The sequence below is a fragment of the Apiospora kogelbergensis genome, assembly GCF_038363985.1.
Source record: "Apiospora kogelbergensis strain CBS 113332 chromosome Unknown utg000011l_segment0_segment0, whole genome shotgun sequence".
NCBI classification, from domain to species: domain Eukaryota; kingdom Fungi; phylum Ascomycota; class Sordariomycetes; order Amphisphaeriales; family Apiosporaceae; genus Apiospora; species Apiospora kogelbergensis.
The window spans coordinates 102,303-215,645 of NW_027117428.1; the positions used below are offsets into that span (position 1 = coordinate 102,303).

Sequence of the window (113,343 nt, forward strand, 5' to 3'; positions counted from 1 at the left end):
TCGAGGTCCCACAGCTGCTTCCATCTTTCTTTCACCTTTTGGTGGATCTGGCTCTTTAGCCAGCTGAGAGATACGAGCTGATCTTGCCGATCGTGTCGTGGAAGAGGCTTCTGAAGCCCCTTCTTCGCTAGCTTGTCGGCAATCTCGTTACCCCGGATCCCACAGTGCGCCGGGCACCAATGGAGCTGGACAGGATGTTGGAGAGATTCTGCAATGCTGTTCACTTGCCTGGCCAGGTAGCTAGTTCCTTGCGTCTGGCGGAGCAGGGAGCGTTCCACGATTGGGCAATTCGCAGGGCTTTGTGTATGCATGTGAGCTCTGCGTCGGCAATCCGGAGGCCTGGGCCCAGATTCCACAAGTAGCATTTGGCTACTCTCGTGTGCGGGGCGAAGGAACAGAGGCCCGCTGCGGACCTCGTTAGCTTCCCTCGGGCGTCGAAAGAGCCATCCGTGTAGATGATGGCTGTGTGCTGCGGGATCGTTCGAAGGAGTTCACGATGTCTCTTCGCTGCCTCTTCTTTCCCTACGCTGAGTATAACCGGGCGCAGGGGTGGGCTGTACCATGGCGGGAACCAAGATTGGTCTGTCCTCTCTATGTTTTGTGACTTCGAAAGACTCTTCAGCAAGACAATGAGGGACTGAAGTTGTGTGGGGTAGGACGTTGAGGGTTGAGAAAGGCCGTGGTTGTAGTTCCCCAGAGCGGGTTGGTTTCGTGGTCTGTTGGTAAAGGCTTGCTTGACGGGGTGGTTGTGGGGTAGCTTGGTGAAGCGAAGTGCATATTGGTATGCGAGCTTCGTATGCCTGCATTCCGGCGGAAGTAGAGCCGCCTCGATCTCCAGCGCCTTGGTCGGTGATTTGGGGAACGCTCCCGTGATCATGGCCAGTGCTCGGTTCTGGACCCTTTGGTACTGTTCCCACAGGGATTGGCAGCCTCTTCGCCCGAACCAGAGCACGGATCCGTAGTCGGCCACCGAGCTCACACAGGCCACGTATAGCTGGCGCAGGGCGTTCAGCGTGAGGCCTTTTCGCTGGCGGGCGATGCGCTGGATGCCTTGGAGAGCTCCGTTGGCTAGGGTCAGTCGTTTTTCTACGTGGGTCCGAAACGTCAGCCCAGAATCGAACCAGATTCCGAGCCAGCGAACCTCCGGCTTGGGTATCACCTCGGCGTCCTGGATCGTTATGGTGTCCAGCAGAGGTTGTCTGCCACGGTGGAAGTGGATCAGCTCTGTTTTTTCCACTTCGAAGGTCGCGCCCGCCTTGTCGGCCTTGTCGAACAGTTGTCTCAAGGCGTCATGAAGCATCCGGCAGTTCTTCTTTGCCGACGTCGAGCTTGCTGCGAGGGCAAAGTCGTCCATGTACGACAGCTGCAGCGTGCCATTCTGTGCGCTGACAAAGCGGACATACAGCAAGAAGAGGATCGGGGAGACAGGGGAACCCTGTGGCAGCCCCGAAACCGCGTAAGATTCGGAAAGCTGCCCGTTGAACAGCAATTTGATTTTGCGCCCGCAGAGAAAGTGGGCGACCCAGCGGGTCAGCTCGTCGGGTAGATGGAGCTTCTGGAGGATCTGGATCAGCTTTTCCGGTTGGACCAAGTCGAATGCGCCCAGTATGTCGAGGAAGATCACGGTGGTGATCTTCTTTTCCCGGCGGTGCCGCTCAACATGGTGTTGTAAGAGTAGAGCAGCGTCGATGGCTGATCGCTGCACGGAGTTGCAATGTCCACAGGTATGCACATCGATCGTATGTTCAGCCATACTCACAACCTCCCCCAACATATTTGGCAGATATGCTCAGCTTGGTGATGTTCACCAATACCACTAATAGGTATATAAGATTCGCAAAGAGTGCAATTTCGCAAGTGGTGCGAATTGTTCAGATGATCGGCCTCTGATGTGGTTTTAGTGACCATGTAGCAGTAGGGACATGTGACGAATCCGGTCTTGTCAACAATGCTGTAGGCTATGGGATCGCCTGCATTGCAATCGGCAGGGAAAAATGATCTTGGATAATCCTGGTAAAAGCTTTCGCATCCTCTGGTGGACAGAAGGAAATCCCTAGAAGCTCGTACATGGTCAATGGTAGGCCATCTATTGTGTGGTACTTGTTCACCACGGCGATCGGGGTGGCAATGCAGTACGGCGATTCGGAACGCTTTTTGAATAGCTGGTGGGTCGTAAATGGCCGGGTCAAGACCGAGTGCATCGAAAGGGCTATATTCCAGCCAGGGTGAGTTCATGATGGTGAGGATGGTGAGGATGGTGAGGATGGTGAGGATGGTGAGGATGGTGAGGATGGTGAGGATGGTGAGGATGGTGAGGATGGTGAGGATGGTAGGGTGGGGTAAATGGGATTGGCAGATAATTAGTTCACATCCATTTGTCTAGACTGGAAAATGGTTTCACCGTAAACCGGCGAATGGTAAAGCTTACACCGCCCACTTTCCTCCCGTTATTTAGACTAGCGCACAACACATACCAAGGACCCTGACTAAAATGAGGATACTGCGACCTTTTACGTAGAAACAATGATAGGATAGGAAGATTAGTAATGCTTTAAGATTGTTTAAGATTTAAACCACAATCTGACTTTTGCTTGCATTGTTAGATTCAATTATTAGCTGAATCAGAACCAAGCCCTTACTGTTCCCAACTCCCCCGAGTTGAATGGGAAGTGCGCCGGCCGTACGTCGTGTGCAATCTCTTCCCACCAGGATCACCGTGGAGGCTAGGACCAAGGGATCACGGGAGCGCAGAAGGGATGACAGTAGCGTTAGATTGTTGGTTACTGTACCGAACTAGAGCTGAAAACATGCTTCAACATAAGCATACACAGAGTTGCCGTGTGATATTTGACGCATTAACATGTGCCACGTCTTCACCCGAACTGCATGCCGCTGAGACTCGTCCGAAGGTCCTCCAGCATTCCCACCATCTTCTTTGCCAAGGTCTCCCGCTGCAACTTGAGTCTATAGTCCTTGTAGTAGTCTGGCGCGTGCCTCGCCCCATTCTGCACAGATCCTCTTGGATGGCCTGCCTGCGACAGCTTTGCACCGTTTCCCCATTCTGGGAGAGCATTGCCGTAGTTGTGCCGTCATAATCGGCGCCAAGGGCCTTCTAGCCGTCACCTAGCTGTCCCAACGTGCAGCTCTCTGCAATGACGCACCCATCACACCGTGGTCGGCGTACCTTGTGGGTGCTGGCCGGGCTCCTGCATTCGTCGCGGCGGTCGGCGCGGTGTTCGTCATAAAGCTAGGCTCTGTGCGGGCGGGCTGCCGCTCCACTGTCGGTTGGGAACCTGGAGTGTCTGCTGTATGATGAGCGTCAACGGCCAGTAGACTATGTAGTCAATAGACAGAAACTTGCTTACCTTGCGAATTTGGCGGCCAAGGCAGCTGCCTCGGACCCACCTGCCTCATGGGACTGTTGGGAATGACAGTCCTGCCATCCTCGTCGGGGATGACGTCGTAGACAGACAGAGGGTCTGTCGAGGCAGCGAGAAATGCTGCAATGTAGTCCCTTAGATTAGTAAGAAGCTCAGCGCACTATAAATACTCTCTTTCATGCTGTTCTTCTCTGTTAGTTCTCCAGCTTTCTCATTTCTTCCACCGCCACTATGAGGTATCAGTCCCGACTACAGCATCAGCCCCGACCCCAGTCTCGATCCAGAATATGGGATCCCGATACAATACTGGAGTTAAAGCATCCGAAGAAAAGTGTACACAGTTGCACAGGCTATAATAAATCTTCTGGAAACCCTAGATGCATGAATTCCGTGGGGTCCTTCAAGCACGGTTTCGACATCCTCTGCACCCTCGCCAACATCAAGCCAGCAGCCGCTGCATCGTCGCGCAGCTTGAAGTCGGCAGCTATTCACACGCTGTGTCACCTACACCAGGGACAAATAGATGACACGGTACGACGATGGAAGTTAGCCTTGGGGGAGACAGGCGCAGGCCAGTCCCAAGGCCAAACAAATAAAACCTCCAAACAATATTGGAGCTGTTATTCTACGCCAAATAACGGAAAATGGATGCCCGAAGACAAGGCGGAACGGAAGTGTCCAGGAAATTACACACCTGACAATCAACATATTCGAGAGAAGGTGCAAAAAGAGGAAGAGCAACGAAGGGCGGCGGAGGAGGAAAGACGAAAAGTGGCGGAGGAAATACGGAAAGCGCGGGAGAGCGCTCGTGAGAGACTTCGTCTCGCCCAAGTGGAAAGGGAGCAGAAATCAGCTGCCGAATGGACAGAAGCCTTGAGTAGATACCGCATGCGTTGGGCTGATATCAAATCCATACATCCAGGCCAGGTTCGTTTATCCTATCGCCGTCTTACGTGCTCTCTAACAAAACTTATAGGAAATGACGGGGAGAAATATCCCTTGGCCGGTCAAATCCGGCCTGTTGCAAGACGTGAATAGAGACAGCGTTTCTGAATTTGTTAAGAAAGCAATGAGCAGCGAAGATACGGCTGAGAAGAAGTTCATGCTGATCAATGCAGAGACTAAGAAGTGGCACACTGATAAGGTTATGCAACATTTTGGAAGGGACATTGTCGAAGGGGAAGTGCATGAGGAGCTGGCTACTGTTGCGAAAGTGATGATTGAGTTGAGGCAGGAGGCATCCCGACAAAGACAGCGCTAGACGGACACTTACCTAGATACGGATGAGCTTCGGGCTGCCGTACTTATATTAGACCAGACTTAAGAAGATCTTGACGGCTAGTTAGGCTTACGCATGCTTTATGGATTGGCCCTGGTGCTTGGAAGCATATGGATAGGTGGGAAATCGTATTTGCCTTGCTGCAGTCGGCCGTGGCGACTCTGGTAAATTCAGCCAGGCCTGGCCGGCATGACGGACAGCCGCGCTTTCCTGTCAATCATCCTCTAGCTATTTTGGAAGTCAACTCGGTACCGTATGTCTAATCCCCATTTCTGTTCTCTTCGAGAGTGTGACCACGCGAGACTCATGTCTCTTGATAGGTAACATAGCAGCCTGCCGACACTGCCTAAGGCTCCTAAATCTATCAGTGGCAACGTTGCCATAGCATGACCATCTTCATTCTAGAACCGTTGGGTCAATCGAACCAAGCCTCTCAAACTTAGATTCTCTTACGAAGCCACCGAACTAAACGCTCCTGCTTACAGGCCGCCAATGTATAAGCAGGTCCAAGCTACCGTCTCTCAGATAGAACACGATGTGGTCCTCCGCTTCAAGCAGAAGTTGGGAAGGGACCAAAAAGCGGAAATAATCCAATGTCTCTGTAGAAATTTGATTCACTAAGAGCTCTCGGACTTGGCATTCGGCTTTTGACATCGCGCTAGAATCCCGTCGTATTGCTGCTGAGGTCTCGTCCAACGACGCAATCATATTATCTTCGGGCGAGAGGCTGTGATTGGCAAGGCCCCTTTCCCGGCTGTATATTTTCACCAAGGCTAGACGGCCTCCTGCATCCTTAATAAAGGCCTCATGGTATGCGTACACTAATCTGGCTCGAGTATGAGGCCTGCATCATCCCCTGCGCTGCAGGACTTCGTTGTTTAATCCACATAGGCACCCGCCGAGTATAAGTAGAGCACTGTCTCTTCTAGTCTGTCCCGTGTTGTTGGGACATCTTCCCACTTGAATTTTACAGGCAATCTTCCTTTATCACTCGCCAGTCCACACGAAGCTGACAATGGATCACTGTTTATTACCACAAGATATTTTCGTCGTCATCGCGCGGCAGGGCGACGAAAATGCAGTACGGGGGCTATGTGGCGCCATAACCGACAGTGACCGATATTCGCCGCTCCTGATGTGCCGTATATGGCCTCTAATACGGAATTCTGCCCAAATGCTGCTGTTGTTCTTGCGCAGTTTAGGAGGATTGGGCAGTTTGTTCTAAAATGACGCGGCTCGCGAACCGGCTCTACGCTAGTGACCAATAACGAAAGATATGTTATAATTACTGTAAAATCCAGGTTCAGCGTCCGGATTTCAATCTAGGATTCTTGCCAATGAGGTAGATCGGGGTATATGTACAGCGGACAAAGGCTCCCAACGCCGGCTGTACGACTTCTCTATCGTTTCTTTACTGTAGCTTATAGATTCAATGTATCACCGCCCATACCCTCACGCTCACGATCCCGATCTCTCGGATCAGAGCAATCGGTATCTCCCATCGGAGATCCCTCCCACAGCAATAGTGAGGGATCTCAGCCATGGTACACGCCGTCCCGGCTGCTGCTCTTCCACAAGATTCCTTCGTGGCAACAAGACAACGAATACATTCTATCGGGCTACAGGCCCACTTCCGGCTCTGTTTGGAGGTCACTCACAAGCCTCTTCTACCTCCATAACCAGACAGTCAACGCTTATTCGCACCTTATCGGTGCAGCCGTTTTCATTGCGCTGTCTGTATATTTTCGCCAAGTCGTTTACAAATTCCAGTCCAATAGGCAGGTAGTCGACTTGGTCGTTGTGTCGACGTACTGTCTGGGAGTGGCGGTTTGTTTTCTCTTTTCTGCAACCTGCCATATCCTATGGAACCACAGCCATCCCCTAACGTCGTTCTGCAATAAGCTCGACTATCTAGGGATTCTCATATTGATGTGGGGAGCTGGAATCCCAACTATCTGCTATGGATTCTTCTGTAACGAAAGTCTGCGCTTGCTTTATTGGTCCTCTACCAGTGGTACCGCGCTGACTTGTGCTATTCTTACGCTTGATCCGCACTTTGCTTCGCCAAAGTTCCGCAGCTGGCGGGCTTGTTTCTACGCTGGCTTTGGACTGAGCTCTATTATTTTCGTCGTGCACGGACTTCTGGTTTACGGCTGGGCTGTGCAAAAATCGCGCATGTCGTTGGTTTGGATGGGCTGGATGGCGACGTCAAATCTCGTGGGCGCTGCCATCTACGCGGCTAGGATTCCTGAGAGATGGGCACCTCGGCTTTTCGACATCTGCGGCGCAAGTCACCAGATTTTCCATGTGGCTGTAATGATTGCAGCATACATCCATTTCGATGGAATTGTATCCGCTTTCCGTTTTGCTCGATCCCAACCAGGTGCATGTTCCGTTGTTTAGATGAGGGGCAGGTGCAGCTCCAAGAGGAAGGGTCGGGGGGAAATTCCGGACAGTCAAGTCGTCTCTTTCTTCGCGGCCTCGGTTGTCTGAGCTGCGTTCGCTCCCCGATACGAAAAAAAAAAACAACAACAAACAGACAAATCAATTTTTTGCGACCGCTGCATGGAAGCTATTATTCAACTCAGCCAAAAGCATATGAACATTGGAGGGAGGTGGAAGAAGTGGGAAAAGGGGGTGGCTGGTCTCGTCAGCCACAGGAGAAAGCGTCCGTGCTACATGGGGCGGGCCACTAGTTCAATTGCAAGTAGACTCGAAATAGCGACACATGCTATGGCTTACTTCTTGTCCATCATAACTGAGCAGCCGAGTAAAGGCCGATTCTTCGGAAACGCGCCGCCGACATGCACAGCGCACGCCTGACGACCGACGATATGAGTCAAAATCCGACACACACGGAAGCGAGCACAACAGGAGCGGGGACAAGCTCCCGAATTGGTCATGGCAACATGACAACAATTGCTACTAAGAATACTAGTTGAGGTGACTGTCAATTCTGTGTTGCAAGAGGCGTTCGCGACCCCGCGCCATTAGGGCCAACTGCCCATCTTCCTGCTGTGCAAGAACTTATCCTCGCCAAAGAGAAGAAGTTACCAACGCCAACATGGGTCCTGGAACCAGATCAGCAGCTGCCCTGGCAACTTTCACCCAACTCGAGCTCATCATGTCATCAAGATTTCAGCCCTCAAGCCAACCAACTTGCACGAGACGCCGGAGGCCTTCATCGAGGATGCCCAGCTCATCTTTGACAACTGCCGTAAATACAACATCGGGACCACACCTTACACTAAAAGCGCCAACAAGCTTGAGCATTACATGTGGCAAAAGCTAAAGGCCGTTCCAGAATGGTCGCACTTGGAGGCTTAGGAACCCATTTGCTTATGCCGCAAGGGCGCGCAAAAGGCAAGGATATATCAGAAGGAGAATCTTATTGAACGCGCCGTAGAGGCCTATTACCAGAGCATGGAAACCAAAGAGTATGAGCATTCGATGGGAGAAATAGAAAAAAGGCACTTTCCACGATAAAATAGTTAAGTCTCAGCACTGCCTCCTTTTATGCCATCCGTTTCAGCCTTGTGGATCAATACTATCTTCCCCCTTAAGAAACGATTGATATATTATGAAGTAATAACGAAGGCCTCGAGCGAATACCTTGTAAGTGCCTCTTACATCTGTCTGTTCTAACATAATTCAGTTAGCAATCGTTTTCATGGCCTAAATGCTTGAGATATACATACGAAGCACTCGTCGCTATTGTGCTCATTATAAGACCATTGGCGCCAGTGCTTGTGAGGCAAGGGCAACGGGGCCTCTCACGCCCTCCACTATCCACGGTCACGTTGATATTCTACGTATATTTCTGCTTTAGTTATGTACCAGACGACTGTAGCTGCATATTGCAATGAAGGCGGTACTTACAGTACAAATATTGGACGAAGAATCGTCCTCAGGAGAATAGTCGTCGATGGTGACAGCCCTGTTGTCGACGGCGACAGAACTGTCACCAACGGTACCAAATACACTCCAACCTCACCAGCGCTTCACGCGCAGCCGTGCGAACAACGCCCTACAAGTAAGCAGAGAACTTTGATTTGTGGAAGAAGGGATGCTGTGAGATGTCAGTCGCCAGGTTCGTATGACATGCTGCGATCTCTTACAATCATTGGCGGCAGCTGTCCGGAGTATAGCATGTACAGGAAATCCGCGGTGTCGTAGGATCAGTAAAACCCCTTGCGAAGTAAGCCCGTCATGATATGTTCTATGCAGGACTGCGAGAAACATCACTGAGTGAGCATGGCCATTAGGATACGTCTAACAAGAGACCGAAGCCTTCAAACAAACGAGGCAGCAAAAGGAAACATGGAAATATAGCCGGCTTTATGAACCTTGGCCTAGCAGATCCTAAAGACCAAGTCGTGGCCAACAGCCTGATCAAGGGGTTCGATTGCAGCCACTTTCAACGCCTGATAATCGGATCGCTAACAGTCAGCTATCCTTGCGAGCAGTCGAGGATGTTGGTTGTACAAAGATATTTCATTCAGACTATAATTACTGAGTGTCCTGCTCACTGGGATGACGCTGCTGGGTGTCGGCGAATTCATTGAGTGGTCAATAATACGGGGCGAGAAGACCCAATGATGTTTCGATGGCTACTGATAGATATAAAGACCATGTAGCCCCATGTTTCTGGCCTGCATCGTACAGCGTTCTAACCTTTACCTATATCACGCTCGCTCGTTACCGTCCCTTCTCTGTAGTACTGATACCAGCATCTCATGGAGCCAAACAATTCTAGACTTGCCATCGCCAGCGGAGCGCTATTCATCGAAGTCCTGACTACACTCTGGAACTGCTATGCTGTTCAGAATACTTCACGGGATGAGGTCTCTACACCGACGCCGCTCAATGTACGTTACCGGTATACATTCATGGCCTGCTTTATTTTCATAACAATTGTTGGAACATCCGCGTCGACGGCCCTTTTGGCCCTATCCTGGCAAGGATATGCTTCCTGCTTTCGTTACTTGTTGATGACACTCTCACTATGGAGTATGCTCCGGGAGGTAGGTTTTGTCCCGAAATATTCTAGTTATGGCTTCCTAACAAGCAAAAGTCTCTCCTCGCAGGAGGGACATGGAGCCCCGGACAACGGCCATTCGCACCTCTGCCTCTCGCTTGCATTTCCCTGGGAGCCTGCTTGTGCTTCGCAGTTGGTGTTGTCTCTGAAGTGTTCTTAGTATCCTGGAGTGGGACTCTGCGTCGAATAGCGACGACTTTATTTCGACTTTGGCTAGTCTGGGAGTGGCTTCGGGTAGCCCAGGATATGTCGCAGCGCCGGTCGTATATAGCTGCCCACAACGTGCTTCGAGTTCTCGCCTTTGGCGCCAACATGCTAGGCTACTCGGGCCAGGGGTACGACTGAAGAGCTTCTGGTATGTATGTAGCTGATGTTTAGAGGACTGGGCTAATCCTGCAGATCACATCAATAACATGCGCCACGTACGACCTGACGACTACTTGCCTGACTGTAGGCTCGATGTTCAGACAGCACTTTGTGCCGAGGACTGCCACTTTAGAGTCCTCCATGCCCATTAATCTGGTGCCGATCTCGACTGGCTCCTTATGAAGCCAGCTTGGTCGAGGCTATGGCAGACTGTGGCTTGGGACGAGCCATGTTTATTTAGTGTGGGAGCAGGGAAATAGCATTTGGTACTTTGTTGTTCAGATCTGGGCTGGTATGTCTAGCACTCTTGTGCAAGTTATTAAATGACGTTGACACGCGGCACAGCTATACAAGCCTGGGCTAGCCTCTTGACGCTGCTGTCGGGCGGCAAAGACGACATGTCAAGCGACTGCTTCATAGAGTCCGCAGCATCACTGTCCCCAGAGTCCGCTCTGTCGCGGAAGACGTCTACTCCAGGGTGCTGTTCTCGTTCCGTCGCTTTGGGCTTCGACCACGACAGGACTTCCTGCGGGTCCCCACTCTGCTCCTTTCCGTGTACAATCGTCCACTCCGCGTTCGAAACTTCAGCCTCCACTCCTGGAGCAGCTCCGCCATCTCCACCAGATTGCTATCAGGTTCGAAGGTCGGCTCCCATTGGACCCTATAGTGAGTCGCACCGTCCACCACTTCTTCCCCGATGATGGTACCCAGCCACTGATCACACCGTTGCAACACCACATGGCTTTCCAAGACAGAATCACGGTTGGGAAGAACCAAATTGTCCATCTCGTCCCGCCATGTTTGAAGCAGCGTTGTGCTTACTTCCGTTTCAGGCACGAGAGTGGGTTTCCAGCTGATCAAGTAGTACGACTTCTCGCCAATGACTTTCTCGTCCAGGATTTCCTGCGCCTCCCATTCCTCGGGAAGCCGGAGATCGGTTTCCTGCGTCTCCGACATAGTTGAGCTAGTATCTTGGGAGAATAACGGGCTATGTCTCCTCGTGGGTATTGTTGTGTTCTGTGAACGGCGTGCCATAAAGGATTGCGTTATACCCATGCGGACTTGTGCGCTACGGTGATTTAGTATATATTTCAGAGAATAGATGTGGAGGGGATATCTGAGATATACATATCTACTGGTTATTGCTTATGTAGTCTGGGTGTTCCATGCTCAATGGACTAGAGATTCATGGTGCACTGCATGGTGGGCAATAAGATATGATATCTGATATGGTGTAGATAGGCACATGGACAGTCTATGCATCGGGCCTGGCTCTTCCTCAGCTCATTAAAAACACCAGGTGGAAAGAGGACGTAGGTTTCGCTAGTGACTGTAATGTGTTCCTCCTGCTTCTGTGCCACTGTCGGTCGTTGTGCCACGGCAAGCGCCGGTACTACCGCAGGGAGCAGCATTGGACAAAATGGGGAAAGAGCCATTTTGCATCAGGTGAAGGTAGTCCCTAGTAACCTGCCGAAATGCTTCTGTGGCTCTGTGGTTAGGCTGCTCTGGCCACGTCCACGACAGGCAGCCGAAACGCATCTGGTTATCCTCCCATGTTATGAAATAGTAGCATGCGCGCATTGTAACCCCAATCCTGCAGCCCTGTTGTTCCCATGGGAACAGCCTGTGAGACTCTTCGAGCTTAAGCAGAAAAAAGACAGTACCATATATTACTGGATAATTATGGTTCCATTGCGAATACGTCAAAAAAATGTATAATTGGAGACTACGAACAAAGCCTCTTTTGTCATGGTTCTAACGTTGTTGTACGACGTCCATGTAGTACTTCACTCATCATTCCACTCTGTTACTATCCTCTACTTCCTACTGCACATTGGCCTTTTCGATCTTCTCATTGCATTTCCGCACAGTCGTTGACAGCCCGTCGATATGATACCGCAGTACGGCTAGCAACGGAGTGACCACTCCATTGACTATGCAGTCTGTTGCAGCTACAGGAACACTGGATACGGGTCGCTCAACCTGCTTGAGGTACTTAAGAATCAAAAGGGGATTCGTCTTGTCATTGGCTTCTGGGGTTAGGATGACTACCCCGCGTGAGCAAGGCCAAGAAGCCCCTTATCCATGCCTTCAAGGTCGTCCACGTCTTCCATAGTGGCCTCACCATTAACCGTGCCATTCGTACGAGACTTTTCTTTGTCGCTGAACTCGGCTCGCTCGCTTCTCTCAGAATATTCTCTGTTCGCGCCCGGTGTGTCACCATCACGCGCGTGGTGCGTTCTGAAATGTCGCACCACACCGCGGTTGGAGCATGCAGGGGCTTTCCAGCGCGAAAGGCGCCGACCTAAGCGTCGGAAAGCCGAGGCGTAAGACATAGTCTCCTCGCCGTAATCGTCAGCTTCCGATGTCAACTGACAAATCCCACCGAGTCCCCAACCGCGGTATGGTACTGATTTCTCCATAGCTTCCTCCTCATCGCTGTCGACAAAGGGATCCGCCATGGTATCGAGGCGGTGTATTACGCGAATGATGGCTCCCTCCTGCCGCCGCAGTTTACGAACTTTGCGGTGGGCCTTTCGTAATCCTCGATCTAAGATGTACTCAACACGTTGGTTTCGGCTGTGCTCTACGGCAAGCTGGTGAGTAGTAAGCGGCTGCGGCTTACGTGGCACTACGCCATCGAGTACTGCAGGCTCAGGCGTGGCGGGAGAGTATGCATCATGCACATGATTGAGGGATCCTGCTCCTCGTGTACTGGCACCGGTATCTACTGGACGAGCTAGTGCCCTGGGCGGCGGATTCGATATCAGTCTATCAAGGTGGGTCTCGTGGTTGGAAGGTCTGATGCGCAACAGTATCGCGTCAGAAGGCCCGCCCTCGCCAATTGGTTTGCCTCGCGCTGCAGCACGCTCTCTTGGTTGGTGATCTTGAGCATATTGAGCGTCGGCGGTAATTATATTGGCTCGGTGGGCTTGTTTCTCGCGGCCAAAGTCGATTTCTATTTGAGGATCGACATTTTCCTTGTCTTCCTCCTCGGTTAACATAGGGATCAATTTAGGCACCCCTTGGACTGACAAATCCTCGTCGTACACTACGCCGACACCAAATGGGTTCTCATCACATCCCTCCTCTGTAAAATCGGATTCGAGATAGAGCCACATTAGCCACAGAAAAGCATTGGCACGAGAGCAGCTGGTGAGGTTAGTCTTCATAACCAAGTCATGGAAACCACTATCATTTGGAAAGTGTAGTCCAGCGATGTGTGATGCCTGTTGACAGAGGAGGAATATCAGATTGACCGGATTTGTTCGCGGGACCTATATGTGGGGAATATGTGGGAGCCGCTGCTTACCAAGGCGACATGCCAGTTCCCTTGGTCAATAATGTGGTACGTATCGTACGTAGTGCATAGTTCTTAGGTATCTTTGTTTATCGCCACCACGTAGGTACACTAGAATTTTGGTGTGCTCAAGAAGCCGGACATGCATGTCCAGCGCTAAGGCAATGGCATTTCATGATTAGGAGCCACGACGTACTAATGTAACCCAAATGCTTGGTGGCTCGTAAGGGCAGCTCCTTGCATCTTTGACCTTGATAGATTGGGCGGTCTGGCATTGCCCCCAACTTCTCTGTAAGACACGTCACGAAACGCAATACTTGACAGGTTGGTTACGTGTGTGCATGAAGAACCTCTTCGAAAAAAGAAGAAGGTTAGTCGAGGCACTGCAGCGCATATGGGTCAATAATGAGCGCTGGAGAGTTACCGAGCAAGAACCTCGGTAATGGTTTCCGCACCCACTCGACAATCGGAGGGGAACGGGAAATTGACGTTCACGAATTTATCATGTATAGTAACAAACCTCCTCATTATAACTACGAAGTATCTCTATGTATGCGGAACCCTGGCTTACAAGGGCCATCGCCAAATATGGATGGGCAGAGATGTAACTAGGGGCTCCGAACGGTAGAGTATTCTTTTCGCCCTCCTACAGATAACTAATTTAGCCACGGCCTGATTTACCAGGAGAAAAGAACGTTGTTGTTACCATTGCTACCCATTTACCATTCCACCTTTCAATGGAAATGAGATTTGAGAGAATCGCGACAGCAACAAAGATAATAACATGCCACGCCTAACGGTATCCATCCTAATAGACACGAGCAAAACAAACTACAACCTTTTGATTGCCATCCGCAACCCTCCTTCCAGCAACCCAAAAGGCGACGTCGGAAACTGTACTGTTCCGGGAAAGCAGAATGCATTAAATACTAGCAAGGAAAGGAACGGCAAAATCCCGAAGGATCGAACAGCACTGGCTCCATAGGGATCCAATCTGTTGCTACACCCGCATCTAAACCGCTACGTTACTTGTCATGTACAGTCCAAAGGTGGACGGCCGGGGAATAGGTTCGATATGACAAGAACTATCATCTTACTAGGGGGCCAATTAAAACGGTCAATACAATGCAGTGATTACAACCTCCAATATTCAAATTCATTTTTCTGACAATAGTCCCTCAGGGTCTTCTTTTCCCTGCGCCAACCCTCGACTCGAGAGGTCGAGGAGGAAGACTTCCCCGATGGTGACGAGATCAGCGGGGGCAGGACGTCGTCCCACCGTTTCCCTTGTCGCCCGCTGCAGACCAATCAAAGAGGATATCCTCGAATTCTGTGATGGTGGTCAACCTAAGCAAAGGGTCAGAGCCTGCATTACCTCCTTTTCCTCATAGAGGCAACCGGTTAGACGCCGTACCCGAGAAGATAACACACCCTCACTTGCCTCCCCTTGACGACCAGTCGGATCAACGTACCGGAGCTAGCATAAAGTTCCCTAAATAGTACCCATGGAAATACATTGCTTTGGCACTAGTAATAATAGAGCATCCAAGCAAGGATATAAGTACGCGAGTCCTATCTTAGGGCACCTCCTTGCAAGTGTCCGGTCTTCGACCCTGGACACACAGTCGATATCCAACTTTTCTTCAAGCCACGTCACAATTGAGGCCGCATTGGTTGTGCAGCTGCTTGAAGGTACTTTTTAAACGAGAAAAGTTGATTGAGAATCTACGTGGACCAAAATTGGTATTCGGCTTCACCGGTCGATGGCAGCCGCTGTACCCGAGAGTATTGGTGTTCTTCCATGGGGCAGCTACATGGCTACTCGAGAATGAAATGTATGACTGATTGTTGGGAGATACCTCTCCTCACTTCTCTGCAAGCCTACCAGACTCCATACGTATCTAGACTCTTCTATAGGTACTCTGTCCACTTCTGACTAGGTCTATAAAGACCTAGCCTGCAACCAGGCTTCAGGAGTGGAAGGCCAAGGCATTTAGACAATACACTCCTTCACCCCTCCTACACTGGTACTCTGCACGAAGCTGGAAAAGCGAGACGCAACCGGGCTGATCACTTGGCAGACTACCAAGAACGAGACGTGGCCAACTAAAAGGGTGGATCATCCTCTCAGGCGGCAGGCAAATATCAGACGGCATACAAGGATGTGGACTGATACTTCAGGAGAGAGCCTTAGCGAGGTTACGATAGCGCTACGCCCCTCGCCTTACGGTAGCCTGCTAGTCTATTCGTAGCAGTAGTTACGCTTACTCATCTGGCGTGAAGTCCCCCGGCCTAAGTACCCCCTCAGTCTCTGACGTCTTCGTCAAAAGCGAAGCTCCCTGAAGCCGTAAAGGATAAGTAAATAAGAATATGACTGGACGTATAGGTACAACAAGGAGTCAACTTGAGCTCGTTAATGCTGGGCACCCTACAGCTTCTTTCATACCGAAGCCTTCCTTCTAGTCTACCAATGGGATTAGTGGGGACGAGTCAGAGGTCGATTCAAGGCCTGATCCAACATCCCGGCTTATACCTTAATGGAAATCAAGGTATCTCGTCCAAGTAGGCATTATCCTCGAGGTTTACTGCCAAGGCGCTTTTCGTATATGCATATGCGCCTTGGGGGTTTAGATCCAGGGGCATCCCACCCAACCTTCCACAACGCAACTCCATCTCGGAAAGAGGCAACCGTTTTGATCGACATTCATCCTTGCTTACCAAGCTCCCACTTGTTTGTTGAAAGATTAGTGCTGGGATGCCCTGCATTTTCGACCACACCCAACTTGACGAAATATTGGTCTGCGGATACGGTAAGGCAATCTAACGTTGAGTCCAGCGCTTGGTGTCGTACCGGATCATCACTCACACTATCCCATCTGGGTATAACACTGATGAAAAGGTTCTGTTGTCGACACCTGTAGCCTAAGTACAGAACAGAAGGTCTCACCGAGCAATGGCCGTGAATCGGTAGTCCATAGGAGCGACCTTGGCGAATATCAGATCCTTTCAGATGCACCCCTGACTTGTGCATATAAGGATACTTTCTTTGAAGGATGTCCCGCTTCACGCTAGGTGTTTCTGACGCCTACCTCTCTTGGTACCCAGGCTTAGTCTCTTACAGCTGACAAATCCAAATTGTCCAAAACTTGGTGCAGAGCGACTTTGTGCACGTCTTGACGTTATGTTCACTGCTCCTTACACCATTCTGTATCGTTACTCTCGTTGAGGGTGACTGCCAACGGATCGTTTCTCCCTTTTTCTAATCGTTTTTGGTTTGCACACAATGGTCCAGGCGAAGTTCACCAGCCGTCTTGCTCCGTTTTAGAGCCCCACTGGGCCAACTTGCATTCTGGACGCTTGTGCGATAGATAAATGCACATCGCCCACCCACGACCTTTAGCTTCGAACTCGACCAGCCTCGTTGCACATTCTTTTATCTCGCATAACGTCAAAGCCTTATCACTTGCTCATTAGAGATGAGTGGCCAAGTTGTCGTATCACGTTGCTGCGGCCTTGCTACTGTCGATACCAAGAAAGCCACCGCGGTTTTCTTGCCTTTACCACCCGAGCTCCTAAATATGGTCTACAGCTACTTTGAGGATCGAGCGACACTGAGTAGTCTCACTCAGGTCTCCAAGTCTTTTCGTGCTGAATGGTTGCCTAGACTATATCGTCACAGAATCAATGCTGAATCTGTTAACGACCTGCCCAAGCTCTTTCGCTCCTTCGGGCCACTACTCAGCTCTTATGTGAAGAAGCGACTCGAAAAGGGCTTGAACCTTAAGCAAGTCCGCGCCACGCGCTCCTCCGTCAGCTCTGACGAAGATAAGAAGAAGCCAACAGCTGCTTATCACGTGCAGAATTTAAGGTTGCACGTTGCGCCTCGCGCCTCCATACAATACGGCCAATATAGCAAGACGCAGTGGAGGACGTTTGCCACTACATAGAAGCGGCAATCGAAGCCCTACCGAATCTTAAGGCAGTCGAAACAAATGTCATAACCGAGTGAGTCTTACGTTGAATCATGCGTTATACACACAGCTTACATCATCCGCAGACCCATTGCAAGCCACCTTTCGTCCTCGCTGTGCCTCGAAGCACTCACTATCCCTTGTGTTATTGATGGCGATTTCAAGACGCCAGAAGAGGAAGTGCAGCGGATACTGGAGTGCATCAATTTCGAGGTACTACGCCGACTTTCCGTGGCAAGTCCCTATGGCCGGCTTCTTTTCCCACGCCTCTCCAGTGGATCCAACGCGGGCATCTCTCCAGCACTCGAAACTCTCAAGGTCACACTAACACAAGAAACTGAGACGATGCTTGAATTCATCGCTACGTTTGACACGTTAAGGAGCTTGACCATACGAGACTGCCGACCCTACACTCACGAGACCGAACAGGGAAACGTTTTCCTTCCAGCAATCCTAAAACATAAAAAGCTCCGGACTCTGAGGATCCGTTTTGTGGATAAGGACCGGGATCTCCAGGGCGTACCTCTATCGAACCTAGCAGTTCATGATATCGTCAATGGACTGCCAGAGCTACGCAGGCTCGACTTTGGACCTAGCACATGGGACCTGGTACGTCTCCAAACTTCAATACTTGGCATCAACACATTAACCGTTGGCGATAGATGAAAATCGGGTCGGAGCTAGCCCGCTCTAAGAACCTAGAATCTGTTACCTGCCTCTATCACTCGGTGTATCCTTACATTGGGCAGGGGGCATCCTCCGAGGTGGTAAAGGAATTTGAGCGTGGCTTTTTCGACAATAGACCGGACCATCGAAAGCTTCAACTCTTTGTGTCTTGTGCGTCTGATATCTCGCTCAAATAAGACTCCTTCCAACTTCCACTGGACGGGAAACACATGCCAAGTACACCCGGCATAAGTTTCTCACGCGGCATTCATCCGTAAGAGAGCATCACGGCCGATTCGAGTAGATCCTCCAACGTCGGCGTCCCTTTACAGAGAAAGTATGAGAGTAGGTATTCCTAAGCGGCCGATGATGGAAGCTCGCCGTTTTGCGAGTTACTGTTATTCACTCAGTGGCCAGAGCAGGATTGAAAGGGGGAACGGGGGGTAAACACAAGCAAAACCAGAATCAAAACCCCGCAATTACGAAAGGTCTTAGTAGGGAGCAGCCTGCCCAATACGTGCTGTTGCAGATTTTTAAGGAGTAGTATGAGCCATTGCCAAGGAAACCAAACCCGACGACGTGTGTTAGCAGAAGCGATCAGGAGCTCTGAGTAGGCAGGGCGCGCCGTTTCGTATAGAGTTCGCGGATTCTTATGATTTGCCGGGCCTACCCTCGCCGTCCAATCCTAGACTTGCCCACAAGCCAATGAGCCCGCAACGACTGAGGCTCGCGGACCAGCATGTGACATGACAGCTTCCAGACTGGTTCTTGAGGGTCTCATCTGTATCGCCGGGTGTTTCAGTCAATTCACCCACTACCGTGCGCGAGCAAAGCAGGGTATCGCACAGATCGCATTCAGTGGGTCGGCCCGCTCCATCAGATGGGCTCACTATCCACTGAACTATCGGACACGCCTCCAGTCCATCTTCGGCAACACCTGGAAGCTTGATGAATGCCAACTGCATCCGATGATGTTACGTGAGAGAGGAGGTCGTGGGTAGTACGTGCTAAAATGAACGTCATGTCTTCGGTTATAGCGTCTAGGCTTAGTTGTGCAACAACCCGACGATGTGCACGAAAATGACTTGCAGAGCAAACAAGGCTGTGGAGTGTTGTCTTGTCAATATTTAAGGATCCTACGGTTTTCTACCGTTGTGACTCCCATTTAGATAAGATGTTTTGAGCTTGGTCTCCATGTCGCTAGCACAGCAGATTTTCAACTGCCCCTTTGAACACAGAACTGGCCAACGTGGTGCTGGGTGCCATGAAGCAGAGCCGATGAAGAGATGTTGATGCCGATATCAGCTTTGTTAATCACATCACCCAAGGCCGAGTTTCTTATCGCCTTCCAGGACGCCAAAGTGTGGATAACATGGTAGGATAACTATAGAGTTGGGTATCTATACAGCTGACAAAGGTCAAATTCAGCCCCAACACTGAGACTCCTGGTCAAATAAGGGGGTAATTTGACAAACAAGACACAAATTCGAGCTCTTTCATATAGTGATGTATCCAATATCCAAGGAAGCGAGATGAGCACCCATGCAAGAGAATACTGGTCTTCATCTGAACGAGCAGTCCCCAACCTGTACCAGTAGCACCCAGTCCACATCTTGTTGACATGGGTTGCCTGCAAAGCGTCAGCGATCGTGTGTATATGTACCACGTCGTTAACATTGGCTAGGGAAGGTCAAGGGTAAGCAGTTCTGCAGCTAAGCAACGCCTTGTTGTAGTCACACCTTAGTCAGACGCTGGATTTCTGCATATCCATACTAACAATAACCGCTGAAACACTCTACACTCCGTGTATTTATTGTTACCGCTTGACGGGAAACACATCTCACAATCACACGTAGCAATTCATCTTCAAGTTGCTGTCTCGCCCCTTATTGCCTCGAGATCACCCTCTCGCAACTCAAATAACAAAACAAGACACAAGCAGCTCTTGGATAAAGTACTCAGGTAAGTAGTTTTCAGTCCACAAGAGTCGATAAAATATGGGCTTACCATGAGCAGAATGGCACAAAAGACTGTACCAAAGCAAGAAGTCCCAACGGCAGAGAAGCAAACTACAGCACCACAAAATCAGCCACCCACGCAGCAGACGTCCGGTTGGCCAGACGCAAAGAAATTACAAGAACTCAAAGATATGGGCTTCGATATTAGGCAAAACTGGAGGCAAAAGTACACATCCAGTTGGCCGAAGAAGATTTAGAAATATGTTGGCAGATAGAAAAGGGTGTATGCGGATGTACTTGACTCTTCGAGGGTTACTTACGGCCACTGGGGGCCCTCGTGGCTACGGGCTTATTACTTCAACGAACCGCATATACAAAGCGCGAGACAGCGGTAGTGCCTAGCTTTTTACCAAATTAGCATCGTAATTTGTTAGAATCCTGTTCGTACGAAGTGAAGCAACCCGTGCTTTTCCTTCATAATAATGCAATACACAATAACAAACATCATTGAACGTATGTGCCAGTGCTACAGCGTATGAACCACGGACGAAGGGACCCACACAACTATTGGACGTGAAGCTTGCCGTCTCGAGTCCTCTCCCTATCCCAACGGCATGCCCAATTCTTGTTATGATACGACCTCTTATTATGATACGACCGTGAGGCCTCTTGGGAAAGATGCTGGATGAGCGAAACTAGGCTAATTTCGCTGTGTGGAGGTCACTCTACGCTGCCAATCATCCGATATTGCCATCTTGTTACTTTCCTTCCCTGATTTCGATGTCCAAGTGGCCAGCTCGGTTGGCCTAGAAAACCGCTAATTTGCACTGCCATGAGTGATCTGCTTCTTGAGCCAATAGACCGTCGAAAGTCTTTAGCGAGGTTGGGGTGGTGCCACGCCTCGGGGCTGATCAACTATTCAAAGGAGTATTGTCCTTGGCCAATTCTTCCTCCTATAACGCACTTAGACGCCGCGGCCTAAGAGCCCCTTGGCACTCAACTCACAGCGGTTTGTCTGCTTCTCTCCAGTCTTGACCTTTCGTCCCGCCATTGTCTCCATTCCGATATTCCATATGCGACAAGTGCGATCAGAACGTCGAAGTTGCAGATCGCTCCACTCAGTCCGGCATTTTGGGCATGCAAGTAAGCAAATACGATGCAATCTCACGCATTTGGCACAAAATGTGTGCCCTTCCGAAAGTTAGCCAAGTCCAACATGGGACACTGTCACTTACCACATGGCAACCTATCCGGAGCCTTCATCCACTGCCAACATATCTCACAAGAGAATGAGGGCAGCCTACTGAGACGGAGGTAGACGAAATAGGGTGCGAAAGAAGATGCAAGGAACGAAAGCGAATTATTTAGGGTGATGTGAGGGCCTACGAACGCTGACAGTTTCTAGAATATATGTAGTAAGAAGCGTGAAGAAACTCACGGGAACGAGTGGCTCGCCACGTGAAAGTGCCAGCGCCTCTATGGTGTCCATACTTCCCGAGTCTGCTGCCTGTCGAGTGGCGGCGCCGTCAGCAACTCTCTCTATCCCTAGGACCACATCTATCCTACCGCAGCTTATGCATCTTACCTTCCCGTGCCAGAAAAGCCTACTCAAAGTACGGGGCCGTAATCCGAATGCAGAGCTGGGAGCAAGATGGGTTTGACTGGGCTATGAAGAAGCACTTTCCGCTAGCTTCGCAAAAGCCAACTCGTTATTGACAGACTGGAGTACCGTATTGTATATACTATTTCGTGGTCTCTGTAGTCGCTTGGTTGACTCGCAGTTGTGACCGAGCCACCATGAGCAAAACCGCAAGGGGCTTCAAGATTACTGTACCGTGCCTGACCTTGTGCTACTCACAGATTCGTACCCTCTCAGCGTCGGGGTCGTCTCTACCTGCCATGCCAGGAATAGCGGGGCCTCCTGGAAGTCTGTGTCTACCGCGGCAGCCAGAAGCGACCTAGCATGTCGCGCAGAGCCTGAGGGTTGGATCCACATCCGCTTGGCCTGAGGGTTCAACTTGTATTCGCTTGGCCAGAGAAGCTGAACGGAAGCCGACAGTCACATGGATTTGGGCAAATGTACATTGTAGAAGTGTGAGACGTTCTCGCTGTCCGCTTGCGGCGCCATAGCTACTGCCCTACTGCTCATCCGACTCACACGAGTGGTGACTCTTGCCGTCTTCTTCGTGGTAGCTTTTGGCTGGCACAGCTGGCACGAATCCTGATCCATGTCTGGACTTCGTCGACGACACGCATTCCGCCGCTCCCAATGTGCATGTAGTCCTTTAGCAGCTGCCGAAATGCTTCTGTGGCTCTTTGCTTTGGGCTTGTCCGGTCCTGTCCACGACAGGCAGCCGAACGCATCTGGTTGTTCTCCCGGTACTCAAATAGTAGCATGGGCGCATTGTACGCGAAAGCCTCAACGCAGCCCTTCTGGTTCGTACCTACCAGTATCATAGCTCAGTTATTTGCACCTGTTTCTGACCATGCTACCTGAAGCTACTTCCAGTCCTATTGGGTTCGTACCTCAAGGTACAGTCGTTAAAAGAGGCCGGTGCAGTACTGATGGTGTGACTTACATGCAGTTCATCTTGCGAAGCTAGACTCTCGATCAGGAAATGCTTTTTCGTAGTCGGTTCAAAGTTATCTCTCCAGCTCTGCGTCATTAAGCGGCGCTAGAGCATATGTCGACCTCAGGATGCAAATCTGCTGATGGCGCCGCCGGTCCAAATGAGCAAAGCCAGCGACCCCAAACAGACGCCGATACAAATGTTCCATTATTGGGCGTGGCGTACTTGCTGGCTCACAAGAGGCACTCTGAGGTCCCTCCAATTCCCACCGAGTAGTATGACTGGGAGGCTAAACAACCATTCTGGTCCGCACCACCGTAGTCTCTCATTGTCCCCTTATTGAAGTGCGCTCCCGAATGGAACCAGAGTTATCCTGTAACATACAGTACTGTCTCTTTGCTGCTTAAGCTCGAAGAGTCTCACGGGCTGTTTTTGGCCCTGAGTTCTGTTGTCCCTTACTTTTATGCATAGTCGGAACCGCCGCTCAAGCGGCACCGTGAGACGGGATTGGACGCCGGACATACAGCCTATGATGCAGCCCATACCAGAGCCTAATGTTCCCACCGCCCCGCTTGTACCGTTCCGGCCTAGAGACTCGTTCAACTCGGAGCCTGAACCATCCAGCAGCGTATTCGTTTTTTATGCAGCTGTCGAGAGCTTCAAGACTCTCGTGGGATGTTTCCGGACGGGCTTACATAGTTTCCCGCACAGCGGTCAGCACTAGTGTACCTTTGGAATGCAGAGACGGAAGAGTGGAATGGCGTACCAGCGGATCAGGTCCTATTATTAGCGAGCCGGTTCGAGACCCCGCGCCAGTAGGACCACCTGCCCAATCTTCCTGCTGCGCAAGAAGATATCCTCGTCAAGAGAGGCCGAAGAGAAGCAGAGCCCGAAATCCATCCTGCCAACAGGGATTTAGGAGCCGGTCTAGCAGCGTCCCTGGCGACATTCGCCCAGCTCGAGCTCATCATATCATCAACTATTCACCCGCAAGCCACCAGCTTGCTGCATACTGTGCTGTATGAACAGCAATAGAGACAGTCGCTGGCCCATACAGTGAAGGAGAACACAGCAAGCATTTATTGTATGTACATATTGTAACGATGCAGAGTCATAAAAGCAGATATGACGGACCAGCGCATCTAGGAGGCAAGTTCATTATCAATCTCCTCAGCCATAATACTTTGTTAGGACGTCGAAGATCCCTTGTAAAAAGTCAACCACTATACACCCATGATCAGGCAAGTAACTCACTGTGGGATGACATTTCGGATGATTGGTTTCTAGGCTGAAACACCAATTGCTTGGTACTACAGCAGTGGCGTTGTGAGGTGAAAAGCTGGTCGTGTTCAATTCATTATGCCCGCCCGTGGATAAAATGATGAAAGAACGAAAGAAAAAAAAGAATCAAGATTTGTCTAGGAAGAAATCACTGGCTTATATATTCTCGCGAATTTCTTGGAAGCTGCTGACAGGTGGTACAAGCTCTATTCGGCGCTGCAATCATTCTTGTAAGCTTCTATAATTAGGTGTTTTAATAGAAACCAGTCAGCATTACTATAATAACTCAATGCCGAAAACGACGTTGACCGGATTCTGTCAAACATCTGTTTGTAGACGCTTACAGGAATAATTGTAGTGCCATAATGAATGCATACGACTGCCAAAAGTTTCTAGCTATAGCTCTCGTTGAGCATAAGTAGCCCAAGAGTAAGTATAGCAATCGATTCATGGATGTACAAGTGAAGGAGTAGCAAAGGCAGAGCTTGGCTCTGTACCTGCGAGCATGGCGGGGTACATGGTGTCAACAGCTACCCCTGCAAAAAGGTCTAAAACGGAAACTATCAAAGAGTGGAAAGAGGACGTAGGTTTCGCTAGTGACCGTAATAGCTCGCTGATTGAAGGTCAGAGCATCGTCAGTAGGGCCCCCTGTACAGCGGTTCAGCAGCTGCTGATCCGGTTCCAGAACCCATGTTGGCAAGAAGGATTTCGGGCCCAGCTTCTCTTCGGCCGTTTTGACGAAAAGTCCTTGCGCGGTCCGGGGAGGTTGTGCAGTTGGCCCTCATGGCGCGGGGTCGCGAATTGACTGTGCTTATGTTGCCCACTATTGCGCTAGTGCGCCATTGCTGCTCTTCCGACTCTGCAACCCTACACAGCAGCAGGGACCAACAGTAGTCAGGACCGGAAACAGCTCGTGGGTGTACATAAGCAGAATGACAGTATGTACTGTATGTCACTGGATGATTCTCGCCCCATTCCAATCGGCGCACCACGTCGATAATGGTACAATTGGATACTACGGTCGGGCGGACCAGAATGGTAGTTGGGCCTCCCAGTACCATTTCTGCATACTACTCGATGGGAATTGGAGGGACCTGAAAGTGCCTCGTGTGAGCCAGCAAGTGCGCCACGGCCAACAACGGAACACAACAATATCGGCGCTGCTGTCCGCTGGCTTTGCTCATCTGGACCGGCGGCGCCATCAGCAGCTCTGCGTCCTGAGGTCGACATCTGCCCTACCGCCGCTTAACGACGCAGAGCTGGAGAGATAACTTTTGACCGACTACGAAAAGGCATTTCCTGATCGGGAGTCTAGCTTCGCAAGATGAACTGCACGTAAGTCACACCGTCAGTACTGCACCGGTCGCTTTTGACGACTGTACCTTGAGGTACGAACCCAATAGGACAGGAAGTCGCTTCAAGTAGTATGGCCAAAAACAGGTGCAGATAGCTGAGCTATGATACTGGTAGGTACGAGCCAGAAGAGCTGCAGTGAGGCTTTCGGGTACAAGGAGCGCATGCTACTATTTGAGTACCTGGGAGAGCAACCAGATGCGTTTCTGCTACCTGTCGTGGACGGACCGAACTAGCCCAAAGCAACGAGCCACAGAAGCACCTCGGCAGCTACGAGGGGCCCATACACATTGGACGCGGCGGAATTGAGTCGTCGGCGAAATCCAGCCATGCGGTCAGAACTTGTGCTAGCCGTGCCAGCCAAAAGACAGCAGAGGTCACCAGCCGTATAGGCCGTATGGGCCGTATGAGCAGTATGGCGGTCACTACGCATGGCAAGCAGGCACCGATGACATCTCACATGTTGACCAAGTATCCAATCTGGAGTAGGCCGTAGCAAAGGACTTCACAAGCGTAGATGACCAGCGCGACCGCGAAAGCGCACTTCTACAGCCACCACTGGAAGCATTTGGTACTCTGGCATGGGCCACGTCCGTTTTCAGACGTCCGCTGGCAACCAGCATGTCAATGGGCGCCGGCAAGCGGTACAAACGTTGCGAGGGCCGTTTCTTCTGAATACTGTAATACGGCAGGTCGTCTACGGTACGTCCGTACGGGACCATAGCTACGCCAGCATGGGATTTGACGCAACATGGTTAGACCGGCTGCCAAGAAGCACTTCCTAGTCGAGAAAGCGGTAGCTTCGCAACATGATCAACCCATAAATGGCAGGTTGGGTACTGTACTGTATTGCGCTGGCCACTTCTGGTTACTGGACCTCGAGGTACGAAGCCTGGAATATCGGAGTAGCTTTCGGTAGCATCATCAGGAAACGGTGCAAAACGAGTATGATTTGCCCAGAGATACGGGGAAGTACGAACCAGAACAGCAGCACGGGGGATTCGGCGTACAGTGACCCCGAGCTACTCCGGGACTGCGTACGAGTACGGCCAGATGCATTTCGGCTGCCCTCGAACGCTGGGTATGTCGTAAGGACTGAACTAGCTTACACCAGAAAAATCCTTTGTCAAACTCTTGCGATTGTCAGCTCCCGTTCAGCTTGTCTGGCCGAGTGGGCGGATTCAACCCTCAGGCTCTTCGCGACATAGGTCGCTCCTAGCTGCCACGGTAGACACTGACTTCCAGCAAGGCCCGCTGTTCCTGGAATGGCAGGTAGAGAAGACCCCGACGCTGAGATGGTGCGAAGCAGTGAGGAGCACAGGTCGGGCACGGTGCTGTACAGTCATCTTGAAGGGGCTTGCGTTTTTGCTCATGGTGGCTCGGTCACAACTACGAGGAGACTACAGACTACAGAGACTACAGAGACTACAGAGACAGCTGTCGTCTCCCAAGTCTAACCTCCGCCAAGGTCATTAGATTCAGATAGACCGCTCCGGACGACTTCGAGTGATGGCCCTCTGACGGTGGCAGTCAATCAACTTGAGCATGGTAAACACGAAAGCTGGAAAAAGTCGACATGACATACAGGCGCAGCATGAGCAAAATCCAATGTCTATTGGGTGACAGACAATCAAAAGGCGGTCCGCGCACTGGCACGATGCCCAAAGCAGCTACGACCTACACAGCTCGACTGCTTGGCCGGCACAGGCCGAACACCCATTGGCCCATCGGGTGGGGTTAGCAACACCTGACCTCGAACTAGCGCCATGCTCTGCCCATTTTGTTGGGCCTGTCCTGCTGTTATAAAGACCACTTGCCCCCTTGCGTCCCTTTCTCTAGTGACCCAATCTGTCGGGACACATTCCTTCCTTCGGAATGCCCGAGCAACCGACAATCACCGACAATCACTGACAATCGAGCAGTAACAACATGCATCACCGAGACGAGATGCAGCGGCATGGTCAATCCACTCCATCCGACGGCTGAGGATTGTGACACGGGTCATGGAGCGAGGTCATATCGAAAGGACTACATTATCGAACCGATTTCAGTGTGACGAAGTGGTGGCCCATGGTGGACATGTCTGTCGCAACTCTTCCAACCTGCTTTTCACAGGCCTGCGCGTTCCCAGTCCTCATCCTGGCACGGAACCTCGCGCCGATTGCCAGCGCTCGCCGGGCGGCTTGACGAGGATGCTATGGCGAACTGCTGGCCAAGGGTGAGCGGCGATCCAGCTTCAGCTCGGTCCGAATAAAGGCGTGTTCGAGCGGTTTGGATTCCCCCTCTTCCTACCGAATGCGGTGCGATTTCCAATAGTGTGTCAGCGCTTATGCTGCGCTAGCAGAGATTGCGCTTATTTAGGAAGATTTGGGAAGTTGTTTCGCAAAATCAAGGACAAGATGTACAACAATCAGTAGGTCGCTGGTGATGTCGGGCTTTCATAGCGGGCTCATATCCGGTCTTGCCCAGGGTGCTTTACCAGGGTGCTTTACCAGTACGGCAGATGTGCTCTAGGAGTGTTGACGAGACGCGGTGCGTCGGGACTTTCGTGACGTAGGTGCGTCGCAGAAGTTCAATTGTATATTTTGCCCACTTACCTGTGTCTTTGCCCGTGATTCGGCGCCTCTAAGAGATCGAGACGTTTAATCTTCTTGTTCTACATTCGCTTGTACTGGCGTTCCCAGGGCCAGGCCTCGCTTAGGTGTCCCTTGGACGCTGGATCCGCCTTGCATGCGTCACCAGGGCGTGCCAGTCACATACCTGAACTAGGAGCGGGGAAGGCCTCCGCATCCTTGGCGTTCATTGGAACACCCGAATGCGCATGAACGTCTCCACATTGTAGCTCCCACATTGGGTGTAGGATCCGATCAGGTGAGCAAAATCCGATGCGGCAGGTCGGCGGCTGGCGATTGGCGATAGTATCCAGGCAAGAGGCTGTGCAGCAGGTGTTGGCCAGTACAATGCCACCTTGTTGCGCCTCAAGATGTGGTGAAGGCAAAGATGCTAAACGAGCTAGGACGGGACAGAGCATGGCCACTGCACCGTTTTCGTGTGGTGCTCACCTTGTCTGGCGCGGGCGTAAACTCGTCTACGTTGAAGATTGTATGCGGAGAACTCAGCTTGGAGATTCGGTATGACGCCTGGTTTGGCATGACATGGCACTGCTATTGGTAGGCGGCTCAGGTAGAACTGCGCTTCACGTCTGATAGCTCGTTTCTTGACACAGATGTTCTAGTGCAAGCATGCTCGGCATGCCGAACCGGTAGGGAAACACGTCCTTGGAGCATGGGTCGTTCGGCTTGTGGGACAGCCGCAGAGGTGGTATGTAGTTGAGCAGTTGCTCTGTGTCTTGCATCTGGCTACAGCACGCTCAGGCTCTTTGTCGGCCCAGTTCGTTTCCTATCTTGATTGCATCTTGCGAACGGCGTATCTGCGTCCCTTGTCTGGTCCGAGCGCTCCGACATTGGCTGCGCTGGGAGAAAGCCTGCAGTTATTAGGCCGCATCGGTAGGCAAGCGCTGGGTAGGCCATAGCAACCTGGCGGCATTCCTGTTGTCTCCTTTGCATGACTCGTGCCGAGTCCTGTTCTCTCCCGACCGTAGGCAGCCAACCAACAGCAGAGGCGGCATGGTTCATTGCGCCAAGCGTAAGCGGGAATGCTGCCACGCCGAGCCTAGCCGGATAGTGGCATTCTGCTGAACGCGAAATTGCGGTCCGTGTAGTCGGAACCCAATCAGCGGCCATCACGGTCATGTCTGCATCCGGGGACGGTCAATTGTCGCTGCTGCGGGGTATGGCACTGCACGGGAAGAGAAAACCAACGAAGAGACTTTAAGCGTCACCGCCCCGTGCTCGATTGTTCACCATTCGCGCCTGTTACTGTCGTGCTTCCGTCCATTCCTGGTGAGACGGGGGAATGGAAGTTGCATTAGAGTTAACTGGGCCGGCTTCTGCTCTGACCGACCCATTTGGGTGTGGAGCGACTGGTCTTACTGCAGGGCTCTCGTATGGGTCGCGACAAGTCTCACTAGCGAGCCATGGCCGGGGTAAATGGAGCACACAGAAGCCCCATCGTACTTGTAGCCACTAGTCAATCAATGCAGGCGCTCGGATACTCTAGGAAACAAATCGCAAGAAGTCGGCCATGGTGCATTCGTTGGGAAGTAGAAGGAGCCTACGAACATCGGAGCCAGTCTCCGCCATTCCGTCCAGCCAGCCATTTGTCCACTTGCCGTAACTACGCCAGAACAGCCGAGCAAACTGATAGGAGTTATGCGACGTCTTCGTCGGGCGCTGCCAGTAGGCCAAAGCCGACCGCCGGTTGGTATTGGGAGCAATTGCGTGGGTGGGCCAAATGCTAAAGTGGAACTCTTCCGTGGCTCGCAGTCTCCTGCGTTGGTCCTGTTGCATGAATAGCCGGACCATGGTAGTCACTGGCCTTGCGTCCTCCGATCGAATCCTCCGCGTAGTATTATAGGCAATCCCCACTGCCTGCGTCTTGGAGGTACAAACGCCGATCGGGTGCTTCTTGGCCATGCACGACCAGGTACGTTTCCTATGACGGCCGTTCCGTTGTGGCCTCCGTTGTGGCCTCGAAATGGCGGCGGTCGCGCCTCGAGGTTGTAGGGATTGCGGCCGGATACTGTTGGGGAATTCGAGTCACGAAGTCGGCGTTGAGCGCATCGTGCGGCGGCGGGCATACTCGCTGACTGGCAATGTGACGGTGGAGCAGTCTACTTATGGAAGACGAGTGAGGGGGTATCAGACAATGAGCGTAAAGTAGGTAAGCGTAGTGGCAGCAAGAGGAGATGGGAGGGGAAGTGGAAGGAGAGTGAGAGGTAGAGAACGAGAGGGAGAGAACGAGGGAACAAGAGAGGGGACGAGAGAGGGCGAGAGGGCGACGGGACGAGGGAACGTGTGACAAGGGAACGAGAGAGTCGAGGGAACGAGAGAGGGCGAAGGAATGGGCAAGGGCGAAGGAATGGGCGAGAGGGGCGAGCGGAGCAAGAAAGGGAGCGAGAGGGAGCAAGGGAGAAAAAGAGGAAAAAGAGAGGGAGGGACAAACATGGCCCAGGAGGTGAAGAGGGACATAGATGCAGGAGTAGATCCTGGAGCCGTGACACTGGCAGAAGGGACCAGAAAACACTCCCCGAGAGGCGCATAGCCAGCTTTGGAGGAGAGTCACTCATGTCGCCGGTTGTGCCGTAGCGGTGGCTGGGATGGCAGTGGACGTCTGTAGAGGAGCCGAAACGCCAGACGGAAGACATGGGCAGGAACCACACACAGCATGTACGTAGGGGCCCACCTTGACAGACCTTAGCCGTCGACACGATTATATAAAGGCGACCTTCTCCAGCGCAGTCAAGGTTTCTTTTCTTCTTTCTTTCCTTGTGCATCCTTTTGGATCACCCCCTTCCCTCCAGCGACTTACTACCTCCTGGGGTTGGGTTTGCCTTTCAGAGACTTACTACCTCCTGGGGTTGGCTCTGCCTTTCAGCGACTTATTACCTCCTGGGGCATCCTTCCTTTCAGCGACTTATTACCTCCTGGGGCACCCTTCCTTTCAGCGACTTACTACCTCCTGGGGTTGGGTTTTTTTCTTTCTTCTGCCTTTCAGAGTCTGGGGTTGGCTCTGCCTTTCAGCGACTTATTACCTCCTGAGGCATCCTTCCTTTCAGCGACTTATTACCTCCTGGGGCACCCTTCCTTTCAGAGACTTACTACCTCCTGGGGTTGGCTCTGCCTTTCAGCGACTTATTACCTCCTGGGGCACCCTTCCTTTCAGCGACTTACTACCTCCTGGGGTTGGGTTTTTTCTTTCTTCTGCCTTTCAGAGTCTGGGGTTGGCTCTGCCTTTCAGCGACTTATTACCTCCTGAGGCACCCTTCCTTTCAGCGACTTATTACCTCCTGGGGCAGCCCTCCCTTCAACGACTTTCCTCTTGGGGTTGGGTTTTTCGTTGGGCTCCGGCAGTCCGAGTCATCTCCTGCCGGATAATCCAACGGGCTCTGCCACCCATCCAGTCGAGCATCTCCTGCGGAGTGGTATCGAGCCTGGCTCTGGCGTCCGCAGTTCGAGTCATCTCCTGCCCGCCTTGGCCACCCGGGTTTTCCTCCTACATTCGAGCATCTCATGTACCGAGGTTTTTCCCTGCACCTGCTAGTGGCAGTGCGGCCAGCGAAGCCGGCCTCTGCGCCTGTACGTGGTGCTGGCTACGAACCTGTTGGCGCGGATCGGGCAGTCCCGACCCCGTGAGCAGAGCCAATGCAGAGACGCGAATAGAATAGATGAATATAATGTATTGGTGCATACTTACGTACATACATGGCACTTTACCCTTTCCCTCGCCGTGCTTCTTGAATGGCAAATCGTCGCCGCCGCCCGTAGTTTTCCATGACCCTGCGCCCTGATTCCGCGCTCGTGCGGTCACTCGCTCTCGTATTGTAGCACGGACTGCATAGATCCATGTGGTTTGGCAACACGTACTCGTCAAGGCGTACTGCGGTGGACATGCCGCCGCCGGAACCGCTCGTGCTCGTTCGCCAGTGCAATGTCTGCCTGTGTTCATCTGGGGTGGAAACGACTGCGCTCGGCTCTGAGCAGGCCGAAAAGTCGTATTGACGCACACCAGAATGGAAGTCCACCAGAATGGACGTTCGCCAGAATGGACGCACCCTAGAACTGGTCCACGACGATGCGAGACCTTGCTGCTTCGCCTCTCCGGGGGTATGAACATCCTCACGCGCTCTTTCCGGTCCTTGGTCACAATGTCGCCCATGCAATTCTGCAGACATCTAGACTGGCTCGGGAACGGGTCGATCAGTGGCGCGCCGAAGCCATCCAGCAGGCAGCGTCATAGGGCGGAAACCAGACATGGGGTCGGGACTTGTGCTAGACACGACCACTGCGGAAGAAGACGGCAAGAGTCACGAGTATGAAGTATAAAATGCTTAAGCCGTTATTAGGGTACAGTAGCTCGCATCCCTACTACCTTGAAATAGGAGGCTTTATCAACTCAAGCCTAAATGCGCACATAGCGTGCCAAATTTGGCCCGATCAAGAGTAATTAATGGAGCCGTTCTGTAACGGAATTGGGGTGTGTCAGAAACGATTTGAGCGCAAGCCGGAAGAAGGTATGCGCCTTGAATTGTGTTGCGTCAGAAGGTTATCAGGGCCTGATCCCACGACCGCGACGGAAGAGCCGTACTAAGCTAGTTCTGGGTGAGAGGTTGAAAATCTCATCATACTGGGGTTTACGTACTTATAAGCTTGGCATGGAAGTTGTGACATTGGCCTCCATAGAAATTAGTACCGTAGTAGAGGTCAAAGAGATCCGCATCGGTGCGAGCATCATCTGCGATATTCAACAGTCTTTGCAATATAGTAGGTGAGGTCTCAGGTGGGTGGAGACCATGGTCCCATCCATGATTATTGGGGAATTCTCCTACAGTAGAAACCGGCTACGCAGCTTCGGGGGGCGTAGACACTGTAGCCTTTGCGCAGATCGACAGCGTGTACGAAGCAAAGCAACCCAAAAAATAACAAGGATGCGGAGAAGAGGGCAACGGTTTGAGGTATGATGATAGTAACTGCGAGATCTCGATATGAAAAAAATCAGAAATCTGCACATAGCTGCTACAAAACGAGCCAAGCAACAACCCAAATGCCTCAACAACATCGGCTTCACGTATTATAAGGAGATCGGCGAATACAAGCGAAAGATGGACCGAAAGGAGTCAGCAACTCCTACCACGGTGCTCATCTTGACCGCATCTCCCCTCCAAGCCGCCGAGAGTGACGCTATCATGAAGTTCCAGAAGGACAATGACGTCAGCATGTTCAAGAGCCGCGGCAATGAAACCGTCGAAGGCCAGGGCACCCAATTCTGCATCTCGACCTTGGCCTTTGGGCAGTTCATAGACAAGGCAAATATGAAATACTACGTCAATATCGACGACCACTTTCCCGGCGAAGACGACATCAATGATCTGATTCCGGTCAACGATATAATGCTTGCAAAATTTGGTCTGAGTGCGAAGTCGTGGATGAAACTCCTCAACGCCCACAACCCGACTATCGACAACATGAAGTTCAAGAAAGATGACGAAAAGTACGGCACGGAACCTTTGGTAACGAACGACCAAGACCCCCTGACGATGCCATCTCTCGTAGATATCAAGCGTGCCTTTGGGCTGGTTGATGAGAGTGAGGAGGAAGCGGACTAGCCGAGAACCCGGCAGCCATGGTCGCAACATTCTAGGTCAGCGGGTGATCTCGGCTTATTAGATGGGCTTGAGATATGAGACTGACAGGAGAGGCGGGCTTGCCATGGAATGCGGTGGCGCGAATGCGAAAGAATACTTGGCATGCCATGTCTTCCTTTTCCTTTTCCTTGGTTTGCCTGTTGTTTGTTTTTCAGATTAGATATACCAGTGGCACATGTGGGACGTAATGTATGACAATCAGCAACTAATTCATCATCAGAGCATCACATCCTCGCTGAATATGATCTTTTTTATCTGTGTTTTAGTCTCGGGATTTCCAAAATCACCTACCAAGGTTGTCACCGATCATCGTCGTGTAAAACACGGTACCAAGTCGACTTCCAAAATACCTAGAGGATGATTGGCAGGAAAGCGCGGTTGTCCGTCATGCCGGCCAGGCCTGGCTGAATTTACCAGAGTCGCCACGGCCGACTGCAGCAAGGCAAATACGATTTCCCACCTATCCATATGCTTCCAAGCACCAGGGCCAATCCATAAAGCATGCGTAAGCCTAACTAGCCGTCAAGATCTTCTTAAGTCTGGTCTAATATAAGTACGGCAGCCCGAAGCTCATCCGTATCTAGGTAAGTGTCCGTCTAGCGCTGTCTTTGTCGGGATGCCTCCTGCCTCAACTCAATCATCACCTTTGCAACAGTAGCCAGCTCCTCATGCACTTCCCCTTCGACAATGTCCTTTCCAAAGTGTTGCATAACCTTATCAGTGTGCCACTTCTTAGTCTCTGCATTGATCAGCATGAACTTCTTCTCAGCCGTATCTTCGCTGCTCATTGCTTTCTTAACAAATTCAGAAACGCTGTCTCTATTCACGTCTTGCAACAGGCCGGATTTGACCGGCCAAGGAATATTTCTCCCCGTCATTTCCTATAAGTTTTGTTAGAGAGCACGTAAGACGGCGATTGGATAAACGAACCTGACCTGGATGTATGGATTTGATATCAGCCCAACGCATGCGGTATCTACTCAAGGCTTCTGTCCATTCGGCAGCTGATTTCTGCTCCCTTTCCACTTGTGCGAGACGAAGTCTCTCACGAGCGCTCTCCCGCGCTTTCCGTATTTCCTCCGCCACTTTTCGTCTTTCCTCCTCCGCCGCCCTTCGTTGCTCTTCCTCTTTTTGCACCTTCTCTCGAATATGTTGATTGTCAGGTGTGTAATTTCCTGGATACTTCCGTTCCGCCTTGTCCCGATTATGACGGCACAACCACGGCAATGCTCTCCCAGAATGGGGGAAACGGTGCAAAGCTGTCGCAGGCAGGCCGTCCAAGAGGATCTGTGCAGAATGGAGCGAGGCACGCGCCAGACTACTACAAGGACTATAGACGCAAGTTGCAGCGGGACACCTTGGCAAAGAAGATGGTGGGAATGCTGGAGGACCTTCGGACGAGTCTCAGCGGCATGCAGTTCGGGTGAAGACGTGGCACATGTTAATGCGTCAAATATCACACGGCGACTCTGTGTATGCTTATGTTGAAGCATGTTTTCAGCTCTAGTTCGGTACAGTAACCAACAATCTAACGCTACTGTCGTCCCTTCTGCGCTCCCGTGATCCCTTGGTCCTAGCCTCCACGGTGATCCTGGTGGGAAGAGATTGCACACGACGTACGGCCGGCACACTTCCCGTTCAACTCGGGGAGTTGGGAACAGTAAGGGCTTGGTTCTGATTCAGCTAATAATTGAATCTAACAATGCAAGCAAAAGTCAGATTGTGGTTTAAATCTTAAACAATCTTAAAGCATTACTAATCTTCCTGTGGAGGTGAGCGACTCTTCCACCAAGAAAGCACAACCCGAGACATAGGAAGCACCAATTCCCACAAGCTGGCGGGCAACGAGAACGCGGTCGCTTCTTTTGAAAAGGTCGCAGTCGAGGATCCTGTCTTTGCTATTCTCCGGCATTTGGGTGGCCAGGAAGCTATACGTGCGAAATACGGATTCAGCCGGCTACGGTTCAGCGACAACAATCGCGAAATCACGCACGCGAGCGGCGGAACCCCACTGCCGAACGAGGACCTGGATACCGAAGAGCCAGAGCGGCGGAGGGCCGGGCCGAACAAACGAGCAGCATCCGAGCTGAGAAGGAAGCCTCGATCGACAAACCCGGATGGAGCCGGGCTCCGAACGCGGCCCGGCGGGGACGAAAGCCTGGCGTTTGTATATGACCACAAGGCCGCTCACAAAATTGCGGCCGATCATGTGAAGCTGGCCATTGCGAAGGAAACCTTGTTTATGGAAGTCGTTGAACAAGTGAACAGGACTACATCGAGGACGGGTGCCACGCAGGTGCAATCCGAAGCCGAAGCACGGCTTGCCATGGCGCTCACCCAAGTCTTTGACTACATGGTCACCTACGGGGTTGGGTATGGTTATGTGGCAGCGGGCGAGTCGCTGCTGCTGCTCCACGTCGACCGGGCCGATCCACAAACGCTGTTCTGCCACCCGTGTGTGCCCAGCAAAGATGTGGGCGACGCATCGTGCGAAAACTGGGCGGAACAACGGATCTACACGGCCGTGGCGCAGCTCAGCAGCTTTTGTATGTTGAGTCTCCAATCGGATGCGCTTCAGGGACCCTTTTCTCGACGCCGCTCTGAAGAGCGCGAAGGCGGTCTTGAAGACATGGGCCGAGCCGTACGAGGATGCCGCGCAGTTCTCCGCAGAGGAGACGGAGTCGTCGCAGGCGGCGTCATCGTCCCCTGCACGACGAGCCGATCCAGATTTTGTACCCGACGAAAGCCCTATTGGCCGGAAAGTCGCCTTGCGGTCGAGGCCGTCCTGTAGGCCACCGGCGTCGTCTCGCCGGGATGACGAGGGCGAGGACGAGGACGGGCGGGAAGATGACTTGCCGCCGCCGTGGACAAGGTCGGTGGAAAAGCGGAAGGGCGGCCCATCGCATAGCAGCTCCGAGGAAGATGAAACGCGCCACTCGGCGCCTACCCGGCAATACTGCTCGCAGGCGTGCCTGCTAGGCCTCAAGAGGGGCTGGGACCTCGACGACGGCTGTCCGAATGTGCTCGCGCATCGTGTCGCGGGAGATGGCCTGCGGCACCCTGTCACGGCTGACGAGTTCACACGCCTGGTCAGTGAGCAGCTGCGCGACAGTCCATACCGAGGTTGCTTGGGGCTAGGTGGGTGGGGTAAGAGGGGTGCGACAGGCGTGCTGTTCAAAGTGGAACTTGGACCATACGGCTACACCTTTGTCGGCAAGGGGACACTGTCGGGTGGCCTCGAGCAGCTGCAGCACGAGTGCCGGGTCTACGCGCGGCTGGCGACGCTCGAGGGCTGGGTGGTGCCTGTGCACCTGGGCCTGGTGCACCTGGATTGGGGGTACGTGCTACCGGGGGGAGGAGGGTGGTGCACATGATGCTCATGTCGTGGGGCGGCGAAACAGCGGCGGACGCGGGCATGGAGGCGGCGGAGCTGGAGGCGCAGAGGCGTCGCTCGTCGGAGGCTGTGTGGGCGGCGGGGGTGGACCACGGCGATCTGCGCGATGCCAACCTGCTGTGGAACGTGGAGCGCGGGCGTGTTATGGTGATTGACTTTGACCAAGCCGTCCTCCGGCCAGCGCCCAAACACCGGCAGGTGTCTGCGGTCAGGAGGAAGAGGAAGCATGGTGCGGATCGGTTCGAGGGTTGTTCTCGGAAGCGTGGTCTGCTCTACAATCGTCTGCAGCCGGCGTAGATGGCGCAGATGGAAGCTTCGAGGCAAATGCCGAGCTACGAAGAAAAACATAAATTCAATACATTTAGTACCTTTATCACGTGCGATGTGAAATATGAAATACAAGTAAGTGGGCGCCAGTGCCTTAGAGGCCGCGTGCTTTCTACCGTCGTCCCCTTTGCCGCCTAGCCCGTTGCGCCAGGGCGATCATCAGTCGATGCTTTATCAGCCGTCTCCTGGGGGTGACCTGCTTCTGGCATGGCTTTTTCAACCCGATGACGCGGATGGCACGCTGCGTTAACCCGGCTCCTCTAGGCACGTCGACAGTCAGGCATGAGGAAAGTCTGCAGAGGACATATCGAAAGTGAATAGAGGCTCAAGTATTGTTCGCTTAGTGTCACATACACCTTCATTCCCAACTAGTGCCCAGTCCTGCTCTGTTCGGTGTTTCCTCGTACTCATCCTCTTTCCTATGCTTTATCTTTTTTTGGTCCCCGATCCCCTTTCGCACTTCTCGGCAAGTGGTCCAGTAGAGCTACTGCGTTATATTGCAACGGCTTATGCCTAGAGCTCGTCAACCCTCTCTCCTCGTCCATCTTCTGTGAACATCTCGTTAGAGAAAAAGCAGTGCTACTAGAGATGTGGCAGCCGTACCTGTGTATTTTTAAGAAATGCGTCTAGTTGCTTCTTGTAGTCCCCCAAAGCGGCATTCGTGTTAATCAGTTGTACCTTGTGTAGGCTCTCGGAGGGAAATGAGCATCTCCTTTGAGCTTCGGCAGATGCCATCGGAGTGGATTGGGGGGATATCACTGGAGAGTATCACAAAGACGGCGTGATACAGTCGCGCCAGTGAAAGGAACGCGTACGAAAATACTGACCTGTATATACGTATTTTCGAGTCCTTCTGTCTTGCCAGCTGCGGTGCTTGAGAGTACACCATGTTCTAGCGCGCGGCTTTTGCCTTGCTCCTACACACGCTGCCGGATGGTTGCGGATCAATGTGGAATTGGATCACGGCGCTAGAAACAGTACAGGGGAAATAGTTGGATTTCCAGGTGGGAACCGAAGGGCTGCACCAGCTGCAAAGCCCCTGGCGCCCATGGGGCGTGATTTCAGATGCCAGTTGGGCGAAAGTAGCCTCGCCTGTGTAGTTGCTGTTCTGACACTATAGTTAACGCATGTTTAGTGAGAATGGTTTCTGGCCCAGCTTGCCTTCGGCGCGTCTTGACGAGGGTAAATTCTTCCGTAGTCCAGAGGCCATGGAGTTGGCCCGCTAGTCGCGCTAGTGCGCCATTGCTACTCTTCCGACGCTGCGGAATTACCCTCCAGAACACTCACTGGGAGGAATCACCCTTCGTACCAACACGTATACATATTACACTAAACCATATCTAACATCGGAAGGTGAGGCTGGAGTATCAAGACGGAGTGATTGAAGGCCAGCGAAGTAAGCCAAAGCCAAGGCAGAAGATGCTACCTAGGCCCTCAGGGTCACGTGTATCTGAGCTAGACAGACAATGTACGGATAGACAGATAGACAGATAGACGGACAGGCAGAACGTCCCATACCCCACGGGAGGTTGGAGCGGTGAAGCCGCTCCCTAGACGTTAAATAGAACAACAACAACAACAACTCCAACAGTAGGGCCAACAGGTCTGCGCGAGGACCTTCGAGCTCTCGCGGATGCAGCGAAAGGAGAATACGCTGCTGGATGATTCAGGCTCCGAAGCGACCGACCTCTACCAGAACGGTACAAGCGGAGCGGTGGAAACATCAGGCTCTGCTGTCTCTGAGTGCCACTTGAGGACGGTTCCGATTCTGCATCACCATAAAACTCAGGGCCGAAAACAGCCCGTGAGACTCTTCGAGCTTACGCAGCAAAAAGTCAGTACTGTATGTTACTGGATGATTCTGGTTTCATTCGGAATCGGCGTACCACGTCGACTAGGGTACAATTGGATACTACAGTCGGGCGACCAGAATGGTAGTTTGGCCTCCCAGCATTCTTTCTGCATACTACTCGGCGGGAATTGGAGGGACCTGAAAGTGCCTCGTGTGAGCCAGCAAGTATGACACGGCCAACAACGGAACACAACAATATCGGCGCCATCAGCAGCTCTGCATCCTGAGGTCTACATCTACCCTACCGCCGCTTAACGATGCAGAGCTGGAGAGATAACTTTGAACCAACTACGAAGAAGCATTTCCTGATCGAGAGTCTAGCTTCGCAAGATGAACTGCATATAAGTCGAGCTCTGGTACTGCTCCTCTCCCATCGCCTTACCGACGGCCTAGTGCGGCGGCAACTTGGTGCCTTTGGTAGCCCACAGTACTTCTGTCTGGGCTTGGTGGGATGGCTGTTGCTGTTGCACATGGCGAACCTGTTGATCAAGCTTAGGTGTTTCTGCCCTGTCATCGGCATCCTCCTCGTCATGTCTAGGTAAACGCATCGCCAACAAGATGTATTCCGCTCTGGTCATGTTGCTCATGATATCGTCCATGTAGCGCTTAACCTCGTCCTGTGGCGCAACCACTCTAGCCAAATTCTCGAGGTGTTTCCCTGTTCCCGAGGTGGCTTGCAGGCGTATCGTAATGGGTTGATAGTAGTCGAGAGCAGGGTCTCCCCCATATTCCGACTTACTGCCCTTGCGCACGAGGAGAAAAGTCGCGAGCACCTGAGAACCACCAGCCTGGTATTCCAGGATGCTGAACTTGGGGAATAGGTATCGATCGCCTGTGCCACCGTGAAATTCAAACACGATACCCGTTATATAGGGCTTGAGATTCGGCGGAGGTCCCTTGGATCTCAATGCCTGTTGCGAGTTGCCTGTGGGCGTCTGCGGCGTCGAGGCAACAGAACCCTTCCGTCCCGGTGCCCTGGTTCGTACGGATTCCGCTGTTTGTGGCCTCGTAGTACTACTCGATGGTGACTGCGCAGGCAGCGCGGGTTGTGGTTTCAGGGCGTCTTTTTAGCACAATATCCTTTAGCTTGTCCGGCACCACCTTCAGGTCGGTTGTGTCGCTGAGCCTGATGTTTTTCTTCTCCGCCACTCTCTTGACCATGCTCTTCAGCGGCGTATCGTCTAATGCTTTCCTCACCAGCAGAATCACCAGAGGATCGCTGCCCTGAGGTGGTATGAGATCGGCTCCTTTTGCTTCGCGTTGGACTTGAGTACGATACCCAAGATGGCATCCACTTCGTCAGCGAAATATTGGACAGTGCGACCATCGACGATCAATCGATCTGCTGACGGACCCTGTTGACCTCCCCGTTTCTTATAATCGGCTGTAATCTGGTCAATGATCCTCTAGAAATGTGCAAGCTCGTGGGCGGAAGCATCTCCCACAGCAACTCTCTTCATGAGATCTCGAAGATGAGGATCTTCCGAGGCCTTCTCGGCCAGTGTCACAATAATAGGGTCGGCGCCGCCAGGTGCTAGAGTTGCGGGCTTCGCGCCAGGCGTAGGAGGATTTGCGGCCGGAGGGCCTGTTGGCGGCCGAGTACCCGGAGTGGCCGGGGCAGCGGCGGCGCCTGGAGCAGCTATGGGCGAGTGAAGAGGTCTTGGATGAGATAATCCAGGCTGGCCCGACGCATGGGCGGGAGAACGTAATGGCTGGTTCAAATTCGGCGCTGCTACCGAGGGAGATCGTAAAGGCAGCTACCCTGATTATGCCTACGCGACCCAGACAGAGATGCAGTACGTGCGCCTTACGAAGCATGGCAATTGCGCTGCCAGCGCTCAAAGCGACTTCAATGGTTTTCTGTTAGACTCGATGATGCGCAGGCACGTGTGCCGGCCATACCCTCCGCTGGGTCTACTTCACGCAGACTATAAAGCCCCGATGCGGTCTCGTCCCGTTTAAAGGCGATGAGTCTTATCGCCCTCGTTCTACACACCCGAAATCACCATCCAGAAAGCGAGATAAATGCAATCCATGGCAGTCTACGGTATGATCGACAATTACGAATACGATGCTAGCGAGGGCGAGTTGTGCGTCACTCCAAAGCCTCTGTCAGAGTCACGCCTTCCGCACCATCATGAAGCTCGAGACGTTCTCGACGCCACCGAGGAAATCAGCGCGATCTTGATGCAAAAGCTCGAGGGCTTTCAAGAAGACTTGCGGTTATACCAGTGGGAGAAGAGCCGTAGCCGTGATGAGTTACAAAACATGAAGAGCGAGATCATGCAGGAACTGTGCATGGCCAAGGAACGGCTGCTGGAAGAGCTCGCGTCCCGGAGAGAACCCCCAACTCCGAGACCGTGAACTGGGGGTCTGTCGGACTTGGACGACGTGCCCGCTACCCGACCGGCCGAACACATTGGTCATTGAATCTAGTCGTAGCGCGGGCACTCTACACTCTACAAGCTGGCATGACAGTGTACGGGAACGTGTACGGGAACGCCGTCTGGACGCGAATTACATTACCAAATATGGGATGAACAAGACGCTGCCCCTCGGGCGACTTTTCACCTGTGACCACGGTCTTTTGGCGAGCTGATGACACCCTAACGCTGCTTCACTTTCTCTGCGTTCATCTCGCACAGCCAGCCGCTGAACTGCCGCATTGCCTTATTGGGGCAGCCGAGGCGTGCCTGAAAGAAGCCTTGCAGCTCCGAGAGTGTGATGCTATTCTCGGGCATCAGCTGCGCGAACTCGGCCGCCTGTGTGGTCAGGTCGATGGTTTTGCACTCGTCGCACGAGCATACATCCCAATTGTATATCTTTTCTTGATCGAGGTTGTGTTCTGCATCCGAGGCTTGGGATAACCCTTTGTAGCCGCCGTCTTGCACGGCTGTGTTAGATGTGGATATGGAGACGCTTTTGTTGGCCTTTTTGTCCTTCTTCAACGGCTGGAACATGCGGACGAACATCTCCTCGGCGCTTTTGCGCGAGATGTACCCAATGTAGATCTTTTTATCTATCCGCCCGGGGCGGACTAGCGCCTTGTCCAACTTGCTAGGGAAATTGGTCGTCATGATGACGATGCGGCCCTCCTGCGAGCCGACACCGTCGAGGGCGTTAAGGATCCCCGAGAGCGTACATTCAGAGTCATTATGCCGCTCTTTCTCTTCCTGCTGCTGCCATTGCCTGCATCGTCCGAGTCCGTCCCGTCGCGGTCGATACCTGCGGCGTCAATGTCCTCTATCAGCACAATGCACTGTGAGGGAAGGTCCTGGAACAGGCACTTTAGGTCTTGGTCGTTAATATGACTCAGTTCTAGCACGTAAAGGCTCAGGTCATACCGCCCCGCCAGCGCCGACGCTAGCGTAGACTTGCCCGTGCCGGGCGGACCGTGCAGGAGGTAGCCTCGCTGATACGGGATATTGCGCTGCTGATACCGGAGCCGCGTCCGCGAGCTCAGGTACTCCTTAATATCCTCCACTGAAAACCTTTCGTTAACCGAGCCGTCTTACAAGCGTGCGGCTCTGGAGCCAGAAAAAGACCACTTACGAAGATCATTCTTGATGGTGCGGTCTAGGTGGACGGAAGAGAGCGGGCGCAAGGGAGAATTGGACCTGAAGTGCCAGTACCGGCAGCCATCGTGGTCGTAGATACGTATCTGGGGATTTTCCTTCGCGCCGGTCTTTGCTTGCCTCCGGCACATCTCGAGGAACTCGACGACGGGCTTGATGGAGCGGCTGACGCAGGTGATGGCGAGTCCGTTCAGTTGTTTCGTGAAGACACCAGCTCTGTCCGTCTTCTCGTTATTATTGTCATCGTTGTCGCTGCAATCGCCGCTGCCTGTTCCCAGCCTGATGGTGAAGAAGTAGCCCTTGTAGAAGAACCAGGTTTTCTCAAGCCGCGGAAAACACTGGATGCGCCGGCCCGCCTGTTGCTGGGCTTTTTCATTAGTACGCTGCCGGCAGTTGCTGACATCGACTCTGAGTCTTCATTGCTGCCATCTTCGTCTTCGTCGCCCACCGCCTCGCGGAAGTAGTAAGACTGGTTGAATCTCCGCGGCAGGATAGCCCGGTCTACCCATGTCATATGCATATCAAGCAGAGACATACACACCGGACCAACGGATAACCACATTCCTGAAGGGATACAGCGGCTAAGAAACAAACAGGGGGCCTAAAGGATGCCAGACAAGGTGTATATAAGTCAGGCGTATCACCCTCCTAGAAAGAGAGAAGGCAGATCAGACCAGAGCCCCTAGAAGTGCCATAGTCAATTATTAGTTGAATCAGAACCAAGCCCTTACTGCCCTTGTCACACCCATCGTCCTCCCAACTCTCACAAGCTTTGCTACTGCAGGCACTTTCGCTGCAGCTGGCGCCCTCGGGATTCAGTCGTTCGAGCTCCCTAGCAAGCTTTTGGTCTTTATCCCCTGCGTTTCCAGTGGTCTATGGGTTCTTTGGCAGTGCTCGTTCCTTGTAGCATTGCAATCCGAGTCCGCGAAGCTTCGAAACTGGTTTCGCGCTCTCGTTACCTTGCAAGTGCTTTGTTTCGCATCGTGGGCAGCTTGGCCCGCAAGTTGGGAACTTGTCCTCCTGGTACGATTATCTTTCTGCTTGGCCATAGCCGATACTAACTTCGCAGATTGTCTTTCTGGTGCATTGCCTCTCCGCCTTGACAGCCCAGCGAATTGCGTCGAACCGCATCGACTGGGCGGTATTTTGGCTACGACTACGGCGAAGAGTTGAAGCGAGTCGCACAGCGCAAGAAAGTATATACTCCGTGGAAGAAGCGACCAGGTACCGCCGCGATACCCACGCCGACGTCGTTGACCCGGATAAGCCTAGCACCGACAACCACGAAATCCACGTCGACGTCGTCGGCACTGAAGAGCATAGACGAAATGGTCTCCAGCGCTTGACTGGTAAACACTGATCGGTACGTCAAATACCTACCTCGCTCGTGCTCAAGTCTCACTATCACTAGCAACTTTGGCAAAATTCAGTCCAGAGACACTACGTTCCGATACCAAACTCCAAAAGCGTATTAGTGATCGGAGCCGTTGACAATGGTACGTGGCGCAAAAAGCCGCACCTGCGCGTTCGGGCGGGAGACATCCCGCCCTCGGGGGAAACACAGCGCATTTCCAAAGTGAGTACGACACGATGGCGAGTAGAAGAATGTGTTTCGGAGGTGGTGCAGGGTGATCAAGTTTCAATTGCAGCACGGCATGTACGGCAGTTATTAGAGGTGCGTGTCGATTAACTATCGCTCTAAATTATTCTTCCTTCTTCATGTATCGAGTGCGAACCTCTGGACGCCCGCCCGCTGATCCAGGACCCTACCAAGCCGTCCGCAGGCCGGCCACCAGGACCCCATCCGACGGGCGGGCTCGGCGGGCGCCCGCCCGTTGACGAACCTTGTGAACGTGCCAGTGTGGAGGTTACACCTGTCCTGGGCCTTTTCGCACCATCATCTTCTTGTTCACCGACTTATTACATTTCCAGAAACTCAGGCCGGCAGCTATTTAAAAGTATGTACATTCCCTTGTCACAAAAGAAACGCCTTTTGTTTAACCTCGTGCGGGAAGCTTTGGACAGATACAGCTTGCTCTCTAAAGTTTCTCTCAACATACACCATGCCACGCCATTGCGTGCAGGGACGGTAGAGGTCCGCCACGCAGCTGTTCAGTGCGCAATGCGTATGCGACGGAGCTGTTGAGGAAAAATTGAAACGGAAGCGCCCGGACGAGTGTGCGACAGGTTCACAGAGCCGCATGTACCATTTCACACTGGACTCGTTTCATTGTTTGGCCTCCCAGCTATTATTCTCGGTGCAAAAAGAGGAGCAGAATCCATGTACTAGAGAGTTGGCCGCTATCGCAGTTTGGTTCTGCGGAGGACTTGCAAGAAGTCTGTGACCGTCTATACATTGCCCCCGGTACCACAAACTTGTTTTAATATTGCGATGTTCAGGGATCGATAATTGAATTAAAAATTGACATAGCGAAATCTTCGCGAGAAAAAAGAAATCAACCTCGAATGATCACCGACCATGTATTCGCCGTGAACTCCAGCGTGCCGGTCTGCTTCAAATGTTCCGGGTCCACCAGTATTCGTAGTCCAATCGAGCTACGTCCAATATTAAAGACGCGGAAAATAAGGTAAATCCTATCAGATGACTGCTGGGAGGTGTTGTGGATGCTCTGACGTTGCATCTATAATACGATCTGATTAGCGCAAGAATCTGAACAGTTATCCAGGAAGTGGGGTGTGCGCTGTGGGATACATACCATCAAGTACTGCGCATTGTTCATATAGAAGGGCGCCTCACAAGCATTCGTCGTGGTCTTGACTTCTATCGAGTACCCTATCCGCTCCCCAGAACTGATATGTGCAGGGAGATAACCCTTGTCAATGAGTAAGCCAGTAAGCACGCCGTCGATATCGTCATATGTGATATCAGACGTTTCTGGGGGGGAATCGCCTAATATCACCGTATTCTGGGTGGTTCGCAGCGTAATGACGGATAGTGCTCTTCCAATTATCGATGTTGAAATTAGGCAGGGCAGGCATGCGAAGCCGGGATAACAATTCGAAGACCTGGAGAAGTAATCATCAGTTCAACTTTTCCTCTGGTCACTTATGGCTCGGACATGGTGCATAAGAATGGGAGCTGAGATTAATCGTGATAGAGAAAAAGAAATCTTGCTTACGAATAATTCGCCTGCGGCACCAATCATCCTGTCACGCTCCAGCTTACCGAAGACATGGAGGCTAGAGGGGCCACAAGCAATAACGTCCTGTTGAAGCTGGACGGGGATGTTGAGTGAGCCTGACGGGCTGGGAAACACCGCCTCCCGAGCCTGTGCAACGGTCAATGTCAACAATCGGGTGTATTCTGCAAGCGAGGGCTGAACGAGGATAGGTATCGGCGTGGGCGAGGCCGGAGCCCTCGACTCAGAGACTCTGCCATGGCTTGCAGAGTGTGCTTCAATCTCTCGCCCGTCTCTGGAAGAGCTATGGCTACGCGGAGAATTGCTGGAAGACGGCGTGGCCGCCCCAGTGGCATCATGTCCACTCGTGAGCGTCCGAGAAGGTGATAATTCCCCCGTCCTGGACGTCGTGTATCAATCCACACGAAGTCTGGGAAGCTGTTTTGTCGGGGACGCCGTCTCCACCATCATCGTCCTCGTCTGGTAGGTGAATGTCAAGGACACCTTGCTCGTCCAGAATGGCACGGAGAGAGCGGTGCTTGGCCCCAAGAACACCCTGTACAATCATTACCGCTTGGGATGACACGGGGTCGGGGATTTGTGTGTCTGGGTCCGTCATGAGCCACTCGCATAGCCGCTGCGGTAGTTTGCTACGGAAGCAGGTCTCTTGGCTAATCTCGTTCTCAGGGATGTAAATTTTCAAGCCCGAGTCACCCTCGCGGATATGGAGCAACGCTGTTTCCTTTTCGACCTTGAGCACCCTGCCATCCTGGTGCAGATGAAGCTCCGATGTGATCTTGCTCGTCTCAAGGGTCTCAGACTCGCGCAGGTAGCGATATAGCGCCTCCTCGTCATGGGCGTTGCCAACTCTCGGGCTGTTGAATGTCACAGCGATCCTGCGGGGTCAAGTTAAAACTCATTCGTGAGCAAAAGAGAGATGGACGGTCTAACCGGATTAATGCATGTGCTTTGCTTTGAACCAGAAGCGTCGGCGATGTAACTTTTCGAGTCGAGCTGGAGTCGACAGCAGAGAAGTCTTTGACAGCTTTTGACAGGTAGCGGTTACTAAGGCCGGCCCACCCTATGAAATTCTCCAGGTCGCGAACTAGGTCCATGCTGAAGTCGAGGAACTTTGCCTGGTCGGAAAAGGCGTCGCCAAGAGGCTTGCGGTCCCATATGGCAAACCCTTCCTTTCCATTCTGGAGAACCTGTCCGCCAGACCCGGGCAGCCTGACAGGAAAGACCTTGTTCTGGAGGACTGGGCCAGGGTCATAGGCACTGCCTTCACTTTCCAACAGCGAACTGAAGGCTAGGATCGTATCCTTGATCTCCTCCATTGGCAGGTGCGCTGTTTCCTCTGCCGTAAGCTTCTCATACACCATCTTGGCTGTTTGAGTCTCAATCCCAAGGATATTCACAAAGAAGTCTTCGAGGTCTTCGTAAAGAGGTTGGACAACGAGCATCGCCCTGATTCTGGTGGGGCTGGACCACAAGCACTCCGTCGTCGTGTACCACTTGCCTACCTCGCCGCCATATACGAGCTTCTCTATGGTAAAAGCCGCTCTGGTGTGTTGCTTAGCTATTGTCGCTCCAGATTTGCTATCGTACATAGGGTACTTACCGTAGTCTTCCCCTGGAAACGGGGCCCAAGTTTAACGAATAAAGAAACTTGTACAGTCTGTGTATAGCATCCAAATCCTCGTGTTCAACAGACTTGAGGGCTTTGATTTCGTCGACAATATTTTCCCAAGTGCACTTTGGTTGAATCCCAAGAGTATCCAAGAAGAAAGTATCGAGCTGATTAGCTTCACTTCGGAAATGGTGAGAATATAGATGTGATAGTGAGTTTAGGGTGATCATGCTGGCACCGGTAGGAGCCTGCCAAACGCACTCGTTTAGTTCGGTCCATCTCGCAAACCTTGAACCGTATTGTGGTATGTAGATGTAATCGATTCCATTGTCAAAGTAAGACCTGAAACGGGTTTGTTAGACTGATAGCTTTTCAGGAAACATGTCTTATCGGGAGATAGCGCCTATAATATCGAGATCCGCATGCTAGTTTGACTAGCTGATGTTTCGAATAGTTGCAAAGCGCTACTTGACCATGCCAAAGGGGGACAATTTAGAACTTGCCTGATCTTGTTTCTGGTTTCATTCTGGTTGCCAGACTCCAACACTTTGCCTTGGAGGAAGATGTAAAGGTCCAGGACTCTCTTCGGTGTGTCGAGAGAAGCAGGATCATCGTTGCATGATTCTATCATCTTCAAAATATCCAGCACGAAGTCCACAAGGTCGAGTTCTTTTATCCCAAGGCGGAATATCTTATCGAGCTCTTTCCATTCTAGAGGGAGTATCCCATCGCTCAAGGGCGTCTCCAGTCTCAAGAACGGGAACATTTCGTCGTTTAGGAGGAATCGATCGCATAGTCCCCGTAGGTTGTCCAACGGCAGATAAGTACTCTCTAGTGCAAACACATCTGTTTCATTTCCTCTTTCGCATAGTACCAGGGTCTTCCCAAGCTCTTGCAGAGTATTGCCGTCGCGGTCGAACCTATGACTTTCATCGGTCCAATTCTCTTTCAAGAAGCTCAAAAACCTCTCTGGTCGGTGTGCTGCAATGTACCGACAGGCGTCTGACAGGTTGTTCCCTTCGGCATCGGCAATCGGGATATATCGACGGACATTGAAGTGCCGATACAACCAATTCTTGAAAGATTCCATGCCACCATTCAATGGGCTAGGCGCATGTTTCAGGTAGTTTCCATGCACGTAGATGACATCGAAACCAGTGCTACCATCTCCGAATAGATCCCCAGCAGGCGTCGGTTCAAGCAATTGGCCAGGCCCATATGGGTTTTCGTCGCGCACGTAAATGTTATCATAGAGTCTTGGAAGTTTGAATTTGGACTTATCTGACTTGATCTGGATGCACGTATAGTCGGGGGGCGTTATTGCTAGATGATGCGTAAGATAGAGGAAGTGAAGGTGGTAGGTTGATTGGGATATATTCAAACGGAAAGAGCCCTGGTAAAATTTAATGAGGGCGTTTCGCACGTTTATAACAGACGCGCGGGTCACGCCGATGCTGTCGAATAGCTCCTTTCTGTCCTTGTTGGTAGTGCTCGAAGGGCAAACGACATCCAAATCCAGTTCGCCAGGAATGTCCAGGTCTATGCCAGCTACCTTTGGGTAATAGACGGCTTTTTCAGATCCCGCATACGACCTCCACCGACCCGTTCGGAGCGGTAATAATTCCAAGGCCCTGATTTCATTCTGGATATTTCGTTGGTCCAAATCGTTGCTACAGAATGGAAACCGTAGCAACTTTGCCATGCGTGACTGCCAGTCTTGGTCTTCCATATACTTGATCCTTGAGTCTGTCTGAGTAAGGTCCCATTTCGCCCTAGCAATTAGTTCTTCCATGCTGAGATGTCGCAATCCGAAACTTGAAAGGAGGAGTAGATCCGACGGATAGTAACCGGGTGACAGATAGACTTCGGGGTCAATATCGCGGAGCAGGGGCCTGCCTGAACTGCCGAGATGCGAAGGGCCAAGGATTGCGGAGTCCTCAATCAATCTGAGAACATCCATAGGTGGCTCAAAGGACCTAGGCACCATTACCCTGGTATCCTGTATCCTTTGTGTGATCAGTTTTACCAGATGCGACCAGTAATTGTCAATCGCATCGTCTAGCTTTGGCAAATATCGCATCCATCGGTACTTCAATGTGTGATGTTTGCACATCTGTTTGATGGCCTTGATGAAGGCATCGGCGATGCCCGAGCGGATCTCCTCATTCTTCAGCGAATCGACAACGATGCCTTGTCTGTTGGCTTGCGTGACAAAGTCCGCTTGAATCAGAAACTTTGTGGGCAACGTCAGTCTGGATATCTTGATGTGCATGTATCGTATGTGTGAACAAGTTATGCACTTACCTTGAAACGTGTCTTCTGGAGAGGTAGAAACGCGAAGACCCATTCGTCGCCCAGCATGGGGACATGGCGACTCGTGTGTGGGAAGGCTAGAGTCACTTCACTGGTGACGTATGCTCTGTTTGCGCGTTCCGTCTCTGTGTGGACCCGATTCTCATTTTCGGCGAGATGATTGACGAGGTGTTGAGTTACGTGGTAGTACTTGAAATCCTCGGTCGTATTGTCGCCTTCAGAAGTCCGCTTCGTGAGCACTCTGCGGTCCGCTTCTCTGCGATTGATCGTAAAGGTTATGCTCTTGGTAACCTTTGCTTCGTCCTCCTCGTCGTCATGGAAGACAATCACAATCTTATCCAGCTTCTTCAAGAAAAGGAGTATGGTGTCATGAAACTCTGCAAATTGCTCCCGGATATGGGCTCGTTGTCTTGCGAGCTTGTCTGCATCGCCATCATCATGGAGGAGGAGGGTGATCCGGCTGAGGTGCTCTCTTAGATCGTCTTGCGGATCTTGCCACTCTGGAGTGATCATGCCTAACCCAGTATCGTTCGGGCGGTGCTCAAATGAGAAAGAGAGTCCGCTGGATTGGATGTGCACTCGATAGGCTGCCATGAAGACCGACTTGAAGCCGATGCCCTTTTCTCCAATGTAGCCTTGAGGTCCATGTTTGGAACTCTTGCCCACTGCACAAATGGCCTTGAGGTTGGCTTCGGTGAAGCCATCTTCATTGCACTCCTGGACGATCTTGTGCGGATAGACATGGAACGAGACACAAGGCGCTTCGCCTCGCCCTCGGGCTTCCTCGTAATGATTATCCTCTGCATTCTGAAGGAGCTCAAAGACGAATCGAGCCTTGCTAGTATACAAATTCTGGGCCAGGCTATCGGATAAACAGTAGATTAGCATGCCTGTGACAACAAAAGACATATAATATATGGGTAACGATTTACATTTTGACACTAGCTGCAATCGTGCTGTCCTTGATTAGTCGAACTCGCGTGCAATCCTCGCGTTGAACCGCGGTCATACTTTCCCAAACGTCCTGTTTGTGGAAGCCAAGGTCCTCACGGACCTTCGGTCGTCGTGGTGTTGTCGTCGTGGTGTTGTCGTCGTGGTGTTGTCGTCGTGGTGTTGTCGTCGTGGTGTTGTCGTCGTGGTGTTGTCGTCGTGGTGTTGTCGTCGTATGGTGTTTTGGGCAGTAGGTAAAGCAGTCATACAAAGTCGAAATCAACAGAGTACTAATATTGTTTAAGCTACTTAACAGGACCCGTATAAACCGGCGATCTTACCCTACCTGGCTAATCCGGCGGTTCATACGAATACGGATACGGATACGAACCATCCGAGAACCGAGCCGACCCGCAAAACACTAAAAACCCATCGTGAGATGTATATATATACGTATATATGCTTACAAATACACGAACTACACCATGTACATCCACTGGCAGCTTAAGTGCGGTGTGCTACATATTCCCATAGCTAAAAGTGTGTGTAGTTGGATGTATTAGTCATACACCAACCTACACGCGTGTATTACATGGTGGAATTGGTCCCGGCCCTGACTGCTGTTCTGGTTCGTACTTCCCCGTACCTCTGGGTAAAGCACACTCGTTTTGTATCGTTCAGGTGTCAAGCGGTCGTCCAGCCAGACTGGGTCTTCGCTCCCTCCGAGCAAACGGTCGTGCTCTACCTCCCCGACCAAGATTGATAGGGGTGTTTTACCGAATCGCATACATCGGCGACTTATTGTTCGAGACTATGGGAAGCCTATCTATGAAGCGAAGCTCTCCAGCCGCCCTGATGGGCGGCTTAGAAGGATGTGTTGCTGGGCACAAATCCTTATACGAGGCGGGGTTCCTCCACCGAGATATTTCGATCAATAACCTAATGATCAACGAGGCTGACGGCAACCCCTCCTGGCCTGCCTTCTTGATTGATCTTGATTTAGCCGTCAAAGAGCAACGCGTTGTCGCCTCGGGGGCAAAGGGCAAGACAGGAACACGGGCGTTCATGGCAATTGGGGCGCTCCTGGGCGAACAACACTCTTTCATGCACGACCTCGAATCATTTTTCTGGGTTCTTTTCTGGATATACATTCACTATGACGGACCTGGTAAAGGGAGAGTTGTTCCCAGGTTTGACAAGTGGAACTACGTAGACACGGAGGAGCTCGCAGGCATGAAACTGGGCGTAGTTGCAGAAGAAGACGTTTTTCAAACGACTGTAGGAGATGCCTTCACCATGTACTATAAGCCATTGGCTCCCTGGATCAGCAGGTTGCGGAAAGTCGTATTCCCAGGCGGCGGGAGATGGAAGAAGGAGAACAAAGGACTGTACGACTCGATGAAAGAATTCCTTCGGCAGGCCCAGAGAGATCCAGAGGTAACGACAGTTAGCGAACACGGATGTACATAAGAGAGTGATTAATATTAGACGACATGCACTAGCGAGCGTGCGCCAACCACATGGCCTACCTGCGACTCCGTTCTCATCCACTCATGGCGAGCTACGGGAAGTCGATCCACGACACAAGGCGCAAAGCCCGCTGGAAATCTCCCCTCACGCAACTCATTCAATACCACGAGAAATTCCACCAAGGCCTCCCGCCGCTAGAGGTGATTACCCCATTTGTGGTTCCCCCATGGTGGAGGAGGGTCAGCACTGTAATCGGCAAGAGCGAGAAAGAGGGCAAGGCTCACCACGATCACATCGTGAAGACTTTTGGCGCCAAGTCACTAGTGTTCTACACCGATGGCAGCGGATACCACGGGGGGATCGGGGCGGCGACCTTCCTACCCCAACAGGTCACCTCCAGAGAATTCTCCAGGGCAGCCTACTGTCACACGCATAACCAACAGACACCTCCACCCAACAGGTAAATCCATTCCTGAAGGGGTGCGGCGGCTAAGGAAACAAACAGGGGTCCGAAGGACGCCAGATAAGATGTATATAAGTCAGACGAATCACCCCCCGAGAAGGAGAGGGAGACGACCAGAGATCAGAGCCCCTAGAAGTGCCATAGTCAATTATTAGCTGAATCAGAACCAAGCCCTTACTATCCTTGTCACAGCTACCTAGGGCCTCTGACCCAGCCTACGGTGTACCTAGCGGAGCTCAAGGGCATACAGATGTCACTCGCGAAGGCCTTACAAATATTACCCAAAACGACCTTACGCCACCAGGACCCTTTTTCCAGGATCGACATCTTCACCGACAACCAGGCCGCCATCCTCTCGTCCGCCTGGCCGGAGCGACAATCGGGCCAATGGCTCCTGCGCCAAATCGCCAAACAGATCACTACGCTACGGCAACGAAAGATAGATCTACATATTCACTGGATCCCGGCGCACACGGGAGTCCCTGGCAACGAAAGGGCTGATGAGCTCGCCAAAGCTGGCGCTGAGGCACCAGACGGACCAGCCAGGAGAACCCGAGCCAAGGAAGTCGAAGCAAGGACAGCCAGAGAGGAGGTAGACAAGAGGACTCGGAGAACCAGGAAACCCCGACAACCCCGGAAATTGCGGGTTTTTATCGACAGAGAACCAGGTGACTTCGGCGTCAACGACCCGATCCAGTATTGGCATAAACATCGCCATCAATACCCAAGACTTTCGCGGATGGCGTTGGACTTCCTCACGATCCAATCGATGTCTGCGGAATGCGAGAGGTTATTCTCATCAGCTGGTCGCCTGCTGGATGATTCCCGCTCCAGTCTTGACATTACTATCGTGGCAATCTCGATGACCTTACGATCTTGGTACAGGGCTGGTATCATCCGCGATATTGATCCGATATTCCTGTCAATAACAGAAGAGGTGGAAAGAAGGGGCCTGGAAGCAGCTGGATACGAGGAAGCGCGCGAGAGAGCCACCAGGTGGTTGCGAGAACATCTAGGCGCTGACGCCGATGATCAACAGGATGTTAATTAAGAACACTATTTTGATCAACCTAAACAACCAACCCAACGACCAACCAACCAAGAGCCTGTGGTTTGTCAGATAAACCAACCGAACCGCGACATTTGGCAAATCAACCAACCGAGAGCCTGTGGTTCGATTGGTTGGTTCATTTACAGCCTTGCCAGGAGGTAATAAGTCGCTGAAAGGCAGAGCCAACCCCAGGAGGTAGTAAGTCTCTGAAAGGCAAACCCAACCCCAGGAGGTAGTAAGTCGCTGGAGGGAAGGGGGTGATCCAAAAGGATGCACAAGGAAAGAAAGAAGAAAAAAAACCTTGACTGTGCTGGAGAAGATCGCCTTTATATAGTCGTGTCGACGGCCAAGGTCTGTCAAGGTGGGCCCCTACGTACATGCTGTGTGTGGTTCCTGCCCATGTCTTCCGTCTGGCGTTTCGGCTCCTCTACAGACGTCCACTGCCATTCCAGCCACCGCTACGGCACAACCGGCGACATGAGTGACTCTCCTCCAAAGCTGGCTATGCACCTCTCGGGGAGTGTTTTCTGGTCCCTTCTGCCAGTGTCACGGCTCCAGGATCTATTCCTGCATCTATGCCCCCCTCTTCGCCTGCTGGGGCCATGTTTGTCCCTCTCTCTCTTTCCTCTTTTTTTCCCTTGCTTCCCTCTCGCTTCCTTTCTCGCTCCGCTCGCCCCCCTCCCGCCTATTCCTTCGCCCTCTCTCGTTCCCTCGTCTCTCTCGTCTCTCTCGTGCCCTCGCCTCTCGTTATATTGTGCTGACGTCAATTGCTCGTTGTCGTCTAGGTATTGATCGATGGCGTCGCCTTCATTTGGCAATGGGTTCAGCAAGGCTTTGGCCGCGAGGTTGAGGATGTGGCCAAAGCAGCGACCCCGGCGACGACGACCATCAAAGCCAAACACGTTTCCGATGAATTCCATCGCGGTGTCCATGTTGCTGGCGTTGTCAAGCGTGAAATAGCCGGTCTTGTTGCCAATCTTGTACGCGTTGATGAGCTTCACGATGGACGAGCCGATGGTGTCACCAGCATGACAACCTGCCACTTCCGGCATACCAAGGATGATCTTACGAGGCTGGTTGGTCTGCTCGTCACGAAAGAAGCAAGCCAGGCCATACACGTTCTTTCTGTTCTTCGACCTCCAGCCATCGAACGCGAAGTGTATTTGACCGGGAGCGCGTTGTAGCACGTCGATTACATGCGCTTGATGACGGTTGAACTCGCTGACGATTCGGGTTCGAATGGTGGTGCGTGTTATGATGGCTTGCTGAGCTTCAACTTCGGGGTTTAAGTAACTGCATAACGCGTGGAATCTGCTGGAATCGGTGATTCGGAAAGGTAAGGATTCATCAACGATCCATTCGATGAGGAGTCGTTGGAAGTGCTTCCGGTCGAAAGAGGTATGCATTCTATGCATCATCTTGACGTCGTCGGCGTTCTCGTCGTTCAAATTGAGGAAGGTATGTAGGGTCCGTCGGCGCCGGCTCATTTTCTCCTCCTCTCGTATCTCTTCTCTCGATTGCCGCTGGCCAACTGGTGCTTTTAGGTGATGAGATGTATACAGATGCCCAATAGCATTCGAAAGGCCAGCATCGACGAATTGTTTATTCTGCGGCGGTTGTTTAATGGCGCAGAACTTACAAATCCAACACTTTTTGCCTCGAAGTTGTAAGTCCATACCAAACCTCCAGACCCAGGATCCTCGTTGCCTCGCGAGAGACGTAGGGGTCCAATTACCGTGCGCTTCGATAAAAGTATGCAATTGATCGTCGGTAATGATCGGTGGTTTAACGATATCGGCAAATCTATAAGTCGGCATGGTATTGCTGGTGGTAGGATCGATGATATTAGTGATAGGAACGGTGTCATTGGATGAAAGTCAATGTTGGATGAAAATCAAAACATTGATTACCAGCCAACTCAGTGACTGACTGATGTTCAGGGGCTTGCAGGTGATCCTAACTGAATATAGTTAGCTTTCGGTGAGTTAGCCGGTTCCCCGACCCCTGCCAACATGCCAACTTCAACACCAAAAATCATCACCAGAATGACCACGATCCGAGGCAAATCCAGAACGTATACCAACCTAACCAACCTAATCAACGGGTTGGCAACCACCTAAACCTTTGGTTCGGTTGGTTGCTTTATTCTGAACGCTTGGTTCGGTTTACGAACCAGAGGCCTCGGCGTGGTTGGTTGTTTTATGGTTTATTAGGTTGGTTTGTTTACAGCCTTGCTGGGTGGTGTGGTGTCCATGTTTCGTCGGGGTCTTCTTCTCACTACGAGGAAGTTAGGGACGGCCTATCCGGCCGTTTCCTCCGGCACTTTGGGGGGTTCCTTCGGGAGGGCCTTCGGAGGGTCGTCCTCCACCTTGTCCCGAGTGAATCGTCCGAGAAGGCCAGTATGAAGCATGAATATGGCGGCTGTTTTGGCTCGTTGGGACTTCCATATCTCCTTTATGCTTTTCGGGGGCTGAGGGGCCTTCCAGCCCGACCTGGGGCCAGACCAGACCTCCTCGCGGAGCCTCCTGTGCTTCTTGCAGTCCAGCAGTACGTGTCGTAGGGTCTGCCGGTCCCCGTTGCCGCAGTCGCACAGCGGTGAGTCGGTGCGCTGAATCATCCAAAGGTAGTCCCTCAAGCCGATCTTGCCCGTGCGCATCTGAAAGATGGTGGCCGATACGGCCCTCTTTTGATCTCGGTACCTGAGGAGAGTACTCTTCTCCGGCTTGGGTAGGTGGCGGTGTAGGACGCGCCCGGAATCGGCGAAAAGCCATTCGGACTCCCACCGCGTTTTGGTGGTCTTTTTTGGCCAGCATGCGCTGAGCGGCCAGCGTGGTACGGGGGCTTTGGTTCGTGATAGGTGCCTTATCGGGTACCCGCAATTTCCGGGGTTGTCGGGGTTTCCTGGTTCTCCGAGTCCTCTTGTCTACCTCCTCTCTGGCTGTCCTTGCTTCGACTTCCTTGGCTCGGGTTCTCCTGGCTGGTCCGTCTGGTGCCTCAGCGCCAGCTTTGGCGAGCTCATCAGCCCTTTCGTTGCCAGGGACTCCCGTGTGCGCCGGGATCCAGTGAATATGTAGATCTATCTTTCGTTGCCGTAGCGTAGTGATCTGTTTGGCGATTTGGCGCAGGAGCCATTGGCCCGATTGTCGCTCCGGCCAGGCGGACGAGAGGATGGCGGCCTGGTTGTCGGTGAAGATGTCGATCCTGGAAAAAGGGTCCTGGTGGCGTAAGGTCGTTTTGGGTAATATTTGTAAGGCCTTCGCGAGTGACATCTGTATGCCCTTGAGCTCCGCTAGGTACACCGTAGGCTGGGTCAGAGGCCCTAGGTAGCTGTGACAAGGATAGTAAGGGCTTGGTTCTGATTCAGCTAATAATTGACTATGGCACTTCTAGGGGCTCTGATCTCTGGTCGTCTCCCTCTCCTTCTCGGGGGTGATTCGTCTGACTTATATACATCTTATCTGGCGTCCTTCGGACCCCTGTTTGTTTCCTTAGCCGCCGCACCCCTTCAGGAATGGATTTACCTGTTGGGTGGAGGTGTCTGTTGGTTATGCGTGTGACAGTAGGCTGCCCTGGAGAATTCTCTGGAGGTGACCTGTTGGGGTAGGAAGGTCGCCGCCCCGATCCCCCCGTGGTATCCGCTGCCATCGGTGTAGAACACTAGTGACTTGGCGCCAAAAGTCTTCACGATGTGATCGTGGTGAGCCTTGCCCTCTTTCTCGCTCTTGCCGATTACAGTGCTGACCCTCCTCCACCATGGGGGAACCACAAATGGGGTAATCACCTCTAGCGGCGGGAGGCCTTGGTGGAATTTCTCGTGGTATTGAATGAGTTGCGTGAGGGGAGATTTCCAGCGGGCTTTGCGCCTTGTGTCGTGGATCGACTTCCCGTAGCTCGCCATGAGTGGATGAGAACGGAGTCGCAGGTAGGCCATGTGGTTGGCCTGGAGTAGTTGTTGTTCGATCGGTAAAACATGCATCTCAGTCGCCATCGCCAGGACAGCGGAGGTTTTCAAGCCCCCTGTGACTACCAGTAAAGCCTCCTTCTGTATGTCTCGTAGCGCTTCGAGGTGCTTCTTCGTAATCCCTTGCTTCTGTGCCTTCTCGTCGTACGGCTGGAACCACACCGTGCTGCAGTATGTGATCTGTGGCACAATAATTGCCTGGTACAGTTGTCTCAATTGTAGTGTGCCACAGCCCCAGACTGAGCCTGTGAGGGATCTGAGAGCCTGGATTGACGTCCGAACTTTAGTTTTGATGTGTGCTATGTGGTGGTGCCATAGGAGGCCTGGGTCGAACCAGACCCCCAGATGGCGGAGCTTGTCGACGGGTACGATCGCTTTGAATCCCGGGATCTGCACGCACTCTTCCGGTAGTGCTGCGGTCGGAGCTGTGGTGGCTTCAGCGGCTGTGACGGCTGCTGCAGCCGTTGCCGCAGCCCCTGAAGCCTTCCTCTCCTTCTTCGTGCGGAAATGTATCACCTCGTACTTGTCTGGATCGAATACGCATCCGTATTTCGTCGCCCATAGAGCGGCCTTTCCGTGGACTCTCTCCAGCGTTCGACAGTTCTCCGCGGCAGATTTGCCGATGACTAGGATGCCCGTGTCATCGACCCACGCGGTGGTGGTGACCCTTGGGCCCTTAGCGCCGGCATTTTTCCTGGCGTCCGAGCCCTCGGTGCCGCTCGTGCGGTAGCTGCCATCAGAGCTGTCAGAGTCGTCCGCTATCCCCTTGCTTTCGTTTTCTCCCGCTAGGATTTCGTCCAGGAGATCTGCGTTATAAAACAGCCAGAGCAGGGGTGATAGCGAAGAGCCTTGTGGGATGCCGAAGTTCTGCTCAATCCAGTCGGATTCCCCCTCGGGGAGCTTGAGCTTCGTTCGGCGATTTCGGAGCCAGGTACTGATCCACATGACTAGGAAGCTTGGGAGTCCCCTGCGGGCTAAGCATTCGACCAGCTTATCGTGGTGTACATTGTTGAAGGTCCCCGAGGCGTCGAGCATCAGTAGCGTGGCCACTAGATACTCCCCGAGTTCGCGGCGCCGTGGGCCTCGTAAATCCTTTCTAGCAGTATGTGGATTGCGTGTTCCGTAGATCTCGTTTTCCGAGCTCCTATATGGACTTCTGGTAGTAGGTGGAATTCTTCCACCCAGTAACTGACGCGTTCTGCGACAGCGGATTCCAGGGCTTTCGGGATGGTGTCCAGCAGGGCTATTGGCCTATACGCCTTAGAGAGGCTATAGTCCGGCTTTTGGGGCTTCTTCAGGACCAATGTGATGGAGTCTTTGGAGGGGCAGATACCTCTGAAGAGGCAGTAGTTGAATAGTGGGTGTAGGAGCGGTAAAAGGAGGTCTACCGAGATGCGGAGGATGTAGTTAGGTATCCCTGAGGGTCCGGGTGCCTTGTGTGACTTGGCCGCGTAAGGGATCGTTTAACTTCGTCTTTGGTGAACGGCGGGCAGGGAATTTCGGTACTAAAGGATAGCTTGTCCCTAGGTGCTTGTGGTATACCTGATGGCGTAGGGAAGAAACCTTTCTTGAATGCGTCTGCCTTCTCGTCGAAAGTGTCTTGTCCGTCTATGGTGGGTGTCACGTTTTGTTTTGCGACTCCCTGTCCTTGGGATTTCGTACCCTTGACTAGGTCCCAAAGGGCTTTGCCTGTGCCTTCCGAGCATGCCTTGGTCACGTGCATCTGCCACGACTCCTTGATGGCCTTCTGTACTACTGCCCCTTTCTCGTTGCGGGACTTCCTGTAGGCCTCCCAGTCTTTCGATGTCCTAGTGCGTTGCCATGTCCTTCTGAGCTTGTTGGTCCTGGTGCATATGGCCTTGCATTCGGCTGAGAAGCCGGAGGTGAATCGGGTCTTGGAGTCCGCCGTGGGCACGGTGTCCTCAATGGTGTCGGATAGGGCCTCGGTGACCTGCCCCAGGGTCCTAAGAACGTCGTCGTTGGTGAGTCTGCCACTCGGCATCTTCGGGAGCCTGATCGCTAGTTTGGTAAGGAACTCCTTTACCGGGGTGTTACGGAAGAGTTTCCTGGGTGGTCGCGGGGGTGCTGGTGGTGGTTGTAGTTGTAGTACGGTGCGGATTGGTAGGTGGTCTGAGTCGTGGTTGAGCTCCACTGCTATCTTGCAATGAACCAGTTTGTCGGCCACTATCCGGTCGCAGATGGCCAGGTCGATGGTGGATTGGGAGGCGTTTTCTTCCCTCGTGATTGTGCCTGGTGGTAGTATGATTTCCAGGGATTCCTTCTCTAGGAACTCCCTGAAGTAGGGTAGGCCTTGGCGGGCGGAGCCCCTATCGCCTAGGTCTTCTACCGCCCATTCCCGGCCTTCCATATTGAAGTCACCCAGGATGATGTGCTCATGGGTAGGGTGCTGAGTCTTGTTCCTCCGTAGCACTACCGCCAGTTCCCGGAGGGTGCTGAGCGGCTGTTCGTCGGGGGGGTTGTTATATACGTTGTATATATGCATAGTGTTGATACTGGTGTCGGTGATGGGTGATGCGGGGATGGTGGTAAGTGCCGCAGTCGCAGTCGAAACGTAGGTGATGGCCAGGCTGGCTACGTTGCTGCTGTGGCCGGCGAAGGAGATACAAGATTGGTCCAGTCTCTTGTTCACGTAGAATGCGACTCCAGGTGGTAGAAGCCCTGCCGGAGGAAGCCAGAGGGTAAAGATGGAGGCCATAGGGTTATGGCTGTTGTATTCGTTTTTATTTATCCAAGGTTCTTGGATGGCAATGATGTGGTATTCGGTTGTCTTCGGGTCCCTGAAGAGCGAGGCCATCACTTTGTCCTTGGATTTTCGTGTATTGTACTGTAGGAGTTTGATTTGGGGTGTATCGCTCATGGTTGTGTGTTAGAGTGTGGGTTCGCGGCTATTGGTTGAATCGGCTCCTCGCCGTTGGCGTCGTCAAAGGTTTGTACCGGTTGGCTTTGCGGTTGGCGATTTCTAGCCTCGCTACGCAGCATTGGCGCTGGCTTCGAAGCGCCTGGGAGCGTGCTGGGTTTTCCAGGCGTAAGTCCGTTGGCGGTGGCGGCGGTGACTTCCGGGCTCTTCGCACCCCTCTTCCGTTTTTGTTTCTTCGCCGGGGTTCCTCGGCCACGACTATTGTAGGCGCTGTGTTCGCTAGCTCGTCGTCGCGTCCCGCGACTGCCGCGGCATTCGCCGTTCGTGTTGATCGGAACTTTCTGAGAGCCGCCTGGCCCTTCAGCAGGGTAGCGCGTTTATCGAAGGCTGGTCCTTGGTAGCTGAAGTCGGCATTGCTTGTGTCGGGGAGGGTAGTGCCTGACGCTGAGGTAGTGGTGGTTGTGATTATAGTGGGCGTCATGGGTGTCCGGGGGTTTGTGGGCGCTGCGGGTACTGTTGCCGGTTCCCGGCTAGGTCCTGGTACCGGGGACCGGGTTGGTGTGTTTTGCCTTACCGGGGCCTGGGTGAGAGGCCTGGGTCCGAACATGGGAAGTGCCGGGACGGATATACAGCAGGCACTCCAGGTTCCCAACCGACAGTGGAGCGGCAGCCCGCCCGCACCGAGCCCAGCTTTATTACGAACACCGCGCCGACCGCCGCGACGAATGCAGGTGCCCGGCCAACACCCACAAGACACCCCGACCACGGCGCGATGGATGCGTCGCTGCAGAGAACTGTACGTTGGGACAGCCGGGAGCCGGCTAGAAGGCCCTTGGCGCCGATTATGACGGCACAACCACGACAATGCCCTCCCCATAATGGTGGGAAATGGTGCAAAGCTGTCACAGATCGTCCGCCAAGGAAGGGATGTGCAGAATGTGGCGAGGCGCGCACCAGACTATCCTAATGACTACAGACGCAAGCTGCAGCGGGGCACCCTGGCGAAGAAGATGGTGGGAATGCTGGAGGACCTACGGACGTGTCTCAGCGGTATCCAGTTTGCCTAAAGAAGTAGCACTTGTACAGTTGTCGGAATAGGTCTTCATCCTGCCATGACTAAATCGAGAGCTTATCCCCGCAACTGCTGTGCTCGCTTCTTCCATGCTGTCGGAGCTTCGACTCATAGTATCGGTCGTCAAGCGGTGCCGGCGCGTTAGGAAGAACCGTCCTTTTTGTGGCAGTTTCATGTTATCGGATACTTAGAACTTAGCCATTGCATTTGTTCTCTGCCTACAATTGAACGAGAAGCCAAGCGACTATAGACTACAGAGACTGACTACAGAGACAGTTGTCGTCTGACCTCCGCCAAGGTCATTAGACTCAGATAGACCTTTCCGGATGACTTCGAGTGTGACGGCCCTCTGACAGTGGCAGTCAATCAACTGATTATGGGTAAACACGAAAGCAGGGGAAAAGTCGATTTGTCGTCCAGGCGGTTTGGAGCTCTGCCTGCAATTGAACTAGAAGCCCGGCTCCATGTAGCACAGCCACTTTCTCCTGTGACTGACGTAGGAGCCACCCCCTTAACTCGCTTCTTCCACCGTTCAATATTCATGCTCTTTTGGCACGTGAGCCGAACAACAATAGCTTTCATACAATGGTCACAGTCACAACAATCAACCTTCAATACAGGTAGTAGACCTTCATTTCTATATTCTAACAGCTATTTCACCGCCAAGGCCGTAAGGTTTCTTTCCCGTACTCTGTAGGATGTCTCAGTGCCAGCTTGCCGAAATCTCCATCTACTGCAGTGTTGCATGCAACTTTACAACACGGAAGCATTGCCATGCGCACCTCCACCGCTTGTCATCTCCCTACAAGGCTAGGCCAGCCTCTCGACACTGCTGTCGGGCAGCAAAGATGGCGTGTCAACCGACTGTTTCATAGAGGCCACAGCATTACTGTCCGCAGAGTTCGCTCTATCGCTGATGATCTCCTCAGGCCATCGTACACTACACTCCGCGCCATCTCCGAAAAGTGCTGAATTCATCGTACGGGGCCATGGCGGACAGAGGTCGGATAGGTCGCCCATATTGTACGTGTTTGGAAAACCTGCAGGCGCAAGTAAAGCAGGATCAATCGACCCCGAACCAGCGAAATGCAGATTAGGGGTCTTAATGATGAGCAGAGTCAGATCGTTGATTTCAGTTCTCATCTTCCGTATCTCATCACGCAGTACCTCTATTGTCGCCTTCATCTGTGAAATATCTTCTGCCTTTCGTGCACGAGTAGCCCTAGCTGCATCGCGATTCGTCTGGCGTCTTCTTTCGGGACCTGTGGATTGTGCAGCGGGCACAGTGCTGGGAAGCAACTGGTCTCCCATCGTCTTGGCCGTCCTTGAAGTTGCGAAGAACAGGGTTTCGAGGTTTGCTGGTTGGTAGAGGAAGGTGAAGAGAAAAGGGAAGAACATCAATTACTCAAAGATGTATAGGCTAAGGCTTGTTCGGTATGGCCAAGATGTTTCTTTGATTATGTTCCCTCTTTATAATAGTTGTCTGCGGTTCGTAATACTGACAAAGCCCTCCTGCTTCCTTCGTCGGTACAATGTGAGGCTATATGTACAATACCAGCAGGCGCATGTGCCATCCTATTCCGTCGCATACTTCCCACACCTGCATCAGAGCAGAAACCACGAGACAAGGAGCTACTACTGTGCTGCTACTCCGACACTACCCCCTTCAGTGTTCCTATCTCTACTCCAAACAATACGAGATCCCGGAGAGGCTCTGGGTTAATCTAATTCTCCCCAGTGCCTTCCACAGTAATCACAGTAGCATACACACACACACACAATTTATTAACGCCCGGGCGGCGAAGCCGAAAGGGCAACTATCGATAATCTATAGTACATTCTTGAATCGCTTACTTGTCACCTAAAGCCCATGCATGCTCCATTTTCAGTTGGTCACTCCATTTCCGTCAGCACGTTCCTGTTTAGGATCCCGTGTTAGTAGCATTTCCTGCCAGGCCAGCTTGAAGGCCCTTCTCCAAGTGTCCAGCATCCTATCCTCGGCAGCTGAAGCGGCGCCTGCAGTCTGAGGCACGGGTTGTTAGTAGTGGACGCGTTAGTGAGAAGACTGGTTCCTATCCAGCCGACCTGTCGCCATGGCAAATCGTATCGTCGCTCGTACGGCCTCCATGTCTGGGGCCCAGAATTCATTGTCTGAGGGTGACTTGCCACCCAAGTAAAAGGACAAGTTGCTCCTGTGGGTGTCTGTGCACTGTAGCATCTCTGTTCGGTATGTTGTCCATTTGTTGCATCGGAAGAGGAAGTGTTCCACCGTTTCTCTCGCTCGTCCGCATTCGCACTGGTCTGTCGGTGCCGCTTTGATCTGGTAGAGGTATTCATTCAACCTCGCTTTCCCTGTTCGGAGCTGGGCAAGGACGCTGGCTTCTTTCCACGAAAGTCCGTTGTACAGCTGCCTCGTATGTTTCCCTGGTAGAGCAGTATCGACTCGTTTGGAGTGTTTCCCGACGCGTTCCGGCAGATTTATTTGAGCACTCCGTTTGGCCCATGCAAGATTCAGTGCTGTCGATTTTGCTCCTGGCATCTTGGTCCCTGGTTCGGCACCTAGCCGTGTCGAGGTCTTCGCTTCCTTCTTCGCGCGATCCATTAGTTCGTCCTCTTCATGCGTTGGTAGCCAGGCGACGACGATGTTGTTTCCTTCCCTTCGCAGGCTCGAAATGGCCTTGTAGGCTTCACCGATGTGTCGTTGCCCAGACTGTTGACGTGGCTTCCTCAGTGTAAGAGCCGCTGCTTTGTTCCTCGTCACGAGCAGGATCTTGCGGTACCGGAGCTTCGGCAACGAACGTAGGGTGTCGGCTATAGCGGCTAGCTCTCCCGTGTACGGGTTCTGCTCTGTTCTTTCACCGGGTGTAATGGCGCGGGCCAAGTGCAGGCAGTCCCCTCGAATCGAATTCTGTATTTCGATGGCTGCACCAAAGCCCACTAGCCCGTTCCTGGCTGAGCTGCTCACCGCAATGCGCACCGCCCAGTCTGTACGCTCGACGCTAAAGTCCGCTTCCGACTCGTCCGCGATCGTCCTTATCCGGCTCTCCCACGGGGCTAGTGCGAACGGTTCGATGGTTTCCAGCTCTTCCATAGGTATGTCTTTCAGCATGTCCGCTACTTGATAGAATGGCGATCGATGGTATCTCCGGAACTTCCGTATCCGCGCTGTGCTGCTGCGAAGAGGGTTTGTCGGTGGGAGGGTGTGGATGTCCGTCCACATTTTAATTGCCCTCCGCCAAAACCGGTCTTGGACCGCGGCAATGTGGGCCTCGGCTTCCGCCACGCTCGTAGCCACGGTCATGAATGTTCCCACAATTGCCTGAGCCCCTATCCTTTGGATGCGGTGGACGGGTTTCGCTGCCCTGTACCTGCACTCATGCATCCAGACGTTTGACGCGTAATCCACCACCGGCGCCACCGTCGCCGTGAAAAGCTGTCGCGCCGTGGCAGGGGAGAGCCCCTTGAGCCGTCGCAGTTCCAGGACGGCCTCCAGCCCTTTGGCCGCGGCTTCGGCGATGTGTTCCTTGTATTTGAGCTTCGTGTCGATGATGACCCCGAGGATCTTGACGTGTTCCTTGGGCCGTACATCCCGTCCTTTGATGGTGAAGGGTGCCGGGTCGGCTTTGTACGGCTGGCGCGCAAAGTGAATGATGGCTGTCTTGTCCGCTTCGAACGTCGCACCGCTCCTCCTTTCCCACGCGAGGGCGTCGTTGATGATGGCTTCTATCCCTTCGCGGTTGCTCCGCGCCGTTGGGCCTGTGACCCAAGCCGTAAAGTCGTCTACAAAGGCGACAGCGCCCCCGTAGCAGTCGATCCGCCGCTGTACCAGATCTGCATTAAAGAAGAGGAACAGGATCGGAGACAGGGGGGACCCTTGGGGCAGACCCGCCTGTGGTAGGCTACGGCTTTCAGACGTGTGTCCGTTCACCAGGATCGTCGCCGTACGACCTGAGCAGAAAGCGCTGATCCATCGGAGCAACTGATCCGGTATACCTCGAGCTTTCATCCTTTGGAGTAGCCTAACGTCGAACACCCCGTTGTACGCCCCTTTGACGTCGAAGCTCACGAGGCTGAGGACCCTCCGGCCACGCCAGGCAGCGTAGACCTGCTCTTGCAGGAGCATGAGTGCTTGCTCTGCTGACCGTCGTTTCCGTGCCCCAAAGTGGTTGGTTGGAAGGAGCCCAAACGTCTCGACTAAGTACGAGATCCTCTCCGCAATGACTGACTCCATCACCTTCCCGAGTGTTGATAGCAGCGAGATCGGCCGCCAGGCTTTCGCTATAGTATAGTCTTCTTTGCCCGGCTTTTTGAGCGGTATGATCTTCGCATGGCGCCATTGGGTTGGTAGCTTTCCTTCCTCCAACGACGTACGAAACAGCGTTAACACCCGTTGCTTGACCACCGGCCACACTTCCTTCCAGACAGCTACCGGCAGGCCGTCCTCCCCGGGTGCTTTCCAGGACTTGGCTGCGAACAGCTGTCGTTCTATCTCTTCCATCGTGATAGCGCGCATCTCGATGGGCGCCCTCTGCGGGCGGTCCCCTTCGTCGGCAATCTCGCCCGGAAGCGGAGGAAAGAACTTGGTAAGTAGTTCTTCCGCCTGCTCCGTATGGTTGGAGGTGCTCGTCCCATCTGCCCGCACGAGTTGGGGGACTTTTCCAAATGCCGTGTCGTCGCCCGCTTTGAGGTATTTTGCTGCCTTCCAGATGTTGTCGTTGTCGGCGAGGAACTCGTTCCAGTGCTTCTTCTTTTGCTGCCGGATGGCATCGTGGTACTGTTTTGCGGCACCTTTCGCCGTTAGATCTAGGTCGCTCCTGGTGCATCCTGCCCTCCTCTCGGCCCGGGCTCGGTTTCTCCAGTACGTGTGAATGCGCCGGAGTTGTGTTAGGTCCGTTGTCCACCATCGTTTCGCGTACGGCGATGGCTTGGCTTTGGGGGTCAGTGCGTGCACTGCTTCCAGGACGACTCCCATCAGCCGGTCAGTCTGCTGTTGGACCGTGCCACCCGTGGGCGTCGTAGCCAATGCCGCTGCGATCCGGGTGTTGATGTCCTTCCATGGGGCGTTCTTAAAGAGAAGTCGTTCTTGGCCCGCAGGCACTGGTGTGGTCGTCTCGAAGACCGTCTCGATGGTCCTGTGGTCCGACCCATGTTCCGTCTCGAGCACCTTGCACTTGACTAGAGAATCTTTCATCTCCTCCGATGCTAGGACGAGGTCGATGGTCGTGCTGTAGGCTCCGCCACTCCACGTTTTCGTGCCCCGCGGGAGCAGACTGCTAAGGCCGAATTCGGCCATGAAATGAATAATCGGATCCGCCTCTCCTTGCTTTTCTAGTCGCACCTCCTCTCCGCCCCAGAGCTGGTCATGCCGGTTGAAGTCCCCTGTGAGAACCACCTCTACTGCTGTTCCGGTCCTCCTTCTCACTACTTCGATAGCGGTGCGCAGCTTTCTGCACGCTTCTTGGAGCGCCGGGGGTCCTCCACAGGGACGTATACGGACGCCACCAAGATCGCATGTTCCGGCCGCCGCACGACTGCCGCGGTGATGTCTGGGGACTCGATCGGGACCTGTTCCGCTTCCACCTCCTTGCTGACCCAGAGCATGCTCCGGATCGGCCACCTCCCTTCTCTCCGAACTGATGGAACCATCTTGACCCACCTATGGTGTCCCATCGGTGTCGTCAGAAGCTTCCCTTGAACCATCCTCGCGTGCGGCTCTTGAATCGAGATCACTGTCGCATGCTGTACTTCTTCATCGTTGAGGAGACTGTCGTGTACGGGTCCTTGCTTCCTCACGTTGTTTTGAATAATACGGAACGGTTTAGTCATGGTTCGATGGGTATAGCTTCGGACAGTGTCGACTAAACGACTCGTGTGGTCCTCCGCACGGGACGCACTTTAGAACGGTTGCCTCGCAGCCGTGGTGGCTGTGTCCCTGCTTCGCGCATCGTCCGCAGGTCTGGGTGTTCTTGCACTGGAATGCCTTGTGTCCCACCTGCTGGCAGTTGTAACACTGCTCCGGCCGCTCTCGTCGCTCGAATATCCTCGTGTAGCCCGACTCGCCCCCGGCGTAAAAGAAACCCTCCTCAAGGAACTTCCGCGCCTCGGCCGCCTTCGTCAGGTAGACAACCATGGAGCCGTATGCCTTCCCGTTGTCCTTCCGGCTCAGCCATGCCACCTTGGCGACTGTCGTCTCGTTCTCTTGCCCGAATGCCTCGGCCGCTCCGTCTCGGATCTCGTCGTTTTCGTTGAGGACTGCCGTGCGCCTGACGCTGTCCACCTTGATCGGGTATAGCTCGTCTCGCAAGACGCGAGCGCCAGACGCGTTCGTCTTCTCGGCGGCTTGCTTGACTAGTCGGTGCTCGGTCTCATCTCGGCAGACGATTTTGATGCGTTGGGGCTTCCTGGGGTCTACAGTCACGGCACGGCATCGCCAGTCCTTCTGTTCTCCCGTCGCTCGTATCTCCTTCTCGATGGCGGCTCGAATCGTTCCGGCTGTGACCTTGGCGCGTCCCTCATCATCCATGTGAGAGGTATCAACAGTACAGTAGAGAGTGTCGGTAAAAGTGGAAGGTGTCGTGTTCATCGAGGTAAGCGTGCGTACGTTGCTCGGCTGGCTCGTTGGGGGCGTGCGTGCGATTTGCGCATAAGAGGCCTGAGGGCTCGTCTGGGCGCTACCGGCGAGGGCCGCGCCGTTCTTGAGTTCTTCCAATTGCTGGGTGACATTTTGAAGCTCGGCGGTGAGCCGCTGGATGATTGCCTGCTGGTTGTTGATGATCTCTTTCAGGTCTCGGATCTCGGTGCGGGAATCGTGGATCTCGTTCTGGGAGCTGGCCACGAGCTCGTAGATGCGCTGCAGCATCTCCGGTCCGATGACTCCATTGTTGCTCGAACTTGTCTCTGCTCCATTGTCGCCTTCATTCGACAGTAGCGCCTCTCGTGCTTTGGCGCTGGGCTTCGCCCGCTTCGCTCTTTTGACCGACGTCGCGATAGAGTTTGGCGCGTCCACCACGATCTCCATCTCTGCACGGTCCTCCATTGTCGCGTTGGACGCCCGCCGCCTTTTCATCCAACTCCCCTCTCAGTAATGGAATAACAAATAATTGAACAAAGATAAAATAAAGGTTCTTTTCCCCGCTTCTCAGTTCAATTGCAGTCAGTGCTCGAAACAGCAATAAATGCCATGATCAACTTCTTACCCGACATAACGACGTAATTCAGTAGGCACGAAAAAGGCGATCCTTCGTATCGCGCTGGCAACGTAGGGAGGACATCGACTTGCGCCAGCAGATGGAGGAGCGGGTTCACGGAGATAGGGACGAAGCACCTTGCAGGGTAGAATAGACGGTTAAACGCCACGACACGATACCAAGTCTCCAAAGCAACGCGCCAGCAGTTGTAGCCGATTTTACAGCAAGGGTAAGAAATCCAGTGTCCATATTTGATAAATGTGTACTAAGGAGCGTATAACAGACAATTGAGCGACCTAGCCGGCCAACTAATTAAATAGAAAAACATTCATTACATCGTTGTTCTGCGTCTCCATCTCGCTGATCGTGTTTGGAATGTCGATGCGTGCTCGCCTATCTCCAGGCCTTACGACAATAATCCTTCTTTTTCGCTGCCTCATCACCAGCCGGTGTGCACTCTTCTCCTGACTCAGATGGCGGCGGCGTGTTTGGCACCCCTTTGCAGTTGCAAGCTCCTCGAGTGACTTCGTAAGCCTCTTGACGAACCAAGATGATGTGTCCAGATCCGGATCGCCCAAGCAGTCGAATACCGGCCGTTGAGCAAGTACACCAGAATTCTGTTCAAGAATATTCTGGACCAGTGATGTCACCTGATTGACTGTGAGCAGGTTTTGATCAGACCTCCTTGCCGAAATGGAATAACAACGCAGGGCAGCGTATATGGCGTTACTATCGTTCGCCGCAAGCTCGTCTGGATGGTGCGTAGATGGTGTAAAAGACCCTGTGGAAGAGGCAGAAGTAGCCAACTCGTGTTGACTCTGCCCCTTTTTGCACTGTACACAGATGGGAAAGATCCAGTTTTGCGGATTCGCACTCAGTGAGCCTTGCATTTGGACAGGGTGACCATCCTCTGCGAGCTTTCGGATGGCAGTCATCAGCTGCATCTCGACCCAGGAAAATGTGCTTGGATCCTTGCTTGGACCATCAAAGTAAGAATAAAGAGACTTTGGTTCGAGTTCAAGAGAAAGTCCTGAAAGAACTTCATGAATCAACGATTCCAATCGATCAAGTGCAATCACACGTCCCTGCAGGACACCAGGTGAAACTTCGCCAGGGGAAGAGGAGATTTGTGCCATAGGCGCGTGATCTTCCCACAACGTCTTGGTCGGATAATCGTGGGACGTTTCGTAGGCGTCTGCCATATTGCAAGCCTTGAAAGGTGCAGGTGCAAGCCCGTTTCTCGCCACGGATGGTGTTGAAGCCATGGACGAAGAAGGCGTTAGCGAGCCTGATAGGCTCTGCCCCTCGTCCCATTGCTCGGACGCTGGAGTAGCTCTATCATCTGTTTTAGTGGTCGTGCATGGGCCCGGGAAAGTAGGGAGGTCTTTGTTTTTTCCCTTCGTAGCAGCGGTTACCCATTTATCCACCTCCTTGATAGCGAAGCGAGGGTTGTCTTTATGCTGCACCAAAAATGATTGTATTGCTGCCGGGGAGACTGTGTTTGCCGGCACCCTGGAAGAGAACTGCTTTGCAAGCCCTTCAACAGTCTCGCCATCTAGCACGGGCCTTTCTGGATCGCAAATGTCGTTTTCGGTTTGCTTGAACACCATGCAGAAAAGTTCCTTTGCTACGGTGCTGTCCGCAAGGGGCAGTTCGATCTTCAGGTCAACGCGACCAGGCCGGATGAGTGCTTCATCGAGGTGTTCGGGGTGGTTTGAAGTCATGACCAATATTCGACCCTCCTGTGCCGAAACCCCGTCAAGAGCATTGAGCAGGTCTGAAAGAGACAACCCAGCCTTGGCCTTGGCTCTAGGGCTGTTTGTAGAGTTGCCATCCTCCCACTTTTGTGTGTCTGAGTCGGCTTGTCGGGACAGCGTCATGTTCACAGCATCGACGTCTTCTAAGAGTAGAACGCAGCGAGGAGGTAGGTCGGCAATCAAGGAGCGCAGATTGCTAGCACTGACGTTTGAGAGGTTGAGAATGTAGATCTCGAGGCCAAAGCGTCCGGCCAGGGCTAAGCTCAAACTGGACTTCCCACCCCCAGGACGCCCGTACAGAAGGTATCCTCTTCGGTACGGGATGCCGCGGCTGGAATACCACCTTTGGGATTGCACAAAGTTTTCGGCATCTTTCATCAAACTTGCCTTTGTCTCCTCGTCCATGATGATTGTTGAGATTTTTCTGATGCGTTTCGCTTCTTTGCGTCTCCAATGGCCGTCATTGTCCTCGAAAATCGATGTCTTGCCCTCGTTGGCTTTGAGGTACGCTTCTCGACAATCCTCCAAAAGCCTTTTCACAATAGCGGGCGACCTGCTGAGGCAGGAGATTGTGATTACCTCTTGAGAATGAAATCCTACATCCTTTTCCATTGAGCTTAGCCAGAGCATATAACCTTGATAGAAGAATGGAAAGGTTCCTCTGTAAGGAGAATAACTCAGAGACTTCTTCTTTGCCTCTTCGGTTTCCAAACCTCGTCGGATCTTCACGAGTGATGATCGAGCGGTGCACGCGAACTGCTGTGAAGCAAGCCAAGGTACCACCATGTCTCTAACCTCGCTTGAGTTAGAGATTTGTACAGTAGAAGCTAGCGTCGTTAGCAAGACTCGCTGATAGGTCGGGTAGGTATAGAGGGGGTACATACTTAAATGTTCTTCCACCCATCCCCATATGGTGAAGGCTGCCCGTTTGCCAAAATATAAAGCAGCCAAGAAAAAGCACAGCAAGCTAGCATGACTACTTCGCCTACCAGCCAGCAACTGCTCGATAGTGACAGAGATGCCAGTGAATCCCGGGAAGAAGAAGTCCAAGATAGAGGCCTTTGGCAGTGAACTCATGTAGAATTGCTGGGGGCGTGTCTGGTTGAAAGCAGCCATGCTATCACAAGTGTAGTCTAAGCAAGTGAAGCTTTGAGAGCTGTGTGTTCGTTGTAAGACGCTGAAGAGGGGAGTAAAGTGTATCGTGGGACGGATTAGAGAGAAAATCGTGTACCCTATCTCAAGGAGTCGTGCTATTCTTATACTTCGAGATTGGTATAACCGGACCGCTGAAAAAGGTAAGATCGATGCCAATCCTCTTCCTCATCTAAGCAGCGGCGCATCAGCCATCACCAAAGGCTGAGGGCACAATCCCGGTCCAGGTTGGATTGCATGGCTTGCATGCAGGCCTTTCCAAACCAGTTTAAGAGTCTGGCTTAGGGCTGTTATGCCGTGCCATGTACCGGTACAGATGATAAATACCGGGGTGTACAAATGGCATTGGCTTCAGGCCCATGCTGTACTCTGATATTTGATCATCTGTCACGGCTTTGTCATGAGGATGAATTCCCGAAACCTTTCTTTAGCGGATGAGAAGCAGGTTAGATTCGCTTCCTTTCGCTTCAGACCCCTAGCATTGGCATAAACGGGCTTTGAGAGTAGTGGCCTATACAAGAAATTATTTTATTACAACTTCCAGCTCGAAAACTTCCATGCTCTTGGGTTCAAACATTCACAAGTACATTCCGAGTGAGGGTGTCCCAATGTGAGTAATAAGATAGGTAATATATTCAGTACGTGTTCCTCGCCCTTAGGATTAGTACGTATGTGTAAATGTGTTTACATGCTTAATCCTTTATCATACACAGCCGTCCAGCCTTCGAAGGCTTGGACAATGGAATGAGGCTACGGATTTCAACTGTGAAATGGCAAACCGTAAGTTGGAGACCCATATGTTACAGGCAGGGGACTACAATGTGTAAACCTGTATGAAGAGACTCCAAGCTGGAGCCGGAGGCGTTTTCGCTTGTCATCATTCGATTGGCCAAGTAAGTGCGGGTTACTTGGAGTGTAGCAATCGCGCACTAGCGTGACTAGCGGGCCAGGTCCTAGAAAGCAGCGTGGGAGCTGGCTCCCGACCCGCACCATTAGGGCCAGCCTCCCCAACCTCGCTGGGCCGCGCAAGAACTTCTCCTCGTCAAGACACGCCGAGGAGAAGCTGCAGAAGCAATTCTCGTCAACTAGGATTCTGAAACCAGATAAGCAGGTGCCCTGACGACGTTCGCCCAACCCGAGCTCACCATGACTTTGAGTCTCAGCGGTATGCAGTTCGGGTGACGACGTGGCACATGCTGATACGGAAGATATCACAAGCGGCAGCTCTGTCTATGCTTATGTCGAACCATATTCCCAGCTCCAATCCATTAGCCAACACTCTACACGCTACTGTCGTCCCTTTCCCCCATGACTCCCTACCACGGTGATTCTGTTGAAGAAAGTGTGCGCGGCGTACGGCCCATGGATATCCCTGCAGCGGACGCAAGAAAGGCATTCCCAAGCATCCCTCCGAGGTGACATCCATCAGACTGGATCAAACGTGCGCGCGTAGAGCGCGTGCGGAACACGTACGATGACGTGTAGAAGTTGAGGAGCGCTCCGGTCAGAAGGTGCATATCAGTAACAGGGATCTACATTCTGTAAACTTGGAGATGATTGGAAAGGATCTACGGAATGTGAACCAGGGATTTATTGGCTTGGTCAATTGACAGGGCCCAACTCGTACTGGATGACAGCTAATTCAAAGATTATGCGTCAACGCGTTGCGATAACAATTTTTACTGTTGTTGGTCATGTGGACATGGGAAATGCTATCAATAGCTCCCAAGAACTGTGTAAATCAAGGTGATTGCGTTTAATTATAGTGGGACTGTCTGGCTAGATGCCTGGCTAGAAAGAACAATAAGCCCACAAACGTTTTCGTGGGATGAAGTACGATCGTCAATTGATACGATTGTCAAATGGCACATCCAGGTGATCGGCCGTAATTGGTAGCATCCGCCTTTCATATAAGGGTTTGCCGGCTCAACAATGATCCTCCGCCTCCCAGTTCAATGAGTCATAGGATTGCGACTGCGCGAAGCACGTTACGCCGGTTGTGCCTGTCTTAAGACAAAGTCAGCATGTTCGAATATTGATAAGGCAGGATGAGGATCTATCGGACATAACATGCAGCCATATATATTCAGGACTTTGTTTTGCCACAGGTAGGACACGGTTGCCCTTTGACTCCACCGCTTGGCTCGCAAGTCTCGCAAGTCGGCTGATCAGGCATCTTGCGATGTCGAAAACCCGTCACGGGATGGTAGTTCGGTTTCGAGAAGACTTAGAGAAAGAAAATAGTCTTTCAAACTCAATATTGACGATTGTGTGAAGCGGCACTGAAAGATCAAGCAGGCGGGGATGCTGGGTATTTAAATTACTCAAGGCATGTTCGCCGTAGAGGGGCAATTGCGACCCAGTTTATGTGGCCACCAAGGGATCGGACTTTACAAGCTCCGACTGTTGTTGACCTTACAGTGGTTTCCCCTGCTGACACTTTGTTATTGTTACACCTTCCAACTCGAAACAATTGACACCACCATGCTGAGCGACATCGACCAATGGCCCCATTGCACTTGCTCTGCATTTTTCGAATCGATCGAGGCATTGGAGTCTCACCTTCAAGAAAGTCGGGTGCGTACTCTCTAGCTTGCAGCTAGTAATAGCTAAGGATTTCAGGCCCGAGAATCTTACCTCATCACCGAACTGGCAATATGCCAAACCCACTCTAAGGTCGATAATGATGCTTCATCGGAGAGTCACGACAGCGTTGGTGACTTCTACTGCCCTTCTCAAGATTGCTCTCGGAATACCATGCCCTTCAAAAAGAAGCAAGCACTTGAGTTACACTATGAACAACGTAAGTATCCTCCGTCTGCTAGCTGCCGGTATTAACGACGGGAGTTTAGACGCCAATTGCGATGAGGTTTGTGTATGCTGCCCTTCGAAGACTTTCACACGGGTGAGGGGGTTCATAAGGCACACCGAGACGCATTCCACAGGGATTCCATCAAAGATCACGTATTTGAGCCAAAGGCGGGATGAATTGCGGAGAGATTCCGCCAGGGAGCTGGCAGAGCGTACTGGTTCACTAGCGACTGGAATCAAGAGAAAAGTGCCAGAAAACGTTGCCCAGGAAAGACCAGGCGCAGGGAAGAAACGACGCGGAGATATCTGCGTGATGCCATCCGATCCCGAGGGAGGAGCAATGGTGGATATTATAGACTCAGGGGCAGCAGGAGTTCAGGCGGACAGCTCTCACAATTTCGACGCGATTATTGACCGCCTCGATGGTCCACAGCTCGATGCCAACACTCAGCCTCCTTTACTCGCCGATAAAGACGTATCTACATTCCTGGCTAACATGCCGTCGGTCGCTGTACCGCCAATCAATACGGTACTCGAATCAAACGGGTTTACAAATATCCCCGATGCGTTCTACCCAGATATCTTAGACGACAATTTCTCTGCCCCTGTCCATGGCCTTATTAATTTTCCTTGTTGGCGGACATCGATTTTGTATAATAGAGACACATATTATCCGCAGTGATTTACTATGGATCAAGCTCTGGTTTTGGCAAATCCTCAAACTCGAATTTCAACCCAATGTCCACACTCTCCATATCCGCAACCTTACGCATTAAAACTTCCAGCTTCGGAAGACTCATTTTGTCCCACTTTTCCACCACATCTGCGGTCGCAAACTCGAATACAATTGAATACCCTTCTACCATTTCGAAGCAGACTCGGGAGTCGACAATTACACTGAGGAATGTCAGTCAGGCGGCTACAACATGAGGAACAACTTACATGCCACCGTCTTCAAAATCTTTCATCTCCTGAACATGACAACCGGCCTCCATAAGCGCATTAGAATTGGGTTCGTACAACGAACGCCGTCCTTTCTCCATGGGTAGTTCGTGTAAGTGAGATCCACGAAAGTAGTGTACTCGAGATCCTTTAGCCCATATATGAATCATCAGAGCCTTTTTTCCAGCTCTTGGCCCGCCGCGCCTAAAGCAGACTGTGTGTCCTGGGAAAGCTTGATATCTCAGCCAATGCCCAAGAAAGCACCTCTTCCCACCAAAGTAATCACGAATGATGGTGACGATGCGCTAAATCTGGATTAGATAGGCGTTGCAAACATCTTAAAAATACTAACAGGGTCTTGGAGGACTTTTTGCTGGCAAAAGTCCAACCCCACTTCCGTGAAGAATGGGAAGCCGAGCCGCTCAATCTCTGCGACGGACTTTCCAGTCGCTAAGTTATTCAATCGGAAAAAGCCATCGTCAGCAAGAGGCCTTCTGGCGTGTTCCATAGAAAATACAGCTGATGCCATAAATATGTTTTTCGTAGGTTGGATTGGGGTAGAGATTGATTGATTTGCATTAGCAACGGCAACATGAAGTGAAAACTTCCATCAGGCTCGGATCTTAACCCAACGTATTAGCTAATCATACACGTGACTCATCGGCCAATCTCCATCTCGCAGATCGCCATAAGATGTGCGCCACTTCTTCCACATGTCCCCATAATAACTTAACGTAGCAGGCGGTGGACAAACCATTCAATTTTCGCACCTAAATCAACTGCTTTTCGAATTATCTCACATTTTAACCTTTGAAATCGCCAAATCTTAAGATGTCTAGCCTTGAAAGCTTAGATCGGCCATCAACGCCCCCTAACAATAGAGGTCCATAATACCAAACACCGACTAAAGCTGAGCTCCAAGGGGCCTTCCACTTCGCACGCTGGCAGCAGCGCCGCTATGGAATACCCTTCTACATAAGATCGAAAAGGATGTAGGCTATTCGATCCTTCGAGACTGCCCTCGCCGATCTACCAACAACCCCTTCGCAGACGAGACCCGCGGGCGCCCCCGAAAGCTGACAGATGAGCATATCGATCGGATCGAAAGACTGCTATGGGAAGGAGGATTTGACGCTCGCTCAATGGCCTGGGAGGACCTCCCAACAGCTGCTGGGTGTGACGTTGATGTGACCGCACGTACAGTCAGGCGAGCTCTATACCAAAAGCACTGGAGGAAGTGCGTTGCCTGCGACAAAGGCTGGGTCTCAGAAGAGCGTATGGAAGAGAGGAAGGACTTCTGCAGGAAGGCCCTCTAGAGAGACCTTATAAAGAGGACTGGGGCTGCCCAGAGTGTATACAGGAGAAATTGACCCCTGACGATGCAGAGACCCGACGAAAGGAGGCAGCACACTTCTTTTCAGGGGTAGCCTATAATTATAAGCTCCCTTTGATCCCCTACGGTACATTCTTGAATCGCTTCCTTGTCACCCAAAAGCCTTTGCATATCCCGTTTTCAGTTGGTCACTCCATTACTGTCAGCACGTTCCTGTTCGGGATCCCGTGTGTTAGTAGTGTTTCCTGGCAGGTCAGCTTGAAGGCTCTTCTTCAAGTGTCCAACATCCTATCCTCGGCAGCTGAAGCGGCGCCTGCAGTCTGAGGCACGGGTTGTTAGTAGTGGTCGCGTTAGTGAGAAGACTGGTCCCTATCCAGCCGACCTGTCGCCATGGCAAATCGTATCGTCGCTCGTGATCGCGCCCGCATGCCGAAGCCGTCGATTTCGAGGCCCAGCCGGCCGCTAGCGACGACGCGAACGCCGGTGCCGACGGGGATAGCAATGCGGATGCCGAGCACGAAAGTGACCCCGAGCATATGGCAGCAGATCCTGGTGGCGCGGCGGAGCCTGTGTCTGTCTACGATATCATATCCACGGCTATCGCGATCATCTCAAATCTAAGATTAGAGGCGAAAATGTGATACAGTCATTCCTTTGGCGTTTGCTTGCTGGTGAGGTTTTTGAGAAGTTTCGCTGGGTAGCAAGATTACAAGTGCCTAACACGCCTTTCTGCGCCGTTCGCAGCCCAGCGCATTTGGCGCCCGCTATTCATCTCTGCAGTCCAACGCATTTGGCGCCCGCTGTGGTCCAGCGCGTTTTGCGCTCGCTATGCGTTTTGCGCTCGCTGTGCATCTCTGCAATCTAGCGCATTTTGCGCCCGCAGCCCAGCGGCAATCTAGGAGAAGCATGGTTCACAGGTATGTGCGAAAACATGGATCCCTCGTTGCTAAGCATGCAGTGTATCTGTATGATAGTGTATGCAGATGGACACACAACGAGGCGATCCCACTGGGGCTATGACGTGAGTTTCCGAATGGGTAAAACGGGAAAAAGTGCGGATTTTCGAGCATGCAAAAAGAGGACCGAGGGGCTGATGAAGCAGAAACCAGATCATCCCGTTGGGGTAAAGAACAGCAAGTATACGGGTTCTCAGTAAGACCATAAGTCCCTGTTGCCCCAACTAATGCAATTTTGAGCCTGATTTTGACTTGGCCGATTTTACGGGTGCCAATCTGAAAGTTGTGTAATAGCGACAAACATTCTTTTGAGTTACTGTACATACGTTACCGACAGTCGCTGCCGGGCGCCACCTCTGGATCCTTCCGGAATTCATGAATTTTGCTTTTACCAACTCTCTTTTTGGCCCTCTACTATCTATCAATGAGGAATATGGCTTTCTGCAGCTCACTTGGCTAGGGGACAATGCTAATAATATACGATGGAGAACAAGAGGAACCGAGCATTTCGAGCTCTCCAGGCGCCAGGGTCACAATGGCCGCTAGGTACTGAATCAAGGGTGCCGATCTCGCCTCAGCGCCTCTTAAGCTAGCGCTGAGGCGGCGGCTGCCAATGCCAACCAACCCCACAACAGATTTCGCGGAGTCCGAACTGTCTCGACCTACAACTTCTCTAAAGCATCTCTGGTTACGCCTACGCAACGCAGACAGGATGCAGTACAGGCATCCAGTTACGAAACACGGCAATTGCGCTGCCGGCTCTCAAAGCGGCTCAAATGATTTTAGAGTCGATGATGAGCTGCCACGTGTGCCAGCAATACCCTACGCTGGGTATACTTTACGCCGATTATAAAACCCAGGCGCAGGGCCTCGTCCGGTTCAAGGCGATCAGACATCGCCCTCGTTCTACACGCCTGAAATCGCCATCCAGAAAGCGAGATAAATGCGATCCATGGCAGTCTACGGCATGGTCGACAGTTACGAATACGATGCTGGCGAGGGCGAGATGTGCGTCAGTCCAGAGCCTCGGACGCCACGATCACGACTTCCGCAATACGATAAACCTCGACACATTGTCGACGCCACCGAGGAAATCAGCGCAATCCTGATGCAAAAGCTCGAGGCCTTTCAAGGAGACTTGAGGCTATACCAGTGGGAGAAGAGCCGTAGCCATGATGAGTTACAAAACATGAAGAGCGAGATCATGCAGGAACTGTGCATGGCCAAGGAACGGCTGCTGGAAGAGCTCGCGTCCGCAACGACTGCGCGTATGGAGGGAGTCGAGACGTGCCTGCCACAGCCGCCATCGGAACCTCGACCCCGACCGCGATCTCCACGACAGCCAGGGTCTCACGCAGTGCCGGGGGACGTGACGGAGGCTGCACCAGAGACGGAACCGCTGCAGGTGGAGTTGCCGCCAAACGCCAAGTTGGCGTATCAAATCACGCCGAGTAGACGCTACATGCACGACAAGCGGGAGAAAGACAAAACACGGAAGTCTGGAGAATCCCTACAGCGAAAGGTGCTGGCACTTGGAGAGATGTGCAATGTGTTCAGCTTAACAATGTACTGGAATATTGTCCATGCCCGGATGGAAATGGCCATGTACGTTCCCGGAGGCCAGAAAATCCCCGATCTCGACCAGGTGGTAAGTGTATTCGCTCCTTGGGGCATGTCCCGCGCTGACTGAGCATACTAGGTTCAGAGCCTACGCGGCCGGCAGGCTCGCGTGACACAACGGGCACGAGTCTTCCGCACGTCGAGGTCAGTGCAGAAGCCGTCTTTCAAATCAAGCCATGCCAGAAATACGGGGCAAGGCTCGGCGGGCCGACTGCTACGATCCCAGAGGCGACAGAGTGCTGAAACAGGCCATCCAAGCCCGCAACCCATGGCAGGTTTGACAGCTTGCACGCCGTCGACAAAGGACAGTGTTGATGGGATGTCTGCCATGCAACAGGCCAGCGATCGGGTTGTCCCAGGATCGCCGACAGAACTGTTGACGGGGTGCAATGAGCGTCTCGACTCTCCAATGTGCGATGCGGTGGCTGGTGACGCCAATGGCTTCGAAGTTGCAGGCGCAGCGATAGGAACTGGCATGGTAGCAACAGCAGGTGCTTCGCAGCCCACAACACTGGAAGCCGGTCGGTGTCAGCCAGGCGGCGGGGGGGAGGGTATAAGCGACATAAGCGACATGAGTGCAGAGTCCCCAAATCCTGAATCCGATGCGTCTGGCTTGGGCAATGGGCATGACATCGGTTTACACCAGGAAATGGAGGGGCTGCATGGCCAAGACGGGGACGCTGGGGATTCCTCAGCAGAGATGCCAAATATGCCCCCGACGATCCTAGCACAGGAAACGGATGCAGGCGGCCCCGCTACAGAAGGACCTCGAGGCCCTCAGTCTCGATGTGGGAGTCCTTTCGTCGGTTATCCTGCTCGGGCAGCGTCTCTTGCTCTAAACTTCGCCCAAGGACCGACCGTGGAATCAGGCAAGGGCCGGGGCCCGCACGAGGTCTCCATGGATGTATGGGGGCTACAAAGTCGAGCAAAGACGAGCCTGGAATACATCTTAGCATAGAAATGTTAGGGTCGGTGTGGAAGTTAGGGCTGAAACGATTGAATGAACCCAGCTCACCTTGCGTCTAGATCTATCGCAAGAACATGATAGGAGAACTAACCAGAAACCAAAGTAGTCAACTTCGAGTTAGTAGATACTAAGGACAGCTATCTGGAGGGATCCTTGGGAATGCCTTTCTTTCCATCCGCCGCAGGAATGTTCCCCAACCCATCCCGACTTGCACAAGAAGTGCGCCGTACCTCGCGCACTATTTCTTCACACCAGAATCACCGTAGAAACACTCAGAAGGCGGAAAGCGATGCCTGCCAGCTTTCCTATGTGTTGACCAAATGCTGAGGAGATTGATGCGTCGAGCCAAAAGCGGCAGCCCATCATCGTTGAGCGAATCGTGTTAACGCGGATCAACCTCACGTCGCATCGAAGCAAGTCTGGCGGCGGTGGAGGCTAGGACCAGGGAGTCACGGGAGCAAAAGGCACAACAGTAGCGTTAGATTGTTGGTTACTGAATTAGACCTCACAACATGCTTCAACATAAGCATACACAGAGCTACCTTGTGGTATTTGACGCATTAACATGTGCTACCTCTTCAGCCGAACTGCATGCCGCCAAGACTCGTTCGAAGGTCCTCCAGCATTCCCACCATCTTCTTCGCCAGGGTGTCCCGCTGTAACTTGCGCCTGTAGTCCTTGTAGTAGTATGGCGCGTGCCCCGCCGCATTCTGCACAGACCTTCTTGGACGGCCTGCCTGTGACAGCTTTGCGCACTGCCGTGGTTGGGTCGACATGGTCGACGCCAAGGGCCTTCTAGCCGCCACCTGGCTATCCCAACGTGCAGCTCCCTGCAACGACGCACCCATCACACTGTGGTCGGCGTATCTTGTGGGTGCTGGCCGAGCTCCTGCATTCGTCGCGGCGGGCGGCGCGGTGTCCGTAATAAAGCTGGGCTCGGTGCGGGCGGGCTGCCGCTCTACTGTCGGTTGGGAACCTGGAGTGCCTGCTGTATGATGAGCGTCAACAGTCAGTCGACTATGTGGTCAATAGACGAGAATCATGCGTACCTTGCGGCCTTCGCGGCGAAGGCAGCTGCCTCGGACCCTTCTGTCTCATGGGACTGTTGGGAATGACAGTCCCGCCATCCTCGTCGGGGATGACGTCGTAGACAGACAGAGGCTCGGCCGCGGCAGCGGGAACTGCTGCAACATACTCGGGATCGGTTTCGTACTCGGCATCCGCGTCGCTATCTATGCCAGCAACGGCATTCGCGTCGTCGCTGGCGTCTGCCTGGGCCTCGAAATGGATGGCTTCGACTCGGCGCCTCGATCGTGTCGCTCTGCCGTGGCTCGGTCTCGTATGGCAATTGATTGACGAAACTGCGGCTGTCAGCAACAGAGCTGGATACACTCGACGGAACGGTAACCGGGACATGGGGACGGACAATCCTGTTGAGGTCCGGCACGCGCTGCCCGCGTGGGACGTGCATCGCCGTCTCCATCCGCTCGTGCGTCGGGTTCCAGTACGCAAGCACGCTGAAGACGTCGCAGTACCGCCCGAGCTCCCGTGTCTTGTTCTGCAGCGACAAGCCGCTCTTGCGAACCTTATCTTTCTGCGCCTTGGTGTGGGCCATGACGAAGGCCTAGCTACCTAATACGGTTCGGGCAACTTGTTGGACCCCTTGGCGCATATTCCTGGAGTGTCCATTGAGCTACAATAGCGTCCCGCGTAACGGTAGATATAGCAAGTGCTGGTTTGCGGGTGCGAAACGTTGATGACATGATGAGCTCGAGTTGGATAAACCTTGCCAGGAGCGCTGCTAATCTGGTTCCGGGACCCATGTTGGCGAGACGAATCTCGGGCCAGCTTCTCTTCAGCGTGTCTTGAGAAGTTCTTGCGCAGTTCAGGAGGATTGGGCAGTTGGTCCTAAAATGACGCGGGGTCGCGAACTAGCTCTCCGCCAATAACGGTGGGTTCTAGACCTGGCCCGCTGGTTGCGCTAGTGCGCTAGTGCGCCATTGCTACTCTTCCAACGCTGCACCCAACAGGTCTGCAGGCAACTATGAAGTCAAGACCGGAAACAGCGCGCGAGGATCTTTGAGCTCTCGACGGATGCGGCGATAGAGAATACCTGCTGGATGATTCGGGGTACAGCAAGCGCGTGATGCTCTCTGAGCACTTGCCAGTACTTGGGAGCACTACCAGGTGGCCGGGGCTAGGATCGAGTTCTAGATGGGCGCTGCTACTCTCCCAGCACCGAACTCCCAGATTGGACGATGGGCGGTTCCGGCGCGGTCACTTCGGCAGCCGTGGTCTCACCTTCTCGTGGTCTAGTCCTGGGGCTCGTCAAACTTCTAGGCCTCTCCAAGGCTATAGTGTAGTACCGTACAGTGTACCTCTACAGACCGATCCAAGGGGAACAAGGCACGCCGTTGCTACAGCACGAGCGACTGACAGCATCCCTTGCGCCACTCAGCGCAGGACCAAGGAGCAGGACTACGGAAAGCTACGGGCGATTCTACGCCATCCAATACGCACAGCAGGCGGGAGGACATAGTGTGTTCTGTAAGTATGTATTCGTATTCCAGTCATCTAATATATCGCGTCTCTGCATTGGCTCTGCCCACGGGGCCGGGGATGGCTCGGTCCGCGCAGACAGGTTCGTAGCCAGCACCACGTACAGGTTGCAGAGGCCGGCTTCGCTGGCCACACCACTTATAGCAGGGTTCACGTGGACCGCCACTATAAGGATGCATGGGCCGTCACTATAAGGGTTCTCGTGGACCGCCAATAGCTAAGCACCATTGACCACAGACAGCAGGGTTCTCGTGGACCGCCACCGTCAGGGTCTCCACTATGGACCGTGGCAGGGTTCTCGTGGACCGCCACCAGCAGGTGCAATGCAGAAAGCCATCGCCAGCAGGGTTCGCGTGGACCGCCACTGGCTACATGCTTGCCACCAACAGCAGGGTTCTCGTGGACCGCCACCATCAATGTGTGAGGTATGCTATGGACCATACCAGCAGGGTTCACGTGGACCGCCACCAGCAGGTGCAATGCAGAAAGCCATCGCCAGCAGGGTTCGCGTGGACCGCCACTGGCTACATGCTTGCCACCAACAGCAGGGTTCTCGTGGACCGCCACCGTCAGTGTATGTTATTGACCGTTCCAGCAGGGTTCTCGTGGACCGCCACAGGAAGGGTAGAGAAAAAAAGAAGAAAATGTATGCCACACTCGGGTGGAAACAGTCTTTATATAACCGTTCAACCCCCTGTAACTAGTTGTGGGGCAGTGGTCGTGAGGTTACGTTACTCATGGTTGCCTTGCTGCGGCGCTTCGGACGCTGCATCTTGAGGTATGAGTTTTGGCGCCAATCATATGTAACCGGCTCGAGCCATTTGCATCGATTCTGACCCGGACCACTTCATAGTTGTACCTATACGGCTCTTTGGAGTCCGTGACTGGGTTGGCCAATTACTGCAAGCGCTTGATCTTGACCAGAGCGCAGGGATAGACCTTTTGAGCATACGTCTGTCCGTGGCTTGTTCGCCTATGTCCTTGCTGCCATAGTCCACATAAGTGCTTTCCAGACCGCCATGATCTCCGTCTCTACAGCGCGTGCATGACCGGTTTCCCAATACGTCGTCGGCGCACTGCAATCTCAACCTGCTAGCAATGGACCCTCTGTACAACACGAATCAGCGGCTTTACAGAGAGTTACCACCTGGTGAGTTTCAGGCCACTGACCTCGGCTTTCACAGTGAAGCGCCCTCCACCTCGCGGGCGACTATTCCTGCAAGCCGTTCCTTCTCCGGAAGAGAGGACCTAAGCTACCCGCCGTCCCTAAATGATCAGTCCTCGGGTCTTTTCGAGTGTCCCAGCAGCGAGAATGGTGACGAGGTTAGTGATGTACCCAGAAGCAGGATTATTTACTAATCATGGACAAGTCCCGACGGCGAAACGAACGGCGACAGAGAAGCAACCTGCACATGCGACTGACGACCGTGGAGGCGCGTCTGGAGAAGACTATTCACAGGTGAGCTATAGAAAGGTCAGGTAGAGAACTGGCCGAATAGCTAACAAGGACTACGCACAAGACTCGAATCCATATACGTCCGCGGATCTCCGTGGTCACGCCGCAGCTAACATGGATCGCTCACTAGAATAGAAATGCAGAAGAAGTAGGTCTCGGGGCTGTGCCGATGTCCGTTCCACCGCTAACATGTCCTTCTGCAAGGTCTAACTCACTGTGGGTTGTCGGTCATTCTACTTGCCCCCTATGCTAACAGTCGATGCATCAGGATGCTACAGCAGCAGAAAAGGTGAGTGTGCGCTTGCATGGCGCGGTCCGGGCAGGTCTGACGCCGAGAGTAGATCCGATGCTCAAGAACAGAAATTACGAGACTTGATGGAGTATGTTCGCACTCGCCTCGGTGGATCCACTGCGCGAGAAGGATTGCGGGTTGCGTAAACCACGCTGGAGATGGACATGAGACCAGGCATGGAAGCCATGGCTATGGACGATTTGTTGGAATGTGGGAGATGAGGTTACTGGCCAGCAGCGAATTAAGCACGCTTCCATTCCAGGAGAGAATTGGAGGCGAGAGACTTGGTTGACTGAAGAATTTACGTGTGCCAGGCATGTATCTGGATTCGAGTAAGAAAGGAGTGTTGCTTGCTCATTTCCCCTACGTGCTCTGTTCCCTGAAAGTGATCATGCGAGCGAAGAGCGTGGCAAATCAAAACTTCAGTGATGATGATAGTCGGGCCACATAGTATGATCCGTAAAACATATGCGTATTCCACCCCTTTGTCCACATTCTATTATCTAGAAGCTACGCCTAGGTCGTCCACCATGCCTTAGCTGCGGCTGTGATGATGCAGACACATCCAAATCGTCCGCCCTGGTGTCTAGCGATGAGATCGTGTTCACGTGGCTGCGATGATAGCAAGAATCTGCCACTGGCCCTCTGCCCTTGAGAGCACCGGCAATGGCGCACCCCCGTTGGTGAAGCGGCCGTAAGTCGAGTCCAACGCCGCAGGAGAAAAGGTGAAAGAGAGAGCAGGGAAGGGGCAGGCATGGCCCAAGCACAGGATTCCCTAGACCGGAAGCCGGCACAAGGGCATATTTGGCTAATCATCCGTATAATCAAGAGGCACCGTTTGCGCCGCTTGGGTGGCTGGGCTTCCCTGAACCAACATCCAACAAGCAGCATCCAAAACGAGTTGAGGAGTTGGCGCGCTAGTCGCGACTAGTGCGCCATTGCTACTCTTCGGACTCTGCGTCCCTCCAGCAGGGAACAACAGGAGTCAGGACCGGAAACAGCCCGTGAGAGTATTCGAGCTGATGCAGCAGAAAGACAGTACTGTATGTACAGTATGTTGCTGGATGATTTTCGTTCCGTTCAAATCGGCACACCACGTCGAAAAGTGTACAATTGGAGACTACGGTCGGGTGGGTCAGAATGGTTGTTTTAGCCTCCCCATACTACTCGGTGGGAATTGGAGGGACCACAGAGTGCCTCTTGTGAGCCAGCAAGTGCGCCACGCCCAATAATGGAACATCTATATCGGCGTCTGTTTGGGGTCCCATTCGCTCTAAGTTTCCTGCTGTCCGCTGGCTTTGCTCCTTTGGACCGGCGGCGCCATCAGCAGCTCTGCATCCTGAGGTCTACATCTGCCCTACCGCCGCTTAACGACGCAGAGCAGGAGAGATAACTTTGAACCGACTACGAAAAAGCATTTCCTGATCGAGAGTCGAGCTTCGCAAGATGAACTGCATATAAGTCACACCGTCAGTACTGCACCGGTCTCTTTTTGGCAACTGTACTCGAGGTACGAAGATAATAGGACCGGAAGTAGCTTTGGGTAGCATGATCAGAAACAGGTGCAAACAACTGAGCTATGATACTGGTAAGTACGAACCAGAAAGGCTGCATTGAGACTTCCGGGTACAATGAGCACATGCTACTATTTAGGTACCTAAGAGAACAGATGCGTTTCAGCTGCCTATCGTGAACAGGACCAAACTAACCCTAAGCAAAGAGCCACAGAAGCATTTCGGCAGCTACTAGGGCGTACATACATATTTGGAGCGGTGGAATGCGTGTCGTCGACGAGGTCCAGACATGGATCAGGATTCGTGCTAGCCGGCCAGCCAAAAGCTACCACGAAGAAGACGGCAAGAGTCACCACTCGTGTGAGTCGTATGAGCAGTAGGGCAGTAGCTATGGCGCCGCAAGCGGACAGTGAGAACGACTCACACGTCCATAATGTACTCTCAAGGAAGCCGTAGTAAAGAATTTGACGAGCGTCACCATGGCGACCGCGGAATCGCACTTCTACCGCCCCCAGCACTGGAAGCATTCGGTACTCTGTCTATGGCCCAGGTCCGTTTTCAGACGTCCGCTGGCAACCAGCATGCCAAAGGCGGCCGGTAAGCAGTACAAACGTTACGAGAGCCGTTTCTTCAGTACGTACTGTAATACGGCAGGTCATCTACGGTACGCCGGCGTGGGATTTGACGCACCATGGTTAGACCGGCTGCCAAGAAGCAGTTCCTAATCGAGAACCGGTAGCTTCGCAATATGATCAACCCATAAATGGCAGGTCGGGTACTGTACTGTATTGTGCTGGTCACTTCTGGAGACTGGGCCTCGAGGTACGAAGCCTGGAATATCAAAGTAGCTTTCGGTAGCATCATCAAGAAACGATGCAAAACGAGTGTGCTTTACCCAGAGGTACGGGAAAGTACGAACCAGAACAGCAGCACGGGGGATTCGGCGTACAGTGACCCCGAGCTACTACGGGACTACATACGAGTACAGCCAGATGCATTTCGGCTGCGCTCGAACGCTGGGTATGTCGTAAGGACTGAACTAGCCCAAGCAAGAGGAAAAGACCTTTGCCAAATCCATGCGACTGTCGGTTCCCGTTCAACTTTTCTGGCCGAGTGGGCGGATTCAGGCCAAGCGGATGCGGATTCAACCCTCAGGCTCTTCCCGATATGCTAGGTCGCTTCTAGCTGCCACGGTAGATACTGACTTCTAGGAAGGCCCGCTGTTCCTGGCATGGCAGGTAGAGACGACCCCGACGCTGAGATGGTGCGAATCAGTGAGTAGCACAGGTCGGGCACGGTACAGTCATCTTGAAGCGGCTTGCGTTTTTGCTCGTGGTGTCTCGGTCGCTACAGAGACTACAGAGACTACAGAGACTACAGAGACTACAGAGACTACAGAGACTACAGAGACTACAGAGACTACAGAGACTACAGAGACTACAGAGACTACAGAGACTACAGGCTACAGAGACAGCTGTCGTCTCCCAAGTCTGACCTCCGCTAAGGTCATTAGATTCAGGTGGACCGCTCCGGACGACTTCAAGTGTGACGGCCCTCTGACAGTGGCAGTCAATCAATCAACTTGATTATGGTAAACACGAAAGCAGGGGGAAAAGTCGACATGTCATCCAGGCGCATCATTGGCAAAATCCAATGTCTATTGGGTGACATGACAATCAAAAGGCGGTCCGCGCACTGGCACGATCCCAAAGCAGCTACGACCTAAACGACCTACTCAGCTCGACTGCTGGCGGGCACAGGCCGACCACCCATTGGCCCGTCGGGTGGGGCTTGGGACCAGCTGACCTCGAATTAGCGCCATGCTCCGCCCATTTTGTTGGACCTTTCCTGCTGTTATAAAGACCACTTGCCCCCCTTGCGTCCCTTTCTTTGGTGACCCAATCTGTCGGGACACATTCCTCCCTTCGGAACGCCGAGCAACCGACAATCACCGACAATCGAGCAGTAACAACATGCATCACCGAGACGAGATGCAGCGGCTTGGCCAATCCAGTCCATCCGACGGCTGATGATTGTGACACGGTTCATGGAGCTGAGGTTACATCGAAAGGACTACATCGACGACAGTTCAGTGTGACAATTGGCAGGTGCGTGGACGATGTGAGGGTCAGTCCATGGTGGGCATGTCTGTCGCAATTCTTCCAAGCCGGTTTCGCACAGGTCTGCACGTTCCAATTTCTCATCGGGAGGCACGGAACCTCGGGCCGATTGCCAGCGCTCGCTGGGCGGCTTGACGAGGATGGCTATGGCGAAATGCTGGTCAAGGGTGAGCGGCGATCCAACTCCTGCTCGGTCCGAACGAAGGCGTGTTCGGGGGGTTGGGTTGCCCCTCTTCCTACCGAATGTGGTGTGATTTCCAATTGTGTGTCAGCACTTATGCTGCGCTAGCAGAGATTGCGCTTATTTGGGGAAGATTTTGGGAAGATGGTTCGCGAAATCAAGGACAAGATGTACAACAATCAGTAGGTCGCTGGTGATGTCGGGCCTTCATAGCGGGCTCATCTCCGGTCTTGCCCAGGGTGCTTTACCAGTGTGCTTTCCCAATACGGCAGATGTGCTCTAGGAGTGCTGACGAGACGCGGTGCGTCGGGACTTTTTGTGACGTAGGCGCGTTGCAGAAGTTCAATTGGATATTTTGCCTACTTACCAGTGTCTTTGCTCGTGATTCGGCGCTTCTGAGATCGAGAGGTGTAGTCCTCTTGGTCTACATTCGCTTGCACTGGTGTTCTAAGGGCCAGACCTTGTTGCTTGGTTGTCCCTTGGATGCTGGATCCGCCTTGCATGCGTCACCAGGGCGTGCCAGTCACATACCTGGACTATGAGCGGGGAAGCTCTCCGCATCCTTGGCGTTTATTGGAACCCTTGGGAATGCGCATGAACGATCCCACATTGAATGCTCCCACATTGGGTGCGAGGATCCGATCAGGTGAACATAATTTCATGCGGCAGGGAAGGTCAGCAGCGGGCAAGGTGGTCCGGGAAGACGTCGTGCAACAGTTGTAGGCCAATCCAATGCCTAGCCGGTTGCTTGGACCGCAAGAGGTAGTTGGCGAAGGCAACGATACGGAACGAGCTATGATGGGGTAGTTAGATGGACTTCACTCCTGCGCCGCAAGTCGTCTACGTTGTAGATATTCTGCAGGGCAAGCCTGCTTGAAGATAGGCGTTTCTCTGCAGAGAATCTCACCGATCGATGGAGAAGGGCGGGGTATTGCGATTGGTAGCCCGCTCAGATGGGTCTGCACTTGGCGTCTCGTTATAACTTGTCCCTTGACCCGAACGTTGAACCCTAACCTTCCACCTGGCCTTTGGCCGCCAGCCATCACGCAGGATCGCTACTCAGGAGAAAGCTGCCATAAAAATGGTGATTCTGCCGGATAATCCTCCATTGTTCTGTACTTAGAGATAGAATGGTTAGATTAGCCCGGCACGTCCTCATGCCCCCAGGAGGCTCGGAGTGACAGCTGACAAGCGCAGCCCTCCAGACGTGAAATTATAAAACAACCAAACAAACAACAAAACCACTACTCAAAATTATGTCGCTGGAATGAGTTCAAGCATGCTCGGCATGCCGAATCGGTAGAGCAATCACGTCCTAGGAGCATGGGTTTGCTCGATTTGGGGAACGGCCGCAGAGGTGGTATGTAGTCTAGCAGTTACTCTGCGACTTGTGCCTAGCTACAGCTCGCTCAGAGTACTCGCAAGAAGATCGAGTGACGTGCAACATAGGTAGTGTACAAGTCGGCCCCCTTCTATGCACTTGTTGTCACATTATTTATAGGTATAAAAGCCCACATAGGGGTTCAGCGAACTGCTACGTACGATCATTGACTCTACGCAATCCTCAAACCACCAATACTCCCGATCATTTCAAATCCGCACATCGATTCCATTCGAGGCAGCGACATGTTTTCTTCTCCGTACGAAATGTCGGATCAGCGTGAGCTACTGCCACTCTGGGGAGCCGCGGTACATGCCACTACGCCAGATCACGCCTTCCCTCCAACTCATGTTCCACCACATGCGGGTTTCCACACAAACCAAGGCCTACTCCAATCGAGTTCTCCGTCAGCGTGAGCTCTCCGTGCCCCATTTTGAGCCAATCGAGGACATTAACATCGGTCCAGAACGGCGGACCAGCTGAAGGAGCTGGAATACAAACTCGACATATTGAACCAAAAGTTAAATAAGTCCCTGTCAGAGCTCAGGAGCCATACTGGAGAGTAAGTGAACCTAGACTCACGGCTTTAAGTAGCAGCGACAACGACTGACAGCTAACTAGGATAGAACGCTTGTAAGTATTCTGGACATGGTGATATTGGTGAACGGGTCTGACGTTGGTCATCTGGCAGCAAGAAAACATACCAGGAACTGTAAGTCACGGGTGCATAGGCCTAGGGAAACTGGAGTCTGACCGGCATCTAGAGTCCAACAGCAGACACGCAGGTTCATGGGCTGCCTATCGCAAATGAAGATGATGATCCTGGAAGTTATCGCACCGGGCGGCGCACACGACGACTCAGACGAGGTGTAACAATAAAGTATACTACAAGGACTAGGTTCATACGGTGTTACCATTTAGCTTTGCTAGAGACGGCTGTGTGCTGGTGATTTAGGGATTGGGTTCAGGATAGATATCATGCACATTCAAATTGACGGGCCTAGCCTGTTTGTTGGCCGAGTTCGTGGCCTTTTTTACTGCATCTTGTGTACGGTGTATCTGTGTCCCCACTTGTCGGTTCCGAGTGCCCGAGATTGGCTGAGCTAGAAGAAAGCCTGCAGACGCTGATGCTGGGTCTGGCACGCCCACCTAGCTGTGCCAGCCAGGGCCGTCATACCGTAGTACTGCCGGTGAATTATTAGGCCATATCGGTAAGCAAGCGTTGGTAGGCCAGAGAAACCTGGCGGCATTCCGGTTGCCTCCTTTGCATGACTCGTGCCGAGTCTTGTTCTCTCCCGACCGTAGGCAACCAACCAACAGCAGAGGCAACAGCAGAGGCGGCATGGTTCATTGCGCCAAGCGTAAGCTGGAATGCTGCCACGCCGAGCCTAGCCGGAACAATAGTGGCATTCTGCTGGACGCGAAATTGCGGTCCATGTGGCCGGAACCCAATCAGCGGCCTTCACGGTCATGTCTGCATCCGGTGACGGTCAGTCGTCGCTGCTGCGGGGTATGGCACTGCACAGGAAGAGAAAACCAACAAAGCGACTTTGGGCGTCACCGCCCCGTGCTCGATTGCTCATCATCCGGGCTGTCATTGTTGTTTTTCGTCACAATGTTGGAGGCAAGAGAATGGAAGTCGCATTAGAGTTAATTGGACTACTCGGGCCGGCTTCTGCTCTGATCGACCCATTGGGGTGTGGAGCGACTGGTCTTGCCGACAGGGCTATCTTATGGGTCGCGACAAGTCTCACTAGCGAGCCATGGCCGGGGTAAATGGAGCATACAGAAGCCCCATTGTACCCATCGCCACTAGTCAATCAATGCAGGCGCTTGGATACTCTAGGAAACGAATCGCATGAAATCGGCCGTCAAGGTGCATTGGTTAGGAATCAGAACGAGCCAACATCAGAGCCAGTCTCCCCCCCAGTCCGTTCAGCCAGCCATTTGTCTACTTGCCGCAACTATGCCAGAACAGCCGAGCGAAATGGGTAGGACGCCATGCGACATCTTCGAAGGGCGCTAGTAGAGGGATAGCAGAGTAAAATGCGAACTCCTGCGTAGCTGGCAAAATCTCCTGCATTGCTGCTTAGACATTGGGTCACTCGCCCTGGTATGCGAACAGCCGGACCATGGTGGTGGCTGTGGCCTTGCGGCCTCAGATCCAATCCTCCGCGTAGAATGTATTATAGGTACTCCCCACTGCATGCGGCTATGAGGTCCAAACGCGCCGATAGGGTGCTTCCTGGCAATGCTATCGACGGCCTAGGTACGTTTACTATGTGACGGCCGTTCCGTTGTGGCTGAGAAATGGGGCCGTCGCGCCTTGAGGAGGTTGTAGGGATTGCGGAGGGACACTGTTGGGGAGTTGGAATCACACAGTCGTTGTTGAGCGCATCGTGCGACGGAGGGCATGTCTTGTTGACTGGTAATGCAACAGATGGAGTAGCCTATTGATGGAATATGAGACTGAGGGGTATCAGGCAATAGGCGTAAAGTAGGTAGCGTAGTGGCGGCAAGAGGAGATGGATGAGAAGTAAAGAAGGAGGGAGAGGAAGAGAGAGGCGGAACGAGGAGAAGGGGGAGGAGATGAGAGAGAGGGCGAGAGAGGGCGAGAGAGGGCGAGAGAGGGCGAGAGAGGGCGAGAGAGGGCGAGAGAGGGCGAGAGAGGGGCGAGAGAGGGCGAGAGAGGGCGAGGGCACGAGACAGACGGAGAACGAGACAGACGGAGAACGAGACAGACGGAGAACGAGACAGACGGAGAACGAGACAAACAGGGGAACGCGAGAGGGCGAGGGAGCGAGGGAGCGAGAGAACGAGGGAACGAGAGAGACGAGGGAACGAGAGAGACGAGGGAACGAGACAGACGGGGAACGAGAGGGCGAGGGAATGGGCGAGAGGGGGTGAGAGGCGGGCGGGAGCGAGAAAGGGAGCGAGAGCGAAGCAAGGGAGAAAGTGAAGGGAAGGAAAGGTGTGAAGGAGGAAAGAGAGGAGGGACAAACATGGCCCAGGAAGGCAAAGAGGAGGCATAGATGCAGGAATAGATCCTGGACCGGAAGCAGGCGAAAGGGCAGCTTTGGCTACCCACACCCAAATGCGGTCAAGTAGAGGCAAGAAAGAGTCCCAACGGCCGCCCGCACTGAAACGGTCGAACCTGACCACCCGAATAATCAAGAGGGCACCGTTTGTGCCGCATGGGGGCTGGGCCTCCCTAGACCAGCCGACCCCCCGACAAGCAGCACCAGAACCGGTCCAAAGCCAGCCCATGGATAGTAGCTCGTGACGGACAGGGGCCACCGACCCGTGGGTCTTGGCGGCGCGTTGCGACTATATAAGGGTGACCTGCCTCCCACCATTGCCAGTAGTTTTCTCTTCCTTCTTCGCGCCTCCGCCCGGAGCGCCGGCCACCCTTGCAGCTTGAACAGACTCCTCTTGGCGCCCTGCGGCTTGAACAGACTCCTCCTGGAGGCCTTGCGGCTTGAACAGACTCCTCTCGGCGCCCTGCGGCTTGAACAGACTCCTGCTTGCAGCTTGTCTGACTCCCGCCTGTGTTGTCCAAGAGCTTGAACTGACTCCCGCTCGTGTCGATCAGGGGCTTGAACTGACTCCTGCTTGTGTTGTCCGGCAGCTTGAACTGACTCCCGCTCGCGTCGATCAGGGGCTTGAACTGACTCCCGCTTGTGTTGTCCAAGAGCTTGAACTGACTCCCGCTTGTGTTGTCCAGAAGCTTGAACTGACTCCTGTCGGGCTGGTTGATGGTCTTTTTGCTCGGTCTCCCTCCTGCGGTCGAGTCATCTCCTGCGGAGGGGTATCGGGCCTGGCTCTGGCGTCCGCAGTTCGAGTCATCTCCTGCCCGCCTTTGCCACCCGGGTTTTCCTCCTACATTCGAGCATCTCATGTACCGAGGTTTTTCCCTGCATCTGCTAGTGGCAGTGCGGCCAGCGAAGCCGGCCTCTGCGCCTGTACGTGGTGCTGGCTACGAACCTGTTGGCGCGGATCGGGCAGTCCCGACCCCGTGAGCAGAGCCAATGCAGAGACGCGACTAGGATAGATGAATATACTACATTGGCGGATACGTACGTACATACATAGCACTCCGCGCCCTCTCCTTCGTGCTTCTTGAATGGCAAATCGTCGCCGCCGCCCGTAGCTTTCCTAATCCTGCGCCTTGGTCCTGCGCCTATGCGGCCACTCGCTCTCGTAGTGTAGCATTGACTGCATAGATCCATGTGGTTTGGCAACACGTACTTGGACATGCCGCCGCCAAAACCGCTCATGCTCATTCGCCAGTGCAATATGTACCTGCGCGCATCTGGGGTCGAAATGACTGTGGTTGGTGTTGAGCAGGCTAAAAAGTTGTATTGGTAACACCGGAATTGGCGACATCAGAATGGACGTACGCCAAGATGGGCGTACGCCAGAATGAAGTCCGCCAGAATGGAGTCCGCCAGAATGGACGTTCACCTGGACGGAGTTCATCAAACTGGACGCACCCGGAACTGGCCCACGAGCATGCACGGCCTTGCTGCTTCGTCTCTCCTTCGAGGTCTTGAACACCTCACGCGCTGTTCCCGGCCCTTGGTCACAATGTCGCCCATGCAATCCTGCAGGCACCTAGACTGGCTCAGGAACGGGGCAGTCAGTGGCGCGCCGAAACCGTCCAGCGTCTAAATGGGCGGCCCAGAAGCAGCACCGAAAGGGCTGTTCACGCGCGAGGGCGGAAGCGCTGCTGGAGCCGTTCAGGTGTGGGAAGCAGTGCTAACCCAGAACCGGATCCCAGCCCCGGTCGACCTCGTTCTGCTGATCTGGTTCTCGAGTGCAGGACCATAGGATGGAATGACTCTGAGTCAGAATCCACGCCAGAACACGGTGCTACGTCCCACACGTAGAGTCCGGAACTGACGGCAGCTGCAGATGAGCCGCTTGCTCACGAGTAGGCCAAAGATCCTTTACTGCTGGCGGCTTTCGGTACAGGCTCACTTCGGCCCTCTGCTCCACGTCTGCTCTGTGTTGGATGCTGCCAACTCGGCTCTCCCACGCATGGCTATGCTCAACAAGTCGTGCTTCATCCAGAACTTCGCCTCTGTCCATAAGTGTAAGTTATGAATCAGTACTTCCAACTGAAAATCCCAATTCCGTTCAAATTGTGCTGGGCTAGCATCTATGTTTGCTGCTTCATTACAGCACCGCACGAATTTGGCCACATAAATACCAGTTATGGGATCGAGGCTACGTCAGTGAGTTGCAGATTCCATTATCTTTAGTCGCCTTGCTCTCATCCACCGGTAACTTCCTCCGTCCGCCTATCGCTTCCATCCACGCCGGTATGCTCCCTTCGCAGCGATACGGTGCGCAGCGTCCGCGCCAGCAACGGGGCCGGCCATCAGCAGGCCACGCCGCCACTGCGCCTGCGACTGCACCCGCAACTACGTCTGCGCCCAAGACCGTCGCTCCTTCTGCAACGCAGCTCGAGCCTCCAAACCAACAACCACTGTCCTTTCCAGACGTTCCCAACTTCTTTGACGGCCAACAAGACCTCGACCCAGGCCCTTTCAGCTCCCCGTCACCGTAGGTCCCTCCACATCCAGTCCGCGCGTTGTACTGAAAAGGAAGAACGTCGGGCGACACCCAAGAACTGCTGCACAAGGTGAATGAGCTGCTGGAAAAGTTCAACGCCGTTCAGTCCGAGCTGGCCCATCACAACGAGAAGTAAGTCTACCCTCGCCCTCGTACGGCATAGCTCTCCTACTAACGCACGCCCACATCTCGCCAGATTCACGACTTTGTAGGTCTCCACCGCCGTCGCAACGAGGTATACGTCTGACCACAGGTGCCCGAACAGCACACAGAAAGTCGAACAGCTGTAAGTCACCGAGTGTTCAGTCCGGCGCAGATCGTCAACTGACATCGAGTACAGGTTCCTGCAGCAAACGCAGAGGGTCACGGGCTGGTTGTCGCAGGTGAAAGCCCTGTTTGAGCGATTCGTCTCCGTGGCCGACGCCAATCCCTTGGGCGACACCTTTTTCGATCAGGTATAAGGCTTGAGACAGGGAGTGTTGGGGCGAATTGGGCCATTCGCAAACATAATGACCCCTTGGCGCGGAACCGTGTTGCCTCCTGGCATTGTGTGCCGACCGCTGGTGCTCCACTCCTCTGCCAATGCGCTGGCCTTTTGTTGTCTCGTTGACTCGGGTCTCTATGAATCACGTAGTGGTGCTCGGAAGTCGGGTGGGAAATCGTCGGCGGGATGCGTCTATTATGCGATGCATGCAGGTCGGTCGTGGCAATGTCTATCACGCTGGTCTCGTGGGGACTGGGTAGCCTCGTTGGCTTCAAGAAGGCACTATGTGCCGGCGTGCTTCGAGTTCGTTGGTCATTCGAAAGAGTGAATAACAACGGTGGTCGCTATGCTATCGTCTCTTAATTGTCGTCATGCTGCCTTGCTCAAGTCGCGAGCTTGTCCCCGCTCATGTTGTGCTCGCCGCCATGCTGTGTCGGATTTCGACTCATGTTGTCGGTCGTCGGTCGTCGGTCGTCGGTCGTCGGCGTACGTTATGCGGCGCGTTGCCAGCGCGATACGAGGGATCGCCTTTTTGTGCCTACTGAATTACGTCGTTATGTCGGGTAAGAAGTTGATCATGGCATTTGTTGCTGTTTCGAGCACGGACTGCAATTGAACTAGAAGCCCGCCCACGTAGCACAGCCACCGTCTCCAGTGGCTGACACCAGCCACCCCCTTAACCCGCTTCTTCCACTTGTCCAATATTCATGCTCTTTTGGCACGTGAGCCGAATAGTTTCCATGCAATGGTCACAATCGCAACAATCCTTCAATCCAGTAGTAAACTTTCATTTTCGGTCTTCTACCAACAATTCTACGGCAGGTCCTAAGGTTTCTCCCCATACTATGTAGAGCGTCTCCGTACTAGGCTAGCACTGCTAGCTTGTCAAGATCTCCAAGTGCTGCAGTGGTCATGCATATCTCTGCCGTTTATCCTCTCCATACAAGGCATGGCTCACTTCTCGCTTGCCATTACTTCCCTCGCGGCTTCCGTCACGGCCGACTCCGGCAATATAATATATAACCGAGAGAAACGACAAGGAAAGAGAAAAAGAAGTCTAGAGCGGAAAAGCCCCGTCTTCTATGCTCCCTAGCAAATATATGAAAACAAATTGAACAGTAAACAACAACAACTTCTGGTTGTTCCCTAGTACCAAGTAGGAGTGTTGGGCCAGTGCCGGAGCATGGTGTCGACCGCTTGCGTCCACTCGTACTCAAAGCACTGCGCGAGCTGGTCGGCCTCCTCCTCCGAGGGCGAGCGATCCTGCCACATCTCCTTGCGCCAAGCTTCGGACGACGCGTAAAACCGGATCAGGTCACTGTGTAGATTCACGTAGGTTAGTAATTGGTATCCTATACATATACATAGAAAGATAGTAACTAGGAATATATGTATGCGTGTCTCTGAGAGAGAGAGTACATCCCAAACAAGAAGAAGGGGAAGAAGACCTACTCCTCCTTCATCTTGGTCAGACACAACCAAGCCAAGTTCCAGCTCCGGTTGCTCTCCGGGTCAGCGAGGACGCGGCGGCGGGCTTCGCTGACGAGCTCGGCGCAGAAGGGGTAGTTGGGGCTGAGGCCCCGGAGCTCCGTCAGGAACTGGTTGTTCGTCGTCACGTAGTAGGTCCAGGCCTGCGTCATGGGCGCCTGGAAGGCGCGTGAGTCCTCCTCGTTCTCGCACGCGGCCGCCACCCGCTCGATCCGGCATAGCTCCGTCAGCGTGTTGACGCGGTGCGTCTCGAGGGACTCTATGTGTTGTTGCATCAAGGACTTTGGCATAGGGGAAAATTCAAGGAGTAGATGTTAGTCGATGAATGGAGCTGTTACGCAGGGAAACAGCACTTTGCATGCTGTGGGGCTTGTAGAGTGAGTTGAAAGAGGGAGATCGCATGCAGGTTGTGCTTCGTCCACGCTGTCATTATATGGAAAGGGCGGAGACAAGAAGCAGCGAGAACCATGAATGATTTGTCACGTACGTGGGTTGGCCTGGACTTCCTGCTGCCACTGCTGCTGTGGTGGTGACTTCGAGACATTTTGACTCTGACGTTGACGAGAGACTGTGCTTTGGGAAGGAACGGGAGGGGAGCTGGTTGAGTAGAGGCTTTAATGATTATATAGTTAGCATGAAGAGCCGGCGAGGTTGAAATGAGCACTTGGAACATTCACTACCTTGATGTGATATCTGACAAGGCTCGTAATGACCAATACTCGTGTCTCTCGTTCTTGCTTGTACCAATCGTATACTGTCTCTCTTTCTTCTTCCGTACCACATATATCTCGTTGAGACTTCATGCTTCTAATGACATGGCGGGGATGGCTGATTGCATACTAAGGTTGAACCACCGTGCAATTTCCTTCAGGTGCTCATCCTCTGGCCACGGATGATACGGGATCTCTTGGTCCTCGTGCACAATGTTCACAAATCCAAGTTGCTTGAGCACAGTGGTAGGATCGTCATGGGGAAACAAAGGTTTTCCCGCCCGTTCGAAAGCTCCGTACACTTCCTTCATCCAATAATGAACGTTCGAGTTCTCGGGCAAGGTGCTGTTGTGGCTGAAATGACGGTAGTCAATCTCGATATGCTCGAAAAGCCCGGTCCCTGGCTTCAGATGGCTTGAATGGATCATCAGTGCTCTTTTCTAGTTGGCATACAGGGCTGTAACTGACTTGAAAGCGTTCTGGTATACGGCGCGCCAGTCAGTAATGCAACCTCCGAGCAGTCGCATGTGAATGAGATCCATTGAGTTCGGATCAAGTCCCCACGTAGGGTCTCTAATATCCAGCGGGAAAAAATACGTATTCGGTAGGATACTGAAGTCATGTTAGAAGGGCTCTGGAAGACATGTCCAGGAGCCATACCTAGCAGGTACCATCATCATGTTCAAGTCACATCCAATGACGTTTGCATTAGGGTATTTTCTAGGCATCATTAGCTAGCCGTACACTGCGGTTGGCCATGGGGGAGGATATGCCCGTACTCAGCCATATCATTACACCAGATACCCGTGCCACAACCGAGATCGAGGATCCTCGGCGGACCATTGCACGGTAGGGGCCGTGCGTGAAGACCATTTTGCGAGCGTTTATTCCCTTGATCTGATCCGCTATCTTCACGGGCAACGGTAATGAATTTGTGCGTAATATCAAGTCTATCTTGTTCAATCTATAGGCAATTAGTTTACAGATGCGCCTCGATGCTTCAGGGTGGAGAACTACTCACATCGTCCACCGGTAGAAGATATTCGCTGCGGCAGTATTCCCCATAACAGCGGTCGTTCTGGTCGTAATGACTGGTAGACAAGGCTAAAATGCTACTGGACATTAGCATACGTTGGTTTATGCTGGCATGGCGCTGCGGGTTATGTAGATGCAACATACCCAGGATCGATGTTCACGCTGCTGGCCATAGTGGCAGAAAGCTGAGGTTGTCGGTGACAATTTTGCTAGTGTGTCCCGATCGGACAGGCTGAGCTGCCCCTGGGTTACTGCCACGGACACAGTAATAGGTTTGGTGGCAAGTTAGGCGGAAGGGGACTCTTATAAATAGATGAGGCCACGATGCCAATCCTGGAACAGAAAAACGTAGTGTCATTCGTAGGGGGGTAAGTAGTGGATGAGATTCCTGCAGCCTGATACCGGGATTTGCGAAAGGACGGTGTCGAGTCCGGATTCTTGGCTTCTGCGCGCAACGTGTTGACAAGGTACAATCGTTTGCTGCTGCTTTACCACTTCTGACCAGCTTCTGCAGTGGAATGCAAGTGCGAGATGTGGGCTAGACCATGTTATCCGGTTTGTACCACGGGCATGTATATGTGACGCCGGATAGTCTCACCCGCGACTGAAAAAGGCTCTCATGGGGATGCCCGAGATGCGCCAGTAGGAATTCGTCCCGGACCATGAGCTGTCACTATGCAGTTGCTGCCGGCCAAAATAAAGCCTTGCTAACAAGCCAAGTGAAACTTGCATGCAGACCACCACAAGCAGGCCCAATCCTATACCAAGTGTCCAACCCCCCAACCCCGGATACCACCATTACGCTTTAGTGGATGTGAACACGCCTTCTAGACTTCTGCATAAAGAGCTATGCGGGGCAGTCAGCCAATAGTAACATCCGCTCACAGTATTATTCGTGATTTGCAGGGTTCACCAATCGGATCAAGATCTAATCACAAAATCCGAGGTTACTTTATAATCTCTTGGCATCATCGTCCTGTGACATAAAGGGACCCGTATCACGTCCTTGACGGGCGCCATGCATCAGGCAGGGAAGTAGTACCAGTGGAGTGAGGGTCACATATGAATCTAGTCCTCACTTTCCTTTTGACGGAAATCTGCATATATTACACCCGCCAGACCGGCGAAGTTACGGCTCCCCGCGATCAGGGCACAACAAAAGGCATGTATATAATTGATGTTCAGCCGTAATAAGAAGATTTGGCAATCCACATCTTCATCACCTGCATTGATCACTTTCAAGTCCCCCCAGCTATCAAACCTCATCCAAGCCATCGAAAATGAACAACTCAAGCACCAACCAACCCACCCCTTCTTGCTGCAGTAACGATTTCAACCCGGAAGAACTGGCGCAGCTTGGATTGAAATTGGTGCAATGGCACCCCAATGCCAGAAAGGACTGGCTCTGGATATATTCTGGGAAACACGGTGCCATGGAAGAGGTGCCACTCTCAGTACTTAAACCCGGCCTGTTGGATTGGATGAAATTACAGAAGCTTTGGGTACAACATAGCGATTGTAGTCCGAGACATGATCAGCTATCCTACAACGACATGGAGGATATCCTAGTTGCGATTATACGCTTTGACCTGGAGGAGGAAGGCAGAGAGTGGCTGCAGATCCAGATGACGAAGTACGGAAGACTCCCAACGATGGCCGATACAACCAATACTACCTACCCAACGCCACATTATTACTGACTCATCTATTCTTCTCTCAACTTCGACCTTGGGGAAGTGGCATAACTTGGGTTGGCAGAAGTGCAAAGGTATCAAGAGTCTTTAATACCCAGAATTGCAATCGAGATACAATGACAAGAGACTATGTGTCTGGGGAGCTTATATATATCCGTGCGTAGTGAAACATTGGCCATTAGGATGGGAGACACAGGACCACCCATGTCAAGAGCCTGACTAGCCAAAACGAAACAAGCTGAGGTTCCTGCGTCGATAGATCAAATAGTAAATAGGTGAAATATCCAGGGTGAACAAAGGGCAGCAACTTCTTGCGGGCGGTTGTTTTGGTTGGGGGGTGATCGAGACCCCTAAAAGAACGTAGCGTGAGTGACGGGGGGCGGTGTACTAGGGAAGGTGGGAGACGCAGAGATGGAGAGGTGTGTACCATGCGACTTCACTGCGTACCCTGGCTCTGAAACTGGATCCTGGATGTCGACATAATGGAAGAAAAGAGCAGGCTGGGACTCCATGGCCTATCTCGGATCGCTGGTTTCGATCATCGGAGTTGCGCCAAGCGGCTCGCTTCGTTAGTCAGTCCTGGCTCTGGCCTGCACTCTCTACAACCCCCATCGATAGCCGATACAATGGGAGTACAGGTTTTAGGATACAGAGTTAGTTATCTGCAGATACAGCTTCGGATCCGTCATCTGCTTGGGGATCGCACGGTTCAAATGATTTAGTTTTCAACCTAACGCGAATCGAGCCAACACGTGAGGCAGGGAAAGAGAAGTTCCTGATATCCTTATCAAGGGACTAACTGGGTACGCTCTCCTGGCTCCATGTCCGGATTTCGAGCTGGCGTCATACAGAGCTGCACCAAAGTCCTCGCGTATTCCCAACATCCGACAAGTTTGGTCATCAACGTATTAATAGTTACGGTCTCTTTAACAAGGACCGCAGCCACGGAGATCGGGATAGAGTCCACCGATAAGTAGAACCCGACAAACACCGCGGCGCACCAAAGCACGTTCCGAGCCGCCACAACCAAGCCCAGACGACGATTTGACCGTATATATTTCGCCGCCACATCTAAGGGCCTCTTCGTTCCTGTCTTCTTCTCATTTCGTAACGGCGTACGGCACCGCTGCCGCCGCCCTGGCGGCCGCCAGCATCTTCCTGTCCTCTGCCGCCCTATCCTCTCCTTCGTCGCCTTTGTCCTGCCGCTGCGAGTAGATCAGTAGAGAACGTCAACACGGTCAAGACAGACAATCTTACTAGGAAGCCCGCATAGCCCCGCGATCATTGATGCTGTCCCTTGTCGCGCTCTCCTGGACTCTATTGAGAAGCGAAGCGCAAATCACGGCAAGCAGAAACCCAGTGAGGCCAAGGACGGAACCCAATGCCTGGAACACCGCAGCGGCGGTCAGAGTGCACTTGACAAGGATTCGAAAGAAGGTGCCGACGTTGGCACTCTTCTGAAGGGACTCTCCCTGGAGGAGGTCTAGCGGCACGCCGCGAAGTCGGTGGTGAATCAAAACTTCTACCTTAGCCTCGCAATAGCTCCAAGCCAAATCGGACAATTCGTTAAGAATGGACTGTATGGTCAGGGTTATTAAGGTCTGGCGCGTAGGGTGTAAGTTCTTTAGGACGAGGGGGAGGAAGGTTTGTGATGCGATCTGTGCTCCTCCAAGCACAACGGAGAAAGCCACCGCGAACTGAATGGGCGGCTGACTCTTTCCCCATTGTAACAGCTGGAGAATTGGCGCATTCGACATATTTACCGGTCGATATGGAGTCAAAAGGCGGCGGGGTCGTTGTCCAGCGGCAGGACTTACGCTGGGCGGAGTGTGGCTTTATGGCAGCGAAATATGATCGGAGCGGGATCTGTCTGCTTCGGTGGGGCGAACCTAGAGGAGAGACGGCGAATGGTAATACCATTGAGCGATAGGCCATAAATATATAAGCCGTGTATGGTTCTATCGACCGTCTGCATGGTCCAAAGCAGCGGGTCGTGCTCCTATTGCTCGTTCTTGCAGTAGCGGCACACGGTTGCGGACGTGTGGTAGCATTCGAGACCTGAGTACACCAAAGTACACACCTCTGGGACGGCTACTTTCTTATTGTCGTTCCCTGGGAGCCACCGTGTACTGCTTTGGAAGAGTTGGGTGCAAAGTGCCATGGTGGTTTCGGCGAACTTCTTTGGTTGTTGTATACGCAGGGGGTTGAAGCAGTTGCCATGGGCCGGTTTACAGGTGCGCGGGATGGCGATACGGTATTGGCATCCACTCGGGCATACCAGCTCAGTGAGGAATGGTTCATAGCCTGGCAGATGGGAACAGGTAGCTACTGGAAGACTAGCACGCGTATTATGTAGGGTTTTGATCTTCTGGCCGTGTCTTAGAGCTCTTTACGACTGTGTCGGTACCTAACATGTGTCTCCCTGGCCTGCTGCTCCGCCTTTGGCCACTCGAGGCGCACATCAAAGCGCGCGAGCTGCTGGATTGCTCGCGGGATCGCCAGGGTCGTCTGGATGCTTCTGGTCGAGGTCGAGCATACAACCACGGCGACTTAGGTGCGATTGCGTGCGGAAAGGCTTGGGGAGCGAGGTGGTATAGAAGGAAACAGGCGATCAGTCGGTGTGGGCGAGCTCGACGTCGACATCGCCTGCCGTGGGTAGGCGTGATACAGGCTCTGTGATGCGGCAAATGCCACGTTCGAGTCTTATGACAGCCCAGTTGTCATCAGAGGAGGGGGACAAGCTGGTTGTTGGATAGAAGGGACGGATTAACTAGCTCGGGCCGCTGCGTTGTGGCTATCTCGCGGGTCGTAGTCCGCACCGGGGATGCGTTGGTATCGACAATATCGATCGGTCGGCGGCGGACTATTCTGCGGGGAGAAGGGAGTTCGACCAGTTTACCCCGGATCTGCACCACCAGTGCTGTGTAGAGACAGTGGATTCTATCTGGGATCCGTCAACTGTGTGCTTGTAACTGGCAGTGGCATTTTTAACGGATTAGATTGTATACGTTGGGTAAAGAAGGGTCAAGTCAGGAGGGAGGAGCAAGATTGGGGCCGAAAAGGCCAGCATGGATAAGTATATGGTAGGCTCACAGAGCCAAGGAGGCAGACAGGGCGGTGCAAGTCCAAGGTATTTCTCGACAAACAGACTGAGCACGAAATCGTTTGAGAGGTGGTACAAAGTGCAAGGTATAGGTGCCTTGTTTGAGTGAATCATCCGAGAGCAGCCTAACCACGCATAACAATACAAGATCAATCTCCCCTCACGTTCATCAAGGTTGGCATTATCTCTTTGTTCTCCTCTTGCAGACCGCGAAGGGTATCCCCTAGACCCCGGGCAGTCGTCTCCGTCTCCAATGTAGCCGTATTGAGTCGCTTCCAGCTACGAATTGACATCAGTTAAAATCCAGGTGATGTTTGTAGACGACGTACTCTGTCCTTTCATCTCTTAACTCCTTAAGGTTTTTACGTACTTGACCCTCGGAGAGGCGGGGACTGGGTGCCCTTTCTGAGGGTGGAAGGGATTTCTCAGAGACATGGCTTGTCTTCAGAGTCCAGCATTGCTGCTGCGAACACGCGAGTGATCCAAAAGTAAGGATGCTAATTACATGTGTGGAATAACCACGACGAAAGCCACCTGGGCTGGAGCCCATCCTATATGGTGGAATGTGTTGCCACGGATCCGACTCACGCTGCATCCATCCCGCATCAATCCGCCTTGGCCTACCATATCTACGGCCCCTCACGGCCAGACCAATCGATGTCACCTCCATTGGATCAGCGCCTAGAACAGGAACGAGTAATTCGAGTAGTTGCGACCGGCCCATTATTACCACCCCTTTTTCTGAATCATGTACTCCCATGCCACCGGTTTCCGAGTTTGACAATTGGCTGAGTAGTCAGTTGGGAGATGCAGGCTGTCAAGGAGCCAGGGTACTTACTGCAATCCTCATCAACCCTGGTGCATTGTCAGCGCTGCATTTTCGAAGGTAAACTCGGGCCGCTTACCTCAGGCCCTTTTCGCTAATTTCAGGTCGGCACCTGCGCTGTGTACGCGAATATCTTGGGCACCAGTGAATCGCAATGTGACGGTCACAGCCGCATAAATAATGGTCCTGGGAACGGTCAGGCTCAGATCACCCAACAAAGCTTCGTATCATACCGTCCTGTACTTGCACATGAGGAAGAGGAGGGTGCGAGAGCGAAAGGAGGCTCAAGGTCGATCTTGATACGCGAGAAGCAGGAATCAGGCAACCAAACAGTGCTGCATGGGGTTGAGGCTGTGGTTGCCTGAAGGGCGATGGCCTGTATAAGTAGCTACGGCAGTAGGCGACTAGCCTATTGGACATCCATCCAGAAGGACGAAACCAAGGGGCGCGGCCCAGCTCACCTAAGAGCAATGGGACACCGCGGTCGTCTCATGGGTTTGCTCGCCATGGGAGGTTGCGAATTGGTATTGGCGCGGTACTCCACCCACTCGGGAGGTGGCGTGGGGTGCATCCATGCGGGCCTTGCGAGAACAGATACCTGCCAGATCTGAGCTCGGACTGTGTGGGGCAGACAAGACTGGGGGATCGGTGGGTCGATAAGGTCTCGGCTGAACAAGCAGGGGTCGCGACGGGCTCTTGGTAATTGCATGTCATGGGCTCAATAACAGAAGTAAATGATCTTGCAAACAGCGATCGCGCACTAGTGTAGGAGTTGTAACTGTAGAGAAGAAAAAAAAAAAAAGCGACGGGATACGATACTAGTAATACATTTTGAAGAGGGCGGCGTCTCAATCCTGCCCCGGTCTAGTTCGTTGTAGTTGGAGAAGGGCTGCAGAGAAAACAGCACCCACGTCTTCTTGGTCGTCAGACACCTCCATGCAGAAGCCGTGACATCTATGAGCCAGTGTCTTTGCAACCATATTCGTGACTTCCCTATCGCCGTCCCCGTTGGCCCGGTTGCCCACGAACAAAATGGGCGGCTTCATCCCGTGCTGGCTTCTGATGTTTGCCGCTATTGGTTTGAGGTACTCAAAGCTGCCTTTGTTCCTCACATCAAATACCAATACAAAATAATTTCCCTCTTGAATGGCCGTATCTCGTAACGAAGGATATGAATCAACGCCAGCTGTGTCCTTGATCTCGAGAGTGACACCTCCCTCCAGCCTGAAGTGATATATGTCCTCAATCGTTGGGTCGTACTCCGTCTTCGTTTTGCGGTTTTCACACCGCGCCACTAGTGTTGACTTGCCAACGCCTGAATCCCCTAACAGAACCAAAGAAATATCAGGGGGTTGTTATATCTGACGTCGTTCCGGCAGAAGGGGAGATCAATCTTGTCAGATGAAATAGATTGGCTCCCAGGCAAGCACTTCGCCAAGCTGAAGACGATCCATCCCTTTTGGAGACAGAATTCAGAGGCGCCATACGGCATGCGACGCCTCCGAAAACGGAGCAGGACAGCGAAAGATGGGGTACAGATCTGCAACAGTTAGTTGGTGTGAAGAGAACGGCTGGATCACTTACGAAAAGAAGAACGGCTGAGGAAATACGGTCACGGGAGGTGTGGTACGCCTCCCAGAGGATCATGGGGTCAACAGAATCCGAATCCATAGCTGGTTGGGTGCCATGAGTCTGCAGAACACATAGCTATGCAGGAAGATCCGGGGCTTATATCGAGGTTACACACGTATTGGAAAGCAATCGTGATCTGGCGCCCAATCTTCCGACCCATCCCTCGGAGATGAGATCGACTGACTGCTCTGCCGAGACTGAACAAGATTGCTCAGGAAACCCACCGTGGGTGCCACTGATCAGGTATCTGAGCTCTAACTAACCCTGGCGCATGATACGAGGACAATTCCTTGTTATGGGAGAGAGTGGAGGTCTGTCCTGCACATCGACAATAGTGGCTTTCGAGGCCACCGCGGGCCATCCGGGACAGAGGTTCGAAGGGGTGTCAAGTAATTGTGGATATTACTCGTGCAGATACTATTCAGCGGAATGTGACAAAGGTAGAAGCGAGGATTAGGACGGTAGCATGGTCCGTGGGTAGCCCCTGCAAGCTACACGGAAATACCTAGATATCACAAGTGAGGGCTTACCACTGTCGTCCTGAGGGTGTTCCAAGTGCATGACCAATGACAGGGGTCCCAAATAATCATCCAACCATTATCATGCTGTTCTCGCCATTCACCCGAGCTTGCCCATCCACTCTGCGCTCCGCGGTGAGATTCAATAGAGCCGAGACAGGACGTTTGATCATGATGACCAAGCAGGTGGGCCACATACTAGCTGGTCCCGAGTAGACCCAACCGACCGGATTGGAGAAGAATGATATGATTGTCAAAAAAGATCCAGATATATTTATTTTGGCATTTGATGGAATTTTTCCCGGGCGAAGAGTTGCATAGCTGAGTAGGTGGGTGCCCTAGTAACTCATCTTACTAGACAAGGTTCTACAAGGCATCGATCAACATCAACTTGGAGAGGCACTATCACATGACCAACCCGCAGTTTCCTGTATTCTGAATTCCCTATCCTGATCCAACCATAGCCATAATCCACATACGTATCATATACCTCAAGTCGGAAGGAGTCTAATGATACAGCTGGCGTCCATACCTTCTAAATGTATCGTATCATTATGTGATCAAAGCGAACAGGTCGTCATACTCGCACATAAAACATCTCAGTAGATTCCAAATAGCTATGCAGGTAGTTGAGGAGGTTTTTCTTCCAGGAAAAGACAAGAAATACTACTTGTCTAAACGAGTAGCTATTAATTGCTATCTAGTAAGAAATCACGGGTAGCGAGAAATGTGTTAAGAGCTAATAGTATTTTACGAACATGACCGCCAGCTTTTGTTGAACGCGCTGCTTAGTTGGTCAGTGGCTCGCTGTAAGTGCAATTGCGCACATCTTGAAGTGAGTGGTGGAAGAGTCATTATAGTTTACTGATGGCGGTTGTTCAATTCCTTGGGCCGTATAGATGCAAGAGGATGTTTTATATGGTCAATCTTTGAATGGCGTTGAAGCCATCCGGATTGCATTTTATTTTATTCGCTGGGATTCTTTGAAGAAACATAGTACGAAGGTCAAATGAGTGAAGGGATGATCAGGGTCATATTAGTTGCGTATGCCACGATAAGGCTTCCTTTTGTGAGAAAGGCCGCTATACTAAATTTGGCCGGACATTTGTCCGGCCATTTTCGGTATAGTATGATTCTGATGTTCACAATTGGGAGACAGCCATTGTTCCTTGTAGCCTCAGTATACATGCTGTCAATAATGTGAAAACAAAAAAACAAGAATCCCAAATCTTGAAACAGACTCGCTAGATGAGGGAGTCACAGGAAAAGAAATATGCAAGGCACACATGCTATGTCCACTCCGAAAGAAGCGATTATTTTGTGTCAAGAGCTTAGTGGAGGAGGTGGTTAGGAAGCAAGCGGAATCTTCAGAAGAGAGGGTATTGTACAAGTGGCTGTGGCGCAGCAACACCGCCGCATAATCTGATACGCCACAGCTTATCAGATACACTTGATTCCGACGTCATTCGTTCAGGATGTCTCCTCAACAACCACATCGACATGGCGCGAAGCAGCCGCAAGAGGAAATTGGAAGTCTCAAACGGAGACTCGAACAATCAAGTCGACATACTCTGGAGACAAATTGAGCTTCTGGTCCATCAGTTGCAGGAGAGGGGAGTAACACCGGACATACTTCCAGAGTTTCACAAGATTCGGGAAAATCAAAATCCTAATATCGACACACACATAAGGGAGGAAAGCGCTGCACAACAAGAGGACTACAACATCACTCGACAACACGGCAGTACTGCACAGCAAGATGGCTACAACGGCAGCATTTCACAACCAGAGGACTGCAACATCACTCCACAACACAAAAGCAACAAACGCAAGCGGAATACAATCACAACGCTATTGCCAGGAGAATCCTCCTTTGCAATGCCGATTCAAAATTCGACACCCCCCATACTACAACGTTTCTGTATACCATTAAACAAGATCCAATGGCTGAAGAGGAGATACGACTTCAGTATCTCAGCGCCACATGACCTACGCCACATCTTCCATGTCCTTTCGGGTAAAACTACGTTCTCTGTCTACCAAGATGATTTTCAGCTTACCTCGCACGACGATATCTTAGAGTCCTTCTGCTATATCGGCCCGACCCTCCAAACTAACGAAACAGCTGTGAAAGCATTGCGGTCGTACGGGTCGCTTTTATGTGGCTGTTTATGCCTGTGCGATTTAGCTAGGAAACGTGATGTTTCCGAAGTAAACAACCACTACAATACATACCTCCAAGATACATTTTCGGATGATTATCTATCGAGGCTCCGGAAAGCCTCACGATGGTTCACTGAAAGTATAGCAAAAATGGACACAGATATGTCCTATCTTGCGTGGGAGGTTCTGTTCTTTTGTGAGTTTTCGCGGTAGGGGGCGGCGACCTTGGTTAACCATATAACAGCTAGCCTTTCCATGCGTCAACTTCTGGACATATACAAGTCTAAGCACAGAAACTCTCTGGGGGACTGCCTAGCCAAAGCTCTGTCGCCGTTCAGAGAGCTTGCTTCGGCAAGGGGACGCATCTCACTGTCTCCTGCAATCCTAGCACATTACTTGGGCTTTCCGTAAGTAAACAGTCCAAAAGGCAAGTGGAATAATAACTAATTAACCAGGCTTGAGATTGTCAACACAGCATTAGGCGTCTGCCTTTCCTCCGAGGAATACAAGTCACAACTTCGTCTGTTAAAACCAGCTAGTGCAGTTCAGCAAACCCGTGAGGGACTAGCAACCTGCCTGAATTGCTTGCAGGAAGGCCGATCTCCAAATCCTGGTCACTGTATGCATGCGCTGCTCCATGCTATGGACATGCGGATGGACCCTCCGAGCCAGCCCAATAGTCTCCTGTCTATACAACACGACACCACTGAGCAAAATACCGACAACTTGATTCCTTGGGAAGAGTTTCTTAATATGCCAGACGACGAGTCCGTGGCTACGGGACACGACCATCTTTTCACAAGCCCCGATTCCAGTATTCGAGATTTGATCCAAAGGGCGCAAAAGATGGCGCTCAATGCTACACCTTCACCATTCGCGGCAGACTACCTCCTCAGAAATGGTCATCGAATCGACGTGGAACCTGAATTCTATCACGCACCGAATTCAAAATGTAGGGCATATGAGTTGTCGTGGCCGACGGAGCTTACCGATCCTGTGAATAAAGTCGTACACAATATGGTATGTCCTCTCCGCCTACATTGTATACAGTCTTACTAACGACAAAAGGATGATAAGATACGCGGCGTTATTAAGGAGGATCATTATGATTGGCAGATGATGCTACTGAAGTTGGATGCAGGCCGGGTGAGGGCAGGAGATAAAGTTCTTTGCACTGTCTTTATCCCCGTTGAAATACTCGGGACTGACGAAAATCGGCATGTTCAATTTGAGAAAGATGCGAAAGGGAGCCTGTTGGCATCCAAGGACTGGCCCACATTAGCCATAATTCCGATGGATGTCTGTATCAAAAAGGACAAGTGCGCAATTGTCTTCATTTGGGTATGGGTCTACCCCAAGGGAACATTACATATTAGTTAACACATTAGCACTTATCAGGTTGGCACAAGTCCTCCTTTTACTTCACAGTAGCAATAAGTCTTTCAAGTTCTGATATTTTCGTGGAATTCAATATATAAGCTCAGGATTAAATGAGCTTCTTTCTGGTGGAGTATCCTTACATTAGAGCTTCCATTCCATTCACAGTTTGATGTAAACCTATACTTTCGTCCGTTTATACGGGAACGACCCTAAGACGTTGTACCCGTTCCGCCACCCTTTGTAGAACCGCTTCCAACAATGACCACAACTTCCTCTTCCTCAGCTCCACTGAAGTCTAGTCCCACATGGATACCCTCGAACGCGCCGTCTTGCTCGATTACTTTGTATCGTCGCATGGTCTCATCAAGGACAATTAAACGTTCAGCGAGACGCCTCGGTTTATAACGACTGGTTTGTGAAGCAAGATCTTGAGTTTGGTCAGCGTTTCTCATACTAGCCACGACATGGAAAAGGGGCTGCGTATAGCAGCCGATACTGACCAAGTTTGCCTTATGAGCGGAGCAGTCTTTGTAGTATCTGGAAGATCTTGAATATTCCTGTGATACCGAAAATTACCAGCATTCTCACATGTATCAAGGGGCAGGAGGTGTTGGATCTATATAAGGTTCGAGGTAATCGAACTCAATTGCTCTATTTTCATTGGGATAAGGTGACAAACAAGCTATCCTATCAAGAATACGGATACATCAGGGCACATCATGTATGCCATCTGCAGGACGACCGAAACATCGTCTCGAGGAATGATTGAGAAAAACAAATGACGACCAAGCAACCTCACGGCCGGCGGTTCCCAGACGGGGATCCAGTTCCAATTGGATGGTTATGCCAGCCGAGTTGCCAACACTTCGAGGTGCCTTATACGAGAGAGCGGCATGGCAAGGTGAGATTTTCCATTGCAACCTAGCCGGTAACGTCTTTGCCGGGAGATTTTTTATCTGTTCCGGACTTTCCAGACTAAGAAGAATGATCTAGCAATACCTAGGGTAACTTGCGGTCACTTTCATGGCCGACTAAACTCGCCATTGGCATTGAAGACTCGGTTCTTGCTTCATTCCAGCCATGTAACGTCGGTCAAATCATGCCATCCTCGGGGAGCGTGATGTACGGGCCCGGATCTGTGACTGTAGCATCCCTTGAGCAACGATAGCCAAAGAGGACGTGAATTTGCGAGGGGGCGTCTTGAAGCAAGCTGACTGGGGTTTTGACCAGGAAGCTTGCCCGAGGCTCGTCCGGTCTATCCCGGGAGCTATCTCGTGCATGATGCATGGACAGAGAATACTTGAAAGTGGGTGTTGGACACATGGCAGATCTTGCGGTTCGCTTCAAGGTCGGCCGAGCGGAGCGGGCCTTTGGTATGCAACACTACACGATCCACGGTACTTGTGTTTTACACCGGTCCAGCAACACTCCGATCAACACCCCAACCATCTGGCGATGTCTAGATCAGGGATCACTGTCGACGCGGACTAACAATGCCATGATGGCATGCAGACGTGTGAAGAGGCAACGCTACGATCAGGGGTCATGCTGGACGGCTTGAACGCGGCTCAAAGAATACGGCTGGGTGGATGGCTCCGGTAAACATAGTCACCCACTGACGGTTGTTACATGCAGTCCCCTAGCCGGAGCTGGCAGAGACAGGCTAAGGATAGGAGATAGGGTCAGCTTCACGGTCAGGGGCCAGTCGGCAGGTGTGTGCATTAGCCGGAACCCAAACAAGCAGCTCGTCAGCATGTTGCGGAGAGTACTGTTACTACATTGGACCTTCGTAAACTGCTAGCTGGAATCAAATGTACCTGGAAATCCTCGGAAATCGTGATGTACGGATCCGGGATCGTAATCAGGTTTGCATTTTAATTGGACGGATGGCTTGTCTTAACCAGTGGATTTCTTTTCGTCGCAATTGGCTGGTCGGGTTGGTCTAGCCAGGGATGGTAAGGCTGCAGATAGGGTGTTGCTTTCAGAAAAAAAAACCCCCCGCCAGCTTAAGCGACAAGACTTGAAAGATTGCCACTCCCCTCAAAAACATTTTCGGCTAAAGAGCTTGCTGTCAAAATCTTTTCCCACAAAAGCGGGGTTTCTTTTTTCTCTTCTTATGGAATTGTTTTTTGGAAAAGTTCTTAGAGTGAGATAAAAGTTTTCTTTTCCAAAAAGTTTCTGCTTTCTACCCCTCTTCCCCCAAAAGAGCTTGCCCTAGACACTTGTCATCATCTGGGATTTTCCGTTCTCCATTTTTCCTTACTAAAGCCACTCTACCACCGGCAAGCACCAGCATGTAGCTTAGAAAGCATTACTGCCCAAGGTAACAAACAACAGGTGGCATCCCCCGCAATCCATCCCATACCAATTCCATCTCAAAGCACGATGCCCGATGACTCTTGAAGTTCATTTTCAGATCGTGTAATTGCCCGACATTTGTAACAGTGGCCTTTAGGTATTTATTCATCAAAACAGATTCCTCCAGATCTTTCGGAGTCTGGCAATCACGCCCGCATTGCAACCTCGACTACTCGCCCGACGTCGCCCTTACCACATACTCGCAGCAGCACTTATCGCTCACCTTGGCAATTAGTTTACGAGGCCCGTTCTAATGGTTTGTTCTGCTCTTTTTATATTACTTACAAACGCCAGCTAACCCGCTTTCAATCTTAGCCGATCGAAGTAAAAAACCCCGACACGTCGACTGAAACCTTCGAAGATCTCGAGGACGCGAGGCTGCAGATAGTCGAAGGATCGGGCCAGACTGTGTACTGGACGAATGCCGATTTCGACGAAATCAATACAACGGTCGACCCGGCAGAAATTGTGAAGACACATACAGGGTCTGGTTGGACACCAAAGGTCAAAAAGGGACTTCGCTGAGGTTTCGTAAGGGGAAGTACAAAGTGGTAGACTGAAGTAGGCACTGGCATTATCATTTCGGTCAGATTTTTCGTTCTTTCTCGTAAAACACTTTTCGCCAAGCACTGTTTCCTTCAAATGCTCCCAGTAGTATCCTCAGC

General features: G+C 52.5%; 15 protein-coding genes across 15 annotated transcripts; 3 read left to right on the top strand and 12 right to left on the bottom strand.

Annotated features, from left to right (window-relative positions):
- Window positions 1–12,111: 12,111 nt before the first annotated feature.
- On the bottom strand, window positions 12,112–13,236 carry PG998_014335 (INO80 chromatin remodeling complex Ies1-like protein; the record flags this gene model as incomplete). Its single annotated transcript, XM_066881151.1, has 1 exon — window positions 12,112–13,236. One exon carries the CDS (start codon window positions 13,234–13,236, stop codon window positions 12,112–12,114), a length of 1,125 nt encoding a protein of 374 aa, XP_066723682.1.
- Window positions 13,237–16,942: 3,706 nt separating this feature from the next.
- PG998_014336 (uncharacterized protein) lies at window positions 16,943–18,198 on the top strand (the record flags this gene model as incomplete). The annotated part of the gene is made up of 4 exons (XM_066881152.1): window positions 16,943–17,218; window positions 17,278–17,369; window positions 17,422–17,944; window positions 17,998–18,198. 4 exons carry the CDS (start codon window positions 16,943–16,945, stop codon window positions 18,196–18,198), a joined length of 1,092 nt encoding a protein of 363 aa, XP_066723683.1.
- A 14,700-nt stretch (window positions 18,199–32,898) lies between these two features.
- PG998_014337 (uncharacterized protein) lies at window positions 32,899–33,417 on the bottom strand (the record flags this gene model as incomplete). The annotated part of the gene is made up of 1 exon (XM_066881153.1): window positions 32,899–33,417. One exon carries the CDS (start codon window positions 33,415–33,417, stop codon window positions 32,899–32,901), a length of 519 nt encoding a protein of 172 aa, XP_066723684.1.
- Window positions 33,418–39,478: 6,061 nt separating this feature from the next.
- Window positions 39,479–40,636, bottom strand: PG998_014338 (uncharacterized protein; the record flags this gene model as incomplete). Its single annotated transcript, XM_066881154.1, has 3 exons — window positions 39,479–39,974; window positions 40,209–40,405; window positions 40,445–40,636. Coding segments are annotated over 3 exons (885 nt in total), but the record flags the coding sequence as incomplete, so codon positions are not given.
- A 969-nt stretch (window positions 40,637–41,605) lies between these two features.
- Window positions 41,606–43,895, bottom strand: PG998_014339 (mitochondrial chaperone bcs1; the record flags this gene model as incomplete). The annotated part of the gene is made up of 4 exons (XM_066881155.1): window positions 41,606–42,224; window positions 42,287–42,482; window positions 42,552–42,842; window positions 43,796–43,895. The coding sequence occupies 4 exons, from the start codon at window positions 43,893–43,895 to the stop codon at window positions 41,606–41,608; spliced, it is 1,206 nt and encodes a 401-aa protein (XP_066723686.1).
- A 1,321-nt stretch (window positions 43,896–45,216) lies between these two features.
- On the bottom strand, window positions 45,217–45,770 carry PG998_014340 (uncharacterized protein; the record flags this gene model as incomplete). The annotated part of the gene is made up of 3 exons (XM_066881156.1): window positions 45,217–45,228; window positions 45,292–45,501; window positions 45,762–45,770. 3 exons carry the CDS (start codon window positions 45,768–45,770, stop codon window positions 45,217–45,219), a joined length of 231 nt encoding a protein of 76 aa, XP_066723687.1.
- A 299-nt stretch (window positions 45,771–46,069) lies between these two features.
- On the bottom strand, window positions 46,070–51,374 carry PG998_014341 (uncharacterized protein; the record flags this gene model as incomplete). Its single annotated transcript, XM_066881157.1, has 9 exons — window positions 46,070–46,610; window positions 46,666–47,277; window positions 47,336–47,686; window positions 47,818–49,604; window positions 49,649–50,519; window positions 50,590–50,877; window positions 50,929–51,008; window positions 51,055–51,105; window positions 51,234–51,374. 9 exons carry the CDS (start codon window positions 51,372–51,374, stop codon window positions 46,070–46,072), a joined length of 4,722 nt encoding a protein of 1,573 aa, XP_066723688.1.
- Window positions 51,375–51,400: 26 nt separating this feature from the next.
- On the top strand, window positions 51,401–53,571 carry PG998_014342 (uncharacterized protein; the record flags this gene model as incomplete). The annotated part of the gene is made up of 3 exons (XM_066881158.1): window positions 51,401–52,024; window positions 52,090–52,517; window positions 52,713–53,571. The coding sequence occupies 3 exons, from the start codon at window positions 51,401–51,403 to the stop codon at window positions 53,569–53,571; spliced, it is 1,911 nt and encodes a 636-aa protein (XP_066723689.1).
- Window positions 53,572–54,378: 807 nt separating this feature from the next.
- PG998_014343 (restless-like transposase) lies at window positions 54,379–55,058 on the bottom strand (the record flags this gene model as incomplete). Its single annotated transcript, XM_066881159.1, has 2 exons — window positions 54,379–54,403; window positions 54,472–55,058. 2 exons carry the CDS (start codon window positions 55,056–55,058, stop codon window positions 54,379–54,381), a joined length of 612 nt encoding a protein of 203 aa, XP_066723690.1.
- Window positions 55,059–55,859: 801 nt separating this feature from the next.
- Window positions 55,860–60,410, bottom strand: PG998_014344 (reverse transcriptase; the record flags this gene model as incomplete). Its single annotated transcript, XM_066881160.1, has 3 exons — window positions 55,860–56,772; window positions 57,237–58,783; window positions 59,001–60,410. The coding sequence occupies 3 exons, from the start codon at window positions 60,408–60,410 to the stop codon at window positions 55,860–55,862; spliced, it is 3,870 nt and encodes a 1,289-aa protein (XP_066723691.1).
- A 28-nt stretch (window positions 60,411–60,438) lies between these two features.
- On the bottom strand, window positions 60,439–60,891 carry PG998_014345 (uncharacterized protein; the record flags this gene model as incomplete). Its single annotated transcript, XM_066881161.1, has 1 exon — window positions 60,439–60,891. The coding sequence occupies one exon, from the start codon at window positions 60,889–60,891 to the stop codon at window positions 60,439–60,441; it is 453 nt and encodes a 150-aa protein (XP_066723692.1).
- An 8,188-nt stretch (window positions 60,892–69,079) lies between these two features.
- Window positions 69,080–71,542, bottom strand: PG998_014346 (mitochondrial chaperone bcs1; the record flags this gene model as incomplete). Its single annotated transcript, XM_066881162.1, has 2 exons — window positions 69,080–71,253; window positions 71,311–71,542. Coding segments are annotated over 2 exons (2,406 nt in total), but the record flags the coding sequence as incomplete, so codon positions are not given.
- Window positions 71,543–75,075: 3,533 nt separating this feature from the next.
- Window positions 75,076–75,432, bottom strand: PG998_014347 (uncharacterized protein; the record flags this gene model as incomplete). Its single annotated transcript, XM_066881163.1, has 2 exons — window positions 75,076–75,286; window positions 75,332–75,432. The coding sequence occupies 2 exons, from the start codon at window positions 75,430–75,432 to the stop codon at window positions 75,076–75,078; spliced, it is 312 nt and encodes a 103-aa protein (XP_066723694.1).
- An 8,432-nt stretch (window positions 75,433–83,864) lies between these two features.
- On the top strand, window positions 83,865–84,598 carry PG998_014348 (uncharacterized protein; the record flags this gene model as incomplete). The annotated part of the gene is made up of 2 exons (XM_066881164.1): window positions 83,865–84,089; window positions 84,479–84,598. 2 exons carry the CDS (start codon window positions 83,865–83,867, stop codon window positions 84,596–84,598), a joined length of 345 nt encoding a protein of 114 aa, XP_066723695.1.
- A 12,319-nt stretch (window positions 84,599–96,917) lies between these two features.
- Window positions 96,918–97,549, bottom strand: PG998_014349 (uncharacterized protein; the record flags this gene model as incomplete). The annotated part of the gene is made up of 2 exons (XM_066881165.1): window positions 96,918–97,089; window positions 97,224–97,549. The coding sequence occupies 2 exons, from the start codon at window positions 97,547–97,549 to the stop codon at window positions 96,918–96,920; spliced, it is 498 nt and encodes a 165-aa protein (XP_066723696.1).
- Between the last annotated feature and the right edge of the window lie 15,794 nt (window positions 97,550–113,343).